Consider the following 144179-nt stretch of genomic DNA (forward strand, 5'->3'; position numbering starts at 1 on the left):
GTAATTGAGAAGATGGGAGGTGGCAGACCACAAAAATGCATCTATTATTGTATGTGAGGAACCATGAAGATCCAAACAGAAGGAGCTGCTCTTGTTAAAGAGGAGAGTTTTTCTTTACATTGTGCTGGCCAAACCATAGGCTTCAGAGGTCATGAGAGCGTTCCTAATCATGTCAAATGCTTTAATCAGTTCCAACCTACTTCCCACGATACGAGCTACTATCAATATTAAGAAGTTACTGGAGTTTATTCTCTTAACTTTCCATTTCGCCAGCGTGGCTCTAACCAGGTGACACTCCTGCTGCGACTGTTTCTCATGCTATCACAATGGCATCCCGCAGCATGAAGGGACCGTGTCACAACTTCTTTTACCAAAGCAGCAAGGCCTTACAGGGCAAGCCCTATCTCTATGGTAATGCAGTGTTGTTGCGGGCAATTGCTGAAGTGACCCCATATTAGCATGGCACGATGCCATCTCTGACTGCAGGTTTTTGGTCCCCAGATGAATGGCGCAAGGATTCCTACACGGGAAGGGGAAAGGTGCTCTGAATATCCCCTACAAATGGGCAAGTAAATCAGACTCTCAGGGACCAGCAGGGACTTCTGCACTGACAAATACATTCTTAGCTCTGCAGCAAAACAACAGGCAGCCTGATGCTGGTTTTAGCAGACTTCACAATCTTTTTGTTGTTATACATCATACAGATGAACAACTTGTGGGAGAAGACTTTGTTCTCTTGACTCGACTGGCTCCTACAGTTCCCACATCCTTACAGTGTTGGATTCCCAAGACATGGTAGATACTTGCTAAGCATGTCTTCTGACCTGCATTTGCAATTCATTTCTGCCCAAACTGCCACAGGTGCAGAAACTACCTTTGTATTTCCTTAATACAACCCTTATCTAAGCCTACATAAAGCAGCTCTGCAGTACACCAATAATGAGGTGTAATCTGTGCTCCCTCATAAATCCAATGCCTGCATGTTGCAAATTGCTTTGCACTTAGAACTGATGGGGTTCAGCTGCTCCCAGGAAGCATTTGTTATCTGGCTGTGGCACTGTGTGAACATCTGTGGACATAAGACATGCTGATATGCTCATACCTATGTGCACAGGGATGTCAAGGACATCAGTTTGCAAATAAAGGATGACTTCGTGGCAGAAATCATTGCACTGCTGTATCCATTAAATGCAAAGTGTCCCTCTAACTCTAACAGCCTTCAAAAGCAAAGGGAGGGACAGAACAGAGACTCCAACCCCTGTACAAGACAACTGTACAATTTACATATATATTTATATACAGTATATAAAAATCTCTTTGAGTTCCAGTGAACTCAATTTTAAGTCGTCAGTAGCTGTTCCAATTTTAGAAAGTCTTGATCCTGTCATTTCCCGCCCCCCTTCCAAAGCATTAGATAATGGTATCGAGAAGAAATTAAAAACATACTCAAACCCAAACCAATTATTAAAAAGTGCAAACGTTCTGGGTGCCACTTCTGCTACGCTGGATGTTGCTGATGCTGCCTGCTTGCTCACAAGCAGCAAGGTGTCTGTCCATCGGTTGCTGGGTCGTTCTTTCCTTTGGGTCGGCTCTTGCCTTGCCTTCCCTGCTTCTGCTCCTACACCAGGCGGCCTACTGAGAAGGACAGGGTAGGCAAGGCACACACACAAGCAGGGAAAGGGGGAGAAAGGCAAATTAAAACCCAAATGGCAGCCAACTGAGGTAAAACACAGTAGGGCCTCTGTTGCGGCCACGAGCCCCAGAGGGCTGGGATCCCAGAGCAAGCTGTGAGGCTGAGAACGGCGAGGGGCTGATGAGCCCGCCTGGCTGAAAAAACAGTGCTGAATGAGTCACACAGAGCCCTAGGGACTGATGTATTTTTAACCATAAACCACCACTCTCCCTCCCCCTTCTTGGGAATGGGCATGCCGTCTGGACAAACAACTGGTCTGACATCTCCTCCATTGCTCTTCCTCCTGCGATGGTTGATGCAGAATCCCACTGATTTAAGGCAACTCTGCAACTACTGACCCTCTTGAGTAGCAGCCAGCTGGTCTCCTTCCCTGACAGGCAAGCAGGCCTTCCAGGAGGAAGGAATTCAAGGAGAGGCCAGGCTGCTTCTCCTCATCCCTGCAACAGCAAAAGGCAGCGGCCTCCCTGCTCAACCATCATGCACCATGCACTGATATCCACCATGCTACTGAATCTGCTGAGGGGATTCTTGGAGCAGGCAGTTCCAGGGATCTTCTAAGCTACTAGTGTCCCAGTAGAGGGTAAAAAGGCAATGCTTTGCAAGTCAGATGGATGTGTATCACCTCCCAGTTATATTGACCAGTGCAAAATTATTCGGGAAAATCACATCTGAAATTGACTGCAGAATTTTGCTCTCACAATGCTCTATGAGCACATCATAAAAATAGATTAACTTCAGTGTCTATACCTGCAATACAATGCATGAGTTGGGGAGGGAGGTGACCTGCATTACACAAGGGAATCTGAACGACGAGGAAGGTGCTTGGAGTCATGGCAGCACATGCAGCTCTGGGAATGCTTCTGCTCAAGTTACTACATTCCCACCTCTTATGAATACCTTTGTGTTCCAGCTATTTCTATATTACTATTTGTAAACACAGGAAAGCAGGGGAGCATGAATTTTGAGGGAGGAGAGGATTATGAATGTCTATCATACAAGAAAAAGGAAATAAACATTTTAACAAGATACTCACTGAAGGGGTTAAGGCCTTGTCTTTTTCCATTGGAGAAGCTGCTCAGGCTACCTGCAAAATCCAAAAGCCACGTTAAAGGCAATAAATGTCATTGCATGACAAAGAGCTCCTTTGAGTCCTCACATATTGAGTGCTGCCAGCACTCCTTAAGTTTCATATACAAGAGTCAGAGAAATATGCCTGAGATGTCAGCTGTTAGAATATCTTGCATTGTAGTATCTCAGCTTCCAGAAATGCAGAGGTTTGGTATGGATAAGAATCAGTAAGTACAAAATTAAACTGAGGAAGAAGAAAGAAGAAGAAAGGAAGGATGCAAGGAATGACATGAAGTTCCCAAAAACAGTTTTTGCTAATGGCAAAAGAAGAAAAAAATGCAGGCCCTTGCGTGTGTCCTATAGAGAGGGGCAAGCAGTAAAGTGAAGGTGTAGGGAATATAGATAGCCCATCATATTAAATCTCTACTGACCAAAAGTTTAGACCAAATGATCAAACAGGTGCCTAAAATCAACCCCTGAACTCACATCCAGAAGGAGAGGAACAGACTGCACAGCTGGGACTGCATCATGAGATGTAGGAACAGGCACCCTACACCAGATGGAGCTAATGCCAAGGGCTTCACCCCTTGACATTAAACCTGGTCCTAGGAGGTGCTAGATATATGTAACTCACAATTCAGGCGTTTGGCACTCTTGAAAGCTTATTGAACTTCCTATCATCTAATTGGTCTGGATTTCAGACAAGGGCCCATCGACTGGAAATGGGAACTTCTGCTTGCAGCCAGCACCAGTAGGCATGCTGTCACCCTTCACTCTAGCCAGGCAAAACACTGATTTCTGATTGTGTGTGTCCATCTGACATGATCATGCAGCTCACTTCACATATCTAAGTAGTTTAACTTGCACTAATACTCACAGGTGCTCACACTCAATGAAAAACAACAACAACAAAATTTGTTCTGTGCAAGAGATGAATAAAAAGAAGCTCAAAGAAATGGGGAGAATGGGAAAAACCCGTGGGAAGACAGGAGGGTGAACTGTAAGAAAGAAATGGAGCCACTGGAAAGGAAAAGAGGGAGCAGGAAATAGTGGTGACCAAGTTTAAAATAGATCACAAAGTTAAAATCCCTGTTGGCTTTAAGAATTGTTAGTAAGAGGAACCATATAAAGGTGGTAAGTTATTTCAACACCCCTGAAGCCCAGCCTCGTATCAGCCATCTGTCCTGGCAAGATCAGAGGAACGCCTGTTAACTCGTTTCTGCGCCTCTCAATAAAAAGCAGGGCTCTCTTGCCCAAAGGCAGATCCTTCCAGAGCTAATTGGGACTCACCCAGGGGTCTGGCCATAAAAGCCTCGGACCTTTATGAGCCTCCGTCCTTCGGCTTATTGGCCACTCGCAGAGCGGGGCTCTTCCTGCGGCTGCCAAGCCACGCGGAGGCCCCTAGAGGGAGCCGCTCCAACGCTCAGCCCTGGCCACGGCGCGTGGCTCCAGCGCTTTTCCAGGCGCCCGCGTCCTCGGGGCGCGCACAAGCAGACATCCGATTGCTAACCCCCGCCATGAAATACCACATGGATTGAAAACCACGGCACATGCTCTCTTTTCCAGGAATTGCGTCGCTCCTTGGCCCGTCGCAGCTCCCAAGGCTTGTGCCCTGGCTTCCAGAAGCAAACCCATCTCCCGCCGCTCGGCATACGCGCGGCAAAACGTTCACTCTCCCTTGCGAGGGTTTTCACTGGAATCTTTGCTCCCGCTGTGGGATGAGCTCTGGCTGTGGCCAGGTTTTGCTGGATTGTGCTTAATCCCCTTCTCCGCTCACGCAGCCCGCCCGAGCCAACAAGAACGTGGCAGGAAAAAGCGCTGGTGCCCCGGGCAGCCGGGACTATTGGGTGCTGCTTTGCCCAAGACTCACGTATCTTCAGAAAGGCATGGGAGACTTCACCTGAATTGATACTGAAGTTTTAAATGACACTTTTCAGTCCGAAGGGAAAGAATATCCCCTTTGGTCAGCTGCTTTCGGTATAAGCACGGGCCAATGTGCACATCTACAGAAAACAAACCCTACCAAAACACAATATTGCTTAATCAACCCACATTTTTTAATGAAGACATTTTGATCCCGTGCTCCTGATAGTAGGTCTATTGCCACAGAGAGCTGTTGGGTTCCACCCCAGAAGCCTTCCTGGCCTGTGAAACATACCCAACACCTCCAGTCTGACAAGCCTTTGGATGGCAAAGCAATCGTGGGATGTGAACTAGCAGAAGGAAACTTCTTCCCTGCTTAATCCCTTAGCTGCTCTTTGGGCATACACAACATGCTGACTTTGTCCTCTAAACTTGGAAAAATATAGAGGTAAAACTGAACTCCAATATTCTGCAGCCAGCAATTAGCACAAGTCTTGCTCAGATCTACAGTTCTGAGATCATTAGACTCCAATTAATGTTGGATTCAGTAACTTTCCAGCAAAGCTTTGCAACATGTGTCCATCTCCTCTCAAGGACCATGTCTTTGGACTGATGCATAGAGCTAAATTTGCTCTTTGATCACAGATGGCTTCCCCCTTGACTCAGGCTGTGCAGACTGCACTGATGAATGCTAACTTCTAACAGGTTGTAAATCAGTCTGTTTTGCTTCCACAGTCCTTCAAACAGATAATTGTCGATCAAGTGAAAGAAAGGAGTGTTTCTGGTACAGTAAAAGCTACAAACCTCCCATCTGTTCTGCCCCAGTTTAAGGAACTATTTGCAAGCTTTCGCAAGCCACTCGAATCTGACTTTCAGTGGCTTCTCCAGCCTGACTGCTGAGAAGGGCACCTCTCCATCAGACCTGCCCCTGATGGAAGTGAGTCTGATGTAAGCAGAGGGGAAAGAGCTGTGCTAAATGGCCACCAGACCTACTGGACTTCTCACTAGTTTCTTGGGTCATCACAAACAATAGGTTTTCTTTACTGAAGCACCACTGATTGACAGTGCAAACATATTAGGTGACGCTATGGATCAAGTACCTAGTGAGGAGAGAAAGAATGAACAGAACTATGAATCTCAGACAGATTTGATCCTAGGCTCAGATTCAGGTTTGTCCTTATAAATATCTGAATACTCCTGCTAAATCATCTCACATAAAACTTGTTTAATCTAGTGCCCAAGAGGCATATAACAGTGCTAATTTATGCTCTGTGTTTCCACCAAGCAACACTATTTCCATGTTTGGATGGAACTGTCCAGAAAAAAAATAAACAAAATTGAAAAGTAAAAATCTGACAAAAATATAGAAAACATTAACATTTGTTTTTCTCATCATCCATCCAGAGATTCTTTGAATAGAAAGCAAGGGAAACATGTCATCTACCACATCCTTTAAAAAGGCCCATCACAAGGTTGCTTACTGCATCCCTAGAGTCTGCTCCTTCAGTTATTTTCTACTGGTTAGCACCTGCTACCTGCATTGCTCTTAGCCCTCTATATTGCTTTCCCCAGTCATTTCTTCCAAGGGCTCCCCCTCCCATGTAATTCAGCCATGTATCTTTGATCCCTGAGGCTTCTTGGGTCCATAACAGGCAGGTGAAGCTGTGTGATACAAGGTTAGAGCCCCTTTTTGCACACATAATCCTGTTCTCATGCAGTGAAAGAAATCAAGAAAGTCCTCAACAAATAGTACAACAATCAGATATAATGACAGGTCTCACCTGCTTTCTTTTCCCTTCACTCCAGATCAAAGATGCTTATTTTCCTCCTCCTTTTTTTTTCTCCCTCCTCCCTTCCTAAATTCTGAAAACTCATTTGGCCAAGGCATCAGATTCCAGAGAGTCTTATCCCAGGCCAGATAGCAACAGAACTCATTTGGCATATTGATCTTACTGGGAAGGCAATAAAATTAAGGGACAGAGTTGCTATTTTGGCCTGTCATTCCTCATGATGACTAAGAAACAGCATCCACTGAGCCAGGGAAAATGAATGTTTCTCACAGCTGATGAGTAATGTGCCAGGTTTATTATTCTAACATGTTTGCAAAACACCTAAAAAAGGCAACTTCCCAATACCCAAATGCACTGACTCCCTTCCTATTTGTGCTAAACCTAAGTAAAGAAACTCAGGAAAGGTTAAACCTGAAGAAAGCTACCTACCCTTCCCCACCAACCTGATGGCTATAACAAGATCACTCTACACAGCCATACACCTGCACAGGAAATGAGCCTGTTTGCCTCCCTTGCTAAGCAAATCTGTCTACAGTCAAGAATGACTGATAATTATTGAATTTGGGTTGAACAGTTTCAATTCATAAAAATTCCCAACATACTGATTTGTCTAGATCCCAGCAGAAGATGAGGTAAAGATGAAAAAAAAGAGGAAAAGGAAGAAGGGTAGCTTGGTTGTTCAAGACACTAAGCAGAAGGAAAAACAAAAAAATATTGGCATGCCTTATTTCTCTCCCAATCTTAAGCTGCAATTCAACCTTGGAAAAAAAGACAACAGCACAGTCCCACAATTTGTTTCTGAGTTGCTCTTCTCTCTGTCATCCACTCTCCTGCATATTTGATTTAGCAATGAAAATAAATATTTTTTTTTAGTCAACAAGATCTCAGGACAAGGACTCTCTGCTGGGTCATACATCATCCGGCTTACATATTTCAGACAGCAGAATACGGTTAGCAGTATATTATTCAGGAAGTTGGCTTGATCCGAACTACAGTTTCCAAGGACTTGTACAGTATAAGTAGAGTTCTGGACAAGGTTCATTATTTTGACTTAAATCTCTACAGTGCTTAGCACAAGTGTCTTTAAGACAGAGCTGTAAAAAAAAAAAAAAAGAAAAAAAAGAAAAGAAAAGAAAGAAAACCAACCAGAAAGAACTACATTTGAATCACCTAGTAGGTAACTGCTTCCTGAGTTTGCTTTAACTCCATTTAAATTCTTCATTCTCATGTAACAGGAAAAGAAAAACACTTGCCTCCTTCCTTGCTTACTCCCAAGCAGCCCTTCAGCTCTTGCAGTGAGATAGACTTGTCCTTGTTGAGGTCACAGTAGTCAGTGAAACGTCGGGCACATTTCTTGGGCTTCGCTTTCTTCTTCACGTAACGCTTGAAGGGCTTCAGCTCCCGCTTGTTGATGTCACTGCTGCTGTTGTTGTCCAGCTGGCTGAAGTACCAATGCACCACTCGCTCCTCCAGCGTGTGGCTGGGGTCTGGCTCAGAGAACCTGGAAGGCAGGAAGCACAAGCCCAGAGGAATGGGGTGCTTTTATCAACAGGCAAGCACATGCCAAGGAGCCAGAGCTGCTTCCTGAGTCATAAACACCCTATGCCATATTTAAGGCAGGATAAGTATGCATACCTTATAATCTCCTCTCCTAGTTGAGCTATTTTGAGAGAGATTAACTTTTTCTAAACAGATTAACTTTTTTGTCACACTAACAAGAGATGCCAAGAGGGTTCTGGAGACCAGACCTGCAGCTCAGGTTCTCCTGACATTCATTGCTGAAACTTGGCCTGTTTCTGAAAGGATTCTCTTTAAAACATGAACAGCAGCTTTGAGGGTCCTTTGGACTCTTGGGCTACCCCTGAAAGTACCAACAGGAGAGTTATGAATGCCAACTATCATGGTAGCTTCTGTGATAACAACACCCAAACTTCAGAAAGAGAACAAATTCATTTAATGCAGGACATTTACAATCTGAAAATGTCCTTGGCATGAGGCAACATTCCTACTGTGTCTATTTATACGATCTGAACTCCTGTGCTGTGTTTGCAGCGTATTTAATGCTTTTCACATGGTTGATTTATATACAAGAATTCCACAGCAGACAAGCACCACAAATCCATTAACAAGCAACACTACAGAACCAGCAACTTCATTCTGTTACATTTCTTACTCATTCTGGTATTACAAGTTTGACATTATTTGGCTCCCAACTTCCTCCTGTGGAAAACAACAAAAAAGATCAGGAAGGAGAAAAAAAAAAAAAAAACAGTTGAGGATGCAGGAGTCGAGAATACTGCCATTCACTTCCAAGCCAGTACTGAGCAAGCATGGTTATGTCAAGCACCGTGTAAGCAGTATCCGAGTATGTGGTATTTGCTGCAGCAGCAGGGAGAAAGGAGCTCATCCTCTGGGATGTGAAGGGCCAGGGGAGAAACCTTTTCTAAAAGACAGATTTCTCCAAGAATTGCTCTCAGACAGTCCTCTCTCTTTGTACCAATAGACTAAGTGCCAATAGACTAAGCTGAAATATTAGAATCATAGAATAGGACTAAATATTTAGGACTAAATTAAACTGTTAAATAGGACTAAATATTTAACTGTTACACTGAAAATTGCTTTCAGGGGATTAGAAGAGAGACAAACCTTTTGACTTTCCAAGATGATCAATTTTGCCCCTAGAAAGCAGCTACAGAACCAAACCACCACCCTCCCTCACTTCCTTAGCAACGTACATAACCAGTGACAGGGAGCCAGCAAGAGGCAGAAAGCAGGCACTGGAGTTTACGTGAAGACTTATCCTTGATAATCTTCTCTAACAGTTTTGCAAATGAGAACACAATTTAGAAGGGTAGCCCCTTAATCCAGGGGCATCTGGAAGCCTGACAAGTATAAAAACACAGGAGAGAAGAAAATAAACTGCACAACCTTTTTCCTTAGGTTTTACTTCTGATATTTCCATCATTTAATTCTTAGTTGAAAAGCAGCTTGGCACTCAGTCACAGCATCTGGTCAGTGTACAGTGCAATAAACACTGGGGTGAGGAAGAAGAGGTTGGGAACTGAATTTGGCTTAGCTTTTGGAGCCAAAATAAAAGACAAGCCCCTCGTGCCACTTATGGACAAGCAGATTTGGAAAGACCTTCCCAGAAAGCTAAAGAAGTGCCCAGACTTTTCAGCACCCTGAAATTGCATGTGAAGAGCAGGATGACAGGCGAGAATAAAAACACATCCTGTCACTTGTTTTTATGACATTTAGGAACACAGTCATTGGCCTTTTTCCCTTTTGGAAGTAAGCTGGCTATCATTTGAAGACTAGCTTGTTTCCAACAGCTACAAGCAAGAACTAGAAGTTCTATTGCAAGGGCAGATCTTCTGCTTTGCTAAGATATAGGAACACAACCTGATCTGTGGTGTGTCTGCACTTTGGCTTGCCCTTGGCTCTGACCTCCATTTCCTGAAGGCCCAAAACTAGTGAGGCAGAAATAGAGAAAAAAGCAGAGCATCCCCAGAACCAAGAACAGAAAAACAGACAGGAACACAAGCTTCTCTCTACCTGCTGAAGAGTCACTTAAAAATGGAGGGAAAAGTACCTGCCTTTTAGAGACACATCAAGAGAGGGAATATAATTCCCCTTGGTACTTCCATAAAGAAAAACTAGGAAATGCACGGGTTAATACAAATGCCTCATTCATGAGGTGATGATGTATCTATCCTAGCCATTAAACACATACTGAGTGTTCATGCTGAAAGTTAGAGCATGCTAATGGAACGAAAGGGAATTCATTTAACTTCTGAGACTGTAGGAGGAAGGAAGCCATTGCCATTACTGACTTTTTATCACTTTCTGTTGGCTAGCTAAGCAGTATTGCAGTTCCCGTGTTGGTTGCCTATTCTTTCCAGTGCAGAATCATAGCCCTGAAAGTATTTTGAGGAGCCACAGCCATCTCAGTGCAGCCTGATCTACTTGGCTGATTGCAAAATCAGGTGATAGACTGAGATGACTGAGGTTACAACAGAATACCCAGTTCATGAAGCTGATGGCTGATACTACAAGACATCAGAGCTCTATCCATGAAATATGATTTTATGGGAATTCACAGCATTGCTAACCACCTAGCTTTGATCATGCACCATGACAACATACATACTGGGTCAACTGAAATGTCAGCTGAATCAGAAATTTCACTGAGCCTTCCAAGAGAATTTCTCTCTATTGTCTCTCCATCCTGTTGCAAGAGAAATAAAACAGCCCTCAGAGGCACACATCGTTTGTTGGGCTGCTTCTCCACTCATTCAGACCATAAAGGAATCAAAACAAACAAGTGAGAGCAAAACTGCTCTGTACACTCTCGACTCCCAGCAGGAAAACATCTCTTGCTCTAATGCTAGTCACATGAAAATTCACTGAATTCCAATCTCTTACTCCAGTGCAGTAAAGACTTTGTAAAAGTCTAGTAAAGAGACCATACCAAAAACAGACAAGTTTCTCAGCCTTGTCATGTTGACCACATTTCAACTGTACCTGCTTTTCCCTCTGAATGTACTCTTTTACACCATGGCAAAACAACCCACCTTAATGGATGATTAATAATTCAGAAAAAGAAACCAAAAAGGAAGGGGGAAAAAAAAGACAACAACAGAAACAAAGCAAAAACCACCATCAAAAACAAAACAAAACAAAAACCAGCCTCCATTACCTTCTTCGCCCTCATATGTGGTTATATCTGCCAATGGAAGTAAATCATGGATGGAGGTATGTTTATCATTCAAAATTAGGAGTAGGGGGGAATATTTAGAGCACAGAGAGCCTGCCTCTGATACGTACCCACGGTGCCGATGCAAAGGCCGCTACAGGGGAACCTGAACTAAGTCACTTACCAAATCTCAGTGCTGGAGGAGCAATGAGCTCTAAGGTCATTCTCCAAATCTCGGCACGCAAGCTAGTAGATGTAGCCACACTATGCAGCATAAACCCACCAGCAGGGATACCCACCAGCATAAAACCAGCTAGCAGGGAAAGGCAGCGTGGTCTGTCATTAATAGCATAAGACAGGTATCTACTCTGTTTTCCTCATTTTTGACCCTGTAAGTAGACTTTTCTTCCTCCTACTGTGCTATCACCTCCTTCATAGGAGAAAAATATTTCTCAGATGACTAGTGCTTGGAGATATCCAGGTTAACTTACAAGCTATTACTTTTAGCAATACTACTTTGCTAGCAGAAGTACGTTTCCGTTCATCTTGATCTTCATTATCATCTGGCAAAACCGGGATGCAGGCACAAAGCAAAGAGACTATGAAAAAACAGTATATTTTTGCAGCTGCACTGAATTCTGGAGCAGAAAAACACGGTAAAGTATATGCCAAAATGCCAAATGGACAGCTTTTCTGAGATGCACTCTGCATACATGCCATAATGCTTTCCAGCCTAGCAAGATAGGAGGGAGTTAAGTCAGTGGGAAGGACCAGGAAAGAAGGAGATGTGTAAAGCGTAAGGTACAAGAGAGTGGCAATGTCAGGTGCTCCCCACATACAGTGGGCAATCACATTATCCTCCATAGGTCTGCACTGTCAAAGCATAATGTGCCCCCAAAACACTTCTGAGTAAAATGAAGTCCATTCTTACCGAAGTTTCTGTGGAGGTTTCTGTGACCACAAAACATTTTGCAAGCATATACACCTTGTTTGGCTCTGCTGCCAGTCAAGAGATGGATGCGAACGAAGCTAAAGAATTGCAAGATAGGACCCATGGGAATTATGGACTAAGATCCCCAGTGTGAGAGGCCGAAAGTGGTAAGAGTTTAATAACTTATGGTATAAGTCATACTTGCTGCAGCTCTGCTTCCACTTCTTGCTCTCCTTTTGTTCTTCTCTGCAGCTGCCTGTCCCAAAGTTAAAAGCTGTAACTGTGGAACTCGGCTTGAGTGTAAGAGGATTACTCTAATGAAATTGCAAAAGGATTGCAAGCCTGTTTTCCCTCATTCTCTTTCCTGTAGCAAAAGAACCAAGCTAACACATGAATAAGCTAAACAAACTCATTATGGAGAATTGATAATTCCCTCCACAGTTAAAACTTAAGTTATCTTCCTACTACAGGCTCCATTTTAACCTCTCCTCTATCTAAGCATGCAATATTTTTCTGAACAAAACTTTGCTGAAGTTTGGGGGATAAATCATTTAGAAAGCTTAAAAAAATCGTTTGGAAGGTTTAAGAAACATCTCTCTTCCCCCATTGACTTTTCAGAGGGCCTCCTCTTACACTAACTCTCTCGATCTTTAATTAGGCTAGAATTTCCATAGGAGCATAAAGAGAATTTGGTATCCAACTTCAATTGAAATGCAATAGGAGTTGGGCATTAACTTTCCTATACTGTTTGAAAATGTCAATCTTTATTAAAACATGGCTCAGCTTCAGAACACCCTGGAGATGTGCCGAGCTTTGCTTGTCTGCTTCAGACTGCTCAGCTAGAGCATGAAAGGGAACCTTGGGGGCAATTTTCTGAAGGACTTTTTAGGGCTATTACGTGGGGAATAATTGGCAACTTAAAATGAAGGGGCACAGCTGGTGTGTTACATATAGGGACAACTGCTGTAAGCTGCCCCTTTAACCTAAAATTCCACAAGGCATTAATATTTTTGCTGCTCATATAACAAGCTATAGTACACACATTTTGGCAATTAAAATTCATTTCTGAATTCACAGGCACCGAAAATACTTTCTTAGATCAGGGATATCCGGGCTGGGATCCCCTTTACTCTGCTTTAGTTTAGGCCCTATGTGGTATGAGTATGTCTGACTTAGTAAATTAGTCATAGACTAAAATGTACAAATGCCAAGTCTGAATTAAAAAACAAAGCTGCTCATATTATGCAGGATTTATACATAAATAACTTTAGATATATGTGTTTTCTAAAGGATACCAAACACCAGTTAATAAACCAATTTCCTACAAGCGCTCCTTTAATTGCTTTGAAAACATACAGTAAAAAGATGTGCCTTGGAGTTATTACATACACTTAAGAATGAATTTTATCAGAGATTTTCTGTTTCAAAAGTCTAAATGAAGTCTACTTGGCTATTTTGATGTAATATAAACCAGGGCCATGAGGAAGGGAAGTTCTCATCTCATTTACATTATTGTAAAGCAAGAGTAACTCAATTAAAGTCAATAGCTTTGAACTTGCTTAAACGAGACAAAACCTATAAGGGATTACAAGGTTGTTTTAAGCATGCCCAATAAAAAAAAAAAAAAAAAAAAAAAAAAAAAAAAAAGAGGTCTTATCAGGTTTTATTTACATTGCCTGCAGCAACCTAAGTTGTACAACCTCACTGAGCTGCTACTAGATCGTTTTTGTATATGCCAAGGATAAAGTGTGCAGTTTAGCACAGCTTTATGCAGTATTTTAAATGCAGATCTCTCATTTATGCCAATGTCTTCCCCTCACCAAGTAAAAGCAACAAGGACATCAGCTGCAAAGTCACAGATAGCTTTGAAGCATAAACAGGTAGTGTCTTGAAGATGACACTTGGCAAAGCAAGAGTCTTTCACTCTGCATATTTGGGTTCAGATAGAATGATTTACTATATATCATACTCACAACACATGAACCAAATTACTCTTAAAAAAAATAACTTAGGTTTGACTCCAGCAAGTCACTTTGAAAGGCACTGGGCCTAAGATGAAAGTCCTGCAGAGAGGGAATGCACCCTCCATTTAAAGAAATTTTGGTCACAAGTTTTTTTCTATACAGCTAGTCACATTCTGCTCTACTAGACTAAATAATCTGTTGAGATTTTGGATCTCCTGAGATAGCTAGTTATAAGAAATCATCTTTCAACCTTTGTTTTAGGGAAGTTGAGCTCCAAGACTATTACTGTTGGGCTTTTTCAGATCTTGAATCTTCAGCAAGATTTTTTTCTGTTATTGGCCATGTTTTTTAACATTAATACCAAATATTGCATATTGTGTGCTAATCCAGTAGCTAATGCCATCATCGGCTGCCAAGGAGAGATGGCAACCACTCCTGCTCCTCCCTTACCAAATGCTCCTACTAGCTACTACTCTGCTTACAAACGTTCACATTTACCTGCAAGCCCACACTACAAGCTCTCATCCATTTCAAAAACTGTTCATTTTTGGCTACTGTCTCAATTCTGTCCCTGCCTTAGGTCAGGAAGCGAGGCCCTACATCCCTTCTACCCACCTGCTGCATCTTAAAACGCACGGATCAATGTATGGAGCCAACGGACAGGGGGAAAACAGCTTGCTGTTTGCCTTGCCTGCCCCCTTGCAACAGGCCCACGCTTTTTTGGTGACACATCAAAGTTTGCTTCAGATCATTGGCTGCATTTGTTCAAACATGGAAAAAGACCAGTCACAAAGGTCACAAGCCTGAGAATTTCAACTTGAAAGATGAAGTGCTGAGCACTGTAAAGAAGCAGAAAGAGGGAGGCTAGAGAGGAAATTAGTGTGTGTTTAAATGCAGCATCTGCCACTGTTATGATGAAGAGAAGAGCTTGCAGTAAGTGACGCTTGCTTTACAAATATGATTGCCTAAGCTGACATTAAGGAAAACCAGACATCCAGATCTCTAGCTCTTCTTTTCCACATAACATTCACGGCACACCTGGGTCAGGGAGGAACAGGATGAGCACCCTCATAAATCCAGTACTTTGTTAGTTGTTAAGGCTGGATGCGAGTTGATTAGTCCTATAGGGAAAACACCCCTTCCTTCCTCTCAGCATACACCGAGAGCTGAAGAGAAGTTGGACCACTGAAACAATCTTAAGACGTTCTTAAAGAGCAGACTCAAGACTTTTCTACCCCTGGGAAACTTGGAAAGCTGAATTCATTGTAAAAAGACACGTTCCCAACTCTGCAAACTCAGGGATATGAAATGAAAGTTGTACTGATTAAAATTTTATTTAAGTACCCAGGATTCCTTGAAATACTTTTGCTGCAAAATAAATGGCCCCATGATGGCACGCTGCAATGGAAATCTTGATGTACGCTTTTTTGGGTATGTGTCTAGCTTAACTGATACACATGGAAGTTTATACCAGGGTAGTTTCCTGAATTTAATCGTGACTGTGGGCAGGCAGAATATTTTGGTGGTAGTAGCCTTCTGCCTTACAAAGGATGGCCTGCTAAAAGGTTTCTTTTTTTCCTTGCACATTGGGCTGCTGACACTGGAACTGTAAATAAATCAAAATGATGACTGTGTGAAGAGCTGGGCAGTGAAAAAGTCTGCCAGAAAGGGCTCTATTGAAAGCTGAGAAATACACAAAGCTTGGGGAACATTAGGAAGCAAGCCTGCTGCATTTATAGAAGTGCAGCGGGGGCATACATCTTTAGTCTCTACAATATTGGTTTATACTAAGCTTTATTTTAAGAGTGATGATTACATTGGCTGAGTTTCAGTCTCTGTGCCAAGGGTGCCAAATAAATATCAAATACTCTCCAGGGCTTCCTGCCACCCCTACCCACTGCATTTGAACCATGCAAATTACACAGAATTGACATTGGAATGCATATGGCTGGGAGAGAACGACGTATTTCCCATCCTTGGGGCATTTTTCATCCTGTTTATGTGAATACAGACATGCTAGGCATATACTGCTAATTCGATGGGTTACAGAACATTCAGCTTGCAGACATTCAACCACTGGCCTGATTTGTAAGGTCCAACTGCAAATTTAAAAACACATGGGTGCACAAGCAAGCTATACCAAAAACCAAAGACGCAGCGGTGCCACCCAGCAAGTTTTTGTTCAGAGCCGTTAAAGATGCTGCTGCTTCCTTCTACATTTTGAAAGGGGAAAGCATTGGATCAACATTGTTCTCAATCAGCTGGAACAATAACCATAAAAATAACCCCTGCACAAAGACACCTCCTTCATTGCTGCACCTCTGCGAGTGTGAGTATGCTACATGCCAGCCCCTAAGCCAGCACTGTCCCTCTCCTCAGCCAGGGGAAACCAGGCCCATGGCAGCATTGCCTAGCTAGGCCAGTAGGGACTTCTCATGGCAGTCCATTCAGTGTCCTGCTCAGCCTGGCCTGCTGCAGCACTGCAGCTGCTGCACGAAGGGCATTTTCTGTTACCAGGCAGAAGGGGGAGCCAAGACTTCAGCTTTTCCCGGGTTACCCAGACAAACACATTCCCCTACACCTCTTGCGACAGACCTGACCTGCTGCTCCTTCCAAGCAGCATGAACAGGCAACTGGTCAGAGGGGAGGGTCGTGGAAAACAGCTACTCTTCTCATCCGCAGACTGGCTTCGGCCTTGCAGAGAAACCACAGTCTTGTGGCACTGCCAAGAACCCGGCTCACATTCTTCACTCCCTGTGGTAGCCACTAGGCCACACGGCCTCCTTCTATGCATTTGCATTTTATTATGCTTTTTCATGCACCAGAGGACAAAAGAACAAGCTACTTCCTCCCACTGAGCTCTCATTTCACACTTCAAATGGGCTATAGTAACCTTTATGGTGGAACAGCTGCCAGGAAGGAGGGGCGGAAGAGGCAGGCAGGGCTACAATGACAGAAGGGAGTTTGAAGAGGAGGCATTAGCTCCTCTCACAGTGACCTGGCTGGAGCAGAATCAGCTCAGAGCCATGGGCCTCCCGCCCTGCGCCCCTCAGAGCCACCCAGAGCTCAGCAGCCACCTCGCTCACGTCAAGCTCCAGCGCTTTCCACACTCACCTCCCACTGGCAGCAGGTGCTGCTGAGTTGATAGCCTGTACCATGTCCGTGGTGAGCGCATCAAGTAAGCTGGTAATAAACTCGACTTTCTTCCCTTCTGGGCAGCCTGCAGAAAAGAGAAAATAAAAAAAAGAAAAAAAAGGAAAAAAGGAAAAAAAAAAAAAAAAGAGGATGTTTAATGTGAGAATGTGCGGGATGGGTGTCCAGTCCGAATTCAGCAAGGAACAGCCAGAGCCGCCTTTGTTTGAAACGCGGCAGCCATCAGTGAAGTTCCCAAAGAAAGGCTGAAGAGTCCCACAGTGGGATTCTCTGCTTGGCAATTTGTCCTGCCGCTTTTATCCAGGCACACACAGGGTCATCAACAATATCTGGCAGGAGGATTGTGTGGTTAAGCTTTACAGCCTCTCCCAGTTCCCTACCAGCATAACCATGGGGAGGTGCTGGAAGGGCCTGGCAGACAGGAATTCCCATGGTGACACTTGCAGAGAAGTTTACAAAACAACTCGCTACCTCCTGAGTCATCCTCTTCTGGAAATGTGGTTGTTCTGAGCTCCTAACTGACAGCTTAAAGCTTCCCAAAGCATGGGCCAAAGCAAGCGCTGCCGCCTGTACTCTCCTTGGGCACAGAGCACGTTGCCTGCCGGGAGCTTCCACAATAATCCAGCGCTTTGCACAATCACACTGCATGGGAAAGTCGTCAGACGAAGCCATCGCATGGCAAGAGCCTCAAGTCACTGCTGGTTTAGGCAGGATGAAGTGTCTGAAGAGGAGCTTGGTAACCATTTCCATTACTTAGTCCCGAGACCATCCAGTTATCCACTATCATAACCACAGACCTACAGAGCTTCCTTGCCCTAATGGTGTTAACCTCATATGGGCTGAGAGGAAAATCTATATCTCCTCACCTCTGTGAGGCTATCTGTGAAGTTTCCTTGCTTTTTCCTACTATCCTTGAATGTATAGAGAAAAGAGTAATAGCTACGCTCCATTTACCATCATATTAATATTACACACAAAAATCACTTTTAGCCTACCAAGAAACTACTTATCCCCATCACCTCCAGACCTGGCCTCACTTTGCACAAAGCCTTTTTGGTCACAGCTTTTGATCACTTGGGGTTTCCCCAGTTCCCCCACTGTCTTCTCTGATGGGACATGGAAGGGATCACCTTATCCTTTACTTCCTCTCTTTCCCCAAATCGCCATTTACTGCCAATTAGTCACCTGATTAAGAAAATGGATATCAAGAGAACAGTGGCCCCCTAGTAACAAGTAGCAATGTCAACACTTTCCCAGGCAAGCAGAGAAGCACATGTACCCAACAAGAGAGCACCAGAAACTTACCTTAATCCCTTGACAGCTGAAAGCAGCTTGCAAATTGCTCTAACAAAACTCTCTCCTCTGCAGTATTACAGGCTCTGTTCCCTGCAATATCCACCCAACAGTCCCTAGTCTGTCTCCATATTATGTGCATTACACACACGCACACCCCTTAGCACTCGTTTGGCACATGGCCCATAAAACGTCAGCATTGTAATGGGTAAGCTGCTATGGCAGCCAGAGTAGACCAGTCACTTAAAGGAGCTTTTTGTTGCAGTAATGAGAAGGTTGAACACCATTTGCTAGAAGTCATCTCCCTGGGGTCTCAGCATCTCACCGTCTGCAGGAATTAGCAGCTTGCTATTTGCTATGTGCAAGCAACACTTTCCTTCCTTCTTTCTTCTGGCTCTAATGGGAACAGCCAGGATATAGTTTTTGAAGAGGGCATTTGTAGGTGTACAGGAATTTGTACTTAGGTCTCTCCTACCTTGGCCTCTGCAGGGTCTCTTCATGCAAGACAGGGACATCCTGCCTGCAGCACTTAGGGTCTCAGGAATGGGGAAATCTCCAAGGTAAGAAAAAGAACGAGGTATGAGGGGTAAGTCCCCCTCACACAGCTGAGGGCTAATGGAAGGATCTGGCTCAAGGTGATTGTTACCAGAATTGAATTTTACAAAAAGAGAAGCAGAAGGAGAAACAATAAAGAAAAGGAAAAAAAAAAAAAAAAGGAAACATCCTCTCACTCCTTCCGTGCAGTTCTGACTCATCAATGAGTCTTCACATCCAAGTGCAGCTAAGCAAGCACCTCAAATCTCCATCCAGAGACCAAGCAGTACAACATCTCTCCAGGTCACAAACCAGAACCAGTAACTCTTCTGCTCCATATTCTAGTTCCTCAATAGACCAGTATATGCTGTGGCAGGATCCTCTCTCAAGTCAATGCAGTCTAGCATAGAGCTGAAGTCTACTCAGATATGGAAAAAGTGCTTGAGCTGAGAGAAGTTCCCCTGAAGCCTTATGATGGGACCTGACCATTTAGAGTATCATGAGCCCCCTTCTACCTCACAAAGTTTCTGTTCCTTTGTCCAGTTGCAGCTGCAGTCCAGAGGTGAGAGAGAAGTAAGAAGAAACCAGTCTGTGTCCTTGAGAGATCAGAAAGAGGCTTTCAAAGAAAGAGCTCCAAAGCAAAGGATTTTTAAAAGAGGAGTTCCAGAGAGGCAGGGGGGAGTGCATGGAAAGGCTATAAAGCAAGGGGAGAAGAGGCTGGGGGGGGAAGGAAGGTTATTCTATTCAGCATGCTATTCAAAGGAAATGAGCCTTAATGTAATCATTTAGCTGATCTGCTCGTTTCCTCCCCTATCCTCTACAAAGTGATACTTGAACCAATTGGCCAATTTCACTCAAATGTGAAAGGAAGACAGATAGGAAAGTCCTACAGGTCTTATGAAAATGAGCAGCTGGACAGGAGAGAGCTCTGCTGAGGGCAGAGTTGCTAACCAGAGAGCTTAGGGGCTCAACGTCAGGAGCTGGCATGGCAGAATTAGGAGACACAGGACGCAAATCAAGAACAAACCTGATGTACTTTGCTAATGTCCTCAGGGACAGTTCACTTTATGCTAGTCCTGGAAATGGCTAGAAAGGATCCAGCGCTGCTGGCCATTTCTGCAGCGCTCTCACCCTGCTACCACTTCCTCAGAGCAGAAAGGGTCTCACTGAAGCCTCGCTTTCCAAGCAGTCAGGCTCTCACCCAGGAGAGCAATGGCTAATCCCTCCGTGAAGATCCCTCACTCTACTCCATAGAAAGGCAGAGGGAAGGAGAAATAAGAGCAAAAGCAGGTAGAATGTCATTCTTGAGAGTTGTGCAGACAGCTATGCCCAGTACCAGCTCCTAGCAGGAGCAAGGCACACAACCAGTAAATTATGGCTTGTTGCTTAGTTAAGAGGGCATGCAAGCAGCAAAGGGAGAGAGACTGGCTCCCAGGCAGGAAATGAGGGATCCAGCTGCCAACATTAGCTAAGGGACCTTAGAGCACTGGCAGTGCTGCCCTGCCTGGACTGCTGTGGCGGGGCACTGACAACAGGCAGCGGTGTCCATGCTCACTGCTCAGGAGGCATCGGGCTGCTGAAAGCTAAAGCACTGCTAAATGGAAAAGATCCTGTCTCAGGCAGGCTTTGAAGAGCTTTCAATGCTTTCAAGGCCATACTTTCCCCAGGGGATCTCCAGGCATACTGTTTCCTGAAAATTCTGATTTCAGACGCACTTTCAGAGAAGGGCACACAGGCAATAAACCAGTCTCCAGGGCACTTTTTTTTTAACATTACATTACTGAAACTGGAGAAGATCCACAATAACAAAGAATAAAATTCATGGTAAAATACAAACAATGGGTGGAAACCCCTCCCCATCTCCTGAACAATATTGTTGACCTCTTCAGAGGCTCAAGGCAAGAAAAAGGGAGAAGACAAAGACAGGCTCCCATTTCTCTCTGACCTGGAAGTTCTCTGTCCTTGAATGGATCATCAATCTCTGTGCTCTTCGATCTGGCATCGCTTTCACACACCGGGGTTTCATAGCTGAAAAAGGAAAATAACAGATCCTGAACCATGGGATATACTTTAGCTTCGTAAGATAGTTGCTAGGGGTCTGTCTCATTTGCTCACTATAGGGAACATGATCAACAGCCTGTAGAAACTCTTGTCAAGCATCAAGCTTCTTAAGGATAGTTAGTAACGCCAGGAGAAAGCAGAGAGCACAGCAACCTCTGAAGTCCAATACAAGCTACAGTCTAATAAACAGTACCAGGTCCTCATTCAGCTCTCAGTGGCATGGATAGTGCTTTTATTCAAAGCCGCCCATGTACTGCACATTCACCGTATCCAGCAAGTGTTCAAGGCCCAGCTTCTAGCAGCCTATCTTTATGAGGTGCCAGGCCCAAAACTTGGTTTCCAAATGAAAAGAGAACAGGTTTAAAATACTGAGGCACTTAAAGACAAATATATCTTTACCTTAAAAACTATCAACACACAACCAAGACCCCCCAACAAGTATTGATGAGGATCCAGGTAGCTGCAACATGGAAATACAAAGCAGAGCATAATGCAAAAAAGCTACCTCCTTTTTCCATCACTCATGCTCCTGGCTTGTACTCTAAATAAAGGCCAGATGCCTGCTACCACCAAGCCCTAGAAGATAGGGCTGCTCTGTCAGAAAACAGAGGAAAAAGCAAAAGCAGTATGCAGTATGATGCAATGCATTGCTAAGCTCTAGGGAAGGTAATATAGTGAAGGATGACTGCCGTGGAAATGGGAACTCATTAAGTGTAGCAATTTTAGTTTTTTCACATTGCATTTTCTCTTGGCAGGCACCTCTGCAGATTTCCAGTTGATTTCAAGGTCTACAACTCTTACCGCGTAGAAGTACCGGGCAGGGGGCGTCCTGTGTCCACCAGGACACACCAGCAGTACCCAGTTGACTGGTGGCATTGCACAGGTTTGTACAGCCCTCCCGGAGCACACTCGGGGATGACGATGCCCTCCCGAGGGTTCTGCCTTGCCTCTTCCAGAGCGCTCTGTCTTTCCTGGTCGCATGAATGAACTTTCTCTGGAAGATAAGGAGGGTAGAGTGGTATAGAAGGAAGAATAGTCAAATCAAGATCACCTGCAAAGCAGACTTGTCCCAGGAGTCCTCGGAGGCCTGTGCCCATTCACAGTAAACACCCTCGAAGTGAACACCAGGATGCCTGTAATCTCTTCCCTCCCTAGGGACTGAGAGGAAATTCTGGGTGGAGAGCGCTTCTTCCTACAGTCAGTTGTGACACTACAAAATTAAAGATTACAGACGTAGGCTGTCAAGTGTCTAGCAAGCCAGGATCAGCAAGAGAACAGCCAGGTGTTCCCATAAACCCAAATAACCCAGGTTTTAGAACAGAACATTGGCTAACATTACTTCATTGCTACTTCAGTCCTGAGTAAGCAGTTCCCAGGTGATGTTTTCATATACTCAAAGCTCCTCGTTTGTGACTTGTGTTTTCCAGTTAAATGAGGGAGGCAAACACTCTTCCCTGTTCCCACAATCTCTTCTCCAAAGTGCCTTGGCTGGTCCATTTTTTCCTTTCAGTAGTGTCCCTTCAGCATGAGCCTGAGAAAGCAACTGCCTTTAATATTGCCTTTTCCAGGGGAGAGAGCACGTGCACACATCTCTGCAGAATGAGATACTCTTCTCCCACAACTGTCAGCACCTCTCCAGCACACTCACCCCAGGCCCCCTTGGAAAACAGATGGACCCAAGTGTTGCCTCCTTAAGCAGCCACTCTGAGGGACCAAAGGTAGGATCCTATTCCTCAGTAGCTTATTATACAAAATAGGTTATTTCCCAAAGACAATGTGAACTGGAGAATAACAAGCATCAAAGAACAGAAATCCATAAAGCGCCTTCTAGAGCCTGCCTGGCACCTTCTGACCAAAAACCTCTTCTTCTGTCACTGGTCACAGAAGAATAATATATAGAGAAGTGCCAGGCTGCTGCCTCTTAAATGGACCAGCCCCTAGAGAGGAAGAGTTGCACGCAGTCTCCACAGGACATTAATATCCAACAGACAGAAGTTCTCAGGGAGAAGTCTATGGCTCTTTGAGGAGTGGGAAGATGATTGCATCTTCAAAAACCACCAAATATATTAGCCAGAAAAAAAGGTGCATGTAGGAAGAAAGCAACCAAAGATAAGGAACACAAGAGTAAGACAAGACTAAGTTTAGGGTAAAAAAACAAGACAAAGCAACTCCTACCTTTATCCTTAAGAGAATGATGAAAACCAGACAGTGGAATAGAAGAGCTCTCACTCCCCAGCTTTCTTATTCCCTGCAGTTTACTTTTTTCTCCTTTTCTTTTTTATAACCCACAGCACCTGAAATTCTTTTCCAGTGCCAAGAATCACCTCCAGCTTTCAGTATATAAAATGCTTCAACGCTGTGGCATGCAGCGACACAACAGGTTCACCGAACCTGCAGATGTTTCTGTGGCCAGCCAGCAGACATGGCATTACATAAGCATCCTGCCCAGAGGACAGGCACGGCACCAGTGTTCTCCCACTAAGCAGCTTCCATGTATTTTGCCTACTTGTCCGTATCAGTTATGCCTTGTTGATAAATTTTGGAGTAATTCTTGTTCTGCATCTGCAGAGCACAAGGAATCTTGTTTCATAACTAGAATTCTTCAGGATTTGCTGGCAGATCTAACACAAATAACTCCAGCTGTTCCGCACAGCACAACCTGAGTAGAAGTGCTTTAGGTGCTAGAGACACTACCATTGATTTCTAACTGAACTGTAGAAGCTAAAGAAAAGAGTTTCAAAGACCCACAGAGGTCTCCACTCCTCAGTAGTTCAGACTTTTCTTGAGGCTGGGAATATGAAAGGTACCTGAATTTTGCCACTCAGAAATACACACCTGAAATGCAGAATAAGAACTTGAAGTGTCGGCAAGTCTGACTCAAGCAGAGAGAAACTTGATCGGGAAGGAGTCGGAGGGAATAAAATCAACAAAAACTTGAAGGGAGCTCAAGCCTCAGCTGATATTTAAGCTGACTTCATTTTGCTGACAGATTTCATGTCTTTAAATAAAGGTCCTATGACTGGTCCCAAGCTGTATGTGGACAGAGAAGCCATTCAGCGTGTGGCCCACAAGCTTCTTAACCAGCCAGTTACATCACAGGTGCCAGCCTGCTCAGGGGCCGTTTACACCATGGCCATCAGGTGAGCAGCTTGAGAAAGCAAAAGGATGGCCAGAATCCCCTGCCTACCATCATTTTATGTAATAAGAAAAGGGAAGAATAACTTCTGATGAGAACTACATTCCATGCATTTTTCTGTCTAAATCCCAGAAGCTTCCCAAGTGCACAAATTCAAACCACAATTTCTCCAGTTCTTTGAGTCTTACAAAGCTAGCAATAAAAATGTATCTAGAAAAAAAGTGCCAAAGCTTTTTGAGGGGTTAGGACAAGAAAAAAATACTACTTTTTATTGAGAACAAAGTGATTTATAAAAAAGAACTTCTCTTCTAATGAGTATCTTATTTTACATATGCAGACAGTAAGGTATGCAAGTTACATAGAGGACAAATGTACAGCTTAAACAATGCTTGTACTATACCATAAAATTGGAAGAATTTCTCTGCACATATCAACAGATATGCGTGGGAATAGAATAGTCAAAGAATTTGCTCCAAAATAGAGCCAATTGATAGTCACTCATATTTGAAGGGTGTGTAAAGGTTGAATACCATGAATTTTGCAGTTCTTGTTCAGACAACAAATAGATGCAAAAAGCGCCATTGCTACCAATACTAAGTTGCCCTTCATTAGAAATCCTAGCAGTGCAGCCAAGAGCAGGGTGAGTAGATGCTTTTCCTCCTCTGTAACATGCTCCTAGAAAGCAGTCAGCCTCTATAAAAGTCTCATCTCTGCCATCACTCAGGCTCAGAATGGTTGAGGTTGGAAGGGACCTCTAGAGATCATGTAGTCCAAACCTCCTGCTCAAGCAGGGACACCACTGCCTGTGCCTGTAGGAATCACCAGATTCAACACCGAGGTTGTGCCCAACCAGCCCAAGCTGCATGAGCCACCCTCTGGGTCTCTGAGAAGCCTGGCAGCTCACACCAAGACCATTCAGACTGTACTTGGCTCATTTCTCCAGCGCACATGACCACACCGTGCAGCCCAGATTCTCCTGCACTCTACCATCTATCACATCCTGAAGAACATAAGAATCAGCCATACTAAAGCAACCAATGGCCCAGCTCCTCTCTGCCTCCTTTTTAATGTTGATCAAAAGCATGTGCTAAGAGAAGACCAAAAGCATGTGCTAAGAGGGACAGGACAACTATATACATGGTTCTCCCATGTATTCATCAAATCTCAACCATTTGTTAGTCAAACTTGCAGAAACAGCCACAGACTTCTTAATTCAGTAAATACCAATGGGTTCCTGTTCCATATATTTACCGTCTCCCCCCCTCATAAACTTTTATTGCCTGTGACATCCCACAACCCATTTTGCAGCTTGACTACACATCATGAGTGGAACACAGCATGTCCTTTGGTTTTACCTAAACCTGGCTCTAGCTAGTTTACTTGCTGAACCTAGTTCTTCTGAAGGAAGAGACGGTGTGCATTCATTTTGCAGTCATTCTTCTCTGCTTCTCACTGTTCTATACATTCCTATTCATATCTCTTTTATATGCTGAAGAGTCCCAGCTGACCCAGCTGTTCCTTCTGTGAACCTGTTCCAGACCTACTACATCTTCCTTGAATGAGACTCACAGCAACAAACATATTGGCATTAAATGGTGGCTCTGGGAAGAGCCTTGTGGAATGCTCCTTCAGGAACATCCATCTGCTAAGCAGACTAGCACAGCTCTCTGGAGAGGCTCTTTCCTCCAGGCTGTCACTCTAACAGCACTTAATTTCCTTGAGAATAAACAAGAATATTAACAGATAGGGTATGTTCTAACAGCTGGCAAGATCAGCTGGGAAGCCTGTACCATCAGCAAAAATATCCATTTTACCTTAACCATTCAGCTCTAAAATGCTAACTATCTGTTATTTTTCACCCTTGACTGTTTCTAACGCTCCTTAAAACATTTTTTTTTTAAAGTAATGTCTCTGAAGCCGTGAACTATTGCAGTAAAAGAGGACTAGGACATCTACAGATGCACTTTATGTATGAAACAATTTTCTCCTAGTAATGGCCTTCTGAGAAATACGTCGTCACATTCAAAGAAAGGTGTCTCATTCCTGGTCCTGCAAGCATTCACATTCAAACATATATCTAGTGCCTTCACACTAGAAATAAAAATGACAAATGAGGTTAGGGACTCATCTGACTGTCTAATAAACTAGATGGTTATTAAAGAGATGAGGTGTTTGTTTACCTTAGAAAGCTGAGAAGAAAGAGGTGTTTAACTGCTTCTAGCCAGAGGCTTCTGCTTAACAGCTCTCGTGCTCAGCTTGCAGGGCTGGACACAGCCAAACTCCGCTCTGGAGACTGGGCAGCCTCCCCCCTTCCCTCCTGTCACACAACAACTGGCTTTGCGTGTAGAGCCAAAGGATGAAACCCCGATGGCTGCGGCTGCAAGGATGCTGCGGATGAGTGGGTGGGACAGAAGAAGGATTTCCTGTCCAACACAGCAGATCATTTGTAAATATTCTTTTACACCCCTTTTTTTTTGGTTAAAAAAAGATGATAAAAAAGAGTGAGGGAGACTGACTATGATACCACCTAAAACGACCACCTTGGAGAGAACCCTACATCCTTGGAAGACGGGAGTAGCTTTTTCTTCCAAATCAGGCAAAATAGACAGTGTAGCTTCTTTCTATGCTTCTTCCCCAGTGAAGTGATGTGAATAGCCTGACCCCAGAGCAGGGCAGATTTGCTCCTCTTTCCCTCCCTCTCTTCTTTCGACCAGAAACTTTTCCCATAGAGTCCCCACAAAAAGCTTCAGTTTTAATGAACAAGCATTATTCAGAAGGGGAGGAAAAGGCCTTTTACTCCAAGATTCTTGACCAGTCGCCATTGTTAGTGCTGCAACAGGGACCTGACTTCAAAACACCATTAAGAAAAAAATCAAATACATGCTTCTCATTTATTTTTGTTCTACTCCCAGCAATCTCCTGCATGAGGAATGACTGCAGGACAGAACAGAGGCACTAGTAAGGGTAAATAATGCCAACTTCCTATCGACATCCTGTTCCAAGCTAGAAAAAAGGACCGAGTGTCTTTGTGCCTCAGTTTTCCTCTCACTCAGAGAAAGTGTTTGCCTGTCTCCCAGGGAAGCTTAATTCAATGAAGTTGATTTCTTGTTTGTATTTGGCCTCTCTTTATACTGCTCTGCCAGAGAACAGGAACCATGAACTTATTTCAGCGTACCACAAACTCCAGCTTAAAAGTCCTTTTTTATTGCATAAAGGAGCTGTGATGTGAATGGGACCAAGCCCCACCTTTGAAAGACAGATGCCTCTGTTCAGGGATGGAGTTTACAAAAGCTGCAGCCAGAAGGAGCGAGCCTCATTCCAAGGGGAAAGCTCGGAACAGTCTAAAGCACCGGCCGAAATCTGCATCCCTTCCACTTCAAAGGGGAAAGAGAATTTGAAAGGCCTGGGGTGTGTGCGTTCACCAGGGCTGGCTGGACAACCAAAGCGAGCCCAGTGCAGTGAGTATGCACAGAGCAGGGATGTGGGTGGAGGAAGGGAAACAACCCCTTCTTGTGTTTACTAGGAGCACAATAACAGCTGAGCAAATATGGCTCATGGGGATGGCATAAATCTCTCCACACCTCCGTTAGTCATCAGTGCTCCTCTGCACTCCGCCCTGCTCTGTCTGGGACTGTGGTCCTTGCAGGGTGCTCTGGCTAATGAAAGATAGAGAAAAAAAACAAACCTTACAGGTGCTGCCACACTGTGCCAGCTGAGCAGTCCTTGCTCTACCTTGGTATTCACTCCGTTTAACTTCTCAAGGAGAGGCTATAGAGGATACAGAGATTACTACATGTTCCAGTGCTGCACAAGTACAATGCAAAGCTTTAACAGGTGCCTTATAATTTTAAAACTGCTTTGTTCCAAGCGGCTCATTAAACTTAAACTACCCATGAACACATCACTCCCCTACCTTCTTCTTTCTGCTTTCAGTGATAAGGCTGCACTCTAATCCCTATAGCATAAAGTGATTAGGGAACCAGTTCCAGGCCTCTAGCTGGAACTAGGGAGGAATGGCTGAAGGAGAGATCACAGCAAGTTTCCTGCAGGTAGAAGGTCTCTTCTGACGCACAACCCATGGGTTCACTCTGCAGAACCTAAGGGCACTATGTGCTGAGGGAAGAGGTCTGCTCTGCATAGTTTCCAGACAGAGAGAAGTAAGTGTCTGCTCCTGTACATCTTGAAATCTGCTGGTTAGAAGCTATATGTCCCTGCAATTCTATACCATCTTCCAGAAAGGGCTAGGACTCTTTCTACTATCCCATCTCTTAAGAAGTCAGTCACAGAGTCCTTAGTCTTGCAGCCCTCCTACAGCTCTAGGAAGACTAGCTGAAAGGAGGAGGGAGAGAAAACAGAGGAGACTGACAGAAAGAAGGCACTATTTATAATGGTTTCAGTTCATCATCCTGGCAAAGATACTGCAAATATTTACTTGACTTTATACAATGCATCAGAGCTCTGATTAAATTCTAGCTCATTAGAGCACAATAACACATGTCATTCTCCTAAGAAACCTAGGGAAAGACGGACTACATACAGTTACTTTGAGGTAATTGTCTATGCCACAGATTAGGAAAAACATGTCTCAAAAGTTGCCTGTGAAATAGTTCTTCTCCATTGAAAAATGAGTTTTGTAGGAAATTCTATTCAATGACCACTTTTGCTAGGAGAGCACAGTGTGCAATTTACAGCCACTGAAATCCAGGAAAGATTTTAAAGTCATGTTGATAAACAGTTTAAAATCAGTATGATCACAATCCTAGAGTTTAAATACAAAGCATAACAACCAGCAAAGAAAAATCCAACGAATAGAGGAAATTACTGGCGAGACAGTGACACTTGGAAAAATATGGTCAGGAGCTTAGGTAGACCGCAAAAAAGTCTACAAAGTCATGCTGCTGCAAACAAATGAGCAAGACCCAAGACAGGTAAATCTACTTGTGGGATGTACTGGCAGGGGCATCACACATAAGGAACAGATGCTAGTTACTGATGAGCCTTTCAATCAACTGTGTCCAGCTCTGGGCACTGCACTTTGACAGAGAGGTGGACCATTTGGCAAGGGTGCAGAAAAGTGCAAAGGGAACATGCAAAGGTCTAGGAAATTTGATCTATGAGAAAAGGCTCAAAGAATTCCATTTGTTTAGTCTAGGGATGACATGCAGTCTTCTGAGACTGAAAAAGAGACGGTCATACATCATTCTTGCTCTTCCCCAAGGGTAGTTCAAGCAGCAGTCAGCTTACTTGGAGAAAGGAGATTTAGGTTTGATACAAAAAGCGCTGGTGATTAACTGTTCACTCAGAAGGAGTAGTGGAATCCCTGTCACAGCATTAGGAAAAGGTTACACACGTCAGAGCTGCTGCTAGCTGGACATGACTCTCACTCTAAGTGGGGAGGAAGAAACTATGAGACTTCTTCAGATCTTTTTGAGTCTCCTCACACAGACTGATCAGCTGCAGCAGATTTTAGATGACTGAGGCAACCTCTTTGCAAACATAGCTTAAAATGACAAAAGGATTTGATCTGTTTTAAGTTTTTGGATTGGAGGATCTGATCTCCCTGATGACTGGGAGATCATCTCCCTGATGATCTCCATGACATACTGTATGAGAGTTGTAGCTGAGCAGTACCTTCACAGTGACGACAGCTTACACATTCTAAACAGAGAAAGTCTTCCTCCAAAATGAAATCCCGTTCAACTCTTCATATCATGATGGTTCCACAGCAGTAGAAATAGATTCAACCTTAGACATTGCCCTTGTCATTTTGAGTGGAAGAATCTGTTATTTTTATTCTCCAATTCCTCTTTTCCATTCTGTGTCCTAAGCACTACTTGTGGCATACCTAGCTCTGAGATAAGCCATTTGTCTTCAAACTATTCACGCTTTTTCCCTATACTCCTTTCAAGGCACACTTTCCACACTAAGGAATGCAATCCAATAAAATGAGAAGCCATAGGTGTTTCCACTGAAGCTTTAATATTATTGAGAAACTATTTTTCACTCCCACACCTGTTTTTAATAGTACTTGGAACAACTGCTGTAGCAATTGTTGAAGAACCTGCCTGCCTCTGCTGGCTGGGATATAGGAGCATGCTATTTTTATAGCATGGTAAAGGTATAATTATAGGACACCAAAGAAAGCTTTTGAAAACTGACAGAGGCAGGTAAGAAAAATACTCCAGCCTCGTCTAGCCAACTACAGTAACATTCCTTTTTTATGCTACTGCTGGTGAGTAATGGCAGGGGTTAGAGACAAGCTGGTATGGTGATGAGTCTTCATGTAATGACTGATGAGCTTTTCCCTGCAGTATTTAGCAGTGCACAAAGAGGCAGAGGGAATCCTCTTTGAGGGGACCGCTAGCACTAACTCCTGGACACTTTGTTTGAGCCACGGTCTCTCTGGGCAAACTGCTCAGGCCATGGAAGTTCCATGACCTAATAAATGAGATTCAAACACAGACAACGTGATGGAAAATCCACTCCCTCTGCATCAGTGACATAAGACAGAGATAGCCCTCTTCCACAAGAGGTCACAAGGCAAGAGAAGGACTACACGGTGGCCTTGGAGCTGCAGTTAGAATCCTTCTCCGTAGGCTTTCTCTGAATTGCAGGCTTATATACGAAGCAGTCCTTCCACTTCTGGGACATGATGCATCAGCTGCCACGGGGCCACAGAGCTAGAGAGAAGCTGCAGCTTTGTGCTATCAGTGCCTAAGGTGAGGTGTGAGACATGATCCCAAAAGGACCGAAGACCTCCCTGCATTTTGAACTGGTGAAAGTGCAGAGATGCCAACCTGTTCACCTAGTGTGACTAGTAGCCCACTCAACACATCTCCCTTCCTCATATGCTCCAGGGGACGGGGGGCTGCCTTGCTTCTTTAGAACATGCTCTACTCTCTGCCTAGCTCTGAAGACTCTCTGACCGCCTGGATTTGTGATGTCCAGCAGCAACCCTTGGGACATTCTCCCAGAAGATTTTGCCAGCTACTTCCCTGACACTTCAGTAATTTGAAAAACAAGAAGTCACGCCATCTCTGCATGTATTTGCTCTGCATGTATTTGTGGTGCATCTCTGTACCACAAAACATCTGCATGTATTTGCTGTTGCTCACACACCACTTTCTCATCTTTGTGGTGTGATAGTAAAATACGAAAAAAAAAAAAAAAAAAAAAAAAAGACCACAAAGAAACATGAGGATGGCAGTTTTTACTCAGGGGCCTCTACACAGAAATATACATAGGAATCTTAGAACATAACTCTTAGGTCTGTTGATGTAAGACTCTTTGAAAACAAGGAGACCACAGCAGACATTTACCTCATGCCCCATGCTGCTCCTCCACAAGCCCTGTTAATATTCCTGTAACATCTTGCACATTTCTCTTTTGCTCTACTCACTCCATCTCCAAGGCCCACGAAAGCATAGACCCTCTTCAACCTAAGCCTAATGCAAGGAGGACACTGCCATGTGAAGGGGTAGGGTTTTCCAGGAATTCTGATTATAGCTCAGCTCCTTATAGCTTTGTGCTGTGTCAAAACACATTGATGGCCTGCTTGAACAATGCTGGGGGCAGCAGATGCTGTTGTAGGCACCTTGGTCCATGTACTACTCAATCCATCTTTTTTATTCACTTGTTTTCTCACCAATCATTTCCCTTCCCAGTTCTATAATCCCAAACCCCCTTGGGGGTTTTGGTTTCTGGACAGGCATCCAGTCCCATCATATTTCAGGGGGAATCTATGAGCACATGTCTGACCATTATATTTCTACAGCTAAAATCTTTCTCTTAAAGTTGACATTCCAAGGGAGGCAGAAAGGCTGGTCAACAGCTGGCATGTTTTCTATCTGCTGGCATCGGCGATTGCTCAAATGGATGTCTGAAGATCCACATAAACCCTGTGCTGAAAGCTGCTAGCATATCTAGTGAGAAGCACTTCACTACCAGGAATCACTTTAGCAAATCAATGTAACCTTTATATCAGCCCCTGCTAAAAGCAAAACAAGCTCCACAAACTTACCTCTCCACTTTCCCTTTGTCCCTCTAGGCTCACAAAGTATCTGATGCTAGAGTCTATTTCCTCTCCGAATCCTTAAGGGCTTCGGTTTTAACCTTATATTTAGGAGGGGGAGTGTCTTCTAGAAAGATCTATATGCCCTATTCTTATATCTTTGATGCCTACTGCTTGCCTCTCACTACCCCCCATCCACTCTCCTCAACTGGCAGCTGCAGAGTACCAGTTATGACTCCATGTCTAGAGTAATTTGTTTTCTTTCTTTGGGAGGTGAGGGGGGAGCGACTGAATTCTTTGGGAATGATTTATCACAGAGCACTCAGAGGGAGCTTCATTTATTTGCCTGGCTGCATATGGTTTAGCACCTAAAGTTGCATGCTGATTATTATATGATGTTATTTTTCCCACTTGTATACTTTGCACCTTTTCATAGAGCAGATTAACTGGTCCCCAATGGCATGGTATTTATGACTGTGCTTGCTAGCTGTCCTGGAAGGGTCCTGGTCTTAGACTCTTACATTATCCCTGCAAATTCCCTTCTTACCCACACCTGCCCCACTGAGACTGTGGGAGAATCACACTTGGGTGTGATATATCACATCAGCTCAAAACTTCGAAGAGGAAGGAAGAGACACGTCCTCCCAAGCAGCAGTCAAGAGACAGAGGAGTGACTGAATCACAAATGGAACAGGCAGGGAGAAAGATATAAAGGGTGAAGAATTTTCACCACACGTTTGGCTTCCAAGAAAGCAGGAATTCAGCAGGGAAGAGCATATAGATTTGCAATGAAAATAAAATGGCCTTATTGGGTTTTCTCCCTATTATGTTCTGTGGTAACTTCTCATTTTGCTTCATTTGCTACCAGCCCAAAATTAAAATTAATTAAAACCTCAACTTGCAGGACAAGGGCAAAGGAGGACACTGAACTAGAGAGTAGCAGAAAAGACAGAATCTTTCTGGTTCCCTTCCCCTTCTGCGAACTCTTGTATCATTGACATGTTTTTCCGCTACCACTATAGGGAGGTTCAAAAGCCACTGCTCCTAAGTACTTGGTCCAGAGAGAGAAGCACTGGAATGTTCACCAGGGGAGACTGCAATCTGCAGTAACATGTCATCCCCATACATCAAAATTCTTCATTTCCAATGTCACTATAATGCCATATTTAGATGTCAGATCACATTTACACCTAGCTACCTCTTCTCATCCTCCTTTTCTGCTAACGTGAAATTGCCTTTGCCTCCACCCATTTCATCCAACTGCTGGTGCAAGTTGTGCTAAGCAGCAGTTTTTAGGGAAGATTTTAGGGAAGAACCTATGATCCTGTTATAATTTTGATGATAAAATTAACAGTTGGCATAGGAGACAGCCATAAAATTTGGAACCAACACAATCACTGTAGTAACAACAGAAAGCAGAAACCCATGGTCTGATATGTCTTTAAATAGTGACATGAGCAGTTTTGTGTCCTATGAGGAGGATAGGACAGCTCAGGGATGAGGCAAAAACAAGAAGGAATAAAGACAGGTGAGAAATGGCCCTCCACTTGAGGGGAGAAAAAAAAAAGTGGGGGGGGAATCTCTATAAAGAAAAGATGAGAATAGATAAACCACTGAATCCGGGTCCTGGCAGTGTGCTGGGTATAATCACATCTTGCCTCAGTAGGGAGATCTTTGGAGAGAAACTGCAATGTCATGCTCTTAATGCACATAAACATACATGCAATTTTCAAGCTGTTGCTCTCTTTGAGAAGACTTAAGTGAATTAAGTTACAGAAATGTGAATGCCACCATTCCTGTTTTCAAAGCTCACTTCCAGCTCTGTGCAACAGGAGCTTCAGACAGCAAAAACTTTTGTCACTGGAAAGTTGTCACAGGAGATGCGTATGCGGTGTTTGGGTATCAGAGCCGACCAGATAGCCCACGTACAGCTGGTCCCCTTTCAATGGGCAGGATTTTGAAATAAACAGCTTCTTTAAAAAAAAAAAAAACAAAAAAAAAAAACAAAAAAAAAAACTAGGCGCACACAAACCTGTCTTCAGCTGCTAACCTTAATATATTACTCATTCTTCCTTTTCAATAACGTCATGTTCAAAACCCCAGTGACTGCAGAATATTTACGTGAGGCTGCTACTGCTGGTTTCTCTAGAGCTGTTTATTTTTCCATGCATGAGCTCATTACATCACTCTGTGGTTTTCTTACAGTTTGTCAGGGAAAGCTGGATACAGACTGGAACCTCTTGCTAAACAAAACCAAATCACTTAGTAGCACAAATGGATTTGGAGATAGCCCAAATCCGGAAATGAGGAACAACCATGGATTCCTCAGTGCAGATGGGCACTCCCAAACAGGCAGTCAGTGGATTTATTTTCTTGGAAGCAGAATGGATTATCAAGTGTTTCCCTGCAATAAGAACTGTACCATAATAATGACTTGAACTGTTCCAGGCAGGAATATGTTGTGGAGAAGGGGAAAGGTAGAAAAGAAACAGGTTGAAGTATTTTTACATACAGTATGAAAAGATTTCCTAACCATGCCAATTAGAGAATGGCCATTGCAAAGGTCACTTCTCTCTCTCTCTGCTTTGGTAGTGTTAGAAAGAATTAACACATTTCAGAGGGCAGCACTGAACAACAGGCTTAGTTTGAGGTGTTTGTGTGTGTTTAGGGAAGGTGGAAATCAATTCAAAACAAACCATCATCTAACATTTTTGTCACTGAGCCATAGCAAACAAAGTATTTGTTTTGATCTAGGTCTTTTACATGTCATGAAAAGAAATATTGACTTTTGGGTTCTTGTAAAATTCACAAAAAAAGCAAACAACTTAGTTTAAGTGTAGAAGAATACCAACTCTTCTGCTACTCAGGAGTCCAGATGTTGTAGCATCTTTACATGTTTGATTCCAGCCTCGGCCCGAGAGGATTTGAACCTGCATTTCACCCCACCAGTAACGTGATCTAATCATCATTCCACAAGATGGACTAGCACAACAGCACTAGCAATTCCTCCTAGCAATGTTATTTTACTCGGCATGTAAAGAATCACTGACAAAATGGCTGGAGGCATATGGATTCTCAGCCAAGAGCTCTAATCACCAGTCATTCTAATTTTCCTGATCTCTAGCTTAATTAGTATTTACATATGCCAAGCAAATGTAAATGCTCCACAAGAGAAGGCTGCTTCAGGATAACCTCCTTACTGCTGTCAACGCTAATTTGACAACAGGACACAGCTCTCAAATGCAACTGTTGTGAGATAGAGATTGCACAAGCAAGATGGGATATTTTAATCGGGATGATGCAGGGGTGCTAGAACTCAGCAGCTCTGCAATGCTTGGCTATTTGCAGGTTGGTTCACTCTGAAGGGATATAGGAAATAAGAAGTTGACTTTCAGCTCTGGTATCCCAGTTAGTGAATAGGGACCATGTCCATCAGACTACTACCTAAAAAGATGCAACTAATCCTTCAGATCTTTCCTCAACTTCCTTACTCCCTTCAGATAACAGCCAGCACTTGTTTGGCATGTAACAGATATAACACAGACACAGGACAAGGCTTGAAGCCTTGTTGTGTAGGGGCATGAACCACCTGGGAAACACAGTGACTTTGTTTGCCTTTCTTCGGGAGAGTTAGAGGTTTGAAGTGCTTCCCAGCTCCTTTCCCTTGCTCTCTTTTCTTCAGGGAGTACTCAATGACAAAACACAAGCTCTACCTAAAAGCAGCTAAAAACATCTCCTTGTAATGGATGGTTATGAGATAACTCACTCTAAGGTTAGAGGCATCCACTGAAGCACCACATCTCTCTCAGCCAAGAGCAGAGAGAGAGAGAGAGCCCAGAGTGAATATCAAAACAAAAATCCAGCTCCGTGCTAGTAAAACTTAGCTTAACCCTTTAAAAATAAACGAAAAAATCATAAACATGCTAGGCTTTAAGATTTCAAACTGCTAAGGGTCAAAGTAATTAAACCTACTAATTTGCATGCCCATCTAACAACAGGTGTTTTATCATCTTCAATTAAAATACGGGCAGTTCAGAACTTTCAAACATTTGAAAGATTTTGGTTGTTCAATCCCATCCATCTACATTGTCTTTACCATATGCAGGAAGAGTCAGGAATGGAAGATACTTGCAAGGGGACAAGGCTTAGCTGGTTAAAAGAAACCACATCTCACATGAGCTTCCCCATTTGGATGAGGCAGCATTTCTTGATATCAATAATTGATTTTAAGAAAGAGAGGGCTGCATATTTTTATGGCAGAATATGAAAATTCTGACCTAAAATTTGCAACTTAATCTTTTAATCAGGTACCACAGCAAAAGTGTCTACCAGGGCACTAAGCAAAATCAAGTCAGCTGAAGCAAACAGTTCATTTTAGCTTGCTGGAGAAACCATCTCTTACCGAACTTTTGAATTTTCCAAAACATCATGTACTCTGGGTTTGTCTTGTTTCATTACCAGAAAGGACATATAACTAATTGAAAATAAAGTGGGCAAAATTCAACTTCCTAAATGATGTCTTCCACAAACAGAAATCCTGCTTACATGAGGCAGGTTTCTGACAAAAGGCTTGACCAAGTCAGTCAAACATTTACAGCATGAAAGCCACCCTATCTTGGCTCTTTCCAAGCAAGGAAGGCTGGGAGAGGGGCTCTTAAATCAAAGACTCTCTGCACTGTCTAGTCTCTTTGTAGCCTTCTAGAAATAAGATCTGGGAAACTCTTATTTCCATTGCAACTACCTAGTTTACTACATAAGAAGGAAAGTTGGTCTCAGACAGGCAGGGCCAAAATGACAGGATTTTATTAAGAAATTCTAACCCTTAGTTTGCAAAGTGGTTGCCCCTTCAGCTCACAAGAAACAAGTTTCATTTACTCAGTGTGAAAAAGGCTCCTGATGATGAATGCAGATACTCCTACATCATCTGAAGTTTCTAGATGGCCCCCACTGGCAGTTCCTGCACAGACCACTCTGCTGCAAAAAGTGTCACTAGGCAAGTCGCTATAGGCAGTGGCTAGAAACAGGGGTCTGTGCAGTGATGATCTCCAACTGGGAGCTCTTAACCTTGCAACATGACAACAATCTCACCTAACCTATCACTAATTTTACTCCACAGTGAGAAAGGGGCATAGGGAAGTTAAGAGAATTATTGAGGGATCTCTGGTAATCCAAGAATAAGATCAGGTACTTTATGCTATCACAGTTTACCTGTTATGGAGGCTAGTTGGCACAGTCATTATTCCCGGCACATATTATTTCATAAAATGCATGGAGTGGCAACAGCTCCTATTCAAACCTTAAAGCAAACCCATAGCATTTTCAGACAATTTCCTCCTTTCTAACATCCCTTCTACTTTCTTGCTTTCTTCCACTATATTTAAAAGCAAATGAAAAACATACTTCAGAACCTCTTTGTCTTCACATTCTTCCTTTTTGTGAGTGTGTGTGTGATTTCAGTGTCCCCCTTCTCTCCAATCTCAAACTTTGCATCTTAATTTCTCATTTTGCTGCTCCCTTCTCCCCTTCCCCATTTACTCATATCTATGATCTTTCCATGTTGGGTCTTCCCTTGCCTGTTCTATTACCCACAAGAATTCAATTCTCAGTGTTCAACAAGGACCAGAAATAAGTACTTTCTCTTGTGAAATAATCCAGTCTTTTCTGCATCGAAAATATCCTCTGTACCAAAGAACCTTGAAGTTACTAGAAAAGAAGCCCCTCTACATTTGTTCTTCTGCCCATCTCTCAGAGCCATATGCAATGCACTACAGTTGGTCTCCGAAGGGCATCACTTTAAGTGTCCATGAAAGACAGCAGAACAGCAGAACTAGACAGGATAAAGATGAATTATAGAGTAATTTAGAGCTTCCCTAGTTCTGGTTTGGGGAGACAGAAATCCTGCTCCTTTACACATCTGCACATTTTGAGCACAGAGACAGACACTAGTCAAGATTGTTCCATGGCTGGCATCTCAAGCTCTGCATAACTGTAAAAGCAGCACGACAGCTGCAGCGAAGAATGAATGAAACAAGAACAGATAGTGAGTCGCCACAGCCTAATAAAAACAAAACTTTTCTTTCCCCCCTCTTCTGCATGGAGCATTACCTGAATTCCTTATACTGGAACTGTTCAGTTTGGAATCTTTGATGACCAAGTGCTTAATCCAAAGGGTGGGAGCTGTGATTTCTGAAAGACAAAAAACAAGTGCCTTAGACAAACTAAAGCATCCAGTGACTACCTGCGGCTGCTACTTGTGAGGACAAGGCACGTTTGACACATTGTGCATTAACTGATGCACTGTCTTTGGAGATACCAGACATACTCCCCCAGGTCACATCTTCCATCTCTTATGAGCCATTTTAACTTATCAAAGTTATCTCACCATCTTCCTCATCAACATTTTTATTCTCCTCTTCCCCTTCCATTTTCCAGCTAAATTTCCAAACCTTTCTCCTCAAGACTAAATAATATAATAAGTAAAAATAAAAATAATTCTGTGGTGTATTATAGTATATAATGAATTCCACCCAAAGACATGAAAATCAGATTTTAAAAGTCATTTTGGATCTTAAATATTGCCTTAGCAGACCAAGAAAAGCTGGCCACAGCTTTTTCAGTTCCCTAAAACAAACTACAACAAAACTCAAAATAAACAGGCAGAGAAATGAGGATATTGTTGGAAACACTTAAAAGGAAGCCTGTTAAAGAAATAAATTGTGGTCAAAAAAGCCTGTCTAATGCACTACAACCAACACATCCCAAAATAAATTTGTGAAAGCAGTGCTTAAAGCTCCTACTCTGAAGTGTTACAATCAAATTCAAAACACAGCAGAACCTGTCTTTAGCAAGTCCTTAAATACGTGACACAACATCAGCATTCGGATAGAAACTGGGCCAAGGGGTACTTGATACCATGGACTAGAACTCATAAGGGGACACTGTGAACATGGATATTTTTAAACCAAAACATTTTCAGTTCCCAGAAGCACATTTTAAATACTAGAACCTGGAGTTTGTCTTAAGACATTCTTGTAAGAAGTTTTTACAAGAGCTTTTCTGCTCCCTTGTTGGCATTTACAGGGATGTGCTCAGCAAGGCAGAAGCTGACTGAGTACAAGAGACATTGACTATACATTATATTTTAAGTGAACAAAGCAAGACTAAGCTTTTTGTTCTCTCCTAAATATTTTCAGCTACATGGATCTTGGGCATTACTGTAACCATATTCAGGACATAGTTTAATGTCTATGTAAATATCAGTTGAGCTTTGATATACCAGCATTTGTAAAAGGTTGCTTAAGGATAACTGTCTTATCTGTAGGTTTCACCACACTATTTTACCATGACTTGCTCCTACAAACACACACACATATACCCCCCTATATACTTTGTGCCTTTTGGAGGGAAAAAACTAACCCTTTGAGATTTGACATTAAAATGTATTTTCCAGGCAGTTAACCTGGACATTTGCTGGATACAGAGAAGCCATCTAGATTAATTACTCCTCCAAACAGCAAATCTTTGGAAATAATAGATGCTCAGTGCAAAAGGAGGTGAAGTTTACCAAAAAGAGCTCTTTAAAGCAGCTATGGCCTTAGGAAATGAGTATGACTTGCACATTGAAACAAAATAGAGCATGAATCCAAAGAAAACAGTTAAGAACTGCAGCAGGGAATAAAACTGATTTTTTTCCCCCCTCTAATTATTTAAAACCATAGAAAGGACCATTAATAAAATACTCTTCTTTAGGGAAGAATCATACCCTAATATAAGGATCACTATAAACACTGAGATTTGCACTGTAATGAAAGGATATAATTCTTGAATAAATGGCTGCTTTATGATTTAAGCCCTGGACAGGAGAGTTTAGGTTATCTGATCTACATTATTTCTGGCTCTGCTACTGCTCTGTTAGGCCCTCAGGGAGGAGGCTGAGTGGGAGAGGAATGCCTGTCAAAATTTGGATTTTGGTTATCCTCTAGTGTTGGTGAAAACATGAGAAAGACAAGACCTACTCTTAGGGTCACTGAGCTCCAAGAGGCACCACACACTTATTAAACAGCCCCTTGTACTTAAGTGAGGCAACCAAAAACAAAGCATCAAAATATATATATATATATATATATCCATTCTTCTAGCTATCAGCTCTATCCTGGTTGCTTGGCTTTGAATACATGGATTTTTAGGAGCCCAACAGATACCTCAGACCCACTGAAACTGAATGGGACTTGGATATTAACTCCTTCAAACATCTGAACAGTCCAGACCCGACAGGTGAATGGATAACTGTTTTGCCCTTTTCTGTTACCTGACATTTGTGCCAGACAGCGTTTACAAGCCATTTCTCATGAAGGCCTACCCAAAAAGCTGGAAGAGTACTCTAGAGAGGCATGACATGCTTGCTCAGCTAGCATCAAAGGACTATTGAGGATGACCCCCTGAGGTCATCTAGACCCACCTCCTGCTCAAGACAGGGTCAGCTATGAGATCAGATGGAGCTGCTTGTGGCTTTACCCAGTCTAGGCAAAGCAAAGCAGTAGCAGCAGCTCTCTGGACAGCCTGGTTGACTACATGACTGTCTCCATGGTGAAGGCCTTTTTCCTTATACCCACTCCAAGACTCTCATTTCAATGTATGCCTGTTATCTCTTGTCCTCCTATTATGCACTGCTGTGAAGAGCCTGGCTCCACCTTCTCCACAACATCCTTGCAGGTACTGGAAGGTTGCTAGTACACCCTCCTCCTCCCCTGCCTGACTTCTCATCTAAACCCTTTTCTCACTATTTCTGATGTACTTGTTTGAGCAACCACTAGAGACAGTATTCTCCAACTGTAGTGGGTTGCAAGCCTTTGGGCTGACTCCAAGAGGATTTTCTTGTGCTTACTTCTACAATACTTGCTGAAATCTAGTAAGCCCTATTTTACTAAACGGGATGACAAAACTACAGAGTGACTAACATATCAGAGGATACTCATTAGTGCTCTACTCCCCTGCCTGTCAGCATCATGTTCTCTTCGTCCAAGTCCCGTAAGGGATATTGCAAATATTAGAAGTCTTAGTCATTCTCACTAAAAGCCTAGGAGATAAAGTTTTGTATACTACACTGCAAGACTCTTGGTGAGAGGCAATTTTTTGTGGTACAGCCCAAGCCCCTTTGTCATATATGGTTTTAGCTACACTTAAATGCAAAATTGACACTGACAGTGTTTTTCGTAGGAGAAAACATGATATTTTTAGATTCTCCATGTCACCAGATGGGCCACAAAACACCTACTAACTATAGTTTTTCCTCAAGGACTGTGCCCAGTTATATTTGAAAGACCAAAATGTTGAATCTTTCCTAGGAGCTTCTGAATGGGCTGTATTAACCAGGTTAAGAAACTCTTGCATTTTACTCATATGTTCTTTCCTTTCAGTCTATGGGGAAAATGTAAAGGCCAAAAGCATGCTGTGATTACAAAGAGCCATTTAACACAACATCAGCATGCTGCCAGGAGGAACTTTCTTTTGATATAAAGAAGAGATAGTGAACTAGGCTTTAGTCTCCTCTGTTTAGTTATGTGGGAACGCTGCTGTTTGCTCTGAGAGTTTTGTTTTGTTTCTTAAAGCTTATGAGATGACTCTTACACACCTATAATCCCTAAATGGAAGTGATACAGCATCTTTACTATTAAATTAGCTTATTTTAACAACAAAAATCTACTCCATCACCTGTTTTTCCAAGAAGGCTGCAGGTACAAACAGCACCACTTACTCTTGCTTAGTAGTCTCCATTTCTGCCTTTGACCCAGTTTTAAAAGAAATGTTGAACACAGTGCTGCAGTACTAAAATGAATAGTTTTTCCTCCACTCCCATAAAGTCCATAATTCCAAGGAGGTCACATAGTATTTCAGTTTTAGTCTTTATCTTTATTATAATGGAATAATAATTATAATGGAAGTGGGTTTAAACTTGGAGAAAAGCTGCAGTTCTAAGCAGTATGCAAAATCTAACCAACAGCTAACAGGCCCATCTACTACCTTAAGACCAGTATTTCCACCAGTGCACGTTTTTAAGTCTGCACACTGAAAAAAAATGGAAACCCCATATGATTATAGCTATTTTATCCTTGTTTCAAAGCTTCCAATAGACTGAGTTCCAATATTCCTTCTCCAAAACAATACAATCACAAGATTAGCCATTTGAGAAGGAACTGCCTTGGTGGGCCATGAATTAAGTGGGCTTAGGACACTGACTTCATTTGCTTAAATAGCATGTGCGTCAATGAAAGTAATTGCTAAATAAAGAAACCTCACAGCAATTTTCTTCCAAGTCAACATTCACAAGCTGTGGTTTAGCACTTCCCCCCTTCGGTGAAGCTGTTGTGCATTGTAAAGGTTATGAAACTCTGAGCGTCATGATCATAAGGATGGAGAGAGTGAGGAGGTATGGACAGAGAAGAGGAAGCTGCCATTTCTGATTCAATGAGCATTTCTTACTCAAGACACCTTTTCCTCCAAAGTTATCTCAAGATTCTGCTCAATTGGTGGTAGATTCCAGAGAAAGGGGAAAATGCAAAAGGTTTTGGGAAAATGCCAGAGGTCCCAAGAGCACTGTTAAACGTGGGCAAATTACGAGATTCACAGGCTTTTCTGCTTTGCCAGATAAAGAAAGTGTTTGAGCCATAAATTCACAATAAAAAAAAAAGACAGGAAAGTAGCATAGGTTTTGTTTTTGTTGTTTAAAGGATGCTCTTACCTTCTCCATCAAAAATAGGCTGGGTTTCCATGGTAGGCGTTGGCTTCGAACCGTCATCTGAATTGAGAGTTAAAAAGAATCGAAAAGAAACTACCATTATTGAGGTAAATACTATCTACTCTCCAGTACTGTTGAATGATTGGGATTTGTACATGGCCCGGCCAAGTCCAGAAGAGAGAGAAGACAGACAGAACAAAAACAAATTATTCAGAGTTTTATAACAGCAATACAGCATTTTACATGCACTGAGCACTCTGCTTTCACTTAGAAATCTCCCTCCCCTCGCCCACTACTAAACATCGATATGAATCACCTGGTAGTTTCCTCTTCCCCTGGTTCACTGATTAAGCAATCGCCTTTCATTTTCAAGTCGATATGGCCCACACAGGTTTTCCTCTGTGACAGGAGGCATCTGGAAAATCCTGGCCCACAGTGTCTTTCTCAATTTTCTTTGTCAGAAAGAAAAATTCTTCTTCTGAAACTTACCCATATGGAACCTGGCACCAGCATTCACTGCAGAGCTGCTAGAAAGGGACGGTCAATAGGAAATCTTATTTCTTACAATGTCTGCATCAAGCTGTTAATTGCAATGATGTGGCAATGTCTTTTAATTACAAAATTATGGGGGGAAAAGAAAGAACTTCTCTTACATTAGGTCTCTGAAATGCAAGAGTGCTCCATGTCTTTGGACCACAAGTCTCAATTAAAAGCTTCGACTAAGAGAGAATCAGCAGGAAAAATAAGTCCCAATTTAGAGATGGGCCACAGGCAAAATGTTCGGATTACACTCCACTTGGACAGCTATCCATCACATCTGCAGGCTTAGTCTAGATTCAGGTTGGGTCAAATTTCCTCCAAGTTCAAAGAGAAATGACTTGAATCCCTGACTTGAACCCATCTTTACATAGCACGAGAACAGTGGTATAGCATTAAATAAGACAAGCCATTTTTAGTTTGGAAGAACTAAGGAGGAACAAACTGTAAAGTCTTTTGTTACACTGCAAGATGAAAATGGAGAACAGTTGGGATGTAAACTGAGAGGAGAACAGCAGAGGGTTTTTTTTCTCCTCCTATATTGAATACAGTAACTTTAAAAAGCTTATAATTTGTTACAACTATTTTGGCACACATGTAAAGATGACATTAAATATCAGCAATATCAGCAAAGCAGAAAGTAACATAAAACAGAAAATTGCCAGACACGGTGAAAAAACAGTTGGAGAGAGGCACCTAAGCCAGAGAAGACAGTGGCAAGCCTAGCTTTGGGACTGCATAAGATGTGCTGGGCATCAGCCGTTTGGAGGAAAGGCACATGGAACTGACTGGAAGACTGAGCAAGAGGGATTACTTAGGTATTTCCCCTTTTAATCAAGGTCATGCTCGACTATAAGAATAGAAAAAAAATTTGGAAAAAAAATAATTACTATTTCTCAGTCAATAATTGTTCTGTTTTCCTTTTATCAGCTGTTACCAATAGCATGCATAAGGTATATTTTTCATTAAGACTATTTCCTGGAGAAATTCCATGAATTTTGTTTAATTTACAGAAGGAAGATTTTACCCTTGATTTCTATGTTCCTTTCTTCCTTTACAAGAATAATTTGCATAAAAGGAAATAGGTCATCATATTTTTTCTCAGAATAGGTTGCTTTGCTTCTACAAGAACCCAGAAGCTACAGCTATTGCTTTTTATTTGTTTAGGATAACAACTCTGCTGTCTAATGAAATAGTGAACAGTCCATTATCATCAGCATGATTGGATTTATAGATTGAGAAATCAAACCAAAACTACAAAAAGTATGTGCAGAGCAAGTGGAAAAGTGAATAATTCATAAGTTTCATAAAATAGGAAAAGATCTAGCATAATAAAATTACCATTACGATAATAAGATTATTGCTTTTGTTCCCATGAACGCTTCCGCACCAAATAATTACAGAATTGCTTTTCAGATTTAAGCAGCAATCCATGAGCCAACAATGGGGAAAAATTAGAAGTGGATCTGAGCCACAAAACTCTGTGTGCAGACCCCTATATGAACTTTGGCAGAACTCGGATGTTTCAGGTTCAAGGAATTTCTTTTAGGCTCATCTCTTGGGAGAATGGTCATGGCAAACAGAAATAGTAGCAATTACTACAATTTTGGAAAGTTTTTTTTATTTTTTTTCCTTAAAGAATGAGAAGTTCACAGCTTTTTTTTTCTCTTTGTATCAAGTTAGCTATTAAGGAATAGAAGACTGACGGAAAAAAAAATGCAGCAAAAAGACAAATACACCAAACTGACCTTTGAACTGTCAGTTTCATTATCATCACTATTTTAATAATAATCCAATTAAAACAAATATGAAGCCCACATTTTCTTCACTTAGTTACTAAGGGCAAATTACCACTAAGTCCGATAGCAGCACCCAATAGTGTGTTAAAGTTTTCCAAACAGATAGAAGTGTAATTACTCCCCTGTTGTTCAAGTACCCTTCTTTCATCACATATGCAAGAAAAAAAAGACAACAGACTAAAGCCCTGTAAATAAGTCTGCTACATTTCAAAAAAAAAAAAAACCAAAAACCAGGGATACTTCAGGTTATTTTTGAAGGTCCTGAAATAGTCACATAAAAGACAAAAATCACACTATTGAAAACCTAACACTCACGTTCCAGCTGCCAGTTTCTATCTCAGAAATGACCCAAGTCTCTTTCTTAAACTAGAAAATTCTCAGTAGATCTCGGTTTCAGCTTATAGCAAGAAGTTTTACTGTCATTCCCTTGCGACAAGTATTAAAAGCTATTCTGTCTAATCTCATTTGATTTTTCCTGTCCCTCAATACACCATTCACCATATTGAATATTTGTTCCAAAGGCTGAATTTGCTCCTGGTAAACAAGGAGCAAATTCCACTTGCATAACTGCAAACGAACAAACATTCCTTTAAGCAATATTTTGCCTGGAAACAGAAAACCAAGCTGCTTCAAATACCCAAAATCTCTCATGATATAATACAACATGTGGAAATATTGTTACTTTTTGGCCAAAGGTCAGGAAATGTATTCATCAGCTGTGATCTATTCCTTTTTTCAAAAAGCTATCAAATCCTACAGTTTTTTAAAAAATGCACATAACTGCAACAGTTCCTCATGTAGATCACGTCACAGAGGTCAAGTTGGTACTTCCTAATCCCTCTGGCTGGCAATGCTTCCAAATGAGGAACTCGGTGCAGACCCGTCAAAGCCAATTTCCCTTGGTTGCAGAATATTCTCAGACCCTTGAGCATCGCATATTTTTCTTCCACCTGCTACAACCTAGCATGAACATGACTTGCTCCAAAACAACCACTAAATACAGACAGTATCATTCCACAGAATACCTGATACTGAACAGTTTTAAATTCACACTCGTTTCCAGTAAGCCTCTTTCCTGTCTGAAAAGTTCTTTGGCTCACCAGGTATCAAGTTAGAAATAGCATTTTTAGATTATGGTACTTTTATCATACCCCTGGTAAGGGTGAACCAGGCAGGTTCAAACATCTCTCCCTAATCCATTTTGTTATTAAGATACCATGGCTGTATGTCCACAGCCCGCTTACATGACGGCATTGCCAAACAGTCTTCCTTGTGTTAGACTGACAAAAACTCAAAATCTGCATGTGGTAGGCAGGAATTCTTTATGATATTCCTAGGAAGATGCTACTTCCTTCCCTTATCCTTACTTTTGTGGAGTATCTCTGGCATGCTTCCACATCTGGAAAAACTGCATTACACACTGGAGCTGGGGAGCAGAGAGATCCTATTTGTGTGAAGATCCCGTTGTGTCATCTTTATACTCCGAACTACAAGCACGAAGGCCAGAAGTGACTCAAGTAACATCAGGGGAAGAGTAAATTCCCTGATGTATAAAAGGCATAAACTACTATGAAAAAAATGAAGTAACTGCTTATGGCTGTGAATCACTGCCCTTGCCAGAAGAATCACCTAATGGAAGAAATGAGGGGAAAATATAATTGGTAAAATTAGTCTCATATATCATATCTACCTGAGGAAAAACACACCTGCAAAAGTCATCTCCATGTGCGCATCGCCACATTAAAGAACTAAGATCTATATTCTTCCTAAGCAACTTCAACCTTCTCTGTATCTCCTGTGAGTCCTCACTGGAATCCACAATGCATTCGGTGGACATTTCTATCACTTTAATGAGTAACAGTGTTTATGGGGTCAGGTGTACTCTGTAAGTAGATACCTTGAACATCGAGGTTTCACAGACTGAGTCGGACTGCTGGTAAAAAATAGAGGATGAAAGTTTTAAGTGCATAGCTGTGCCCTGGCAAGAGTTAGCTTTGTCGGAGTCAAATGGTTCCTACACCATCATCAACCTTATTGGGTGAGCCATTATAAAGCATAGCTAAGGCTAAATTAGCTAAATTAGAGCACAGATAGCCAGCAGTGAACTCCTACCATGCCCTGGCCCCACCAGCAAAGCCCATCTTTGGTGGGCTTGTCAGATTGACTGGGAGACGAACCTTCGGAAGCCTGAATGCTTCCCAGGAAATTAATCATAAATACATCTCGGGGTTGGGGGGGTGGGTTGTTAGTAACTCTGAACAGATCCAAAGAAGAATTGTCAAGGCAACTTAAGCTGTCTGTATCTGGACAATTCCTGTATCTTGAAAATTCACTTTTATAGCTTACATTTCTATGTATTACTGGGAATGGTGGTGTTTAGGGTGTTGGTTTAAGTATTAAAAAAATGTGTTAGACAACACCAGATAGGGATCTTATGCAAAATACCTGTCCCTTCCAGATTTACAGGGGTGAACTCCTGCTTTCTTCACGATCCTTCCCTATATCAAGTGGTTCCAGCAGATCATAATTAATCTAATAGTCATGCAGCTTTTACACACAGACATATATAGCCAATATAAATGCAAAACGTTAATGCTCATGCCAAAAATGTGAAATTCTTACAATCCAGCCAACTCAAGATAATATCTCTTCAAGTAGCTGAGATAGAAATGTATCAGGGCAGATAAACTTCCCTGCCAGGTTTTCACACCCCTTCCCACTGCCATGCATAAAGATCACACAGCTGTTAAGAAAAAAAAAAAAAAAAAACCATTTTAAATCAAATTAGAAAAAGTGTTTTCATTCTTTACCATCTTCATTTTAAGAAGCTGCAACAATGTTCTGCCTTCAAATGCGAGAACCAACATTCACTTGGGCACAAACCAAAGACTGGAAAATTTGATTATAAACGTGCTTAAGTGCTGAACACGAAAGGATCCTTTAGGGCTCACAAAAGGAGCTCTAATTATAAAGACTGCCACGCACTGCCACTGCAGCACTCTGTTCCTCCCCTACATCAGCTATTGGGTATGTTGCACGCATGTGTGTAGGGCTGAGCACAGCAGCACGGGCAGAAAGGCAGCCTTGCACGGGGCTTTCTGGAAGGCATTAGCTCCCTACCCCCTCCCCACATCTCCCTTGCAGGTGCATCAACATGAAAAAAAACACCCGGGCCCTGAGGACTTTGCAGTCCAGGGTAGTCAGTGCATTTGTATGAGCACAATCCGTCCTCCTGCGAGGAAGCCTGTCCCACGTGCAGACAGCTGGAAGCAACTCTGACCCCGATGCCACGATTCTAAGTCCCCTCTGTTTGGCTTTTTGATTCCTGATTGACACGTTCACTGCCGGGCGGAGATGAATGCGGCCGAGGAGACAATGTTGATCTGCCCCGACCATTCTTGCGAAGGACTTTTGCAGAATAATAAACAAAAACATCGGTAGTGTCTGAATAGAACTTGCCATAAACAGAAAAGAGCGGGGCTGCTTTAGAGAAGCTGCCGAGTCCATTGAAGAGTTAATTGTGCGGGTGTACAATGAGTTTATTCTGACTGCAAACAAAGAGCTCTCTCTTCCTGGGCCTGGTCCTTCAAAAGCAAATGTGTCAAAAGGGCCTGGAGCAGCACCCCATATTAATAACAACACTCGAGTCTCTGGGATTCGGTGGATTTAAAATTGTTGAATCCTGAGATTCGAACAGAATCTCTCTAAAATCCAAAGTCCTCATTTAGTGTGCAAGTTCTCAGGCTACTTCTGCAGTAATTAGCCAAAATAAATCTGGCCTCTAGCTTCTCATTCTTTGTAGCTTTCAGCAAACTCCTTTAGAAAAATAAAGGCACAGCAAGATACCACCCCTGAGACACAATGCTGCAGACACCTTCACCCAAATTGGATCCTGTTTTACATTATTTCAATTATGTATCATTTAAAAGGAGTCAATTTAAACAAAACAAGTGGCCCTCAGCATCTCATACTTGGGAAGATTCAGAATCTCAGTGCACATCTGGATTGGCATTTCAGAGCTTGCACTATAATAGGTCAAACCAACACAATGTCCAAACACACCCCCGCCTCTGGGAAAGTTCAGATCCAGATTCAGATTTGAACTCTGCAGGTTGAACCAAGCCCTATGGTAATTACCACTTAAATACCTGACTCACTTTTCTAAGTTATGCAAACCCTTTTGGGAAAAAGAAAAAAACCTTCTTAGTACAGCTGCATGGTAGACAATGGAGCTGAAAACTCAGCCATTATATTTTACTATCTTGATGACAAAACTCCGGTGGATTTTGGTGCCAATGCAGAGGCAGAGACAAGTGTTATTCCAGGACTGGGCAACACCCAAAAAGTTTCAGAGGATCAGTCTGTGCTGGTTGTGAACTTTCTGGTGAGTAACTTTGCTTCACCACTTGTGAAAAGTTGTTTTTTTAAACCACTCACAGAAATGTAGCATTTGAAATAATATTTATCCTCAAGTAAAAGGGGAGATTTTGGAGCAAAAGATAAAAGGCAACAACATTAAGACAATTCAGGTCAGTATTCCAGAGTATTCACCCAATTCAGAAACAGAGACCTGGGTTGCTCTCCTTTCCCAAGCAGAGACCTCAAATACAATGCTATTGAACAATTTGCGTGCCCAACAAGGATCCTCAGTTTTAAGGGATTTCCATTTTGTTCTAGTGAACAATAAGTGAAAATTTCAAAACCTTGAAACCTGTGAAGTAAGATTTCTATTTTTCCAAGCAGTTACCCTCTAAACTGTGAAATGTAAACCCCAGTCTCGTGCAATTTTGCAGTTTTAGATAAGCAGCAGCAGTATTTCTTTAGTAGCCCACATACACAAGCAATTCAAAACATGGAACGTGCACCACCCCTCCCTTCCCCACAACCTGCCATCTTGAACTTAACTAGGAGTTTCAGTTCACTTTGGGCCAAAATCCAACACTGAAATCTTCTTTTCTATCAAGCACATTTGCTCATATGGGATGGGTCCACAAGCCAACGATCAGATTTCTGCTTGGCTCGGAGAACCTTTCTAAAGTCAAATGCATGGAAGAATTTAACCTTACTAAGGACTCCTGAGTTGTCTCATCTCAGAATATTTGAGGCCTAGGTGAGGAAAACCTTTCACAAGGTCTTATCTCAAGCAGTTTTACCCTTTTCTGATTCTACAGCCAAATTCTTACCAGAAATGCAAAATAGACCTCTTGAGGTTTTGGAAGCAGCAGAAAAATAAATTCCCAAGGGCAGATTCGAATCTTATGTGCAAAAAAGGAAAAGCAAGTAATAAAGGTCAGGACAGTTTGGGACCATCTCCAGTTTACAGAGTTGCACAAAAAGCTTTGTTTTGATCAAGGCAGGATCATACTCAATGTTCATTAGCAGAGACTTATTATTCTCACCCCAAGACCCCCCCTCTGCAGCAAATTAACTTTTGACACCAGACAAAAATCACATGGCATCCAATGACTTAGAAATACACCCTGTTGTCATTAGCCCTGACCAAGCCTTAACTCCTTCAGTTATGTCCTTGCCACAAAGAACAATATCTAATTTATGTTTTAACTGCATTTATTGAAAGTGGACTGAAAGTTCTCGCTTAAATTGTCTCAGACCACCAGAAAAGCCTTAAAAGAATCTGCTCATCATTCATCCAAAGGCCCTTGAGGAGGGTGCTAATATGCAAGTCACATATGTATATGCTTATTCATTAATCTGCAATTTCCACTCTATTAGGCTTGGCCACTTCTCTCTCTGAAGAAAGCTCCTTGTTTTCCTCATAGGTGAAGTGCCCTAATTCTCTGGAAGAAGGTGTCCTTTCCCCTGGTATTGCTGCCACTTTTCTGCCCTTCTGCTGTTCTTGCCAGTCAGCTGAAATACCAAGCAAAAAAGTAATTTCTTAATGTCTATATAAACAATGCAGTACTCTTGCCTTGAAAAATGAGCATACTCCCAAACCTAAACATGGTGTCAAAATTCATCCTCCTTTGTATTTGTCATATACCTGATGAAATCAACTACATAGCAGAAAGGAAAACATTAACATCACACTTTAGCTTGGAATCTCTTGGACTTACTGCACAGCCTGACTAGAAATGTTGTACATAAATGCTGTACTGTTGGCCACAAACTCTACATCAAACTTCCATTTCATAGGAGATAACTGAAGAACATAAAATATTGCAGCATGCAAGCCCATCTTCACCAGTCACAGGAGCATTAACCACTTATCAGAAAATGAGAAGGGTAACAAAGCTCAGATTCCCTGCACCCTGCTTCTGTCATCTAAGCTTTCAGATACAATTTTGGCTTGTTGTAGCACAGTCCAGCTTCACAGCTTCTAGTAACATTCTGGACAACCAAAGCCAAGAAAACATACAATCACCATTGAGGGGGGGCATTTCCCTTATGTACTAGTACCAATGTAGTATAGTTTCAACTACAGCGACAGGCAGGAAGGATATCAAAGTATCTTCAAAACTACTGTATGTTTATAGAAGCAGGCTCCTCATGAAAGCAAAGATTTTTCTATTCAGCTGCATACTTACCTGTCCTTCTAACGTCTAAAGCTACCTCTGCCCTCTGACACCCATGCCTAAGGGGAACAGGAAGATAGCTAAAGGAAGCAAGGGAACTAGATGGCTTATGGAACCGGTCGTAACACACAGCACCAAAAGGTAACTGCTACTAAAAATCAAGACTACCTGATGCTTGTTGAGGAGTCACATCACCTCCTTACAGATAGCAGCTGGCAGGGGAGATAGCATCCAAGCTTTCAAAATTTTAAGTCTCCAAGCTTACTTAGATCAGCCGATAGCCTTCGTTGGTCAGATGGCATTGAGAAAACTTCATTGTGCTGAATGCAATAAAGGAATTATATGGCTGTAAATCCATGACTTGCCTTTCTCCCCCTACCCTCTCCAGAAGAACACTTTTTTTTCTGTGGAAAACAACATCACTGTAATGCAAAGGAGAGGAAGAATAGACATAACTTTAAGGGAAAGACATGACTGAAAGTAAATAAAGCAGTTACAATAGAAAAAAAAGAATAGCAATATTACAAAGGCTGGTTAAATCACTGCAAGGATTGAAGTAAACATTGCTGTTACAAAACACATTTTCCTTTTTTTCCCCCGCCCCCTCCCAGAGCACAAACACCTCTGATCTGCTAGCATTACTTATACTGTGGAATGAGTGATGAGATCTAGGACAAGCAGTAGCATTCTCTGAATACACAAACCAATGAGAAAGTTTTAAAATAGATTGAGGGTAGCGAGAAGGAAGACGCTTCCTACTTGGTGGGAAAATACATTTTTATTTCACCCTGCAAGCTCTGCCACTAAGTATGATAGATAAAACAGGATTCAGCTGCAGTATCTTAATTTTGAACCATCTTCCATTTGGCTAGACAAACATTTCTCTGTAGCTCTTCAGACACCCACCTGATCACTATTAGCCAAAAGCAACCACCTTATTGTTGGGTTTAGTCTTTCTGGTTAGATTCAACCTACAGTGCAGGAGATGCCATCTTCCAGGAGCCTCTGGTCTAATGTGATGTCTTCCATTCCTTTCAATACCCCCAACCTTTGGCTACCCTCTCCCAAAAGGCTTCTGAAAAGCCACAACCAACACCCTCGTGCCACCTCTGCTCCGTATAACAGGGCTGATATCTGCACCTCTGGAAAGGGAGGCACGTTGCTGAAAAGCAGGCTGTGCTGAAAAGAAATAACTAACAAACATTATGAGCTTCATATCAGATCTATAGCTTTGAGAATGACTTCATAGCTACCTGAAATAAATGGTAGCCTTGGGCCAGAGGGCATGACAGGCGTGATTAGACTCTCACACTGCCTCTCCTTCCCCAGCATCACACGATCCCTCTTTCTGTCCTCTCCACCCAGCTCTTGTCTCTTCAAGGTAAAGGCTCTATAAATTCCATCATATCTTCAAGGAATAGAGCCTGTAAGTGGGGGGTGGAGACAGCCATAAGTTCCCAGATCAATGGCCATTTGAAATTCAGACATATGGCTGAATGTGCATACAGCTGCATGTGTTAATTACCACACGTGTCCCCTGTAAAGCAGTCTGTTAAACACAAAGAAAACAGAAGAGAAAAAAGCCATTCCAGAGGATTAAGTAAATAGTCCGAATTTTTGACCCTGCTCCCCCAGACACATGCCTATGTATAAGAACACAAACTCCCTTCCTTTCCCCCCGACACCTGCACGCTGAGGAAGCAGAACACCCCTTGCATCTCTAGCCATGTGCACTGACCCTATCTCCAAGCGTACTTTCACCCTGGCAGCCCCCTCTCTCCCCCCAGCCTCTTCTCTCGCCAGCCCCTCTCCCTTTCTCCTTTAGAGGACTAATTCCTGGCTGACAACCAGGCTAGACTTGGGCTTACAATACGCCTTTTCATTTCCTCGCAGGCAAGAGAATGGATACCTCGTCGCTACGTCTGTATTGCATGTGTGCAAATGAGGGAAAAGGAAAAAAAATGACTTTTCACTACTTCTTTTGGCAGTTTTTTTTTCCTTCCAAGACTATAAAGACTAGAATTCAGAGCTTTAGGGAGTGAGCACAAAGCTGCTCTCTAACTGTATTGCCCCAGGTAGTTCACCCCCAGGTCCGAATTTAGTCCAAGGGTGTTTTCATATTTGATTATGAAAACGAAGGAATAGTTTTTCTATATGCAGGAAGGTGGGGGTGGGGGTGCAAATGGAAGGAGAAAGGCAGACTAACTGAAAAATGATGGCAGGATCTCCTTCAGAAGGAAATCTGTGTGTGGAATAAAATATGGCTCAAAAATAGAGCAGTTACAGTACAAGTGGCACTTCATTCCTGAACTTAAAATCTTTGCATTTTTTAAGAGGAAGGTCATTTCACTAAGTTACTGACTGACAGTCATGCATAGATTGACCTTTCAAAACTAGCTCCAGACAACAGAGCTCAAGAACTACCGTTATCCAAAGTCTTTGCTGTAATCACCTGAGCAAGGTGTATTGCACTTCAGTCCTTACACATACAAGTTGTCTTGCTACAACATGTAACAGGATCTGAGCACTGAGGCTGCACAGTAACATGTAATAAAATGTATGGACCAAGCCCATGGAAATTCAGTCTAGCAGGAAGACCACCTCTCCCATCCCTAACCTCTATCTAAGCATTTTGCAATACAACTCCCTTGCTGTCAATGTGAAACAGACTCAGATGAGCACATGGAGGGAAGCTATTATTCCAGCTCTATCTGTTCTAAAGAAGCTTTAGTTCCTATAGAGGCCATCGCTGGGACTTGAACAAGCATTCTGGTTCCCCCTCTAGCCTGCTTGTACCTTATTTACAGGCACATGCTCTGCACACACTGAAGCTCTCACAATTTGGTGATTTATCTCCCTTATAGAGAAACCATGATAGAAGTCACTGGGTAAAGGAACTGAAAGGAAAGTACTTTCAGTCATACGTAACTGAATCCCCAAATCCAAGACTTAAAAATCATTTCTCCATTCTGTTATTCTGATTTGGAATAACCCCCTCCCCCCCGCCATTTAGATGCCTAGATTCTTCTGCAGGACACAAATACTTAAGCAGTACAAGGTCAGATCCTCCAACTTATTCTGATTTATTTGTAAGAAAAAACAGCTACCAAAAAAAAAGGGAAAAAAATCCTCTAGTACCCTGGCACGCTTGCCCAAACTTTGAAAGAGCATGAGAGAAATTTAACAGCTAAAAAAAAAAAAAGGGAAAAAAAAGGTTTTAAGACTAGGTAGCTGTGAACCCACAATCCCTAGAACTATTCTCTTCCTCTACAATCTGAAACTGGGCAGACATCAGAAATCTCTGTATAGCACATAAATAGTTAACAACACCTTGCCTAATCAATTGTTAGTCTGCTTCTTAGATCTACTCAGTAGGCTGCTCAATACCATTACTTAATCATTTTAAAACCTTTACAGCTGTGCTTAAGACCTTACAGACATGAGTAGTCTGTAGATTACTATAACAACCCTTGTAAACTACAGTTTTATTAAGTCATATTGTATAGACTAACCTGGAGATTAGAACTCTTGCATTATAGATGAAAGCAGAATCCATGTTTTTTTATCAAACAAAATATACTTTAAAAAAAAATGAGTTCCGCTTAAACCTACCCGTGAAACTCTTCAGCCTCAAATTTGATACACATGTTCTGAAGCCCACAAAAAATGTCTTGATGAAAACTAAACTCAAACTAGTCACTGTTGTGGGGGCCCAAAAGGATTGTTTTTAATTTTATGATTCATGTAACTAATTTGAAGCTAAAATTTTCTTCTAAATTTTAACATCTCAAATCAAACATGTAAAATGTTGCTCTATTTTAGAAAAGCAATCCATGATAGGTTACATTGTAAGATTACATTCCTCTGTTCTCACTGTAATCAACTGAGAGTCTCAGTTAAGAGATGGTTTCTCTCTCTGCCAATATTAGAGATTTTGTAAGATAACTACAGTCTACTATACCTGTGAAATTTACTTGCTTTCCCCAACTATTTTTAACTAGAATTTAATCAACATTTTTGTAGGTAGATACAATACAGAGAGGCAACAAGATGAATAACTACCAACCAGCAAGACTGTTGATTAAAGTAATACCAAACTATTTTATTAATACTAATTGAACATTTTTTAATAATGGAAAAATCAGACTTCAATTGATTGAAAAGTCCTACTTTGATTATGAAATAATCAAAATCAAGACTCAGACTAGGACCTGGATGTTACCTATTTCAAAGTAAACAAAGAATAGAAGCAGATGAACTGCATGGGCAGCACTGAAAATTTAATATCTGATAATGTGCTGCACGAGCTTCTTTGTAAGATGATATCCAACGATTAGAACCACCACCTGACTTCATACTGGACCTGAAAACTTGTGTTTCTTTCACCTTGCTGTTGGGGTCATATTTGCCTATTTTTCTTGGAGCTACCAAAAGCCATTAAAGACATCACAAAGCACTTTACTATTACTTGCTGGGTTAGAGAAGCAGGAAAAATGAGCATTTACAGGTTGGCTTTTGTAACGGTGATCAAATCTAAAACAAGACTGGGCTATCTTGTTGAATCCAGGAAGAAGAGGAGAACGTAAGGACCGAAATCTCGGTTTCAGGCTTTGGCCACATTTCTACTTGATAGTCCTGTCTACAGACAGGGATGCTTTTGTTCTTGTCAAGATATTACCCATCAGTAGTTTTGACACACACTAACCACCATGGAGACAGAGCACCGTTGTCCCTCTGAGCAGAGGGCAGGTGAATAAGGGCCAGCTGCACCTGGCTTCTTACCACCAGCAGACCAAGTGTCCAGGTCTCCATGCACAAGCGGTTCCATTTATTCCCATTAGCAAAAACTGTCTTCCACTCCAGCTCGCCCGGAGTGCATCACCCTTTAACTGCTCCCTCTAATTACTGACTCAGACAAATGGCTCATTACTGATTCAAATTGCTCAGTCTACTGGCTGCGCAACTCATCTATTAACGTTTTCTAGGGGCAAAACTCTTGCAAGCAGCAGGAAAAGAGCCACGAAATGGGCCAACTTGCCCATGAGTGCAACTGAGACTTTTTGCCCACATCCAAGTCCTACTTTAAGCACATTTCTTAACATTAAACCCACAAGAAAGAACCCAATTTGAGATGTTTAATTAACAGGAATTTTAAGTTATTTAATTTAGGGTCCTCAAATTGCCTCAGTGTTTTCTTGGAGACTGCAAATTTACTGGCCAAAGCCTTTCGTAACTCTGTGCAAGAACCAAAGTCCTGAATTCAATGTCTGCATGTAAGATAGTAAGCACAAAATGATTTCATCCTCAGCTTTGCCTTTGCTGGGGCCACAGCATACATTCCACTAGCATCAGCATACCTGCCCCACACACAGGGAATTACAAGTACTACTGTCAGCTATTCCAGCAGGGAAACAGAGCTAGTTGGAGCAGGCCTGGAATTTATGAAAGAAAAAGGGAGCTTGTACTATTCAAAACTCTCTGCATTGACTGACAGTTCATATTGACCAACACTGACAATCTATCCAGCCTCTTTGTTGCATATTCTGTTAATCCCCGATTATAGAATCTGGCCTCCTTTCTTGCCTCCTTCACTCAATGGATTTAAAGTGGTCTAAACAACTCTCTCACAATGTCCAGAACAGTTAAAAACCACTAGCAAATCTCTCCCCCTGCTTAGATTATCATTGTCGCTTATCCTTCCTCTAATCCCTCTCCCCACTTGTATATCACTCAGTTTCCAGTTTTGAGCAAGATGTTGCTGATCTCCTTAAAACCACTGTCATGACTGCTTTTTACATCTTCTTCCTCACCACCCTATTTTTAAAGCCTGTTCAGTTGACTGTGAAAGAAGCTGCTCATGGCTGCAATACACCAAATCTGCAGCTTTGAGCTCCTAAAGCCCCAACATTCAGTGGAAAAAGAAAATAAAGTTTTATTTTGTTTCACGCTTGCTTGTTTTGTTTCAAACCTGTGGCACAATATCCCTCTGGCTGAGAAGCAGCATTCTGCATTCTTTAGGCAGGGAAGAAATCCAGTCACGTTGGCTCCAAGGATGTCTTTCAGTGCTTCTTAAAACATTAACAACTTCCCAGTGGGGGAGATGCAGCACTCTAGGGGACAGTGTGCATCTTCCAAGTCTCTCAGGCCTTTCAAACTCAGAAGCAGCTGGAGTAAATTAGCACAAGAAGCTCCTTATGAGACAGGACTGTACAAGGCAGATTCAGGAATAAGGAACAAATAGCAACTGAAATCTGCAGGTTATGGATATCCTAATCCCACACAACAACTGTATTCTCTGAAAAAGATCCTGGGGGCTTTTCTGCACCAGCCTCAAGGAGCAGTGTGGATAAACTCGGCTGGGCTACTTTATCTCCTAGATGACGAATGCTCTTCCTCATTTTCACATAAAGGATTGCTCAGTCCATCTTGAAGGGAAAAAAAACACAACTAATTTAACAGAAAACACGTAGGGTACTGGTGAAAGGCAGGATGCTGAGAAGTGTTGGTTCAAGCACAGCTAAGAACATTAGGATGGTTTGGAGCCTTATAGGGTTACCACAACAGCTTTCACCTCCCCTACCTTCCTCTCTAAGTCATTACACAGGGGCCAGCATCTGCTGCAAGCAAGTGCTTTTCCTGAAACTTCTAGAGCAGGAGAGAGGTTACATGGTGACACATTTTTCCGTGAGCCTGTGCATGCTTAGGACAGGTGCCTGCAAACTTCAAGGTCAGCCCAACAGGAATTAATAGTGGCATAGACAGCTTGGAAAGAGGGCAATATTTGCTCATCACTCTCCAGCTCACTAAGGTGTGGACTGAGAGCTCTGGAAAACCTAGCCCTTTCTGCAGGCACCATGCGGGAAAGGGGAGAAGTCGAGACTTACAGCCTGCTCCAAAGAGTCTGAGCAGAGGACAATGACATGGGAAGGACAAAGGCCTTTCCAGGCTTTAACTCATCTATCTGACAAACGGTATCTTGGACAAACATTTGGCATTGATGTGTGTTGCATTAGGGCACAAAATCTTGAAGACGAAAAGGGTGAGAGGCCATATACCATCAGGCTTGAGTTCTGATGTGCTGTTGTGGCAGCACGATTTCCTTTATTCCAATATGAAAAGCAAACAATGCCAATGCCAAAATAATTTGACTGAAGAGGTAGCGTCAGCCACTTTTCAGGAGACAAATGGGCTGGAAAAGACATTTGAATACTGAACAGGCAAAAGCAATACAACCATATATTCCTTAGCAAAGAATGCTGCACAACACCACCACCACCAGCAGCTTATCAGCTAGCTTTATTTGGCTCTGTCTGCACAAGGCAGAATTTCAAATACATCCTTCAGTACTAGCAGCATTCTTGGTGTAGGCACATTTTTCCACACTTGCCTGCCCCACTCCCCCAGGCCTCAGGAGGGGAGAAGGAACAAACTGCAAGCACTTAGTTTATATAAATTTCAGCCAGGCTGAATTCAGCATAAAAAGAACAGCAGTAAATATATGAACTACAAGTTTATGCACTAAGTATATAATTGACAACCTAGGCTTCCATTTTACTACACAAGAATGTACCTCCTCCTTTCCAGGCACAGGTCTGCTCTGCATTCCAGCAACAGAGCACTTGTCAGGCACAGAATAAATCAATACTTGCTATTTTGAAGTTTTAAGTTTGGTGCCAATTTGATTTGATTTAAATTTTCCTTACAGGGCAAACTGTATGAGTAGCTGGCACTACATCTTATGGTAATAGCAGCAGAGTTCTGGACAACCAGAGCATGAGATTTAAAAATAAAAAGGATTTCTCGCCAGCACTTAGCAGAAGGTTTTACAGAGCTATTTCTGGAACTACATGCCAAGCCATGTGACCAAAAAAGCCATTTTATTTTCCTTTCACAGGTTAGTAAGAAAGCCTATAAAAGGGAAGTACATGTTACTTCACACCAACTAGTGACCATAATCATTGATCTCCAGAAGCCTGACCTACACAGGATGGAAAACAGGCTGAACACTTGGAGAAAGACAGTTATTACCAGCCCTTTTCTCCTTCCAACATTGATTTGTCACTGCTGTAGGAGATAGTGGTACTTGCCCCAGAGATGCTCCTCCAGAGGTAGGAAGAAGAATCTGCTGTGCAGAGCAAGGCCCAAAGCTCTCAAGTCCTATGGCAGTTGTCCAAAGTGATATCAGAATTTTCCAAAATAGGCCTCTACAACAAAAGTCATCATTAGCCTAGTTTCTGGCAGATCCTCCTGTACTTTCCACCTCTTTTTGCCTTCCTGCAAAGGGCAATCTCCACAGAAAGAGCCTGTCTGTACACTCAGCTAGAATGGACATTTATATCCATGCTGTCTGGTCATATGCCTTCATAGAAGCCAGACCTCCAGAAAAACCCTTCAAAGGAGCCAGGCTGTCTGACAATACTGGAGTCCTGAACCAAGGGAATGTAAATCAAGAAAAAGCACTGATAAGGAAGTGTAATCCATTTTTAGATTAGATATTCATCAGCAGCTCAAAGTAACTTTAGCTTCCTCAAATTTTATATCAAATTTTATTGCAGCTTCTAAAAAACACTCCCTACTTTAAAAGGCTTTTAAAACGTATACAGGCTATTTAATAATCACTCACACAGATTTTCTTTTTCTTCCAACACAATAGAGAAAGGCTGAAGTGTTTTGTGTGGAGGCTTCCAACAGACAGGAACAGAGGCAAAACTGGAAAGGATGGAAAGTTTACATGATTTGCTTGAAGCATGCTGGCCCAAAGGGAAATATTTTTCTTTTCCTGACAGCTACTTGCATAGGATGTTTCTGTGGCTGTATGGCCAAGCACACGATTCTCAAAACAGGATGCCAGACGCAACACCAAGGAGAGTCAGTTTATATTACCAATTTTAGACTAATTTCATCCATTTACAGTTCTCTTTCTGTATATCCCACACTATTAGTTAATAAAAGGAGTGAAATGGAAAGACCATGCTCATAAATTCTACCCTTTGCTCCTGTTCCATCTGGAATCCTGTGTCAGCTGCTTTTCATTGTAGCAGAACAGTCCACGACAGCTCAGGTAGGAAGCCTGCAAACAAGCCCAACTAATACACAGCACACGAGCTACTTGATTTGCTTGTACTTCTGGCTAGACTAGCAAGAAATGTATTAATAGAATGATAACAACGCATTCAGGTGCCAATTATACTGGTTGTCAGATTTAACACATAATTACAGGTTTACAGAGACATGTCTTTAATTAAAATAAGAAACGGGTTTCAGTATTCAGTCTTAACTATTTTTTCTCGTATCTTTCTTCTCCCTACCTTCTCTTAAGCTACCACACATGAACAATTGATTGGACAGCAGACATGGAAATATACTCAAAATACAGCATTGTCATGAGCTCAAAAATCTACAATTCCTTTCAAGTGTTTTCAGAATTTGATTGACAGTCCAAACGTGGAATATGTTTTTCAAATGAAGATTAGGCATCAAAATGGGCATTTTCATGCATTTTGCAGTGTCAGGGTCATTTGAAGTGCCAGAAAGAGGTTTAGAGAGTTAACAGCAAAAAATCCTCCTTCAGACACCAAAACAGGAACTTCTCCCACAAAACAGCCTTCACATTCACCTTCAGAGTGAGGATGCACTCAGTTTTCCTGCCCGAAGGAGATAAACTGAAAAGTTGACACTGGATAGGGGAAAGGGAGAGGACATGGTAGAAGTTAAGGCACAGAGAAGGCCTAAAGAAACTTGACACCTCATCAGTGTATACTCCAGCAGTCATCTCCCAAGGCTTCAGTGAATGCAAGTAACAGGGAAGGGCTACACATACATATGGGGAAAGCAGGAGCAACACATCTAGTGCCTCGCTCAAGAAAGGCAAGGATTGAAGAGAAAGATGGAAGACTAATGCGCAGTGCACAAGGGTGAGATTTTTGGAAGCATTCATTCTGTTCCTGCTGGCCAAAGAGTTTTACTTAACACAAAGTCCTTCAGTGCATTTAAGGCCACAATCATGACATTGGCACTGACTCCCAGTAATGCACTAATCATGCTGCTGGCCTCCCTGTTCTTCATGGGTTTTGCTGAGCAATGCTCCATAGTTACCATCAAGGTGAGCAAGCGGAAGACAGACACCTTTGCTTTGTATCAGCTGTTCCTTTGGGAAGCTCTGCTTTTATACACTTCATGTTAGTCACTGAGCACAGAGCACAGCTCAGTTTTCTACTGCACAGGGTGGTGCATAAACAGACTACCACCTTCTTTCTTCTGCTGATGGGGTGGTCTAGAGGCACGTAAGCCACCCACACATTGAGCTGTTTAGAAACTCAAGTTCTAAGTTATCTCAAGGGACTTGGCAGGGCAATTGTTATTACAAAACAACTTGTTGGAGCACAGGGCTTCACTCACCTTTCCTTCCCGAGTTACCCTGGCTTGATGGTTTATCAGTTACAGAACCTAAAGAGAAGAAAAAGAGAACTCTTAAGGTGCTGCATGATCATACAAGACATGCAATCACATGAACACAATCAAAGTTTCAAACACACAAAGTGTAGGTTTTACTTGCCAACAAGTCATTTTAGGATTCAGTGATCCTGGAAGCTTCAACCAGCTATGATAGCATAAGGACAATTTAGGCATTAAAGATAGGGTCAGAGCAAACAAGAAATCTTTAGTAGCTGGATCCAGTGTTTGTTAAAGCTCAGCACAATGTGTTAATAGGAAACTAGTAGGAAACGCACAACAAATTCAAGAGCAAGAAGGAAAGAGTCACTTCCATTTGTAAATGTCAGGAAGAACAAATCTAAACCAGGTGGGGAGAGTTTGTACAGACCATGCAAGGAGCAAGATTCTAAAGGAAAGGGATTAAGTAGAAGAATTTCTAGAAAATGAAATTCAACCAACTCCTGAACATCTCCAACTGTTTTAAAGGAAAGCGGGATAAGATCCAGCAGGTACTTGAATAGGATAACTCCTGTTTCTTCACATACACTTGAATCTTCATACAACCTATAACAGCCTGCATTTGTTTCTGCAGTTTGTTTCAAGGCTTCATCAAACAGATTTCCATTATAGGCAGAATAAATAAAAGGCAAAGCAAATTCATAAACTTTCATAATGAAACAAATCCATTAAGAAAGTGAGAAAATTTATGGCAAGCTTTTAAAAATAGTTTTATTCCCCAGAAACATTCTTCTTGCACCCTTACTAAACTGTGAATTACAAAGACTGATCCTTCAGGATATGTGAATCAAGTCAGCTCCAAAGGGGACAGCTTTGACAGGAGCTTTGACAGGCCTAATAATCTGGTCCAGCAAAACCATATTCTAAAACTATTTGCTAGGCTCTTTCACTTGCATATTAGTTGATCACAGATCTAGAACTGAATTAAAAGTAGGAAGCGTGTAAGCACATACATGATTTCAATAAATCATAGGTCTAACAGCTGTGTGTCCTACAAATAAACAAACCAAATAACCATTCTAGTTTCCTAAAAACACAGTTAACAAAAGGCTCAAAGATTAAATGAGCAGATCAGGAAAATATACCCTAAAACATGCCCTACCAAACTGTACTAGAAATCAGGGTCATTCAGAAAATCTAGAGTTTGCACCACCACCCCAGTCTTGTCCCACTTGGGCCCTGGGCTGCCACAGTGAACTGTGTGAAGGGGAGAAAGAAAGAGGACATCCATCGTCAGGCTGCTTCAGGTACAGCAAATGGTGGATTTGGGATACCCAGGCGCAGCGCTGACAGGCCAGCAAACCAAGAGGCTGCAGAAAGCAGCGTCAGGCCGTGAGCATGGAGGCCCCCGCATTACAAACCCAGCGACCTCACAGACTTGCAGCCTTCGTGCCCTGCTGCTGCACTGCCCTCACACGAGCTGTCGTGTCGTCCAGTCCCATAACAAACAGGGAAATCCTGGAACTGAGCAGTGTAATTAGAAGAATCAAATCCATTATAACAGCAGGACCCCAAATTTGGAGGCTAACAGTTTAATAGCTTCCAGCTTCTCACAGAAGAGCCTTACCAAAGCTTCAGCTGAAGGCACTCAGCAAGACAACAGGATTTCATGGTCCACTTGATACAGCTCATGGAAAAGAATTAAAGCTACCCCATTTTTTTAGTGGGAATCTCTTGATGGCAATACAGCTATTCTATCTTAGCCACCATAAATTGTGGTTTCACTTTGTTTTCTTGGTGACTTCTTTCCCAGTGAGCCTGCAGGAGTGTCTATACCCTAAGTGCAGGATGCAGTGCCAGAGAAGACACAGACATTGAGGACCCTGCCCTGCAGGGTTCAAATGCAGGCAAGCAAACAGGGAAATACAAGTACAACTGCGCTTTTTAAACTGGGCAAACTGCTCAGTCACCTGAAAAGATTAAGCCCTCAGAACAGGACACATCCCCCCTGCACCCCCCTCCCATTACCATGTACATGTTTGTTGAAGAGACTCCCACAGTACCTGAACACACAGGAGTTTTGTTCTGCACAGAAGAGCCGCTAATAGGCTTCCCGTCAGGGGTCACACACCAGCAGTATCCAGTGTAGGTATGGCACTGCACCTGGGTGATAAAACAAAGAGCCAGGCATTTCATTTCTCACTGTCACCCACCATTTCTATTGTAACCCAGCATCTTGCTGGCAAACCCAACTCAGAAGCAACTGCAAGCCCATTCCCCATTAGCTGTTTTCCTACTTAGGACCCAGATAATCAGCTGAGAACACTTCAGATTTAGTAGGCAGCCGTTGTGTTTCATCTTTTCCCACCATTTTCTAGATCCTATTTACTATTCACCATTAAATAATTTCTCATTGCATTCCCATCCCAGCTGGGCTGAGGAAACGCCGCCCCAGCCCAATTCCACAGCCACTGTTTGAGAACAGTGTCCTGTGGCATTTTGAGAACATCTTGTCCAGTGAACACAGGAAAAAAAAAAAAAAAGTGGAACACTGCCTTCCATATGGTAAGGTATCTTCTCCAGATAGATTTGGGTTTTCCCAGCCCACATCAACTCAGGTCCCAGGAGCAAGGCCTGGCATCCTTGCTCTTCACATACTGACAAGGACTTAGGAACATCTGACGAAGGCCATAAGCAGCCAAAAATCCTCAGCATAAGATTCATCCTGATTAACCTTAAAGCTCTGCATCTGAACAAAATACCTAGAATTGCCCAGCACCACAAAGGGAAGACAGAACAAGGAGTTCAGCTGTGGACCTCTAAAAGAAAAGAGGAAATCTGATCCAGCAGACTCTTCTTGGTCATGTCCAGGCAGATTCTATTTCAGGGACACTAAAGTTCCAACCAGATTAATAAATCCTCTAACTATAGCCCTTGTCTCAGCTTTCAGAAAGTGATCAACATTTCAGGATGCCTTTTGACTTCCCTTAAGATAGGAATAAACAATCATCATAAAGGTACCTGTATAAATACTAACAGTTTCAGAAACTTTCTAGTAAACACAGCCTCAGCAGTGACCAAGTTTGCACAGGAGGGCTTCCAGGATCTTGAAATAGTATAGAAATGCCTACGTTACCAAAAACTGAAGCTAGCTCCATTGACCCAGTTCGCAAAAGAGCCATGAAGTAAGATCATTTCAGAAACTACCTTTTTTATTTTACTTTCAAACTTGATTCTTGACTCTTTTTTCCCTGAGCAAGCTCACTGAAGCTGACCCCATGTAAGTCTTTTCCACACAGAAGAGTGATGGAGTGTTTGTCCCAGGCCCTCCATTAGGCATCCTTCAGAGCTAGACCAATTATTCCCCCTTGCTGACAGCTGGCTCCAATTCCCAAAGGCAGCAGAGTTTGTTCAGAGACTTTACGACAGTCTTTTTAAAGGCTTTGAGTATCACATAAGACATGATCTAAGAGCGATTATAACACAGCACCACGTGTTTATCTTGGGCTTTACTAACCTGCAAAGCAATCATTTTGCCTTGAGCCAAGTTCACATATAGTGGCCAAAACCAACAATAATCTCATGCACTCATGTTTCTAGAGCCACTGTCACTCCTCTCCGAACACTTTCACTTTTATTCTCTTAGTACGCCACCAAATTGATTGCAAATTACTCAAAGGCACCATGAATGTAATTAGTGATTAATCACATTGCAGAATATTTCTTATTACTCAGTCTAATCAATGGCACATTCAAAACAAGTGCAATGAAACTGTTTGGGTTTCTGTCTGTTGTGTTTATTTTTGGTGATCACATGCACGTTTTTTCATACTCAAAAGCACAAGAAGTTGTGTTCAAGTCCAAAGCAGGTCCAAGCCACTATACACCACAGCATCTGGTCACAAATGTTTAAAAAAAAATACTAAGTACACTTGTTTTAAACATATTTCTACTCTTCCTATGCAGTAATATATAAAAATGTTCATGCATCACCCAACTTTTGAAACACCTGATGTACTCAAGCCATAATAGCCCTTTAGCCAAATCTTGAGAAAACCAAAGTACAAAGTTAATGTCAGAAGGCTCCAAGAAATATATTAACATAAATTTAGGATAGCAATCCCAAGAGTAATCCCAGCAGCTCTCAAAGGAGAGCTGCAAATTATATACCGTTCAATTATATAACCCCAGAACATTACTCTCATAAAAGGTAAGTAACTTTGTGAGCAATGAAACTAATGAAGTCTGGTCTTCCAGAGACAGGTACCCCACGGCCCCTTCTTCCCTCCTCACACCAGCATAAAAAAACAAGCAATAAATCTCAGATTGACAGCTCTTTCACATCAAACAAATGTTCTGCTGAAGCACAAATGGACTTTCCTACTGTAGATAAGAGCAGGTGATGGGGACTCAGCCCTGACTCTCATTCCTAAAAATGGGACAACTACGCACAAAGAACAGACACTTGAGAAATCACTGCAGTCAACTTCTCTGAATGTCTTTGTGTTGGGAGATGCTTACAGTCTGAGTTCACAGCTTTAAGGCTGGAGAAAAAAAAAAAAAAAACACTAGTGTAGTTCTAAATCAACTCCATAGTCCTGCTATAGCCTGGAAAATAAAGTTGAAGATACCAGCTGATCCAGTATCATCTCAGACTACACACATAGCTTACAATGTCAGCTATTCCTCAGAGACTAACATCTTCCACAGCTCCTGTAGCAGGGAATCTTGAAAATTCACAACTTTACTATTTTCCAGGGACCTTAGGCTTAGCTTTTATTATTCTAAATCTCCATTTAAATCTTCTGCCCAACATTAAATCTTTCTTATCCTACTCCAAGAGTAGCCAAATTATTAAATTTGCTATCACAGAAGATCATGTAGAAGTTGCAACAACTTACTGCACAAATGTAATTTTCAGCTATTCAGGTTCTTACCTAGGACTTTCAAAAGACTTTATGTAAGTTTGGCTCCTTTTTTTTTTTTTTTTTTTTTTTTCTCTCTCCCCTTTCTTTTTCACTCTCATCAGCCTCAAAGCTAAGCATTGTGTCAGGAAAAGGCATTATCAATTCTCCAGACTTGATTGCTAAGGGAGTTTCAGCTATAGAACCCTTGTTACTGGTACAAATGCACCCCGCAGATATAGCTCAACATCAAATTAATATATGGCCATCATACAGTTGAACATTTTAAGTTATAACATGGAATCAAAGAAATGAAACCTGTAAAGCATTGCAGTCTTTCAACTGATTCTTCACCAACAGGTACACTTGAAAAAAAAAGTACACTTTAAAATCCTGTAGCACCTGAATCTGATTATTCAGGAAGACAATTTCTACTTTTTAGGAAAAAGGGAAATGTCCTCTCAATTCTGCCTCTGCTGAAGGATGAAAAGGATGAGGGAAACATCCAACAGAAATGACTGTCACCATTGCCCAAATTAAGAGCACGAGAGCTGCTCCTCTGTTCCCCACATGACAGTATGTGAAATCAAGCAGCAGCTAACATGCTAGCAACTGAATGAGCCTTTTTCCTCATCACATTCATTAAAATATGAAAACATGAAAACTATGGTCACTGGCAGTCTCCTTTGCCTCTTAATTCCTGAGAGAAGAGGCCGATTGTTGGGATTGCTTCAGTACCTCCCTGTCAAGGCCAGACCAGGTTTCCACAGCAGTCCAAAACTTCTCAGCAAGCTAGTTGGATCATCCCTTTGCAGCCTTTTGACAAAGAAGAATCAAAGGCTTGCTTTCAAAAAAGAAACTAGAAATGGGGAAGAGATATATGAACAGGTAAAGGGAGATAGAAGAGGCAAGACAGGAATTCTGGGATGGCTGAAACCAGTCTCTGTGGTTATAGAAAGCTGGAGTTTGCTCTAAGAGGGTCTCAGATGAGTACTGAACACAGTAAGAGTATTCAGACTCTCCTGTAAATGCTGTTCAGACAGTTTGATAAAGGATTCCTATCCAATGGCAGCTCTGACAAACACAAATGTTTTCTGGCTTCTTTAGTAATGGAGGGTGGAAAGGAGAAGGGAAACAAAACATTCTTTCTGAATTCAAAACAATATTTCAGAGGAGGGGAAAAAACATTTTCAGGTTTGGAAGCCACTGCTGTGTAGGCCGTGCCCTCCCTCTCACCAGGCGTGTGGCAGACACCAAAGCCTGGCTGCGTTCAGCTCCTACTTGTAAATACTGTAAAAACAGCTAAAGAAGCCATCAAAAAACAGTAGGTCCTCTGGCCTGACCCAGACAGCAGGAAAAGGATTCACATGAGAACTCTTTAACCATGTCTTTTATTTTTCAAGCTATTGAGGCTCATCTAGAATGTCCTCTAGACCCCAGAGGAGTGGCAGGGAATCTGCACACTGGCCTCAGTGCTATTTATACTTGCTCTAAGCGATGGCACCTCTGTTCTCGTTTAAATGTCTTATTGTACGACACAGACCCTCATTCTTGTGTTCTTTCTGCTATATTAAAAGTTCGCTGACTATCAGAAACCTGCCTTTCCTCTGTAGATAATTTTAGGGAGCTATCAATCAGTCTGCATCTTAAGTTTGAGTTTCTTCAGGATTGCTTTTAAAACCTTAAATCCTTCTTTTTCTTTTTTTTTTTTTTTTGGGGGGGGTGGGGCGGGGGGGAGATATTCTCTGCTAACATTTAATTCTTTCCAAAAATTTTACAAACATTCCTATGGGGGCTTTATACAGCAGCCCCCTTCCTCACATCTATGCACCATTCAAATGTTTGCTCCACAGAATTTTTTTTTTACTATTAATATAACCAGAAACAGAAGTGATTTGTGGTGAAAATCCTAGTTGTATTCTAGCATATTTCCAACACAACCTTTCTGGCACAGATACCATTTTCAACTCAGAAAAGAGATTCCCAACCTAAAAACACATAGGACCCCTTCTTCAGGTGCAGAAAATGACTGTGACAACTAAGAATGGCCTTACCCGTGTCCCATCCCATAAAGAAATATTTTAAGAGTCTCTTCCTTTGATCTCTTGACTGGTACATCTTTGAAGAAAGACCATATGCAATTTGAGCTGCCATCTCCTTGCCATGGGTTATCTTTAGCTTAATGTACAGATAGAAGGCAAAATGAAACATGGAAGAAGAAAGTGAGTTCATAGCTAGCAAGAAAATCCTGGTATTCAAAGTTCCAGCTTTTGTCTTTTGCAGAAGGGGTATCTTCCCTTAATCAAAAAAAGCCAGAAATATCTTCTAACTGAAGTTCAGATTCCTTACAAAGAAAGTCTCTTTAATCAAGTAAGTGTGTGCTTTTCCCTTCCAAAAGGGAGGTAAGTCCTATTGCCAGAGCATGAGCCCTGCATAATGGAATATACAGGGAACGCGGGACATGTCTACACGATGCCACACAGCACTCTGCTGCATGGAGAGATGAGCTTGTAAGTCTGCCCAGCTTCGTGCTATGCTAACCCATGCAGAGACAGACTGAGGCTGTGAAAGAGCACTGTGTGCTAAGGGAGCATCTCCTGAGTCTGCTTGTGTGGCTTCAGAGAAGTTAGGACTGCACTAATCCTTGTACAAGAATCAGCATAACACAGAATGAAACTATTGCTGTGGGCCATGATACACGTTACTATCAGACTTATATTGTCAAATGTGAGAGTGTTCTGGACACTGATTCCCATCTAATGAAAACCAGCTACTGACTCCATCATCAGAAGACAAGGGTGACTGACACGCTCGCTCGAAGAGAACCCTGCGCTGTGTGACAACTGCAATAGCAGCTGCAGCCCTCAGAGCCCTAAATGCAAAGAAACTCTCCAAGCACAATATCGCTCTCAGCCACTTGCATGGGAACTTGCAAGGGAAAGAAACTAAACCTAGAAAAATGCAACAAGGTGTCAAAAAGCAAGACACCCCACAAAGCCACACAAGACTATATTGCCAAAGCAGGGTCGAAATTATTCACGTTCATTATCATCTGTCTGAAACTGATTCTGTTTAAAACTTCAGCAGCCTTGTCTAAAAAACTCCTTGGGGGAAAACTGTGAAGAATGCAAGTTTCTCTCAGCCCATGGCAACACGCCCAATGGCACTAAGCAGCAAAAGGAAGTGTGCAGATTACCCAATAGAGCCTGTTGTTTATGAAGAACAGATCACAGCAGGTTAAGTGCAGCATGGAAAGGGAATGGCATTTATGCAAAATAGAGCATAACAACAAAAGGAGAGAGCGAGTCTTGGAAACAGAAACTGGTTTTAGTGATGGAGAGCTCTGCACAGCAGTATGCAATCTCAATCGGATATAATTAATCAAGTCTTAATTAATCAAATAACTTATTCACAACATAAGAATCTTTGATATAACTCATGTTTTATCTGTATGCTTTTATTGCTATGGGCTAAATGCAGACAGACTTTTTATAGGAAGTTGTATTCCCCACACAGGATTGAAGGGCACAGGAAAAGCCCTGCTCCATTTCCAGAGCAGTTCACCAGCTCTGCTCTCACTGTCCTCCCATCATGCTGGCCATGCCACCACCTCTTCCATGCTGCAAATCCATGCTACATTTTCAGATGTACAAGCAGTACCAAAACATTTGAGGAGATCTTTACAATACATGAACTCCTAGAATAAAGCAAGCAGCTGATGCATTGCATAAAGACCCTAATGGAAATCACTGATTTGACAGTTGCCTGTTCCCCTTGACAAAGTACACAGAACACATTATGACTAGCCCTGCCTAGGAAGATTAACAAGCAAAGCAATAGAGTCAGCGACAACACTTTGGCATTGTTCTAGATTTGCAGACAAGGAAAAGAGATTATATGGGTGCAGCATTGTTCATGGTTTTCCCTTCTACAAAATTCCAGAATTTCCAATAATTCTGCAACAAAATCCCAGATCTTTTGAAAGATGACAAGGAAGATTTGGGCACTATAGGCTACTGTGTATGTACCTACAACAGAAGCTTGGTTTTGGACTCAGCTCAAGATAGGATACCCACATACTAGATTAGTGCTATTACCAGACATTTTATACTCTTATGCAAGATGTGCATACATCTCACTTTCCCCTCTGAGCAGAATTTATTTTATCAAAATAAATATTAAAATTAAATTTTGCTCGGAATATCTCTATAAATCTGCGAAAGGGATGAGTTGTTGAAAAGAGTCCCCAGTCAACTCTAAATACAGGGTACAGTTGAAAATGTGGGAGTCTACTTAGTTCTTTGATGAGATGGGGTTTCAAGATTGAGGAACATGGTAGGTATTCCTCCTAGAAACTTTGTCCAGACATGTTGCTCTGTTCTGGACCTCCCAGTTGAGATTAAGTCTGCATAGAGCTACTGTCCAGATATCAAACAAGAATAAGCTGGTATGAGCTGACTTCAGGAAGGCCTCAGACATTTCACAAACTGGCCTAGGTAGTTTCTGTGCAGAAACAAACCTGGAGGTGCCAATTCACACGATGACAGAATGGCTGAGCTTGAAAGGGACTTCTAGACATCATCTATCCGAACAGTCCCCATTCAAGCAGGGACACTTGGAGCATGTTGCATAGGATTGTGTCCAGGCAGCTTCTGAACATCTGCAAAGAAGGAGACTCCACAACCTCTCTGGGTAACCTGTTGCAGTCACTCTTAGGGTAAGGAAGTTTTCCCTCAGGCTCAGACAAATTCTCTGGACAGGAAATGCAGCACCCAAATGACCCCCGCCAGACAAGATATGAGCTGCTAGAAGCAAAACTAGTTTAGACTGCTCAACATTCTGCATTTTAATCACCCTTTTAAATTAAACTAATTTGGAACAGAAGTTAAAAGAAACACTTGTCTCAAAAGCAGGATGAAACCTGTTATCTTCCTCAGCAACTGTTTTTCATTGACATCTCATGTGGGGACAACGACCTTAAATGCCGCAGTACAAATGATGAAACTGGTTCCTAAGGTATGTGGAACACAGCACACTAACTGAAATTCCTATCATTCCTTTCATAATAATGACACTTAAAAAGGAATCAGAAGCTTCCTTCCTTATGCCAGGTAAAACAAAAGCACTTTAGTGTTCATGATCTGTTTTTAAAAGGAGTGAATGAAGGAAAACTGTTGCTTGGCTTCCAGCTCAGAGCATTTGAGTTGTCAGCAATTTCATGCTGCTCCTTCACTGAAAATCCTGGCAACCCATATTGGTCTGGGAATGCAGGAAAGTAGCCCATCAACTGCTTAACCATCCAGACACTAGTACCAAGCTACCAAACAAAGCTTTGTTTCAAACAGTTTTTATCAGCTGCACTCTCATTCCAGCTTAGGGTAAAAATTTCACTTGCACCCTCTACCTTCCAGACAGTGCGGGGCTGCTGAGAGGAGACTTTGAGGACTCAACCTTGTTCTCCTTTCTTTCTTGAACTATAAAGCTCAACACAGAACACTTACCTCCTCTCACTCCCTACCTTTCCAAAATGGTCCACATTATACACAAATAGGATGCTACTCTAAAGTAGTATGCAAAGAAGTTGGCATAACAGATATTTTTTTCCCATCTCACTATAAAAAACAAAATGAAAATACTCCTACACACCAGATAATAATGGAAGGGTAAAGCTGGAGGGAATAAAGATTTAGTGGGTTATCAGAAAAAAAAAAATCTTTCCTCTTCCTGCAGGCATCACGAAGTATTTGAACAAGCCCCAGAGCTTCTAGTCTTTCTCATCTTTTTGAAACAATATTGATTATATTTTGGATTATGTTTTGCCACAACTACTTAATTTCTGTGAAAGTCTGTAGGTCTGCTCCAAACAAAATCATCTGTGAATGCTGCTCAGTGGCCATGACTGTTCATTTTGCATAAATCTTAAAGGTCAAACCACAAGAAGCCTGTATGGCTCCTCTGCTCTCCCTGCCTGAAGTAGTTATTTCTTACGAGAAGCAGTCTACTTAGCCCCAGCAAGTGAATACTACACAATCAAAAATCCAAACAAAGAGGTGTCATGGCCAGTCTCATCACCTTCATTTCAGGCACCCAGAGCACAATGGAGAACAGCACAGGAAGCAAGAGTCTATTGCTAAATGCTGTGCAGAGGTGAGACTCAAGAGAGCTCTAGGGAGCTCCTCTCTTTTGCTGGGATTTATGAAGCACTGGCAACAGCAGTGGAAGTCAGCCTGTTCTGTGAACCACATTTCTCTTTGCAGATCATCTCCAGAGAACACGTGGCCTCCCCTGCAACTTTTAGCAAAGATGACAATTTCTAAGCAATGCTGGAGGTGGATGTCAATACACATGCATGTCTTAAGGTACATTCTGTGCCTGAATCAGACTTCCCACTTGATTAAACAGGCCTCAGCTTGCAGCCCCCTTCACTCCAGGTGAGGAAACCAGTATAACTGCACTGCTCTCCTCATAACAACAAATCTCTTGCAGCCTCCAAGAACCTGGCTGCTAGAGACCAATGGACATTTTACCTGTGTGAATGATCCATCCTCATTGCACTCTGGGATGAAGACTGCTTCCTGGGGCTTCTTTGCTTGTTCCAGTGCTTGAGCTCTCTCTAATCGACACTTGCTTTGGCCAGCATCTACAAACACAGAGGCAAAACAGGCTCAGATTGCAAATACCATTTGGCCTCTTCAAAAGCTACAGCTATACAGTGCAGCTGGGAAAAAACAAACACACACAAGGCATCAAGAACCATTACCTGCACACTTGAAAGGCAGACATGAGTTAGCACTGACAATGCCCCAAACAAGTGTGAACCCACGCAATCAAGCTATGAGTTAGCTGACTAATTTCCCTGAGGAAGTCTCCCAGCAAGACGCTAAAATAACTAACCTTCCCTTCCCTACCCCACACCTCGAAATTCCACCTTTCCATGTTCAAGCAAGGCTCCAACTGATAGGACCAAACATACATTACACTTCCTTATATCAGTTACTCACTTTGCTGCTAAGGAAAGACATTTGCTCTGTGAGCATTCCGAGAGGGTTAAGATCTCAGCTCTGCTTCCATTTTACACAATGCCAGCACCTCACATGACCTTAAACCCCTTCCAGGTCCAGCTCACTGGCACAGGGCATAGATCCAGCTAAGCCTTACATTGATTACCTATGGGTCAAAAGGAGAATTCTGTTCTGCAGGGATACAGCACACACGTGGTGTCTGCATTTGTAAATCAAATAGCTAAGGGTACTACTGTTCAAGCCTGGAAAGCACAGAAAAATAGCAAGCATGTGTTTCTATGGGGTGCTGTACATCCCTCTTCCACTCACTGGAAGGTTTTCAGTGCAGAAACTGCAAAAACTGGTCAGCAGATCCTTCAGCAGCACCATAAAGAGTCATCGAAGTTGAAACCCCCTTCTGTCAGTGCTGTCACACTGTTTACCAAAGCTTCTCTACTGAATCCCTGAAGATCCTACATTCTGCTTCAACCTAGCGCTTGAACTTTCACAGCCGAATCAATACTACCACTGAATTAGAAAGCTGACCTGGGCTCCCAGATCAATTGAATTTGCACTTTCCATCTAAGCATAACTAGCTGCTGAACCAAACAACAGTGCTATAAATAATCAGTTTTGATTAAGATACACAATAAAACTTTCCAGCCAAGTACCTTATTTATGCAACTTGCGATTTTAAAAGACCAAGTTTCAGATTTGCTAACAATGACTAGCCAGGTTCATTTTAAATGCATCACATTAATGTACTCTAAGCAGTATTTCATAGGCCTTCTGGAATTATGTCAATCAACCCTTTTCTCATTTGGAAAAAGCAATTATTAACAGCAGGTGACTAGGTACTCAGTAGGTTACAAAACCAGACTACCTAACCTATAGCAATTCAGCCATTGACTCATTCGCTGAGTGATCCCTCCCCATGGCCTTATGCCCCTTCTAATCGTGGCTTTCATGAATTAAACTTGCACTGAATTCAGAGAAGCCTTGACATAACCTGACAGAACTTTTTTTCCACTTGCATAAGTGACCATATTATCAGAACTTGTTTACATGCAGTCACAGTCCTGACAGTTCTGCCAGCAGCACTGTCTATTTAAACACATTCTACTTGGGATGAAAAGTAATATTGCTAACCAGATCACCTAGCTATCACACGCAGATCTCCTGTTCAAGCTTAGGAGCCTAGCCTTAAGGAGATAGTACATTACTACAGAATCAGATGGCATGGCTGCACCTTCCGTTTTATAGCTGTTGAATTAAAATGCAGGCTTTCATGTTCTGCTTCACAGGACACAACTAAGAAGCAAAACCCTTCATAGATCATACAGTGCCACAAGCTTAAGAAGGAGAATGGCTAGTCTCTCATGTGACAACCAAAGCACAAATTCACATGTGGTTTCTAGTCTGCAGGACACAGGGCTGCAGACAAGTATATCTAGTTAACATTGTTATGCAGATGCAATATTTTCTCCTCTCTTCTGACGATGAAGCAGACGCATAAGGCATTTCCACAGCACGTCTACTTCAGTGCTGGCGCACCCACCACGTTCATACACAGCAGTAGCTACGTGACAGGCTGGAGGCTTTACCACACATCTGGTAGGAACGAGCATTTTGTAGTATCACCTGCAGCACAGAGATATTTGGAGTCCAGCCAGAAGGGAGTCTAACTCAGATCTTTGTCCAATTTGTCTAATGAGCATACAAATATCCACACAAGTGAAGGTCTTACTAGACAGAGATGACAATACAAGCATATTATTGCTATGGTGATAACGTCTCTCCTGGCAATTTTAACCGGCCTTCATAGATCAAGCTAACTGCTAGCACTCAGTAGACCTCACTCTAGCATACCATCCCTACACCACCAAGTTTAAGAGCTCATTTTTCTTGCAACGTCCTCTCTCTCATTTCAACCCTTGGCTCAAGCAGTGTCATTTCAGAAATTGCTGCTGATGTGTAGAGAAGAAACATTTCTGCCCCCTGTTCCTGAGCACTCAGCACTACTTATTCCTCCCATCCTTCCTCATTGATCTACAAAGGTCATTTCAGTCCTTTTACAGCCTTGACTTGGAAAAGTTGTCTACACCACACTGGCTGGAGGTGTATGTGTACGGTTATCTTCTTCTGTCTGTAGTTTCATAATTGAGTTCCAGTAAAAACAGTGCCTTTAATATCAACATTTACCAATTTGTTTTTAAAAGGACTGTCAAATTCCTTCTCCTCCTCATAGATTGGTATTTTTATAATGTTTGCATCAACATGTGATTTCAGTGGGATGACTTCATCTTACTATTTTTGCTTTGTTAATTAGAAAATGTAAAATATGACATAAGTGCCAAGGATTAAAGAGTAGCTGCCAAATAGCTTACCCAAATTTAAGATGTATTGCAAATTTTACTAAAGCCTGATGCTAAGAGGTAGGCTCATACACCTATGCATTAATGCATTCCATTTTCATTGTCCAGACTGAATCTAAATAAGGTTCTCTCCCCTGTATTAAGTGGAGAGAAAAAAAAAAAAAAAACACAAGATTACTTTTCTAAATGTATTGTTTAATTATTTGACCTTAAATACCTTGAAAATTAGGACAAAGTTACTGATGCTCAGACTGCATTTTGAAGAAAATTTGTTACTGTAAAGTTGGTATCTGGCAACTAGGATACTGACTGATTGTTTTCAACATACAGGGCCTAATTTGCAAAATTCAGGATTTTGCAAATTTTGGATTTTGCAGTGAAGTCAACATGATTATCTTTTCTGTGAGCAGTCACCAAGCTTATCCAAATGAGACTACTCCATAACACACATAGCACATCTATGAATGGGCCCCAGGAATTCCAGCACACTCTTCACCAGAAAGTGTCTGTTCGATACCACAGAACGGGGTGTGAAGATCCAAACTATCCTAATAGGAAGTACTAGATCTTCAGGCACCTACATAAGGCCAGCGGCAAGTTTGTATTACGTAACCACAAAAAAACTAGCTATTTAGCTTTAATTTTACTTTGTTTTTACCAAAAGCTCAAAGAAAAAAGGTTTGATCCAAACAGCTTTTGACCTATTTATAGTTACATTAGGTAACTGTCTCACATACAGGCCAGGTCACTCAGGCACAAAACAGTCCAGCGACACTGAAGTTTGCAAATTCATATCCACGTATTCAAGCCAGCAAACTATGGCCTTTGCATAAAATAGGCAAAAATGGAAGCTGAGGAAACTACAAAAATGTGCCTGTGTCCCACAGGGTGTCAATCATTCTCCATTCTCCCGTTTGTTTCCCCTTCACTTGTGAGAAGTCCCACACCAGCCATCTCCAACATTTTTCTATTCATGCTGGCATACTTTGCTCCCTCTTTGATACCCAGACACCTGTGTTATTACAGAGTTCCTGACGTGAAGCATCTCTAAAAACATGGCTAAATTTGTAAAGTAATCGAGGACTTCATTTAGATTTTATTGCCCAGTATGCTGCCCATGAGGGACCCATTTTCCTCTCCCTTGACCAGGAATAAAAAATTTCAAAGACACATGGACCTAACAGACTAAGAAAGCAGACAGAGGAGAAATATTACCTTCAAGTAAATGCATCAGTCAGAATGAGACTTTCCTTCCCAATACCATCAGCCAATTCTTGTGTGCAGTCAGGTGTCTCAGCAGCATGGGCTGAAGACTCCTGTTACAGTTCCTAGCAGTAACTTACAGATAGGTTTATTCTTCATGTGTGACTTGTGATCTCAGAACAAGCTCTGTAGCCGACTGAGTTTCAAACCCATCTACTAAAAATCTCTCGGGAAAGCTTTCAGAGCACACCACCTCCTTTTTTCTCACAACCGCTACATAATCGTGATGTTTGCCAAATTCCATTTAACAAGTTCTTGTCCTTCAAAACTGCAAAATTCTGATGCAAAAATCTGTTATTTAACATATGATCATAAGATATCTGCTGACAAGAGATCCAGGTACAAGTGCCTGGGCGTGTATTTTATGCACAGCTACACCATCTGGAACTATTCTCCGCGTTCCCATCAGTGGCTCCATTTGTCATGGATGCCCTCGGCCTCGTTGTTTTAAGCTACTCCTGACTTTTAACCCTTCATCAGGTGGGGGGAGGTTTGGGAGGGAGATGGATGGCTTAGTGCTGGAACAATTTCACTGAGAAGTACCTACAGAAACTGGCAAGGAGCAAGAGCTGAATAAGAGTTATAGTTCCCAAGGGGGAAGCAAGATTTCATTTTTAAAGGTCCTTAAGTTCTTGAGATAGAGCAGAGAGCTAAACTGAATCAAAAGGTTCTGTTCTCACTATGGAAACCCTTCTGCTTGTCTTGATACAAGTATAGTTTTAGTTATGAGAACATGAAAGTAAAAAACTATGGTAGACTGAGGTACAATATTGTGGCCTTGCTGTCTACAATATGCTTCCTCTTCTCCTTATTTTAATTACCCACTTTTTTTTTTTCTGCTCCTCAGAGAAGCACAAGCTAAAATTGCTCATTTTGTAAGAGCCATTCGGTAGGGTGTTTGTCACAATTATTGCTGCCAGGGCTCGATGACCACAGGATCCCTTCCAGTTCTATGGGAGATCCCTTCAGAGTGTCTCTGTCATTTTGTCATGCAGAGAGAATGAAGGCTGTTCAGCGTAAACCAGGTGCCCTACTGCTGTGGTAGATGATGCTTGAAAACTGCTGGTGATACCTTTCTTTCTGAGAGTATAAGATACAGACAAACCTAGCCAAGAACCTGTAGTCACACACATACCTGTCTTGCAACTGACTGTATTTGCCAAGAGCAGTGACCTTTATGCATAACCGGAGGCCATATTTCTAACATGACTAGAAAAGCAAAGTATTTTTCCATAGCAGCACACATGGAAGTTACCAGTAAAGTTAAATTTGAACATAGTCGTTAAAAGTATATTCCCACTTCCCAGCAATTAGTTGGAGCATTAGATAGCGGGTTAAGAGTAGGACTTGCAGTTGTCAAATGCCCCTAGATGTAGGGCTGTAGAGTAACACAGAGTAAAGGAAAAGGGCAGAGGAGAACATGAGAGGTTTCAGCTAAACATTTCAGTTGTAGTTGAGAAAGGTAAAAGGAAAAGTTACCTGTGCTTAATAAAAAAATCTTTTACTTCTTTGGGACTCCACATGCATGCTTTACAGCAGGCTGTGCAGCTTGACAATCAGCATCTCTGCTTCCAGAGCAGACTTCTGTGTAAGGCTCATGTTTTAAGTGACTGGAGAGTGTCAGTTCATGTGTCACCATCAGTCATGGAGTTTCCTAGCTAAGCCACTGTGCTCAAGAAATGATAGCAAAGACAGAACTTCCATCCGACCACTTCTTACTGTGTTACTTGCAAGTGTGCTAGTTACAAAGATTCCTGGGGCTCCTGGGAGCCAAATTCTGGGCTTGCAGTAATGAGAAAGCAGCATGATTCAAAGGCCCTTTCCTATGTGATATGGGAAAAGCTGCCATAGATGCATTCAGCAGGGGTACATACATACAAGCAAGCTGCCTTCTAATGAGTAACCATTTAGAAGAAACCTATATTTCTTGTCATGCTTATATTTCACCTAAAAAAGCTCATTTCTACATTCAAATGGAATGTCTATTTTAGACCAAGCAATTCTGACAAAATGCACTTTTATAATAGTAAGAGTCCTTAAAAAGTCAAGTTTAAACACATGTCCATTTATCCTTCCACAGGGATTTTTACAAGTTTCTCCTGTCACTTTAACCAATTGCTAAAAACATCTGCACCATCTGCCCTCTGAGCCAACTGTGCTCTCAGGAAATGCACTCAACTTGATTTTTCACTTCACTGCAGAAGCAAATCATTTGTATGACAAGAAACCAACATTCCTAAGAAAAGTTGCAACTTCATCTTCAGACTATGCTGAAGAAAAGCCGAGATGGCAAGGAAACAGTGTGCTTATTTCCAATTGCAGCTATAACAGCAAACAGGCAAAAAGAAAAAAGAGGCCATGTAAAGACTTGCAAGCATTTTGTCGTCTTAATTAGCTCAGCACAAAAAGGCTGTCTAGCCCTTTCCCAGGCATATGCATCTCGTGCACATACTTTCTTCCTTACTCCACATTCCTACTGTTCCCAGTAACTCAGTTAAACACCAGAGAAGGGAGCAAGGGAGACTTCTTTAAGGATGTGATTCTGCATTTCCATGCAGCCAACTCCTTTTGATCCATAGACAAGTTTGGGCCTTTTTTTTTTTCCCCTTCCAGTGATGTCTTTGGCACTTTTGCCTTTTTTTCATTGTAATTCAGTAAGTTCTTACTCCTGCCATCCACCCCCAGGCCTAGATGGCCATCCTGACAAAAACAATTTGAATCAGATTACTCTGCAGGTGGGCCTGTGAGTTCAGTCTGCTTAGGCAGGACTCCCATTCCTCCCCACAGAGGCGTTAGAAATGCACCTACCTTTGCAGCGTCCGCGATGTGTCACGCTCAGGCTTGCTTCTCGGCATTTAGCTCTCTGGTAGTCACACATGGACTCGTACGTTCTGCCATCGGAAGCACAGAGGGGCTTGGATTGGGATCTGGAGCAGTGCAGGTTACACTGAGGGTCTCTATCACGGTCACTTATTAAAAACTGAAGCGAGTGAGAAAAGGAGGGAGGGAGACAAAAATTACCATTTTCATTTGGTTTCTCAAAGCAATGCACTGTGTATTTTGTTTTTATGACAATAACAATATGGTCTATAATGCTGTTTAAGCTGACTATCAAAGTTGACTTTGCCTGAAGGGAACTTAAAATGAAACACGTATGTCTTGAATATTTTAAAAAATTAAGGGTCTTTGCCATTCCATTTTCTTTAATGGAACGGAAACATTACTCACTCTGCCTCACCTCTGCAAACATAAGATGTGCAAAGCCAAACAACTCACTCGGGAAGGGCAATACTGAGTCACATCAGCCTGGCTTGCCCAGGGCCCTGCCGCAAACAATATCCAGTACCAGGCACTTGAGTCAGTGCTGAAAAACTTATCGCTGAGGCTGGAGGAACCCAAATAACCTTTCAAGGGGCCCTGGTAGTTGAAGTGCAGCTTTATATTTCCAGTTGCTTTTTTTAAGCTTATAAACTTCTCCTTATATCATCTGAGGATACCAGCTGCCATAGTGTACCTGCACCCTCCCAAAGCCATGCTTTATTTCTCCCAATGACATCCTGCTGAGCTGAGAATTGCATTCCATACAGTCTACAATGCAGCACAATATTTTCACTATTTTCTTCTGTAAGTTTTGAATTTGCCATCTTTCTGAATGTGTCCTCTTCCCCCACATTCAGTCCAGGAGGGGCTCATTATTTTTGTACACACATACCTGCCCTTTTTTTTTTTCAGTCTCTCAGGGTAAACCACCCCATCCTTTCTTTCTTCCCTCAAAATATTCTCCATACCACTACCAATGTGGTTTCCATTCCCTGAGGTTAGCTGGGCTTTTGCCTTATCTTTTGGAGATGGAGCAACCAACACAGCACAAATGAGTCACTGAGTTTTGATAGTCTCCATTTTCTGTCAGCTTGTTCCCTGACAACGCCAATACCACACAGTGGCTTCTCTTTAAGCCATCAGCTGTACTCTAAGGTGCCCACAGCAATTCCCAGACACAGACTTTTCCAAGTTCACCTTCTCTTCCAGGGAATCCTGACTCCCAATCCCCCTGCCGTACTCCTGGATTACGGTTTCCACAGGACGTTATAGTAGCAGCCCCTTTCACTTTTCCACTCACTTCCCATTCTCGGCTTAGCAGTAAGACAGTTAGGCCTTTAATTACCCCCCAGATCCAGCCACCTGTTCAAAGGAAGATTTCTCCCATAGGGATTAGCAAGGAAAAGGAGGGAAATTAAACCCATCTTGCACTTCCCAAGCCTTTGAGCCGGAGGGAATCCGGGTTCCTCTCTAACTCCGCAGCATCCCAGCGCGCTGCCAGCGGGCCCTGCCTGACACCCTGCTCGCATGCACAGCGCCCGGCGCTCCAAGTGTGTTGATAGCTGGATGCCTTGCAGGGAAGTGTGAGTCACGGCCATAATCACCTTGGTGTTACAGTTGCCTACAAAGCTGTCTGTTCTGCGCTTTGAGGTTAAAGCAGTTGAAAAAACATTGCCTGAAGCCTGGTTTGGGTTGGTTTTTAACCACTCCAAAAACATGCAGCCCTGAAATTTGTTTTTTTTCCCCCAACAAAAGTCCTCATCCCTTTTTTTCCTCCCAATTAAATTAGATGAAAAATAGAAAAGCTCAATACTTTCATATAGAATCATATTGGCTCTGTATTGCTGGACCTTTTGAGGACTCATGCATTACTAAAAACCATGACAGCTGGGAAAAGCAAGGTCTGCACTTGTTTTAGTTTGGGTGGGGCAACTGCTTTTTTTTCTTTTTTTTTTTTTCCCTCTAAATCTCATCTGTCAAAGACTTGCCAAAATTTGCAAGAGCACAGAGGGGTTTTTTAATGTTTTTGTTCCTTTTCTGCTGCACTCTCTATATAATCTGGCAACACCTGTTGAATGGGAAATTGGAAAATTTAAACCTAAAGGTAATTTAAAATATTTTATAGAGACCTGGAACAGACTGTAAAAACACTGTAAAGCTGGACCCCCTTTCTGCCCAGTTCTTGTCAAGGGCCAGGCTATCACAGTTTGCTTAGAATTGCTCTAGGTACAGTAATGTCTTTTTAGTACTCAGGGTGCAAACCTCACCAGGGACTGTAAACATATACCAAGAAGGAACAGGCTAAAGTCTCTCCCGGCGTGTGGTGTCAGAGAGCCTGAAAGACTGGTAAGACACTTCAACTGTCTATGTAAACACCTTTAAAAGCAGAACTGCCTGACAGTGCAGTGTACCTGTAATGATAAAACATTCAGGTAAACATTCCCCTTTAGAAGAAACAGTTGCATTCACCATTTATCACAACTTTGAGGGCTTGAGCTACTAGCATGAAATTCTGTTTTTGCTAATTCCTTGTGTCAGATATTCAGTTCTATATACCAGAGAGATCCAGAGGACCACCTAAAAAAATAGAATACTCATTTCCAGCATCAAACCATATTATGGATATAGTGAAAACTCAGCTTATATCATGCAAACTCATCCAAGCCTTCTCTGGTCTGCACCCAAAATACCGAGTATCACTGGAACCGTTAAAGCTCAGGAAGATCTCTTCCCTCAGAAAGAGAACACATGAAGATCAAAAATCTCTCTCAGGCAGTTGATACGAAAGAGCTAAAACTAAAGTTATGGGACAGTTTTCTTTAGGTGCCTCCTTACAGAGGGTTAGGGAAGAACAGCTCGACATTGATTAATTATGAGGGCCTGAGGAAACATGCAGAGTGCCCCAATGCAGTCTGTGAAGTTCTTGCCTACCCAGATTAAGCCAAGAACCACTTTGTAAAAAATAATAAGAAAAAAATCAAAGCCTTTTTAGCATTTGCAATTTGGATTACCGAAGTAAGCCCACACAGCATGTTAGGTGCTTTCCAGGCACTGAAGATGCCACATCTGCCTTGCCAAAAAAGTTTATGGTTTACGTAGTTGCACAAGATGGTGCTTGTTTTGTTCAACAATATTATAATTGTAAAAGTGTGCATTAATTTCCAGAAGGATCTAGGATCATGCCTGTCTAATCAAGGTTCTTTTCATGTGACCAGACAGCACTGCCAGAAAGACTGGATCTCCTGGAGATATTACTGGAGGGCCTCAACTCTCCCTTACAGGATAAGCACTCGCTCCACTGTGGTCCAGAGCCTCCATCTTTCTTTTGCAGCCCTGACAGCTTTCCAGTAATAACATGGTCATTCTTTACCCATTTTCTGACTGATAAACATTTGCACTATAGAAGCGATCATCAACACAGCTAATATGTCAAATATTAGAGGACAGTCTATGTTGAGCACCTCCCTGCTCCTGCCCAGCACAGGAAGCGCTCCTGCCAGCGTTCTGCCTCTCCAAGGGTGCGACAACCGTCCTCCTTTGCTTGTGTCCTCCGCAAGGCAAAAATACACTAGATGAATGCTGAACTATACTTCTCCTCAGGGAGGATAAAAACAACTCAGAAGCAGATCATAGCAACTGGATCCATCATTGTAGCAGCTAGAACTACAATTTGAGTTACTTTTTCGCTGTATTCTATTCTAATCTCTAGCTAGCACGTACCCCTTTCCAAGGGAAATCACCTCAGTGTTTACAGGAGTCACTGCTGGCCCAGGCAGGTGGCCGAAAGTGATGTGCACTGGGTGCCCCCAAGTCCAACTATTGACCTTCATCAAACAACCAAGGCAGTAGTATGAATCACTTGTCCCTTCAGTGCTAGGTGGAAGAAGGATGAGAAAGTATTTTGCCTTTAACACACAACGTCCCATCACAATGGCCCTTGAAACTAGGCTCAAAGATTGATGTCCTAAGAGCCTCAGGACTTGCAAACAGACTGTGCTAACAATAGAAATCAACTTTTGTGAAGCACTTGGTGCTGTACAAACAAATACACATGATAGTCCTGGACTCAGGAAAAGTAATCCTGCAAGCATGCAGGTAGCAGCACTGGGTTTCCCAGTTTCATCTAGAAAGAAGAGATCATCTTCCTAGTTCCAAGATATCTTTTAGTCTCTTCTTGATAGCTGTATTCTCATTTCCTTCAGAGCAGACTGCATCTAAAACAATGGGACTAGAAATGGCAACATTTGGTTGTCAGTCCTTTTCTTTACTCTCCAACGCAGAAAAACTGTTAAAAGTAGAACTATTAAAATAAATGCAAAAACTGTCACAAAGATACTGGAACCAGTTTTTCAGGGAAATGTTACAAATTCTACTATAATGCAAATATGTATTATAGCAGAAGGTATATTAAGGTATTTTACACAGCTGCTAAACCAATCAGTTCAAGTGTCCCAGCCTTAAAGAGCATGGGGTCTAATGAGCATCCCTTCCCCTCAAACTCTGTATCTGCATAAGAACATAAGCCCCCTCCTTTAGTAAATACATTTACACAGGTGTTTGCAGCACTCGCTTCCCAAACTACTTTTTGCTTCTTCAGACTTGAAAAGAAAAAGGAAAGATAAGAGGTCAGAATGAAGTTAACTTTGCCAACAAAGCATATCTGTTCTTTTTCTCCACACCTCAACACCACTGCTGACAAACAACAAACACTGATTAAAGCGGTTTTAATGCCTGTGAAGGAAAGCAGACTCCCTGCAGCTGCACAGCAGCTGGGAACACTTGTGTTATTTAGCAGAGAAAGGTCTGACCTCACAAGTGAAAATGAGCTTGGTGGTCATTCATTCTATTCACCATCTGGGTACATTATAGGCACAAACAGAACAGCACAGCTCTTTGTGAGGGGGGCAACACAAAGTGGCCAAGGCACTGCACTTCCAAAATGCTCTGGCCAAACTTAGGGAGAAGAGGCAGCAAGGCCCACAAGTGATACGAATTCAAGAAATGGGAAGAAGTCTATTAAGAAACAAAACTGAAAGACAGGGGTCCACTGCAGATCACAGCAGAGGTGCCTCGGCTATTTTACAGCTTCACTTCGGGTTAGTAGGGCAAGCTGCTGCCTAACAAAACCGGGGGAAGAGCATGCACAATGCCTCATTCCTCATACACAGCCTTTGAATTTTAAAGGCTTTTAGAATATATCTTTTAAAAAGTGATCAACTGAGGTACGTTTACATTATACAGCTTACTAACTCACTTGCCTAAGCACTCAGACCAGCCTAGCTTGAATACAAATATTCTCCTTAAGAAAGCTGTACCGTTTTTTTGTGCCAGAAGAGACTATAAACTTCTGAATGTATCTTAATCATGGCCAGATTCAGAGTCCCATCACAGAAAGCCCAAGATCTTCAGCCACGGGTCCACACTGTTTGCTGCCATGCAATCCAAAGCAAAGCATCCCTCCAAAGTGTCACCAGTACTTAGGTAGAGACCTGAAATGCTAGGCTTCTGTAAATGCAGAAGGGACTCTGAAAAACTTAGATTCAGCTAGTTCCAGTCCTTGCCTGGGTGTTTTCTAGCATCCTACCATTTTATAGCTAGACTTAAGATTTTCTGAACAAGTTTTAGAAGGGCTCATCTCTGTCCCAAGACTGGAGGGCCTGGTAGAAAGGATATTGAAATGCTTTTATTCCTTGAGCCATTGCACCTGCAAAGTGAAGACTCTTGCTTAAGTTAAAGCACCACTTATGTTTCTACTCCAGCCCCCCAGCTGTGCAAACAGGAATGGGTTCAAAGCACACAGCCTCTGCTGGAGGATGCAGGAGGCTGGGCAAACATACGGGATCAGACCCCAAAGTAGGGGAATCATATTTAGGTATTTTTATGAGTTCCCCTTACAGGCTTATTTTTATATGGTGATTCTCCTTCCCCTCCTGTTCCCCCTCTTTTTTTTTTTTTTTTTCTTAATCTAAAGCATTCCAAGGGAGGAGAGTGCTCTATTCCAGCGCTTCATCTGCTAGCTACAAAGTAATTTGTGTTTTTCCTCACAAGTCCTCAAATATGATGGAAAAGCTGTAACACTAAGTACTAGGCCTAACAAAGTTGCTCAAAGACCTATTTGAGAAGCCTGCCTGAATTACAAGTGGTTCAGGAAAAAGTTCTTAAACTAGTCTCAGAAGCTCTACTAGTTTCCCACAGAGAAAGGAAAAACCATTATATTGGGTGAATGAGCCTGTGAAATGGCATCTGCTGCTTTTAGGAGGTAGGTTTATGCAACAGGTACAACTGTTTAAGTACAGTTGACTTGCAAGAAGAAATGTGCCAAACTCAGATATCGAGCACAAAAACTATTTTAAACAATCAATTCCATCCTTTCAGAGGATTTTTTATTCTGCTTACTAATATCACCTTTATAAAAGCTACTTCAAGTTTATAACATATAGCTTGTCTAAGCATTGTGTAAATTGTACTGCAGATAACATGCTCATCAACTGAACTGTGGAGAAAACCAAAGCTTATACGCAGAATGGACTTCTCAGCTAAAGTCATTTCTAACAAATCTTTTAATCATTCTAGCAAGTTTGGCAATACTGAGGTGGAGACTGATTTAATTCCTTTGAAACAACATTACTTCAGCTTCTGTCAAAGCTAATTTTCCTAGTCAAAAGACTATTTTCGCAGCCAAGATGACATGCAAGCCTAGAACAAATTTGAGATTCAATTTAGTTTGTCAAACACATTGACAAGAGAAGGCATGTTTAACTTGGACTATATCTTCTCATTAGCTTTGCTACTATACATGTTGAACCAGATAGAAAACACAGATGTTTGCATAGTCAGGCAGTGAATTCCTTGTCCCAAAGGAAACCACAGCAAAACTTCCATTGCCATAAAGGTAGAATCTTGTCTCTAAGAAGCTGTATTGTTTAATAACCTGATCCTGTCTTTCTGGTTTAGGGAGTCCTCTGCTTATTCAGCATAACTCAAAACAGAAGAGTTCAAAATATCATCCTAACTCATGCCAAATTACTCTCCTCTGGGTAATCATATTCCTTACTTTAGTTTTTCGTAACGATAGCTGAGACTGTTCTTTTCTAGCAAGTGTAGAGGGATTACACTTCATGCTGTCACTAGAGGGTGAAAAGTCAGCTATCCCACTAAAATGGGATATGTTCTCTTAAAAAAAAATAGCTCAAGAAAACAGCAGGCTTGCAGTATTGTCAGGTATATATTTTAACAAAAGCAAATATCTCCAGCAAAATTGTTTATATTGCATATATTCTTCACAATCTGGGGCAAATCTGCTTGCCTCTGACTCTTGAAACATCATTGAGATTTCAAAACCTGCTTCCTTACCTTCCACTGTATAAATTACTAAATGCCAACTGCAGGCTCTGCAGAAATACATGTGTTCGCATGCAAAGTTCAGCCACTTAAAGAAACTGTCTAATAAAGAACATTTTCCTTGGCCTCCCCCCACCTCCCCAGTGCTGACTAGGACTGGCTCAGAGGTCAGCCTCTGCAAGCCTCTTCCATGTTCATGAGGGTTTGGAGTACTGCAGACAGAGCAGGCAAGCTCCAGGCTCTAGGCAGAAGAGCCTTTATTCTAAATTAAGCTCTTGCATGAGTCTTTGTTATGCAATGTGAAGCTACATGTTGACTACAAGCATGACCAATTACAAACAAGTTTGCTTAAAGCATTCTTCAAAGGACAGCTGGTTGGACGAAGTACAAGTTTTCAGCTGAATTTCCATCTTCTGTCCTACCTGAGGAAAGTCAGTAGTCTGATTGCTATAAGAGGCTCCCCTTTAAAGGCAAAAGCACTAAAAAAGTCAGCTTAATCACCTGATATTAACTCTGCAAGATCCCCTTCTCTTCAGCACATTCTTGGGCTGTCTTTTTTCAAAGCCCTTGAAGTACTTTGTAGTTCTCATCCATGATTTTCCCCTCTAGCCTCTCCCAATGATCCAGGACATCCTTCAGTTACTGGCTATGTGCTACTGCTGTGACCAGGGCAGATCTATGAAGATGACTACCATCTCTGGCAGGCCTTTGCTGCCTTCTCTGCTAGGTGATCATCACAAGTAGAGGTTAAGATTAAACAGGTAACTTGCAACCATGGTTAAGGGGCCAAACTGTTTTCAGAGTAGAGCTCCAATAGGAATATAGCTAAGGGGCACACTTGCTTATACAAAGCTCAAATATGTTGAGATTGTAGATCTTCCACATTGCAAAATGCCACCCATTAAAACTGCACAGCCCTACAAGTTTGGTACTTCTTAAATCAATTCTTCTGAAAAGCTGAAAGGGGCATTCAAATTGAAGTTGGCAACTAGCCTTCATTATGGTTCTTGCTGATGCTGCCAACAGCAGAACCAAGAAGTAGATATTAGAAATAACTGAGCTCATTACTTCAAAACTAAACAAGGGCTGGCTGCCCATCAGCAGAACAACACGAACAGAATGCCAAGACTAAAATTCCATTGCACAGAGGGGATATTGAAAAAGAAGGGTACTGTGAGCATTAAAGCATTCACCTTTAACTGCATGCATACCCTCAACATGATCCTCAACCAGAGATAACGCTGGGTGAAGAACAGCTGCTCAGGGCAGCAGGGTGTTCTCCACAGTCTATTTTACTGCATACATACCATCACTAGCACTTCAGTCTCTTAAATCTTCTCAAGATCTATTACTTCTTAAATTTAAGGGACATTAGCCATCTTGTCACATCTCCTTTTCCAAAGGGGTGAGTCTGCCTTGGCATCTCTAGAGAGCCAGGCAGAGTTGGGTCCTGGCCGCATCAGCTAGATGGAACAAAGGATGTTGCTCTCATCTACATAGTTACTTCTCTGAAATGTCAAAACCAATGAAACTGAACAAAGACAGAAAATTCATCTTGCTCATACAGATTATCATGCTCCCATGTTAAATAGGGAATAGCTGATCTGGCCAGTATTGTGATAACAGCAGGTTTCTCACATTTAAAGCCAGCCTTATTCCAGATCTCTTAGAAAAGAATCTAAGAAGCAACTTTCTTTTCAGACCTTAAAGGCTGTCTTACCAGGACTTTTAGCCTGTGGCTTAAGAATTAGCAATAAAAATAAACACGCTTTCATTAACAAAAGTATTAGATTCTACATTAACGGTTCCAAGGCCCCCTATGAAACATCTCAGCAGCAAAGTCCACAGTCCAATCACATGTAGGTATTGGACACTAAAGTTACCAATGTTCAAACTGCAGATAAGCAGTTTCAGAGACTGCGCTTTGTTACAAGTCAAATGACACTCAGACACATCTTGGAGAAGTCTTAACTCTTGCTTCTGCAAGCAAGGCAGAGACTCATGCTCCAGTAGATTTGAGTTTTGGCAAAAATCCCAGGCTTGGCTTAACACTCACTGCTTCACGTTCCAAATGCACCTCAGTGAATTCTGTGATGGCCTAAGAGATGCCTTTTTGTCTAAGGAAAGGTGTAGATATAGAATAAAAAATAGCTTTGTTACAAAAGTTAAAAAAATAGGCCAGTGAGCAATTCAGAGCAAGAGGGAAAGAACTGGGAAAGCATATGCAAAACAGAACTGAAACTCCTGTCAGAAGTCAGTAAAAAGCAAACTTTCCCCCCTAAATCCTCAAGGGAGAGAGTCTGTTTTACTGCTTTGTTCTGCCGTTGTTTGCATTGTATTTTACAATGTTTACAGTATTTCTTTTCTTTCCGCTTAAATTTAAGCCAAACGCTTGCCTCAGTTCTGTGGGGGCAGCTCCCCACAGAGCTCAGTGCTCTGTATGAATTAAGTGCTGGACCATGCTTCTTTGGACCACTGGGCAATCCAAGCTTCCTTCTGGGACAGCACAGGCAGTAGCAGAGGAGATTTCCCCACAACCAAAGTCTGTCTGGACCCCAGCTGGAGGAACCTGCTGAGCGTAGAAGCCTCAGGATATGATGTTAAGTACTGCCAGAATGAAGCCTTACTACCTGCTCCCCACTCCCACCTCCAAAAAGGAATCACATGTTAATATGATCTAAGCAAACAAGCTTTCCATGTCAGACAAAATGTACGTGCTAGCTGCTTCAAGGAGCAGCAAGTGCTACACAGATAGCTCTAAGAGCAAGGATGGATCCTTGTTAGCTGCTCCAAGGTTATCTTAACTCTGTCATCTGTTCTCAGCAACCTACAACATTCAGAAAAGTGTTACTGTGTACATTAAAGAGTAAACACATTTTTTTTCCATCTCGGAAAACAAGATTCCTTTACAGTTACTTGCATCCCTCTTCAAACTTGCAGCAGTAACGTAGCTGCTGATCACCAAACTTGTAGGGACAGGCGAGGGGAAATCAGTGTTGCTACAGCTACAGCAGTGCCATTTACTGCACATTCAAACTCGACAACACTGCTTCAAACTAGCAAATTGTTAACGTGCAAGGTTTTCTAGCTTCTTTAAGTACAGTTCCCATGTGTTTTGATGGTTTGAGCATAAGATATTGTATCTTATCACTATTTACTGTTACTATTACATTAACATGGCATTATTTATTTTATTTTTTATTTTTTTTTTTACAATAGTCAGTAATATTTTCAGTACTGAAGTGAGGCATGTTTGCATGCTGTCCCTAGCCCCTTACCAGGCCAGGTTCTGCCAAGAGGTACATCACTGAGCTTTCAGGGTCACTGCTGTAACATTCCAGAAGTCTTCAGTTTTTAATAGATGGAGGGAATAAGAAGAGAGGTGCCTTCAAAGGCAGAAGGCCTTAAAGACATCTTGATGCTGCCCCAGGTCTTCGGCATGAGCTCTCCCAGTACGATACAGAATTCAGATTGCTTCCCATCCCCCGAACACACCCTACTAGACATGCACTTAATCCCTACATTCCAGCAGCAAGGCAGTAGAGTGACTGATCTCTATGCAGGCTGTTCACTCTCAGGTTGAGAGTTTTTCTCCCCCCACAGCATTTTGTTACTACAGAACCGTTTATTTTGGTGTCTGTTTGCATTCAGCTTCCCGGGGAGGCTGACCCCAGGTACAGTGAGCTATTTTTCACGCTTCCGGTGAGCAGTGCTGAAGACTAATGCTGATTTCTTGTTGCCAGAGACAGACCGTACAGTTTCCTTATTCTCTATGGAATTTCTAGCTCTACAATACTTCACCTTAAACACATAAGTTTATCTTCATTGTCACCAAGAGCCTGGTAGCTGCCTTGTCTCCAAGCCTCTGTGGTTTCTCCATGCATGAGCTATTGTGTCCAGGGCCATTAATTCTTGCCATTAACTCCTCTCATGTTATTAGCTACCTCTAGCCCAAATGCACACAGAAATCTCAGGCTAGCTTTCCTCCTTTTGCATTTATTGGGGGTTCTGGAAGCGCTCAGCTAACCTACTGCTACTGCCTGTGTTCATGTCTCTGGCAGCAGCTAAAAGTAACAATGACAACAAAAAAAAGAAAAAACTAACCCGCAAGTTGCTCTGTTTTTGCAGTCTGCCTCCCAGAAGGGGGCAGAGCATGAGTTCGTTAATATAAGCAAATACAAGACCTTTGCACAATAAGTCTTTCACACAGATAATTGGCAAAATTATTGCACTCTCTCATCTTCCTTTTCAGGGCATGTTATTGAGAAAGCTGTGGCAGAATAACTGTGGCTTTATCTGGATTCCTCAGATTTTCTGGATCTCTTTCAGTCTGGTCTAAAACCTAGCCTCAGTACAAACACATCCTCAAGTCTCACTGGTCAGATTTCTCAGTCGAGAGACCAAAACAGACATTTTTAGCTAACAGACTTGAAACAGTCTGATAGCAGCTCCTGTGTACAGTTTTGTCATCATCTTCAGGCTGTGAAATAAAAGCAGTGCACATATCGTCATCCCTGGAAGGGTACAGGGCTCATCACCTGCACAGGGTTAAGCAGTTCCCATTCGTAGCACTTTCTGAAATGGAAGAGACTGCTGGGTCTCATTTCATCTGACTAAAATAATCAAGGTGGTTCTTCTCAAAAAGTATTGCCTACTTTTCCAGCAGCCTGACCTAAGGCCTATAGGAAGGTGAGCCCAGAGGAATAAAACGGCACTCACAGGAAGGTTAAACAAACACGGGTTGCGTTTTACTGAGCAGCACAGCATAAGCATGAAACATTAGTAACCGCTTCTCTCCCCATGTGCCACAGCCATCCGTGCAGGAATTAGGAGCAGGCCCTTCTCCCCACTGACATAAGCCCACGCTCCCTGGCCCAGCTCAAGCGAGTCGCAGGGGAGCTCTCTGAACATGCAGCAGAGCTACCCAGCGCTGCAGACCCCAGCACTGCTCAAAATCTACAGATAGCAACAGCGAGGGCCTGGGCTGCGGTCATCATCTTCCCTCTCCCCCCAAATAGAAGTTGCTCAGTACTCCTGGAACAAGGCAAACATGAAAACTGGAAGTAGCAAGGCCCATGGCCTCTCAGTCAGCTACAGTGAGGAAGAGCATATTCTACTGCGAAAGACCATACCCCTCACCCCGCAATATCAGCGACCTCTTCAAGCTGTAGAAGAGGCAGCACAGACACTAGGTCTCCCAGACACTGGGAAGTCCCAGTTTCACCAAAAACAAACAAAACCAAACCACCCATGCCCGCACCTTGAAGTGCTGAGTCACAGATCAGCCTGCTTCTGATGAGCTTTTTGGTCTATATCTGGAAGCAAGAGATAACTGGACCAAGTTTAAGAGCAAACCAGCCATGCCAACAGGAATAGAGGAGTTGTAAAAAATAATTTAATGTTGTGTGATAGGATTCTCACAGATACCCAATTGGTTTAGGTCACCTCAGACCTAATATAAAATCTGTTATGGTTTAAGAAATTGGGCTGCATTAAAAGCTAAACTGTACATTCACCAGAAATGGCTCCATAACTGGTCTATCTGTAAGCATTTTACTGACTCTGGAAAATCAAAAATTTGATTATTTTTAAAGCTTGCAGTTTCTTTCTGAATCAGCTTATGCTTGTCCATCATGATTTTGTCCAGCTCCTGCCATGACTAGCTACTACATGTTTCTCCACTCCAATCTTCTTGTATCTAGGCATTCCCAGCTCCTCATCCCTACTCTCTCTTTGAGATAGAGAGGTGGTTAAATGTATTGGACCTTCCTATACCCAATTGGAAAATAAAAAAAAAAAAAGAGAGAAAAATATTAAAAGCAGAAGAATCATCTCTGTTCCTCCCAGCTGAACAGTTTTGCCAGCTCTTGTGCACAGGAAGAGCCACGCTCTAATCCATTTTGGAAGATTCTAGTATGTCTTTAGGAGGTATATTAGCATCTGACAGACACATGTCACCAGCTCATGCATCAATCTTCCATATTCACATGCCAACCTGCCAGTTCATTCCCAGCCCTCACTGTTCCTTCTTCTCACACTATTCTCAGCTTGCCTGGCTGCTCCCTATACTTTTTTTCCTCTCATCCCAATGCCAGTTACAAACCTATAAAGGCTGATTAGTCAGTTGCTCATTCAGAAGTCAAGTAGGAAGTTACTAGGCTCTCAAAAACTCTAATGGCATTCAATAAACCAGCTCCCTTGCTGTACAATTAACTTCAACCCCCAATCTTTTTACAGATTAGTCAGTCATGCTGCAAGTACCAGCATATTCCTTTGTTTTTACTTATGAATACAGACCACAGAGAAGTCAGTTTAATGTTGCTCGGTTTTGATGCATCAAGCCAGATGACAAATTGTAAGCCTCAAAACCAGACATTATTTCCATGACTTTTCGGTGACGTGTCAAGATAAGTGAGGCTTTGTTTCCTATTGCTAACATGGCCCTGGATATCACCCAATTGTAAACCACTTCCCAGGGAAGCAGCAGCTCAGTTTCTTGCAAAGATCTTTGGGAAGCACCACACAATACAGTTACATCTAGGTATTAGGAGAACATTAGCATTACCCAATAAAAAAGAGTGAGGGGGAGGGAAAAAAGGAAGAAAAAAAGAGTGTCAAGTTATCCTGAAGAATATATAAAATATCAGAAATTAAGTTACCCTGCAAAGAATTCATCTCTGGATTCGGCCACCTTTCCCCCAGAGCCTGCTAAGATCACAACTATGTCAGGACTCACACAGGACTAGGACTCACTGCAGTTCCCAGGTCTGGCTGTGAAGTCTCTGCCAAGGAGCTTCCTTCCTCCTCCTCCCTCCCACCACTGGAATTTCCTCATTTGTACGTGGAGCCCAACACAACCTTCTTAGAGGAGTTTGGAGGGTAATTTACTCATCATTAATCTCAATGTAAAAGGGAGGGAAAGTTTCAATAGGTAAAGCCAGAGCCAGATTCTGAACACCTGTGAGCAGAGTTTAAGGGAGGGAAGGTCTAGAGTTTGCACGCAAAGAGGCTGACAGCAATATTTGGCTCCAAGATGCAGATTTATATCCCTTATTTCATCATTCTCCATATTCATAACCAGACTTGGAGAGCTCCGAAAGACAGGCAGACCTCATACTCTGTAACAGAGTCCAACTGAGCACTGATCTTGAAGTAGAGTCACTTAAAATTCTTTAAATTGGAAGACTCTCCAGGTTGCAGTCAGCAAATGGACTTGAGCGTACATGAGAGTGTCTTGGACCAGGAGCTGTATGTTCTTCTCTGCAAAAAGTGGCAAAGCGTTAGCATCTGTCCTTAAAAACCTATTACTGAATTAACAGCTAAAAAGCAGAAAACAAAGTTGCAGGAGAGTGTTTCCCTTGAATCACAGATCACTATGTAGTACTGACACTTGCCCCAAGCATTTTTACCTAAGTTACCTCCAGACCCTGCCAGTTCAGCACTTGTGTCAAACTGAAGACATAACAGGGTTGCTTCTCTAAAACTGCACCCTGCAAGGTAAAGGCCTTCAGCTTAAGAATTAGAAAGTTGCTCTTATAAGAGGAGATAAGAATCAATACCCAATCTTTGCAACATATTACATGCTAACCCATATTGCTCAATAGCTGGCAACTCACCCAAATTTACTGCTCAAAATCATTAGGCACACAGGTTAAAAGAAGAATTCTAAATGGTTAATCCTATTTTTCGCTCATTAAAAACAAAAAAAAATCTGTTACTACAGGAAAAGAACCTAAGAAACCAAAGCCAAACATTCTTTGCAGGCAAGAACACAAGAGTCCATCTCCCATTCTCCCCTCAGTACCAAGCTACCCCACATGGTTTGGGGTAGCCCTGCTTCTGTAGGTATCATGTGATAGATCCAGGTTCAGGGATGATACTGGAATTCCTTATCTTCATCTTAGTGGCTGTTAGCCAGGACCCCAATAAAATGGAGATAATACCCATAGCAACTGCTACCCCTAAAGCAGTTGTATGGTGATGGATCAATACAAGGAATGAATAATGAGGCATCTGTCTGACAGGTCCCCTTTAGCTAGGCTGGGACTTCTAGAAGCTGTCTGTGCATCTCTACCCCTAGTCCTTCCTCCAGTTATGTTTGTTCTCTGATAGAGTTTGCCATTTGGGCTAACACTGGATTTCTCCCTCCCTATAGGCATTTGAAATAAGGGGTACCCCCCATGCCTTCCATCAGGACTTGCCTACTGAAAGCAGTGACAGTGACACACACACTGCTTTGCCCATTTTAAGTTTCCCTAACTGGAACACAAGTCACAAGCCACCTGACCCAACAGGTCCCAATAGAGAAGAACTACATTGCAGAAGTATGAGGGCTATGTGAAAGACTTGAGTTGATTTTAAGTTCCTGCAAGATATATTTTCCACAGCTATACTGCTCAGAGCCATTTATTCATATTACACTTTAACAGTGTCTGTGTAGAAAGCAATCCCCACAAAGATCTGCAACAGGAAAAGTCATCCAAGTATCAAAGTTTAAGGTTTTTCCAACAGCATGACTGGAAGAATAAGTCCTCCCACAAGCATCATTAGCAGATCCACTCATCAAGCTCTAGATTTGTCCCCCTCCCCGGATACCTTGCAAATTAAAACTGTCTACATCATGCTCAGGTAGTGAGAAAGCATCTGTTTCTCGGTGAGAAAGATTTGAGATTCTAAAGTCCACAGACCTCTTCATCTTACCAAGCATTACACCTGCACATAAAAACTTGCATTAAAGAAAAGATACTGGCAGCTGACAGCAGAGAGAACAGTAAAGGAAAGAGTATAGAGTCAAGTGTAAGTCCAGCACAAGAGTTACGGGGAATATTTAACTTGTAGAAGTTGTTCCTAAAACTGTAGAAAAAGCTCTTAAACTAATGCTCATCACAAAGGCTGTTTTAAATCAATCCAAATATGGTTTATCAGGCATCATCTCTATCAGTTTGAATCTTTCAGTCTGCTCGAGTCTTTAAAATTGAAAGTCTTGTCCATGAGCCTCTAAGATTTAGCTCCTTGCACTTGACAATAGGGAAGAAAGTGCCAAGAATAAGCTTTTTCTCTTCCAAGATGTTTTAGAAGCAGTGTGGACTGCACAGCTAGTGCCAAGGCAGCTCTCAGATAGTATCACTGCTCTATCTCTTACCCTCCTCCACCTCCACAAGGAATTCCTGAGTGTCAAGCATAAGCATCTGCTACAAATCAATACAGCAATTATCATGAATTCTGTTTCAGACATTTAATGCCTGTAAATAATCAGCTCAGAATGAACTGAAAACTAGAGAGAACAGCAAGAGACTACTGCCATCTCATGCACTCTTAGATAACTCCTGTCTTCAGCTGCACACTACATCCAGCCTCCAAGGCTGAGGGATCTCACTACTCTGCAAACCTACCTTCTTTACTGGAGCTGTCGTGTGCAGAAGCAGTGCTGAGGGAAAGGGCAAGTTCTAGTATGATATTAGCCTGTCCTTTGAGTAGTCAGCACCTCTTTTCATTATGTTGGTATACGGCAAAGCTTTAACTCAGCACTTCCAGTAAAAGCTGAAGCATCCAGAAGCAAAGAAAGCCACATCTACATTCCCATCCCAGGGCACTGCTATTTCAGAGGCTGCAAATCACCCTGTAGGGAAGCTCTTCTCCCATCTGAAACGGAGGGCAGGTTTACTAGCATTCCCCTACTTCAGTCCCCACTAGTCTTCACCCTCCTGCCATGTGTTTCCAACTTGTCAAGTCCAAAATCCTAGTTCACGCCTTTATTCACAAGCAAAGAACCATGCTTATATCAACATCTTGATCAAGTTCCTTGAACTCAAAGCTCACCTTTAATCCTGTATGACACAGACCTGACAACAGAGGGGATTTATTACAAAGAATCAAGTAAACATTTAAAGCAGCAAGCAATACTTGGAAGAAAATTTGTTTCCCCTATTGAACATATTACTGCTCTTAAGCTTAGAGAGTCTGGTATATCCTCACTTAATGAAGCTTAGTCAAGGTTTTACCATACTGCAGGAATGATGTTAAAAGTTTCTTCTCTGCTGTTCTCAAGTTGAAATATAGAAACAGGAACATCCCTGACATTCTCTACCCTTGTTTGAACTTAATACAGGCATTCTCTTAGGAGCAGTGCAACATTTAAACAGGACACCAAATTACTCTTGTTCAAGAACAATGGCCAAGCACCCATCAGATGCAACAGAATACATATTTGGTTGTCTCCTATGAAATAAAGAGGACTTATTAAAAATATCAATTTAAAGCATCATCTGTTCTCTTGGCAGGGCCTTAAAACATCCCTTATTAACTGGAATTGCATTAGACACTGCCAAACAGCTGTTTAATGGGGATATATATTATAATAGGGTGCTGTGCAGCTTCAGAGGTTTTGGACTTCTGAGACTTCTTTTATCTATAGACTACAGCATATTTATTAGAAAAAAAAGGCTCCACCACATACCTGTAAGGCATTATCCCACTGTAGGTGAAAAGCTTTAGAGACAGCAACTCACCCAGGTTCACAAAACAAGCCAATAGATGAGATGAAAAGAAAGCAAACTACCACCTTTTCCAGGCATTTTTAACATCTGAAAATCCATTTTGCCCCCAAACTTCCAGTCAGGTTCACAGCACATCCAAAAAAGGGTACAGTACTCGGTTAACTCCTTATGCCTCGGCTTTCTTCTTGCTTCTGAAGAATTGCAGCTGTGAAGGAAGCAAGTTTCACACACATGCAATGGTTTAACTACAGGGAAGTGCTTGCTGGCACAGCACAGCTGCCAATCACAGGGGATATATAGGAGTGAATAAAGTGGTGCTATCATTTGGAACCTAAACAGTGCAATGAATGTCATTCAATAGGAAAGCAGAGTTAGGTGAGAAAACACCACTGATCTACTGCTGTAAGTGAGCACTGCATTGGCAACAGGACACACTGTAGTGTTGTGAGGTCTTCCACCTGTCAAGGAAAAAAACAGGTAAAAACATACAACAGGTTATACAAGAGTAAAAGTCAACCCACTTGAATGAATACATAAGTTCATTGTTAATTTGCTGTCTTATTTGGTCTTTAGAGAAACTACATATACTAAAGCAAGGCCAAGAGTCAAGTGGAAGTTGAGAATCAGACCCACATAGTTGTAAGAGCAACATCCCACGTTCCTCTTTTTTGTAAGTAAAAGAGATTATAACCTCATGGGTAGCTTGCCCAAAGCCATAAGACATTAGCCCTCAGTAGCAGAGGCAAGTTATTCCATTATTAGCCTGCCAGGGCCCACTCCCTCTCCCACAACAGCTGGTACATTCCCCTCAAAGGAGTGGGGACAAGATGGAGTAGAAATTCTACACTAACCTGATATTCCAAGTTTGACAGTCTTAGATTCTCCATACAAGAACCCTGCAGCTTTCCATCACATTTGACATGTTTACTAGTTGTTTGAAAGACTTGAAAATCCTCTTAAGTTACCTAATCACATCCTGTAGCAAGTTAAAGATGCTTGACATTCCTCCCCTCCCTTTCCCACCTTTGGGGCAAGCTAAAAGGGTAAACGTGGCACAAACCCAAGTACAGCAGAGGCAAGTACCACTGGAGCCTGAGAAGAGCCCCATGTGCCCTGAGAGGACAGCCCAGCAGAGGACAAGCATTCCAGGCACCGACCCTTCCTTCCACTGACCTAACTGGCCTGCAAGATGGAAAGCATTAGGAGCAGCAGCATGAAGGATGAGCTGGTTCTCTATTCTTGTGCTGGCACTTCCTCTGAGCTGCAGATAGAGGCTGCAGAGATTAGTAGCATAGGGCATCACATGTGAAAAGGTAAACAGTCCCCTGCAGATTCTTAGTTTAAAGCCTCAGACAAGAAAGGAGCTAGACACGGAAACCACTCAACCTTAGTTGGCATTTAATTTTCAGAAAGACTCACAGCTTTGTGGACTCTTCCTAAAAACTTTCATTGTAATTTTTTGAACTGTTCTTGCCAAGCTGCTGAAACCAAGATTACTGTACTTGTGTTATTCTAGGAAAAATTGAGTGGACTGTTTCCCTTCCTCAGAGAGCTTCATTCAGCATCCAACAAGCCAAGAGTTAAAAGTATAAGATCAAACCTGCCATAGGCTTTGGCAGAGGCATCAAGTTGTTGAAAGAAGTTACAGAAGTTACACACCAGCTCCAGCTGCAATGTTTTTCCATTGCAGTTTTGCTTCTCCCTGCCCAGCTCTAGAACTTACTCTGTGTTCAGCATCAAACAGGATAAACTCAGCAACATAACTGCAGTCAAGCACAGCATCCATGACAAAATGAGAAGGTGAACAGCCCCATTTGATGCTTAATCATCAGGTCAGAAGAGCCCTGCTGAAGCAGTGGTCAATAACCTTCAGGCTTTTACCTGCCAAGTGATTCAGTTTCTAGACAAGTCTCCATCTTTACCTCTTTCGTATTTAGACGACTCAGCATTGTACAGGATGAAGCCACGGCCAATATCTGCTTAATCCCTCGCAGATCTAGCGGCTCATTCTCAGAAGCGTTACCTGCGACATTGCTGGAAATGCTTTGGAACTATGAAGTGACAACAAGCACGAGGGCATGGGAGAGATGCGGCACTGAATTTGTTCAGCTTTGTGCTGTTCCCACTGAAGTATATAAAACACTGGACTGAGAAAAGCAGGATTATGCAAGTGTTTTAGCAGCTGTACATTTGTTAATTAGTATAGAACAAGGTATCCTTACAAAAAGCTGGCCTTCCTACCAAGCCTGCAGTTTACTTCATTGAAGAGCTGCTCAAGATCCTAAGCTCAGTACAATGAAATCCTTCCAAATTCTTGGGACAAATCCTTACAATACATTGTTTTCTTTGCAGTGAATTTTCCTCAGTCTAAAGGGAAAGGACAATCCTTACTGCAATTTAAGGTTGTTTTTAATGAATGTTGAAGCCATTTAGACCTTGTCTAACTTAACGCATAACCTGAGAAACTTGAACAAGAGGTCCAGCAGAACTAGACACCCTCCAAGCCACAAACAACATTAGAGGAGAGTGAAGTTGCTTCCAACAGTAATTGCTCAACTTCCAAATCAAAGCTTAATTAGAAATATGTTTTGATATTATACTAAGTATGTTAAAAAGCTATCTGAGACACCTCGCCAGCTTGCAGCTCTGCATACCAGTGCATTCATCTCCAGCTAGCACAAGTTGCTAATTGATTGTATCATTGGTCAAAGTCTATTCAAGGAAAATTAAAGCATCTAATCAACTTCTATAACAACATCTGAATAAAATCTAAGTGACTACAGCATTATTAGAAACAACTGTAAATTTAGAAGTCCTATTTAAAGGTAAGAATCTTACAAGCAGTTCTCATCTTGGATGCTCCTGAAGGCCACTTTTTCTTTTTGGTAGTAAAACACAGACTGCCCATAAAGTCACCTAACAGCTTTTTTACCTTCCACAGCCACACACTGCACATCCCAGGTTTTACTCTGAAGGCCATGGGAGTGTCAGAAAACACGGGCATTTGCACTCAAAAATCAGCAGTTAAAGCAAACTACACTCAGAGTAGGAGCTCACACCTGTAGCTTATTTGCCAATGTAGATCAACTACTATGAGCCACCTGTGCAAGCCAGTACAGTCTTCCATGCCCTTGCACTGTGAGGAAGAAACATCAAACCATCAGATTCCACTTTATGGAGGTGATGCACAGTTCAGCACTGGGCAATTCTGAAAGCCCACCTGGCTAACTTCACATATTATTCTCAATGTCTGATGTATTTCTTAAAGCCCAGGCTCACAGATTGAAATAGTTCAGAAATGAGCTCCTCAGAACAGCCTAAAAAGACAGAAGTACCCCCAAATCTTGCTCCTGGAATCCTTAGAATCCTCCATAATACTTACAAAATTCAAGCTTGGAAGTACTTTCTCAATATTTTTTATTGTTCATCCTGCAACAACATAGCTATTTGTCACCAGAATGCACACCTCCAATTAACTTTCTCCTGAGCAAAACAACCTTAGTGTTGTAGATAAGCCAGTTGTTTCTTGTACAATTAAAGCCACTAGAGGGCATTGAAATTTACTCTGAAAATAGGATTCACACAAGGGATTGACTTCCCTAGAAACACAGGGCAAGGCCTACAGCTTTGATTCTACTATAAATACTTGCTCCGCAGGGATAACATCACCCCTCAACCACCCAAGCATAGAAACACACGAGACCTCCCCCAGCTACGACAGCAGCCCCTGCCACCCTGCTTGCCCCAGAGAAGGTTTCCTGCTGCACAACTGCCATAACACAGGATTTGAGCCGTTAGTGTAAGCCAGTAATTTCCCTTCTGCAAGCCACAAACCATGTCAACCCATGTCTTCCCACCTTGGCATACCGCTGTGTACATTGGTCAGGTTTTTGCTGCCTCATTTCAATTTGTTGATAATTTGGAAGGGAGGAAGGATCTCTGGGCATTCTCTGCTCCACAGCAAATAGCAGCACTGCTCGCTTCCCTTCTAGAAGAAGATCTCTACATGTTCCAGACCTACTCTTCTCATTCCCAACAAGCGCCTTGATCACAGTTGTAGAGGGAATGTTTTGACATACCGTGTTTACATACACCCATGACAGATTTGCACTTTTATGTACCGCAAACCTAAACACAGAGAAGTGAAGCCTGACTGACAACCCTGTGCTCACATATAACAAACAGCAGATGAGCAGGGAAGCCCTGTGCGCCACTGAGTTATCTCACTGTTCCACTTCAAGCAAGTACGTGCATGTTTGACAACAGAGAATCAAAAGCTGCTGTCAAGAGCCCTGCACAGGTTGGTTATGGGATTTAACAAAAAAAAAAAAAAAAAAAAAAAGAGAAATGTGATGTTAAAAAGAAAATACTGTTCCCTAGTTAAGTTAAATCGAGCCTGAGAGCTCAGGCATCCTTCTCCTCTTTCCTGTTGAAACAGGGCAGGGGCTTTTTCAGGGTACACAGGCCAAGGCCACCCTCTCACAAACCTTTTGAAAATTCAGTTTCTAGTGCACTGCTGGTAACTTTGCTGGGGTCTGAGGAGCCTCATAGCCCCCCAAGTGCTGTTCCACATCCAGGTTGAAACCAGCTGGCCCCAGACATTAGACAGCAGTGTCATAATTAGCCTGCTGAGCCTCGTTCATATAACCTCATTGTTTCAGGCGTTGTGACTACTCCTCTGCAGTGCAGTAAGTGTACAACATCACAAACCACAGGATACCAGGGTGCTTCCTGGTAGCCCACCCAGTTCTCTGATACATTAAGTGCTCTTAACGCTGCCAACATGGCAACTGCTGCTTGCACAGAGGTTAGCAGCCTTGCAGAATTAAAAAAATACACATAAGCTATATTGACCCTCAACCCTGGCATAGAAGAAAAACTACCAAGCAAGAGAGCAAAACTATTAATTATTCTGTTAAATTATTCTTGACAAGGTTGAGATATACGGGTTATCCCAGATCTCTGGGGAGATGTATAGTTTCATCTTTGAACAAATAAGTTCTTGTACATAGCTGACATGAGTGTTCAAAGCCAGACCAGCCAGCTTCCTATACGAGGAAAGCTCTAGCAGTACAGGGTACCAGCAAAGTGCACCTGTGCTAAAAGCAGAGGGATTTGCCTTTGGCTAGAGCCAGTCCAGACTCTTAGCTATTCTCATTGAACTCGTCTGTCTTGCTTCACACTAGGACAGAAATAATTTGCTACTGCTTTGAGGCATATAGCCTAACCAAGTGAATCCTGCCTATTTAGAAAGCTTCCATGAAGAACCTTAGCCTACCCTATTCCATAAAAAGTAGAAGATGTAGAGTTACCCCTTCCTTGGAAATAAAAGGGTTTCTGGGGGCACATAAAGACACGTTCCTCTAGCCAAGTAAAAGAGTAGTATCTTATAGAACAACTATAAGCAGATTAATCTATTAGTAATTGTGGCCTTCTTGTGAAGGCCCCATATCAACACAATATGAAAGCCTTCTATTCTCCCAGGTCTGCTCTATATGTGCTGCCAATATCACTCACTATAGTGTCCGTCTCTCATACAACAGAGACTAGGCTTGGTTTTATCACCTATATTAATCTTCATCCTTTGCAGCCTGATTACAGCAGAACCACTCCCAACAGTGCTCAAGCATTTTTGAGCCTTTAGTCCTAAGCTCCTGAATCAAATTCTGCAGTAAATCCTTATCACAGAACTGACCCTGGGAACTCCTAGATCTGTTTAATTGCACAGAAATCACTGGATGCTTCCAAGTTAGTCAACATTATGAGAGAACTAGAAACAAGCTTGAGATTTTCCAGGCCCACTCTCAAACCAGACTAGAGGCAGCCACTACCAAGAAACTGCGGAAGCCCAGAACCCTGCTCTTTCCCCAGGAGGATGATGAAAAGGGACTTGGCTCTTATTCAAGTCTAGAAAAGAAGTCAGCATTCCTTTCTAAAGTCAGACTATGATGACAACATAATCCACGGCTGCTAGCTAGAGTATTAGCTGATGACCAAGAGCAATAGGTGTCCCCCTCCACAGAAGGGCAACCAGACCCAGCTTTCATCATCTTTCAGAAGTAAAGCCTGTGTGGAGCACAAGTCTATTGTACTTTCTAGTAGCAGTTAACATTTACTCCTTTTCAGTGCCATTGAAAAGCTCTGGCTTTAAGAATTCATGCAGCTCCTTTGCTGCCAAGGGAGGTGACATGAAAACCTTTCCACCATGAGCAGGTGGATGAGGGGAAGAAGTTTCCCATTTTTCTCTACAGGGAAGCATAGCTACTCAGAAAGCTTACTAACACCCAACCTGTGTGCACCTGTGTCTTCCTCCAGGCCCATGTGTACAACCCATTTCAAAATAGGAAACAGACTCAGTGTTTTAGGTCATCTGCATTCCATCTCATAACTCATGCGCATGTCAAGATGTAGAATCATCATGTAGCTTTCCTTCCAAAGGCAAATTCTGCCACACGGGCCACACAAGCACAGTCACCCAAGACATAGATGGAACAAACATTTCCAGAAGTGGAGTTCTAAAGGGCAGTCTGCTGCAAGAAGTTTATACTTTACCTCAAATCGAGCAAGAGATTTGGCTTCTTCCTCGCACTGCATTGGTCTACTTGAGGCAAGAGCAACCTTAGGTTTGTAGTACATGATTCTGGGGTAGTTTTCTTTCCAGTTGCTTGATCTCAAAATACATTAGCTCAGTCCAAGACAGACCCTAAAGGGACTACATTAATGGGCATCATGTAATCCAGACCACTACGCATTCTGGATGAAAAGGAAATAACTCAAGGTAGAGAATAGCAGCACTTTCCCAGTTGGGCCAGTTTTAAGGAAAGTAGAATAATACAATAGCCAGTTGTGCAAGCTTGACTAATTCAATATCCCATCATTTTAAGAATGCTACTATTCTTATGACAAAAAGACTGAATCAGGGTGAAAGTGTTTATAGAAACAATTTTACTTCTTTGCATCTTTAAGTCACAGGTATGACCCAGGTATGTAGAATTCACTTAAATATTGTATTAATTCTTTATCTGAAAAGGCTTCTGCAATATTGACAGTATATAGTGTGGTTCAGTTGTTTTGAAGCTGATTCAGTTCAAGCATATAAAGCCCAGAGTGGTATATCCATGATAATAACTGGTAGTCACCATCTCCTTGTAAGGAAAGCACTTTAACCAGAAGTGCTATTGCTAGGATTATTAGGGTAATGGGACACTATTACAGTTCAAAAGCAGCTGTTTCAGATTGTGCCCTAGATCCCCCAATACAACTGTATTGAGCTCCAGATTCATTGTGACCCATTCATGCATCACTATTGTGTTTTACCCTAGACCAAATACTACTGTGGCACAGCACCCAACCAGCAGTCCAGGTTTGGTGCTGGTAAGAGTTAGCAAGCCCACAAGCCTTGAGAGACAGCAGGTAATTAGCTGGGCTTCCAGAACACGAGATGCACCTACCATCAGTAGGTGCTCAAGTAGGAAGCCTCTGCCAAGAGAACAGCTGCAAGCAGCAAGGGATACATGTGGGCTGGGTGTTTAGAAGCTGTTTCCAATGTTAACCTTACTAAGTTTTAGTATGAGGCATTAATGAAACAGCTGAATGTTTCCAAGTGCTTGGATTGTCTGATAACCAGGCAGTGTGAGCCAGCAGGAACAGAAATGGCACATTTTCAGCATGGCCCACCCCTGTATCCAGGGATGGCACTGAAGTATTGAGAGCAATGAGAGCTCTTGGGTCTTGAAGTTGCTCAACTTTGAGGATGTACAAGTGCTTCAGACAAGGGGCTAAGGCTGTCTAGACTGCCTGTGGTAGCTGCACTTCATCCAGACCCTACTACCAAGACAAGTGGGTAAATCCTTCTCCCTCTAGACTGCTGGCAAGCAGAGTTGAGGTGTCAGTACCACCACAGAGGTGAGTTTTCTGCCTGGAGCTTTGGTCTGCCCTGAACTAGAGCCAGGAAACAAACTTGACATAGCAGGGAATCAGAAAACATGCTCAGACAGGTGCTTGCAGACCAAAACCAACAATACAGATGCAGCAGAAGTGATTGCTTTTCTTTTCACTCTGTTTAACCTGTAAAAGACTGTTACAGCCCAGGAATGCTCAGCTAAACAAATTATCAGGAGCCACTAAGGCTAAAAAGTTTAGCTCATGTACTGGCATTTCTACAGGCTAGAACAGACTATTTTTCACAAACAGCTTTGTTTTTCTTACAAGTCTCACAATCCTGCCAAAGGCAACCAGCAATGGAAGAAGATAAGTATGATTTTATTGCTGCTTTAAAGTGCAAGGTCAGTAAGTACTTTTGAATTAGTGCAGGGACATAGCCTTCATAAAGCATTGGGAGAGGGCTAGAAAAGTTAGTTGATTCTGGAAACTACTTATATGGTTTAGTTTGTCCTTTTCAGGAACTGCTTGTGACTAAAGTCATTGACTTTTCATTATCACAGACAGATTTTAAAAAAAACAAGTATTGGAAAAAACTTTAGTCTCAAGTTAGTTATTTTCTCATTATCAACTTTATACAGTTTTTTTTTTTTTTTTTTTTTAAAGACACTTAAGCAGTCAGCCTAAGGATATGAACAATAGCTTTTCTATCAAGTAAAGTTACACTGGCTCTGAAGCCTGAACTCCACTGAGATATTTTGGATTCCCTTGCACTGCCTCCTAACAAGCATAGAGCACTGACAATACTACATGCTTCAAGCACCTGCAACTTTGTGCTCTGGACAGAGAAAAATTGCTCATGAATTAGAGCTGATCTAAAAGTTTAGAAGAACATGATGCCTTACTGGGCACGGCAGCACACAACAGCAGCTTTACTAAGTAGGCTTTCTCCTGACAAGACCCAAACATATTTCCATTAGGAAAGCAGAGCATGGAGGCTTGTCCACACCTAAGGATGCAGAACCCCAGGACCAGAGGCTGTACAGATGCTCCTCAAAGTTAGCCCAGGTTGAAACTTGTGACAAGTTGCACATCTGCCATTCCCCTTTTCCAAATATTCAGCAACAGGACAAGAAAAGGCACTTCCCCTTCCAAAAGGGGATGTTGAAAAGCCAGTGCCTGTGCTTAAGTTTGGCTGTGTGAGAGCCTGTAAGTTCCAAGCCAAGGTTGTTAGAGGCCCCTCAAGGAGGTGAGTGGTTGCAGTTCCAGAAACTGAGCACAGAGGTGCTTGAATTCCTGTGAGGTTCAGCACTTAGCACCCATCCACCAGCCAACTCTTCTGCCAGAAATCTTACATCACAGCATGGTAGCCCCACTTATCCACACTGCAGACTAAAGCAGAGTGTTCTGAGAAAACAGACACTTCCCCTTTGCTGGCTCTAAGCTCCACCTTGCACTTCAGTAAAGGACAGCAACACCATTTCTTCCTGTGGTTAACTCATTGCCACCTTGCTTTTGGTAGCAACTGCCATGTGAGACTCAAACAGTTATAGTTTGAAAGCTAGAAAGGAAGTTTTTTCTGGCATAAGGGCACAACCTAGCAAATAAATAAATTCAACAAGGGAAGGGGCAACTAAATGAATGCAAGTGATTAATTACATTAGAGCTCAATCTTGTCAAGTTGACTGACGCCAAGTCAGAGGTTCCAAGTCCTCCCCTTCTTTCCAGAGGAACTATTGACCTTTCAGACTGATAAAGAAAACATCTGCCTTTTGTTTTTTCTTTTCTAGTCTTAGTGCTTGGCAATTACCAGAGTGGATTCCAGCTTCAGCTAAGACAGACACTTGCCAGTTATTTATTCAGCCTTCTGTAATTGCCTCTTTAGTAGCTCAGTGTTGAATCACAGCCACTTAAGCCTGGAGAGGGAGGGCAATATTTTATAATCTTTTCATTCTTATAAAGTCTCCCAAGGGGGGAGAAATTATATATATATATATATATCACACTTAACAGAAAAGCTTCCTACAAAGTCAAGGCACTGAGCTTGCTGTCCACAAGCAGTGGATTCAACAGAAGCGATTCAAGCTGAGCACAGAACACTAGATTTAAAACAGATATTGCCCTACAGTATATTTTCACAGTCTGTCAAGAATCAGCTATACATTTGACCATCAGCTCCCTTATCCTCTGAGAGGATGTCAATATTGGATGCCATCAGTTTCCTCCCAAGAAATACTAAGGCATGGGCACATCCCTGCTCCTAGAAGGTATCAGGGACTTCCCTTCCCTACAGTTCAGGGATGCAGAGCTCCAAGCCAAGTCCTCAAGAAAAATGAGGCCAAGAAGCAGCTAGATGTGTTTCACTTAAAGAGCTGGTACTGCAACCCAGTGCCTGCTCTGTCAGCAGAGAAAGGGCAGGCATGGAAGGAGAAGTAGAGTCCCCCTATTCTTTGGGAAAGAAGCTCCTCCCTAGGCCCTAGCTCCTACCCATTTTCAGAAGTCTTTACACATTCCCAACTATCAAATCCCAGATAGTTTGACACTGGGCACTAATGAAACAAGCTTCAATATCCACATTTAAAGCTGTCTTCTGTTAGTATTTCATTGATTATTCATTCCAATGTTTTTGGATTATTCATTCCAACAATCTCCTCACTTGAGTCCAATTGTTTACCTTAGGAAAGGCACAATATGAACATTAATCTGTTCTTGGGTTAGGATTTTGGTCACCTAAATTTGCTTTCTAATAAGTACTAGCTGAAGAGGCAAGCTGAAGATGTCTTCCCCTAACACACAATAGGATGTTAAGAGAAGACTCCTGTGAAAGTGATCTTCGGGTTTTGCTCTGAAATATGCTGCACTGAACAGCTAGTTACATTTCTTTGCCTTTGAAAAACATTTGTCAAAGCTAAACAAGTATCATGCAGAGTAATCTATGCAGGCATTTTACTTTATTTACTTGCCTCAGTGATATCCAGAGGAGAGTGCTAATTCTTGAAGCTGAACTTGCCCTCACCAGAAGGGAGACTCCAGGCAGGGTTGAACAAGAACTACCAAGTTCAGAACCTGGCTCCCACTCTCCTTGCCACATCTGAGCGGGATTTCCTCTGGCAGAAGGGAGTTGCATGTACAGAACAAACATCTTGGAAGGCATGGAGCAAAGCTTGGCAAGAAGCTGGACTACAGCAAGCAGCTGGCCAGAAGCTTTTCATATATAGCTCCTCTTAAAATGGGACACTGGAGTGAACAGATAATTTGGAAGTGGTTATAGTACAGCACCTGTGGAGGCTCCTCATATATTTTCTGGAGATAGCAGCAGTAATAGGCTAAGGAGTTGCATGGGACCTCTGAGAAGATAGTGTTTTGCAGGAGAAAGTTATTACAATAAAGTTCACCTAACTTTTACTTTAACATAAGGGGGGAAAAAAGTCTGCCTTTTGGAATGTAATATTCTCAGCTACAAGAGAAAAAAAGTGCTGACAGCTTAAGTTAAACTTTCCATTTAAGACTGTCATTCACTCCACAGCAAAAGTTTGTTGTTTTTAGTTTCAAGCAAAATCAAACCCTTCTCTGCAAGTTGCATGAGATTTTCCTACTCAGCTCTTCCCATCTATTCTGGGGCTCCTGCAGGAAGTCCCTGAGGTATGTGAAACTATTGTGGGAGCTTTGTTTTCTTTAGTTTGTTTTGATGCCAGCAGCACTGGAAGCAAATCTGGGAGTCATTTGGGTAGATTCTCAGGAGTTCCACCAGCAAACTTCAAGGAAAACTTAGTTTATTCCAGACACTCACCAGCTATTTCTAGCTAGATCACCATCTCATGTCTTTGGGCTCAAAGTGTACTTCTGATGTAACTGGATCATTTCCAGAGATCCTGATGTGCAGGTTTCAAGAACATTCATGCAAGTTTGCAAATGTCAAGCTTTTTCTGCCACCCTCCCCCTCCCTGCCACTTCAACTCCAATTCTAGAAAGCATCTTTTGGTGCTGAAAAATATATCACTTTTCCTGAAATTAACTTAGAAACCAATTTAGGGGTTATGACTTCTTTAAATTTCTCATCAAGAACACAGGACTGTTCCATCCTCCTAGGGTTAGGGATAACATAACTACATACATAGGTACAGCTGCTATAATGCTGACAGATGTTACATGATGGAGCAGATCATGTTTGCTTTTACATCCACACCATCTGCCATACACTGCAGTGTGCTCATGAGCAACAGCAAGCTTCAGGTTCAATGCTGCAGTCAAAAATGCTTCAGGTAATAAATATCTTAGTGAAGAAAAGCTTGACTTCTTTCAGTTCTTGGTCCAGCTACACTGGAACTCCTTCATATATCGATAGCACACATTAAAAAAATCCTGGAATTGAGAATGTCTTGGTTCTTACAGTTGTCAAGGAGACAGGAACAGCAGTAGCAGCCAGTGTGTTGTACCCATTTCTTCGTGCTCCACATGCTATTCCCTTTCTTCCTGAAGGATCTGTACTAGTGACAGCATAGCAAAAGTTTAACTTAATAGTTATTTGGAGCTCCATCAGCCACCTTAAGATAAGCCTGACTGAGTGCATAACATAGTGGAACTGTAACACTCAAGAACACTCTGGCAGTTAGGACTTCAGTAACTACAAGTGTTAGAGTAGCACCTTAGGTGAGGCTCAAGTCCAGCAGAATTTAACTTTTTCCCTGCCAACTCACCTTTGACTTCAGGAGCAACTGAGACAAGGACAAAACCCAGCAGTCTTGGAGGTCTTTAACAACCACAGCCAGTAGCATCCAAACTGCTTTGCAGCCAGATGATCTGCCCCAACAGAGGAGCTCACTGTATTGCACATAAAATATAAAAATATAAAGACCAGGAAAGAAAAATATTCACCAAGTTGGACAATAAAGTAGTTTCAGAGCTCTGAAGAGAATGCTCAGCCCTCCTCAGCAGATGAGCATCCAGAAATAAAATTCAACACATGGCTTGACATGGTTTTCTATATCTGACCAACAGCTTACCCAGGCAGGGCAGGTTTATTTCTACTTTGCTAATGCTTGATGAAGTGGCAGGGATACTCCCTCTTCCACATTTTCATGTTTACACTCATTCTACTCTTCCTTGTAGGAGACCAGTTGCTTCCACTGAGAGAACATCCTACCTCAGTGCATGAACACAAGAGCATCTCTTGCTTTGCAGGGCACCTAAAAAGTTGAGGCTTTCCAAGGACAGCCTTAATTTTCATACCTGCACTTGGCAATGTAACTTTTGCTCTTAAAAGTACTGGCCACACCTGTGTAATAATAAAGATGGAAAGATCCCTTACAAACATTAAGAAAGGCAAAAGCAAGAGCAGAAGCAAAACTAATACAAACTTAGAGCAAATTTCTTTGACATTTACCCTTTGTCATGGAAATGAGTCACTGGTCAGCATAGCCACCACTGAAATACAGCTAATATGAAAAGGTAAAATCTGATAGTGGAAGAAGGTATCTACCTAGTCACTTTAGATTTGATCAATAGAGCTGCGAGAGCATTTCTAGAATAACCTAAGGCTTCCCATGTACAGCAGTCACATTTATAGATCCACAGCTAGCATCATTTTCAGGCTTATTTCTGAAGTTTATCTAACTGAGATCAAGCAATTCCAATATCAAAGAAACCAATTGACTACCATATACTAATTCACCAGGAAGAGAGGGCAACATTGTGCCATCTGGATGCCTCACTTGACAGAACCAAGGTCAGAACACAGATATTGGGATTGCTACCAAACAAGAAGATGGAGCAATGTCTTCAACTTGTCCAGATTGAGGCTAGAATGCAGAAGGGTAAAAGGGGAAGCATCTCTAGGGTTGTGTGACAAAAATCATGTGCACGGTATACATTGCAGGAACAGTTCTGTATCTTTTACATATCATTTTTCCATTAGAACTATTTTTGCTTCCATTAAATCTAGATAATGCATACATTAAATCCTGCACTTCTCCAGAAGCAGCTAATCTAGTGCTACAGATACATACACATTTTAAAAAGCTACTTTTGTAGGCAGCTCATCTATTTCCACAGCTCTTGCTTGCTTACTCCGAGAACAGAGAAGCCAAATGCAAAACTCCAGGCAAAAGCCAAATAGGGCTACCACCATTTGTCTGTATGGCAACTAGATTCAAATCAGAAGACTTGGCTCAGACAGAAACACCTTTACTAGGCCAGTATCCACAAAATCCAGCTCATTTGGTTCAATTTCCAAGTGGAGGATACTAAACAGCTTCCAGCTTTTTAGTTCTCAACTTCCATCTCATTCCAATGAGCGTTTGTTTAAGCCTAAGTGCAGACTATATGTAAATCAGCTTCAAAAGAAATGGGAAAGGAAATAGTTTGATGTACAAACCCAGAATAGACTCTTTAATCTTCATGATACTTTAAGGAAATCTGTGATGCAACAGAAGGATATCATTCCATCTCCTTTGACTAGTATGCATTTGGTACACACAGAAACAAGACCTGGGGATAGCATACAACTGCCTGTATTAAGGTGTTTCTCTCTATGGTAGCTTTGAGATACTACCATCTTCACTAGATGTTTTCAGCTGAAGATATGCTTTCACCCATCTGATTCCTGCCTCCTCCCACTTCAGTCCCAGGTGAAGTCACATTTTTGCTTCTGCCACTCCTCCCAGACTCAAGAAACAGACTTGAATCCACTCAGTCTCATGCTTGCTGCCTACAACACACATGAAACTATCACAGAAGACAAGATGCTGTAGAATATAAGTTGACTTTACATTAAAGCTCTTTTGGAGGAGGCTTAATTCACTGGTGTGTCAAACACTGAAGTATTAGAACTACAGCTGAAGAGTCAAATGTTCTCACACTGGAAGTTTTCTACATAGTCAAACTTCTCAACCCAGTATTATGAAACTCCAAAGTATAGACCAAGAACTATGCCATGCGCATAACACGCATAGTACAAAATTTCAGCTTGTCTGCTATACTTAAGACAGCCTTCTCTTGAGAGGGCAGAGTATGACTTGCCCAAGCAATTTGAGTGATGAATCTCAGTCATGGAAATGGAGAACAGGCATGGATAACATTTGTCACATTCCTTCCAGTTAGTGGCCCAGCTAATGGTAGCTGGAGATAGGTAGCCAAAAGAAACTCTGAAACAGATCTGCCCACTAAACGTTTGGAACCTCTCCTCCATATTTGGATATCAGCACTTCCTTTGGATACAGTTCCAACTATCATTAACTGGATCAGTGGCCAAGAAAAACTTCAGGAGAGCAAGTTATTTCATGGGCCCTATTTCACATCTTCCTTCTCATTCCTGTTCACCTTCCACTTCCAAGGATGCTTTCAATAAAAAGCTCACCCAGGAAATAGCCCTCATTTTTATGCTCTCCTTCCTCCCCAACTGTTAATGGGGCAGGAAGCTTCTTCCTCTTTGGAGCCAGTAACCTGCATCCTTTCACCTTGCCATAGGGCTCTCCAGGAAAAGCCTCTGCTTGGCCAGTGTTCTTTCAGGAGCGGAAGAGGCTTGGCCTTTAGACTGTAAGTGCTGCCATGGAGTCCACTGCAATAACTCAGCCAGGCCCTGGCACATCTTAAGGCTACCTCAGAATCACCATGCAGGCCTGAACACAGCTCTTCATAAGCCAGACTTTCCAGCCTCACTCCCCAGGCAGGGGAGACCGGGCTTCTAGCATGCAAGACTTCAGCTGAGCTAGAACAGGCTTCCCTAAGAGCAGTGGTGGCAGAAGAGCATAACACAGCCATCACTTCCCTTCCCAGCCTTGTGGACAGGCTCTCCCTCACCAAACAAATACAGGATTCCCTGATGCTCATGAAGGGAGCCAACACCCTCACCAAACAAATACAGGATTCCCTGATGCTCATGAAGGGAGCCATTACCATCTACAGCTTCACTGCAGCATCCCAGAGGAATCCAAGCCCTACCAGGTCTGCAGAAAAGCTTAAGACAGGTGCCATGAGCCTAATTTCAAGGTAAGGCCTAGCCCTGAGGGAACCAACTTGAATTTGCTGCTCTCAGACTGAAGAGCTGCCATTAGCCCACATAACATCCTGCACAAAGGACTCCTTCATACAGTGGGTGAATATTTTCACTGCTTTAAGTGCAAAATTACATTCTAGTACTAGCTGCAATTTCCTACAGTTATTCTCCTATAGCTACCAGGGCTCCCAAAAAGAGCAGGCTCAAGTTCTCCCAGGGTGAGTTTGTGTCAGAGTACTCCCTGATACTAAACTATCACCACAGCACATCAAACTCATCTCCAGTTGCACTGTGCTGCAGAAGTCCCTAAAAGTTGCTTCAGCACCAGAACACCTTTTAGCTTCCACTGACAGCTACCATGGTGTCTCACAGGAGCCTAAGGGCTACGGTCACTGCAGCAGTCCCCACACTTCAAGAATTACCTCTGCTTCACCTGTACTGCCTCAGCATTAAGCTTTTAATGTCAGCATGAAGTTTGTTGTGCAACACTTAACTGCGCTGTCAGAGACATCAGCCTCAGAAACTGGAGATTCAGCAAGTAGGAGACAAATGGTTTGCTGTTTGTTTTCTTTTTTGACAAAGTGATGTCGCAATTAGTTTGAGATGGCAGGATAAGAACATCTAAGATATTTAAACAGCAGGATTAATATTTCAGAGCTACTTTACCACTGAAATGAGGTTTACAGTCATCTTACCCATTGCTTCAGGCCATCTAGAAGGAAAAGAAGCCAAGAGAGCATCTGCTGTGCACTGATGGCAGTGAAGATTACCTTAGCACATGACTAGCACTAGAAACTTGAAAACTAGCCCAAGAGGTTATCATGGTAGGTGTTCCACAGCTACAAAGCTTGCTGCCATCACCAGCAGCTACATAAATATTTTTTTCCAGACAACAAAAGATTTGATACTGAAATCTTTGGAGCAGAAGTCTTTAGTGCAGTGTTCTTGAAGACAATTAAGAAAGCCAAACAATTAAAACACCAGCTCATTCTATGCATCTCTCACTAATTTCCTGATTCAAATAGCATCCAAAAAACAAGTTTCCATGCAAGAATTAACCCTATTCCTCAACACAGTTGCATAATTGAGGTCAGATCAGCTACTTACTGTTTTAGGAATGAGATTCAAAATAGAAATAAGCAGGTAGAGAATTAGCGTAGCTCCATATAGTCTTATAACCTTTGCTTAGGCAAGGACCACTCTTAGCTAATCAAAAAAAAAAAAAGACTATTTCAGAGCAAAAGCTGTGTCATACAGCAGCAAATCTGTCTTGTTAGGAGATACTTTTCTAGAGAACTTTCCTTGTGTCCCTCCTACAGTAAAGAAAGCTGAAACTTCAAAATGCTTCAGTCATTACTTACCTTATGCCCTCACAAGGCAAGCTGATCTAAGCTCAGACCAAACCCTGAAAATCAGTTACTGTAACCTATTTACCTTTTACTCCATTTATAGATGTGCTCCATGTGCAGCCCTTTTATACTTTCTACTGACATCTAGAGACATTTGCTCTGTGGAGTCCTACAAGGGGCACTGCAGAATACACCAAGCAGCACAAGCTCCTTGACAGGTCTCAGTGCTACTACCTCCTCCAGATTGTGTCTGCCCTTTCTGGAGGGAAGAGCAAACCTGCAGGATCCTCTTCCACATTTTTCACCCACTAAGGCTCTTACTGGATGTTCTAACATGTAACAGACTCCAGAGGAGAATTCACTTTGCAACACTTCAGGTTATGCTTTGGAAACCATGGTCATCTTCATACTTTTATCAGTAGCTCTTTCCAGATGCTTTTCCACAACCCTCCCTTTTACAGTAGCACTGACCTGGAAAGTCAACATCCCTATCCCTAACCACCGGCCCTTTCAAGAGGGGATATTTCAGCTTGTTTTCATACATAATGCTAGGGAGAAAGTTGAAATGTTGCCTTGCCATCCCCTCCCTTCTTAGTTCTCTAGGGTCAATAGGGAGATTTAAGACACCAAATGATGCAGAAACCCAAGGTTTTTGCTTGGGTGGACTGCTCACACACACCACTTTCCCTCTTCTAGTATTTCCCATTACACCACCAACAGCTCTGCAGCATAAATGAATCAAGTTCATAGTGGTTAGGAGTTGACATTAAAACATACAGGAGAGCACTCTATCTTTTCCTGAACTAGAAGGACAAAGGTCCCAGTTTATTTTCCAGATAGGGAAAATAGAGCTGAGCGGTGCAATCAATTTAATTTTCTATGAAGGAGTACCACTCAAATGAGGAAGAGATGGGGAGTCTGACCAGGCTGGCTTTCATGTATCATATGGGGAGCAAGAAGGGGGAAAGCAGCAAGAACTGGCTTGTCACACAATTCCCAATCGTCTTACACCAGCAGAGAGAAAGAGGCATGCAGGAAGAGAAAAGTAGAGCCTAATTAGCTTTTTCCAGAAGGCAATGTTCTTCAGACAGACATTTTCCAAGAACTTTCCATGCAGTCAGTCAATCACTTACACTGTGCTCCCGAGAGTTACCAGAGAGGTGATCGTGCAACTACATGATAAAGCAAAAACATTCTAGACTAAGCAAAGAAATGAGCCACAACAGCCTTGGGCTTCCAAGTTATTTCTAGGGCACCCAAGACATTAGGCTGCCTACAGGGACTCACCAGGACAGTTAATAATTATTTGTCAGTTGGCCACAGCAGATATACAAGAGCCAGATGTTTTCTACAAGTCATTGACACTTCCTAAGTCTGAGATCTGTGCCAATGGTCATAGTTTTATTATAACACAAAACAGCAAGCCCAGCAAAGCTTGCTGTGAGAGCCAGAAGTGCGTCAGCAGTCCAGCAGAGATTAGCTGCACTTGTTTCCCCTGATATTCAAGTGATCATCTGTGAACTGAATCACTTCATCTGAAAGTTTAGTACTGTATTGGCTCAGGAGATGCAGATCTACTCACTTCTCTACACTGCCTTTCATCAACTTTTTGTCATTTTCTGCAAACAGTAGTAATTTGTACTCTTCTGTCTGCATGTGCAATGACAACACTCACTGCCTAACTTTGCAGCAACATTGTTAAGTACTAACAGGGAAAAGCAAGAAAAACATATGGAAAACTTGTTTCAAGTGTTATTGCTACTCATTTAAATTCCCTAAGAAAAAAGGATTAATAATTGCTTTCCTTTTAAAGCATTTGAGCCTGCAAAAACTGTAGCTTTAGTGCTTAGCATATAGAATAGAAACAGCTTGTGAGGCTAAGTATTACACCTAGCAACTGGATGGCTACAGAATCAGACTCTAGAACTGCAACCCTAATCCCACAAATGAGAGAGCTCCTGAAGGGAACAAACTCTTGATTAAAAGTCAGCATGAAAAGCTGAGTGGTATGATGTGGTAATCATCATTAAAAACACAATTAATAAAGATTTTCCTAGTGTAGATGGGAATCTAAAGCATTTTACCTTTATACTAAGGACCACTTTGCTAGCAGTGTCTAATCACTAGAAGAGATTATAAATGTAAACTCCTGAGCTTTGCAGTGGTGGTTGAAAGTAAACCAAATTCCCAACCTTCACACCCTTCAGCAAGCTACTTAGAAGGATGAAAAAGAGGCTCTGCTAGTTAAGCATCCCTGAAATCAACTGTTTAACAGTTTTCCATTAAAGAGTCCTTTAATTAAAGTTTTAAGGCAGCTGCTTCTACATAGAAGTAGACATTGGTGCCCACATAAGCTCAGTTTCTCCACCCAGCTATGAAGGGAGAAATACCAGAGTCTGATCACTTATTTCAGGTAATCAGCAGGTTAGCCCTCTTTTTTTTCCCCATTCTCCTGAAGAAGCTCCCACCAAAAGACACAGCACAGTGAGCAATGAGACTGTCTTGCAAAGTACATATACAGATTACATACTGAACACTTAGAACCTGTGGGATGGTCAGGCTTCTTGTGCAGTTCTGCCATCAGAACTCCTCATTTTGTTCTTTGTTTCAGTTGCCTCCTATTAAAACATTTAGATACCAATGCTGACAAAGGGCTCTAGTCATCCAGACAGTCACCTACCACCTCAAAGCTCCCCTCAATACAGCACCACTCCAACTTTGAGGTTTGTGCTTGGTATCAGGTAAAGAGAGATATATGCATAGGCACCTCTGCGTCTTCCCCAGCCCTTGAAAGAGGTCTCCAGGGAGTTGAGACCCTCTAACCTGTCAGTTTGCAGCAGTTACTGCTGCACATGGGGCTATGAGAGGCTACAGAGCACAGCTGAGTGCAAGGACACCAGCATGGCCAGGACACTTTTCCCCACAGTTTTGACGTGTGCAATAGCCAGAGCAGTCAGACACAAACCTTGAGCGCAGCAGCACTCTAGTTTTTCCTAACAGCAAAGGCCCTTATTGTTATATTTTAGCCGAGCAGGGTTTCAAAAAGCTCATGATCTTGCCTAACGGCAAGTTAAGTTAATTAAGCGGCACATTTCATAACATCTCAGCCTGCCGGGTCCGGAGCGCGCACAGCCCACGACGCGCGGGCCCAGCAGCGGGCTTCGCTGCCCACCCAGACCTGCGCTTTCATCGCAGCAGTGGCCGCAGCCCGGGCTCTGCCGCGGCCAGGCGCGCACCCAGCACCATATTTAGAAGAGACGCTGACTTCACCCCACACCGAGAGCAACGGGGTGGCTTGGCAAGGGGAATTAAAAGTCCCAGCCATTAAATTAGAAATAAGTAAGTTAGTTAAAGAAGGCTGAAGAAAGGGGAGCGAGCTGGATTGCTACAGGGGGATTCCCAAGTGCCTCGAGGCGACGTCCTGCGCTCAAGAGGTGCGATACAAAGATGCAGCCGGCGACCCGCCGCCGGCCCCGCGACAACCTGCGGCGGCGGCGGCAGCGCGGGGGGCTGCGCACTTACCCGTGGCCCCGTGGCTCTGTGGCCGCCCCCGCGGGGCAGAGGCGCCAGCAGCAGCGGCAGGAGCAGCGCCAGGAGCGGCCGGGCGCCCGCGCGGCGGGGCGGCATCGTCCCGCGGCGGCGTGGCAGGGGCGGCGGGCGCTGCGGCAGCGGCGGGCGGTGGCGACGCCGCCCGGCGTGTCCGTTGGCGGGCGGCGCGCGGTGCCCCGGGCCGGCGCTGCGCCTCCCGCCGCGGCACGTCAGGCGGCCCGGCCATGAGATGCCCGTTATAAAGCCCGCGGGGGGCGGGGCCGCCACAGAGTGACCGCGGCGCGCGCCTATGGCAGCGCGGCCGCCGCCGCGGCGCAGCCAATGGGAGCGCGGCGCGGCGCCCCGCCAGCCCCCCGCCCCCCGCCACCGCCCGGGGCGCTGAGGCGGGCGGCGCAGGTTGCCCGCGGGGGGGAGCGGAGCGGAGCGGAGCGGGGCTCGTCCCGCCGCGGGGCTCGTCCCGCCGCGGCAGCGCCCGGGCCGCCCCGTCCCGTCCCGCCTCGCCCGGGAGGGGGTCCCGGCGCGGGGAGAGACCCCCCGAGCGCTGCCCGCCGGGGCTCGCGGCCCCCTGCCCTGTGCGGGGCTCCCGCTGCCCCCCGCAAGGGGCCGGCGCTCCAGGTCTCCCCTCGGCGCCGGGACGTGGAAGCGGCTCCCGATGCCGCCGGCTTCACTGGCTCCTGCGGGCGAGGGAGCGCTCAGCTCCCTGAGCTACGCGTGGCCCGCGGGTCGCTTCCCCTTCTGGGGTCGGCGCTCGGGATCCGAATGCAGCAGAATATCTGGCGGAGCTGATGGCCCGGCCAGTGCGGATCTCCCGTCACCCCTATGGCCGCAGCGGCCCCTTCAGCAATGTCCCCGCGGCGCCTGGAAGGCCACCACGAGATCGCGCTTGATAGCGCTGCGGACAGCAAGCCCCGCTCGGATGCGCGTAGCTCCCCAGGATCGCGGTGACAGGACGCTCGGGTAGAAAGCAAGCGTCTGTCAGCAGGGTTCGGTCTCTGCAGGCGTGTCCGTCCGATTAGGGGCAGAAGAGAGACGGTTCTGTGGCAGTATAATGAGAATAAGCAGTACTACATACCCCTGGCCGTGGTGGTGAGCAGTGTCAAGCCTCTGTCCACCTGCTGATTGAGTGACAGGTATGTCCTGTGCACTGGCCTCACCTGCATTGCCTTCCAACCCTTCATTTTAAATGACCAGCATGAGTTTTAAGGGCAAGCATGGCAGGGCAGAGACCCAACGTTTTACAAAGTAATCTGCACGCGAGGTCCCCTGGTCATTGCTACGCACATAATAGCGATGATCACCTTTTTGTGGAATAGTGTTCTGGTGGTCTTTTGGAAGCACACAAGGCACGTGCGGTTTCTTCATGCAAAATGATTAGCTATCTTTACTGAATGACCTTATAAGAGCCAATATTCGCACTTGCAAAAATTCCCTCGAGTGTATCCGCTGGGTATGGGGAGGGGCTGCTACACCCACACGAGAGAACCGTGTTACGCAGCAGAAGTCATATAGTTCTGGCATCTTATCAGAGCAAAGCAGAGTGTTTAGCTATAGCGGTTGCTTTAATCTTTCTTTTCTTTTAAAAAGCAATACTTAAAAAAAAATGCCAGTACCTAACATTTTGTCATTAGCCTAGGCAGGATAAGCAGTTTGTTACTCACGTGGAGCTCTGCCAGTATTCATTGTTCTTGGCTTGCACACCTCTCTGGAGCTCCAAACTCAGCACCCGACTGATGTACCTTAGTCCTAAGCCTCACCACTCTCTGCTATCCTGATCCTAAACTTTGCCAGCTCTCCTTCAGTCTGACCTGCGGTATCCTCTGATTTTCCATTTCAAAGTCTCTCTGATCCACGCCTGAACTTCTGCCATTCCACATGACATGAGCAAGAGACCTTGAGGGGAAGACGTAGTGGGAGAACTGGAAACCTGGATATGAGTGTTCTTGTGTACATGGGCATCAGCTCTGCTGAGGTTGGACAACTTATACCAATGCACACCTGGCATCTGAGAAAGGAGAGGCAGGAGCTAGCACAGTTTTGTGGAGGCAGTGATCTGACCACTAAAGTACCACATCACCCTGGAGCAAAAAAAGCACTGATTAAATTCCAGGCCATGTAACAATGTCCCATTTTCCTACAATCTCCTCTCCAGTTGCATATGGTGTAACTCCTTTATGGTCAGAGCTGCTTATGACCTTACAGCACGCACCACTGCACCCTCGACCAGTACCCTCATGGCCAGTTGATCCTCCACAAGGATGTATATCTTCTCTAAGAAGGTAATTCCTTAGTACAACAGCTAAACCAGGGAAAACTCTATAGGCTGATCTGTATTTCACTGCCATTACATTTCACTTGGCTGTACTGAGCCCTCAAACCTTATCAAAGCACCATCCAGGAGGACACCAGGCTCCATGCTTGTGTTTGTTCCAGCTGAACCTCTGCCACCATCAGAAGTGGATGTCTAACTCTTCAGCTTGCTTGCCTTGGTGCTCCAAGTGATACAGAGGCACCAGTGTGTCATCTTTAAAGAAAAAAACAAGTAAATTATAGGAACTGCCACCAAATTGTCCTTCAATTCTCTCCAGAACCCTGGCAAGTAGTCAGTGGGACATCAGGGGCATTGCAGAGATGCTAGTGAGCCAAGAGGAGGTTGGTGTCCAAATGCAAGAGGAACAGGGTGCCTACCCTTCTCCTCTGAGCTCTTTTGGGAACCCCAGCCATCACGCCGAGGATCCAGTGCCAAGTGCTGCTCTGGCACGATGCCACTTCAGTCAGCAGTGTCTCACCCACAAAGAACTTGCCCAGGGTGTTCAGCTGAAAACTACAAAGAAAGAGGGGCACAGAACTAGAACAGAAGTTGTTCTTCATGTCCAGGCATCCGTACAGCAGGCGCAGTGCTCTGGAGTGTCTGAGGAAGATGCAAGCCCGTTAACATTGTGTGTTAAACTATGCAGTGCTGCTGGAGGTAGCACCGAAGCAGGTACCGTTTGGGCTTGTTGTGTACCCCAGATGCAGCCTGCAGCTTGCACCTGAGCAGCCGCACGCCAGCATGTGCCCGTGTGTGTTGATGATTAATATCTTGTTGCCATGGCGCACGCATATCACGCGCAGCACCACAAACCTGTGGCACAAGGCGTACGTATTGGTGGTCTTGACAACTGTTTGAGGAGAACTGTTTGATTGCTCTGATTATTTGCCTCTGCTTCTACTTGCCTCATCCTAGGAGGAGTTTCAGAAGATTTCTATCCTGTTTGGAACAGTACTGGCATCCCCTGCAGAACCGTCATGGGGTTTCTCTGCCACAGCTTTTGTCAGGGAGCAGAGGCCCCCCCAGCTCATGTTTAGCAGAAGTGATTACTCACACTTTCAGTGTGAATAATTTGCTGCCTCCCAATGTGAGCTTTTGAGGACCAAAGTAATGTTAGTGGTTCCTTTTTACATCACTTACAATCGCTCTTCCAACAGGGCAAGATTTAGTTGATTTTTTTTTTGTAGGAAAGGGAGCAGGAGAGAAAATGCTGCATTTACTGTGAGACTGATTTGCTGTAACTTGATGCAGGGTTAAAAGTTATCTTTTTGCACACGATGAGTTTTGAATAGTCTGAATAATTGTAACCAGAGAATGATCCAGTGCTGCCAGGCCTTGATTGCTGAGAGGCTGCAGCAGTGAAAGAGCCTTTTCTATTATGCTGGCACCCCCAGATCTCTGTCCAAAGGTGAACTCAGGGCAATTTGGGGACAACGCTGGATAAAGATTGAAAAGCCACAATTGGGCACACTCTCCACCCTACACAGGTCAGAATAGCAGTTACAGGATGAGAAAATTAATGCAGTTACCTTAAACTGAAGTAAGTGGGAATGAGGGAGCTCGACACGCAGTGATTATGAGGCTGGAAGGTAAAAGACTCTGGATCTGAAAGGACGGAAATCACTACATGGACCAGTGTTACAGGGCCATCCCCCTGTCAGCATCGTTGCTGCTTTGAGTCCTCCTGCTTGTCGCAGCTGTGCAGGTATGGTGCTATCAGCAAGTCCTGCGTGTGCTGGGTGATGCCAACAAAGAGCATCTTCAGGACCCTATGAAAGTTAATTATCTGTGGAGCTGAATGAAGCAGAAACCTGATTAGTAACAGCAAATGTTGAAGGTCTTTGCACAGTGGTGACTTATACTTGAAAAAAGAAGTTTGGTTAGAAATGTGATGAGATTGCAAGTCTTCTTCTACCAAATCTCTCTAGAACCCACCGGTTAATTTGTTATACTTGGTACAGAGACTCTGTGTGGAGCCTTTCTCTCGGAAGCGCAGTAACTGTGTGGGTCCTAGCTACGCTCCCGTTGTTTGCCCACGGTTCTGGTGAGCTCCCCAACGCTGCCTAACTAACCCTCACGGCTCATCATGCCTGCCCAACTGCTCCTACTGCCCAGACATACTTTCATGTCCTTGTATTACTCCATCGCAGAAACAGGCTTTTGGTCATATACCGTTCTATTTATTTATTTATTTTCATTAGGGAATGCAGGGAAATGTAGGTTGAAGTAAAGAGGCAGTAAATCCCATCTGAGTTTCAGTATGATTTTCCACAGCTATTTTAAGAGTAGGACCCCTACAGTGACCTGGCTGGTGTTCATTTGAAATCTGCCAACCTTTGGAAAACAAGGATTTTCTCCTTTTGACTTTTCACTCTTGCTTATATTTAGTGAATCCTAGTTATCACTGAAGAAGCAGTACGAGACCTGGCACAGTGAGGTGAACGATGGAAGTGTTTGTGGCACTGAAGATTAAATGGGTCTTCCAATTATCTACCTCCAGATTTCCAATGTACAGTGCACACTCTTTTTGAATTTTGTGAAGTACATAAAATATCACTGCAGACTAAAGAGAATACCAGTCACCCATATCTTTAACCTTTAAAATGTTTAAAAGTGCTTAGGACCCTGCCAATTTTTTTTTTTTTTGAGTCAGCCGCAAGCTTGAAGTTGGGTTGGACTCCATATGGACTCCAGAAGAGAGGAGCTCTGTTCCAATCTCAGTTATCAATCTTATCAAGGCAAGGATTCTTTCTGCTCATCCTTTCTACCTGGGTGGGATACATGGAAAATGGGTGGGGAAAGAAATGCCTCCACGAAGAAGATTTGAGGACAGGGTACTCTGGGCTACAAATGCCATGGAGAGCAGGCGATGAAGCTCCGGTGCAGGAGAGCGCTCGGCCAGCACGGAGCCCCTGCGGAAGTGGGAAGTGTGTGTGTGGCAGGGGAACGTGTCCGGGCACACTGAAGACAGGGTCTCCTGCACGACCTCCCAAAAACAACAGCCGAAGGAAGGAGGAAGCAGCCGAGGATCTGGCTCTGTGAGCTCAAAATGTATCAGTCATTGGGATTAATTTTTGCCAATTGAGTGCGTTTACCTCAGCCCGTTACGCAGATATTTAGATGAATGCATTGAAGTGTTTTGTGCCACATGCTGGCACCCCATTCCCTGTCCTCATCTATCAACAGACCTGATCCTTACTAAACTCAGAATCAATATCGTTCCTTAAATGGCATGGAAGCAGCCCAGAAACATATTCCAGCAGAGAAAGCTTGGCATCATCCTAGGCACCTTTTGTCCTTTGGTTTGGGGAGGGGAAATAGTGACAAAACAGCCAGCTGCAAATTCTAGGATGCCTTGGTCCTATGTTTTTTCAGCAAGGCCAAGATTAACACTCGTTATCAGACAAGCAAAGTTTGTTTTTTCTGCCCTACAAGCTTCTTAGCACTGATTTAGGCTTCACACGGACACCAACAAAACTGCACTTAAATCACAGCCCTGAGAACCAGCTACACACATCCAAAGCTGAGCAGAGTTCAAACCTCAGCCCTGCGCTGATACAGAGTCTTTTCTGTTTTAAATTGCCCACCCACTCACTATTCCCAGCTGCCGAGCCACATAACATTCAAAGACCACACACAAGGTGCAAGAGCAATAAGGGCCTGTTGAAAATTAAGAGTGCAGCAGCTCAGTCAAGGGGATAGACTCCAGCATTGCTGCCTAAAAATGGGAGCAAGAAATGAGGACAGAATGGCAGACGGAGACCGTGAGAGATCCTTATAGAAAGCAACGGGAATCTGTAACAGAGCAGATTTTATGGAAACCCCCCAACCCTCAGCTCACAGGTCAACAGAGACACAGAGCTTCCTCATATGAACACAGGCAAGAAGTAGCTCAGAAAAGGGGATGGTGCTTCCCAAAGGCCACAGGTGGTCCCAGAGTCACAGGATTTGTTTCCCCTTGCCTGGTGGCTTGCTGAGGGATCTGGGGCCAGTCACATAAGCCCTGTTGGCTTATTCCCCCTCCTGAGCATGTGCCACGAACTTTAAAATCCACACATGAGTACTGAGTAATGCAAGTGCCCGGTCTTAGCAGGAAGGTCACCTGCCATGGTCCCTGCAGAAAACAAACCTGTTAAGAGTGAAAGAAACTCCTGTTTCCTGCCCTTCTCTCCAGGCTCCTGCTGAGGGACACCATGCTCGAACAGGCAGGCCCTGGAGGCCATGCAGCAGTGTCACCTATTCCTCTTCACCCCATAAGAACACATTATTCTTAGAAGTTGGAAGGTGCTGCAGTCCCACCCCACGACAAAACGGAGGCAGGAACAGACAACACTGTCACTCACCATGGTGCAACAGCCCAACTTTTAGAAAAAAAGCAAGGCCCCTTTGCTGAATCTCAGGCTAGAATTCGCAGGGGCTGAGATGAGTGACAAATCAGCTTAACCTGAGCATATCAGCTCAGATCGCCAATTTTAATATGATTTTGCACTGAACCAGACTGTTCACCTCCAAGCATTTCAAAACCATAAAGTTTTGTTCCATTGCTTCTATACATAAAGAATGTGTGTTTATATGTTTATACATCAAGATTTTGTGCTTAGTTGCTAACCAAGGCTAAATACTTAAAGGTTGAGTCAAGCTCTACTATAAATATGGGCTATTTTACCCATCACTAAATGCAACTGCTTCACTGCTGAGACAAGGCAATGTTGTAATGGCACACAGCACAACCCAGCAATTCGGAACAAGAAACAACGAAGGTGGTTTCTAACAGAAAGTGCTCAGGGTGTTTAAACAGGCAGATTGCCAGGGCTTTACGGGTATCATCCTACTCCCCGGTCCTCAGCTGGGACATCAGTTCAGGAGGGCTGAAAAGAGAACATATGAAACATAGCAGCAACTTTCATAGCATGAACTTTCTAAATGCAGCCCTGACTGCTGCAAACAAAAGTACAAAGCCCAGTGAGAGCCTGGAAGGAAAGACTTGCTGGAGAACTCGGAGATGGTGGTTTGAACACAGAGCCACAGTATAGTGGGCATCTCTGCTTGTCAGGTTCTAAACCAGAACCACAGGCACAAAAGAGCTCACAGCATTTTCCGGATTTTATGCCCGAGTCCAGATGTGGTCTTCTGAACACTTTCAACCATAAACAGAGGAAAAGATACCCGGCCTAAGGTATCAGTCATCAATGCTGATTCCTTTTTAAATATGCTACATTAAAACAATAAAATAAATGTGCAAAAAATATAGCTGTACATGCATCCTGTTTCCTTCTGACCTGTCAGAATCTCTACGCAGAGAGAAAGCATCCAGCCTGCAATTGCCTGCAAGCAGCCTTTGGAATATCCTGCTGTGATACATATCAACCTTTTGGGTTTGAATGATAGACTTTGCTGGGGAAACGCGGCCAAACAGATGTGTGTGCATGAGTGCCATCAAATGAGTTTTAACCCTCTTTCCCCCCCTCCCAGCCACCCGCTTATAAAGTTATTCTGGAAGACACACGAATCCGAAATAAAGGGGGAGGGGAGACTGGGGATTAAGGGACATCTGAAGAAAGCAGTATAAAATTGCACCGAAAGCAAAAATCCTCCCACCATAACCTACCTCTGTCCACCCCTGTGTCAACAAATATGCAACCAATTAATGTAATTGCAGAGTTATTTATGGCGCACAGGAAAGTGTAGTCAGGGACCCTGAGAAACGAGGTTGTAGGGATAGGAACGCCTGGTGGGTTTTTTTTTTTTTTTTTTTTCCCTCCTCCTTTGCAGATGTTTAAGTTGACTTGTGGTGTCCATGTGTCTCATAACCAGGAGCCTGTCTCCTTTGCAGGTGTTGCTTGCTGCGTGGGGGCGGGTGAAGGGGATGAAAGGAGGCCTGGAAAGAGTTGGGGTCTCCTGATTTCAAACTGTGACCAAAAGATATTGGCTGTTTATAGATATTCCGCCCTTTGCAGCCTACAAAAGCCCTGTGCTTAATCCCTTCAGATGACCCTTCTGACAGCAGCAACAACATTTGAACACAACAGGGAAAAAAAAATTCTTAACTCCATGATTTGATTGTTCGGGGTGACAGTTTTGTTACTGTTCAGTGCCCTGCACAAGAGAGGTTTTAATTAGAGCTATTGAGTGGTTTGAATTGGCACAATTAGGGTCAGCATTAATGATTGCTGCATGTGTTCTTTTGAACAGTAAGGGCTTTTTCTTGCCCGCAGACAGGAGGGGGTAGCAGCTAATGAACTAGGAGAGTGCAAATTATCTCTGCAAAGCCGGGGCAAGTGTAACACACACTGCGGCGAGAGCGGCGCAGGAGAGAGCCCGCTGCCTGTGGGGCTGGCCCGGGAGACTTCCCGTCGAGGGCCGAGCACCGCCAGCCTTGCGGGCCTGCCGCATGCTCCCCGGGCCTGCCCCGGGCCTGCCGCGCGCTCCCCGGGCCTGCCCCGCGCTCCCTGGGCCTGCCCCGGGCCTGCCGCGCGCTCCCCGGGCCTGCCGCGCGCTCCCTGGGCCTGCCCCGGGCCTGCCGTGCGCTCCCCGGGCCTGCCGCATGCTCCCTGGGCCTGCCCCGGGCCTGCCGCGTGCTCCCCGGGCCTGCCGTGCGCTCCCTGGGCCTGCCCCGGGCCTGCCGCGCACTCCCTCGGCTGCGCAGGCCCCGCGGAGCGCTCACGCCTCCCGGCGCGAGGGAAGGCTCCTGCGCGGCGAAGCACACGCGGGGTGTTCTATTTAAGTAGAAGGGGATGGCGAAAAGCCTCCAGTCTGCTGAGGACAGCAGTCTGCTTTGAAAGCAGGGGCCTGCAAGCTGCTGTTGCTGTGAGGAGGCTCGTAGCCACGTCCCCTTCACTGCAGTAGGATTACTGGATCACTTCAAAGCAACACAACCGCATGAGATACATGTTTGTGTATAAGAACGCCTCCCGCGGATGTGTGGAAACGCCTCCCAAATACGCAGATGTGCCTTAACTGCACCAAAGGTGGATGCATGAGCTCTGCATATGGCAGCTATGCCAAAGGTTGCCCCCACGCCTGCTGGGAAGACAAGAATCCTCCGAGCACCTGCAGCTCCACTTAAAAAGAAGTCCTCCTGGGGGCATATCTTGGGCTCCTCAGGGCTTGCAAGTCTCATGAAACACGTCTGCTTCGCAGCCTCTTCCCAGCCCACATGATCCATGAATACGGGGTAGGTGTACAGAAATGCTGCAGGATCCATACATTCCCATGCTGCTCCAGCAGCAGAGAAGCCTCCCTTCCACCTAGCTGCTTTCTGGAAAAAGATCGAGAAAGTGATAAGGAGACCAGCCATGTGGATTCAAGGACAGATTGCCCTCACAGAACCTGCCCCACTACCATGAAGTGCCTCCATGGCCCCTGCACCAGGCAGGTCCTCCCGAAGGCATGAGAGGCTTCAGCCAGCCTGCTTGCTCCGGGCCTGGAGCAAAGCTTTCGGCATTCTGTCCATGGGCTACAAAAAGCTTTCGGTTAGACACTGTGTTTGAGTCACAGACCTCTCTATACCCCTGAGCTACAGAAAGAGCTTCTTAGGCCAGTTCCCCAGTTTTCACTTCCCCTCAGCTTGAGTGGCAAGAGATAGCCATTCCCACTTACACGTACAACATATTCTCCTTTTACTAACTGGGAGGTGACCGTCTGGTGGCTGAATCAGCCCAGGAGTCACTTTTATCTGGCCTCCCAAATACAGGTAGGGCATCAGTGTCAGGGAGGGCCTGTGGGCCTATCTCAGCTCTGACAGCGTCAGTTGAGTCAGGTGCTGGCATTGGTTGATCCCTGAGTATTGGTCTAGTCCCTGAATAAGCGAGCTAGCTCTGTAAAGTGTCATCTCTGTGTCTGCAGCAGTAGCATCAGTAAATACATTCCTGAACATAACACAAACATGCAGATCCATGTGTCACACATCATGGATGAATCCGTGAAACCATTTACTTCAACCACCCTGGTATCAGCTGGAAAGACAAAACAGCTACGCACAAACAGTCCTGGAAGTTCCTGCAGAGCACTGATGATAACTTCTTGACACAGGTTGTGGAGGAGTCAACAAGGAGAGGTGGGCTACTGGACCTGGTAGAGAGGAACTTGTTGGAGATGTGAAGGTGGGGGGTAGCCTCGGCGGCAGTGACCATGAGTTGGTGGAATTCAGGATCCAACAAGGAAGAAGCAGGGCTGTAAGTAGCCTTGCAACCATGGACTTCAGGAGGGCCAACTTTGGCCTCTTCAGAAGCCTCCTCGAAGAACCCCATGGGCTAGGGCTCCAGAAGGAAGGGGGGCCCAAGAGAGCTGCTTAGTATCCAAGCAGCACTTTCTCCAAGCTCAAGATCGGTGCATCCTGATGAGTAAGAAGTCAGGCAGGGAGGCGGGAAGTCTGCATGGATGACCATGGAGGTCCTGGCAAAACTCAAACAGAATGTGGAAAAAAAGACAGGTCCCTTGGGAGGAATATAGGAATGTTGTTAGGGAATGCAGGGATGTGTCAAGGAAGGCTAAGGCGCATTTGGAATTAAATCTGGCAAGGGATATTGAAGATAACAAGAAGAGCTTCTTCAAATATATCAGCGGCAAAAGCAAGACTGGGGAAAACATGGGTCTGCTGGTGAACAGGGTGGGTGCCCTGGTTACGAAAGACACGGAAAAAGCAGAGCTACTGAATGCCTTCTTTGCTTTGGTGTTTACCAAGGGCAGCCCTCTGGAATCCCAGACCCTAGAAACCAGAGAAGATGCCTGGGCAGAGGAAGACTTGCCCTGGTAGAGGAAGATTGGGTCAGAGAGCACTTAGGGAAACTTTACATCCACAAATCCATGGGCCCTGATGGGATGCACCCAAGAGTTCTGTGTGAGCTGGCAGATGTTATTGCTAAGCCTCTCTCCATCATCTTTGAAAGGTCCTGGAGAACAGGGAAGGTGCCTGCAGACTAGAAGAAAGCCAGTGTCACACCACTCTTCAAAAATGGCAAGAAGGAGGACCCAGGCAACTACAGACCAATTTGCCTCACCTCCATCCCTGAAAAAGTGATGGAACGGCTCATACTGGCTGTTGTCTTTAAGCATGAGGAGGACAAGAAGGTGCTTAGGAGGAGTCAGCATGGATTCACCAAGGAGAAATCATGCTTGGCTAACCTGATAGTCTTCTATGATGGAATGACTGGCTGGGTGGACAAGAGGAGAGCAGTAGATGTCATCTACCTTGACTTCAGCAAGGCTTTTGACACCATCCCTCACAGCATCCTCCTGGGCAAGCTCCAGAAGTGTGGGATAGATGAGTAGAGACGGGGAGGTGGATTGAGAACTGGAACAGCTGGGTGGCAGAGCCCAGAGGGTGGTGATCAGTGGTGCAGAGTCTAGTTGGAGGCCTGTAGCGGGGTCTCCCAGGGGTCAGTCCTCAGTCCAGTCCTGTTCAATTTATTCATCAATGACCTGGATGAAGGCACAGAGAGCTCCCTCAGCAAGTTTGCTGATGATACCAAACTGGGAGGAGTAGCTGATACCCCAGAGGGCTGCACTGCCATCCAGAGGGACCTGAACAGACTGGACAACTGGGCGGTGGAAAACCTCATGCAATTCAACAAGGCCAAGTGCAAGGTCCTGCACCCAGGGAGGAATAACCCCAGACACCAGGACAGGCTGGGGACCAACCTTCTGGAGAGCGGCTCTGCAGAGAGGGACCTGGGTGTCATGGTGGACAACAAGTTGACCATGAGGCAGCAGTGTGCCCTCGTGGCCAAGAAGGCCAATGGGATCCTGGGGTGCGTTAAGAAGAGCGTCTCCAGCAGGTTGAGGGAGGTGATCCTGCCCCTCTACTCAGCCCTGATGAGGCCGCATCTGGAGTATTGTGTCCAGTTCTGGGCTCCACAGTACAAGAGGGATGTGGAGCTGCTGGAGAGAGTCCAGCACAGGGCTACAAGGATGATCAGGGGCCTGGAACATCTGCCCTATGAGGAGAGACTGAGGGAGCTGGGCCTGTTCAGCCTGGAGAAGGGAAGGCTGAAAGGGGATCTGATCAGTGCCTATAAATACCTCAAGGGGAGAAATGAGGAGGATGAGGCTGGCCTCTTTTCACTGGTGGCCAGCAACAGGACTAGAGGAAACAGCCACAAACTGAAGCACCAAAAGTTCCACAGGAACTTCAGGAAAAATGTCTTAACAGTGAGGGTGACAGAGCACTGGAACAGGCTGCCCAGAGAGGTTGTGGAGTCTCCTTCTCTGGAGATCTTCAAAACCCGCTTGGATGCAGTCCTGTGCCACGTGCTCTAGGTGACCCTGTGTGTGCAGGGGGGTTGGACTAGATGATCTCTAGAGGTCCCTTCCAACCTTAAGGATTCTATGATTGTATGAAAGAAAAGGTTGGTTTTCAGAGAGGCAAGATAGTTGATAGAGCAAACAGGAATAGTGTGCGTGCCCATACATATACATGGCCAGGGGATTGATCCCCACATCTTTTTCACAAAACATTTTCAGTCAAATTTTCTACAGCCATTTCAGAGTGTGGCCACCCACAAGTAACCACCCACATATTTGAAGAGAAGCATCAACCCCAGCCAAAGCTCCACACCCCATCAGCACCTTTGCTTGCAAAGCAGGTAAGGCCATATGCACAACCAAGTGCAGAGGTTTGGCACGATTCTGGCTATGCAGTCTCAGTTGGGAATTAGCCAAATACTTCACCTCACGTATATGTGAAAGGAGACAAAGGTGCCCCAAAGATGGGGAGAATAGGGCTCTTTGGTGTTTTTAAACAGAGGTTACTGTGCATTTCTATTAGTAGGTGTTTTCAGGCATTTGAGTGTGTGTCTCTCTCTCTAAAAATGGTATCAGTCCCTTTTAAAAAAATATTGTGTTTAGGGATTTTTTATATATGTGAGACACAAATTATGTTATTCCTATTTAATATACAGAGTATCTTGATACATAGGAGAAATAATAATAAGCCAAGATCTTGTTCAAATAGAGGATGAACAGGCAGCTTGTGCCCAAAGAACTCACACTCTGTAGGCTATAGTAGTTGAAGTTCTATCTTCAACAAAGTTTAACTAATGATGCTGTTGCAATCCAGTAGGAACCAACAGCAGAATAAAACCCCAAATGTCACTCATGACTAGCACTCTCACTTAGCTCTCATGGTAGAAAAATCCCTTCTAGGCCCCTTCACACCAGAAGTCATTGAATCCAGGACATTTTTTTTTTTTTTGCAGTGCTAATGCCCACCCTCCATGACAGCCAGTCTCTTGCTGTAAGGGATGTGTTTTCCCAACTGGTAGGGCCATGATGTGCCGCCCTCCAGGACCCAAATAGAAAGTCCTTGGCAACGCCAGGCAAAGGGCTGCTCTTGCCAGCAGGAGCTGGAAGCCAGCAGGTGGATTGCAGGAAGGGAGGAAGAGGAGCTGCTGCTGGACCACGGCGGTGGCTTGAGGCACTGACATGCCCCTGAGGATGCTCCGTCCCCAGGAACCAGTTCCACCAGGACTCAGCAGAGAAGCAAAACGTGAGAAGGGCAGGGACACAGTGAGCATCTCATGGGTGCTTTGCCCTTTGGCCGTTGCTGTTTTCACCTCTTCTACCCAGATCTCCCTCATAAGGCCTTCAACTGTTCCCACGTCCAGCCTTTTGGTTTGGGCAGACATCCAGCATTGCTTAGCAGATCCAAAATGACACCTCACACATTCTTGAAAGTGTAAAAGAAACAGGCAAGCTGAATATTTTCACCACCCTCAGGGTACTAGAGGTGATACCGTAGACCTGCCACAGAACTTACAAGGACGTCCACAAACATTTCACGACCACCTTCTTTGAGTCTGCTTTGTTATTAAACAGCTATAGGTTTTGGCGTTAGCTTGAAAGCTGAACATGAACTGCTCAGGGATGACCTCTGCCTTAACTTTCCTGCCATATATCCTCAGAAAGGCAGGCCCTCAAGTACCTTTCAGTGAGTACTTGGTTCTACACTTTCAAATAAGTAGTCTTCCTATAGATCGTTTACAAGCAAAGAGAAATGTGGGACAGTGTTAGGGGACTGCATGCAAATCGTTAGGCTGTTGGTGAGGCCCTGGTATGAAATTAGGTTACCTGAAGAAATACAGGACATGAGAAACTGCTGGACCTGACAGAGAACAACATAGGAAGCTGACAAAAGTTACTGATAGCACCATGGTGTCGGGCTGGGTTTCACTGGAGGGCTAGAGGGACGTATTGAGAAACAGCCAAAGTGCATAGGAAATTGGAGGGGAGCACTGGGGACCTTCTGGGGAGCAGGGCTTATCAGGCCTGGGTTGCCATGTAAGTAATGGTACATAAGACTGAGAGCACCTCACTAACAGTATTAGCACTACCAAATTTGGGTACAGATTTAGCCAATCTGGGACTATTGTGGAAAAAGTAGCTATGGCAAGCAAGCACCTGGACAGAAGGATGGAGGACACTGGCATGACCAAGGTGGTGCCTGTTCCAGGCCTGACAGCACTGGAAATTGCCCACTGCTTCATAGCAATTTGGAGTGAGAAATTAGTACGACCTCTCCTCTGCTTTAATGCAGGTACCTGAAGGGCAAATACCATGGCTGGAATCATTCTGAGCAGAGAGCATGCAAATTAAGCCCATCACAACAAAATTTGATGAACTTGAGTCTCTCTTTTTTTTTTTTTTTGGCTGCCCAATAACTCATGTATGAACGGTTGCTGGAAGTGCAGTAGCTTCACTTTGCTGCACTTTAGTTGGTGTGGAAGCCACTCTGTTGCTTGAGACATCCTTGCTTTCCTTCTTTCTTTATGCTCTCTTTCTTTCCTTCTCTCTATATAAATAACATGAAAATGCTAATAAAATCAGACCAGTTCATAGATTGTCACAGGGACTCTTTCACTTTTTCTGTTCTTATAGTCCAAGTTGTGAGACCACCTTACTGCTGCAGGTTTGAATCACACTGCTGTGGCGGACACCTCCTGCGCTTCAGCCTCACCTGAATGCTGCAAGACAGACCTCAGAAGAGAAGGGTCAAAGACATTCAAGGTAAGACTTACTAGCAGTGGATTAATATGTAAAGAGCCTGCCTCCAAAATGATACGTAGCAGTTCTGCAAGCACCACCAGCAGAAGGTATAAATGCAGACTTCAAAAATGTTTCAGTAAAAGGAAGTCACTCAAAATGAACTTAATTTAAGCTTTGGTTGAAGTTTCAGTACTTCAGAAATCTTATTTTAATGAAACGAATCAGTGCATCTCCAGCTTAAAAGAAATACATTTTCACTTTGAGCTTTGCTGCATTTCAGTCCCTCAGATCATCTATAAACCAGCAGAAGCTCTGTATTTCATAATTCCTCTGCATTGGTTTCTGCCATACCACTGCATTTCTGTGCTGTAGCCAGATCACCACAGCTTGCTAGCACATCAGCTAAGCTAAGGTGATGAATGACCCCCTGGAGACTAGGCTGTGAGACATCTCTCCCTTGCCTGAATACTGAGCAGTGAGTTTTCCCTCACAGCCTTTCTCCATACTCCTAGGGCTCCTTCCACTGGCAGGTCCAGAATTCATCTTAGCTTAGGTCTTCAATAGGGAAGCCCAGGCACACTCAGGATTCAGTTTCAGCTCTGCTTTCCCAGGACAGACTACTCCTTGTCACTCCAGAGCTCCTGTTGCTCAGACTTCTGCTGTAATCTCTTCTGAAAGCAGCCTTTCCTCCTGTCTTACCACAAGGAAAATAAGTTACTCAAATACTCTATCTCAGAGTATGTGGAAAAAGACAGTGTTGCAGAGACACTGCGCAGGGGGCTGAAAGAGCGAAATATTGTGTTGAATGCTTTTCTTGAAGAACAGAAATTCTACAAAACTGGACTCCATTTCATCAGGGTCATCAGATATAATACCCTACACCCACTGCAGAAGTGCTTATGAGAGAGCAGAGAAAGCCAGGGAGCTTTAACACAACTGCCCAAAAGTATCACCATGAAGAATTCTCCACAACTAGAACCACTTATCCAGTTCTCCTTCTTATCTAGTTGTCCAGCAACATCCCTTTTGGTCATTTGTATTCTTTTCTCCCTTTAAGGAGATTGTTCAATACTGCTGCCTTGGTTTGGGGGAAGGGTAGTTTTGTTTCTCCTCATGCCGTGTCAAGCTTCCTTCTCACAGTTCTGCACAACACAAAGCAGGGGTGACAGATGGAGAGAGAAGTTCATTTTTAATCTACACATTGAGCTTCCAGACCAGAGACCTTCTCCTACTTAACCAGTGGCACCGATCTGAAGCCTTGGCTCGGGTGGCATGTGGGCCTAGGCTGGATCAACAAACTTCCAGCCCTGGAAAAGGGAAGTTGATTACCCCCTGCCCCAGAAAAAAAGAGCAGTGAGAAGAGCAACAAGAACTGCACAGTTATTCAGGAATGCTGCTATATTTTCTTTCTGATGTAAACTGCTTAGATTTCTGTAGGTAAGTCTGTCACTCAATTCACAGCTAAAACAACGAGCTCATATGCAAGAACTTCTGTGGCAGGGGAGGCCGGAGAATCTTCCCACCTGAATCACAACCTGATGAGAGGCATTGCAGAGCTCTTGGCTCCCAACAGCCCAGCCCTTTTGCTACCACCCTGGCCAAGCTACGCTCTGATCCTACACTAGGTGCCACGTAAAAGAGCAGATCTGGCCCGGAGTCCCTCCTTACATTGATTTCTCAGCAAGCCTGAGAACTTCTGTGCTCATTGGAGGCTCTGCAAGAAAGAGATTTGTCCCCAAAGGAATGCATTTCCATATGCAAAGTCAGTTTAGAGAAGTCTTTTAAATCTGTTTGAAATAAGGATTCTGTAAAAATTCAAGTTACAGATATGTTCTTATGTTTAACACAACGGATTGAGGAGCAATATTCTTGCCTTTGCCAGCTGTCCCATTTGTTTGCATTGCACTGCCAGCAAGACACTTACCATCCTAGTCCTGATCTCCTCCACTTTAAAGCAAGTCAACTTTTCCTTAATGCTATGGCTAGCAGACAGCTGCACAGCAGACCTCGCACAAAAAATGAAGCAAGTTATGATAAATTGCCATTTTAGTTCAGTCCTCAGCTGGCAAACATCAGCATTGCGGTTGCTGGTGGAGTGGCACCATGTCTTTCAGCCCAGACCTTGGTCTAGGAGCTGCAAGCCAGGGCAGTCCTGCTGTTCCAGGACAGCTCTGAACTGGATTGCCTGAGGATTTCAGCACCTTTACAATCAAATTGCCTCAAGGAAATGCAACGAACACCCTTTCGTTGAAATGGCAGTAAGGCAGTATCCAGTTTTTGTCAGCAGAAACGAGGCTAATTCATTTTTGTGAAAAATATCATAGCCTCCTTGGTAAGCACAGCCATTATACAATTACCATGTATCTATGTTTAAAAAAAAAAGGGGGGGGGGGAGAAAAAGAAAAAGGAAATCACATTTAGAGTTCCTATGAAGCAAGACCTTTCAGCTTGCAGGAGCCAGTCGGGTGAGGACGGTCCCCCTGCAAGGTCTGCAGCGTTGCACTCGCAGCTCTACGCCGGTAAAGAGCCTGTCATTACTTCTTGCTCACAGATATGGCTGGGCTGGGCTTAATGGCAAATGGGCAAACAAATAAGTTTCACTCTTGTACCCTCCACTCAGCTGAGCTATCTAAGCAGTTACATGTATAGAAAGGTTATGCCGGGTCACGTCAGTAGTCGTGCAATACCCTTCATGCAGGGCCATCGCTGTGATTTACCAGAGAAATCATCTACGCGTACCACCATCAGAAAGAAAGACAAAACTTCCACTGCCTGAGCACGGCAATTCCCCCTGGGAATCCAGCCTCACAACACCCCTGCTGTGTAGAGACATCCACCACCCCCGTTTTTACAAACTCGACTCCCACATCTACGCCAGCTGCTAAGCAAAATAAGCAGTTTAACTTGCAGTAGCGATTAACAAAATTCAGCTTTGAATAAGAGAGAAGATTTCTTCTGAGTATATTGGTCCTTGTGATTTTTTGCTGCCATTTCACGTCCTCTTCTCCCCACCTGCTCAACCTCACAAAGCCAGAAGAGCCACAAGCCACTGGATCCTGCTCTGCTTCCTGCATCACTCTCAGGACTGCGGTGGCAACATCCTTATTCTTCCCTAGGATAAACAAGCCAGCAGGAATTCAGCTTGACCGCCAGGTCCATGGGTGTGCTTGTGGCTGGAATAACTTCGGTAAGTTGTTACTTGGGGCCTGAGCTTGTCAGCTGCTTTAGGAAGCACAAAGCTGCCGTGAGGATCCCGGCGCAGAGCACCCTGGCCACGCTGCCCAAGACACGGGACAGCAATGGAAAGAGTTTCCAGCAAGAGAAAAACAGCGTAGCAGAATTCACTAGAGACACTGGTGGTTCTTGGTAGCCCTCGTCACGTTCTGTCTTTCCCTTTGCATCATTCCCCAGAGCAAGAAAAAAAAAAAAAAGAAAAAGAAGAAAGAAAAATAACAGTAACCTCGTCTGCTTTCTCCCTTGAATCCTCCATTTGGATGCAGAGGGCCAGGCTGGCACCAGGACACATAATTTAAGAGCCCCTTGCCTTATGCTTGGTAAATTGGGCCCATTATACAACTCTCTGTCTGTACGTATCATCTTACATATAGAGAACATATTGATGAAGGGGGATTTTTGCACACTGAATAACATCCATATGTTACCCAGGAGATATTTCCTGTTACAGGGCTGCTGTGTCATTAATTTTCCTGCTTGTTTTGACTGTTTATCTCTCGAGCTGAAGTGTCTAGAACTATGAAAGCCACAGCCAAGAAAAAGTCAGTAATATAAACATCATCAATATTTATGATGGACACGCAGAGAAAATATTCCACGATGCAATGCCTTGTTTTCCACAAAGCTCGGCTATGGCTAGGATGCCTCAGAGAGCTATTCTGCTTCGTCTCGCTTCCATTTTCCTCCCAGCAGCAAGGGCACCTTGGAGCAACAGGGATTTTCTGGCCCTTTAATGATCCCCTTGTCCGCCAGACTTCCTCCTTTCATAGCCCCCATGCGCTCCCTCCCCTCTCCCCCAGGGCTAGTTAATATGTGCCAAATCCTGACACCCTGAATGGTTTCCCAACGCCGACACTAATCACGTTTTCGGGAGCAGGTCAGCAGTGAAGGAGCTGAAACTCGTGTGAAAAAGTCCCCGGGATGGCCCCGGTGCCTCACACCTGCGTGCCCTATTCATCTGCACTGTTTATACATTGTCATCCACAATTAATTCTTTCCAGGGACGCTCCACTGCCTGCCCTCCCGTTGCACAGGGACCCCATTCTGAGCTGTTGTGTCTGTTAAATTGAGCATGGGGTGCTGTGATTAAATTAAGTTTTGTGGCTCTCACTCCCTCCCCTTCTCTTTTCTCTCCATTAATAACGATGCCTGACGGAAGATTGCTGGCACTGGAGTAAAGAGGTAATTATAGGCACTAAAAGTAGAGGGGGAAAAAAAGGGGGTTATATTTGGAAGTGTGAATGGGGACATCTTTTCTGGCTAGCCAGTTGTGTCATCATTGCGAGGTGGGAACCACAGCACCACGCAAAGCCCAGGGTATGAGGAGGAGAAAGGGGCACAGGGCTGTGCAGGACAGTTTCCAATGGGACTGAGCAAAACAGCAGGTTTCAGATATGAGAGAGCCCCTACCTTCTGGTCCAGACATGAATTTTCTTCAGCAAGTGGCATTTGCACCTTCTGCCATGGTACAGGAGGAACATGTTGCCTACACAGCTATATTGGTACATACACATAGTTCACAGCAACAAAACAGCAAGATATTACACCCTAGACCTCTTGCGAAGGAGAAGCTGGGCAGGGGAAATGCAGCTTCGCCCAGCGTACTGCATCACTACCAGCAGCTTTTATCAGCAGAGCTATTTTGGCTGCAAGGCTCACTACATGCACAGCAAACACAGCAAGGCCAGCTAGTGCTCCGCTCCTAGCAGTCCACAGGATACAATAGCACGAAGGCACCAGGGCCCCAAAATACGCATTTTAGGTGGTGGCCAAACACATCAGGAGACGTCCCTGAGCTAAAGGGCTACAAGATCACGTCCCCAACCTGGCACACTACTGCATTTTGGAGTAAAGCATGGAGTAAGAAATGCTCATTGGAGATGACGAGGGCAAAAACAAGAGAAGGGGGCAGGAATTTGATTGGGTTCTGCAGCCTTCAAGTTTGAAAAACACCCTTGAACAGCAGCACTTTTTGCTAAGTGTTTTGCTTTTGCATGAAGTTGACAACTGTTTTTTATTACCGGGATGCTTGTGAAATCAAAAGAGCCATTTTTGCTCGGAAGAGAAACGTGCAGCTCTCTGGCCAGGCAGCGTCGGGTGGATTTGGCTTTTTGCCCCGAGTCCAGCCACTCACGGACTCACTACCGCAGCTCGGCTGCACCCTGCGCACAGCACACTCCCCATGTCACTGCAGCAAGAGGAACAGGGCCGGGACCCTTCTAGACGGCGACTAAAGCTAAGCTAAGCACAAAAAAAAGGCCTGAGAGTTGCCTTAAATCCTGAGCTCCCAATATTTAAGATACATTAAAAATAAAGTTCACTGGCTACAAGCACAGTCTAAGAGTTGGAAAATAGTCACCTCTCAGGTTTATCGTATGCAAAAAAAAAAAAAAAAAAAAAAACCTGCAACATAAAAATCTTCATGTCAGCAATTAAAAATACAGTCTCCTCATAAATACAGCTGTAAAATATTGTTGCATACACATATGAAATGTGCTGGAAAGCACATGCTACAACCCCCTCTAGTGCTGAACCACTACGGAATAACAACCTAATACAGCTAGTGATTTTTTTTCAGCGGGAGCATGGATGTTTCTGCACCAACCCATGATTAAACTCCATAAAGGAGCCCAAGAAGGTGGCTGCCATGCCTGGAAACATCTCTGCTGGACCTACAATTGATGGATTCAGAGGCATAGTCAGAAGCTTGTAATTGATAAGTTTTCAACGCTTCCTCACCAATGTGAATCCAGGACAAATCAGATTTGTCTTGCAAGTCTTTATTGATTCCTGTACTTCCACTGGAAACTAAGGAGCTGTGCACATGGAACACCTGATCTATGCACATCCTCTTGCACCATAGGCCTTTTAGGCTTTGTACAGAGCAGTACCCTAGGAGAGCTGTCCCTCCATGAGCACCAGTTATAGTCACTACCCTCCTGACCATCTTCCATCACAGCGGTCACAGTCTTGCAGACCTTACACAGACGAGCAGCCCATCAGCTTCCCTTGAAGTGGCCTGAGTCAGCCCAACTGGACCAGCTTTCAGGGTATCCTGTTAAATGAGCTCTTCTCAGACTCTCAGAATGGTTGAGGTTGGAAGGGACCTCTAGAGATCACGTAGTCCAAACCTCCTGCTCAAGCAGGGACACCACTGCCTGTGCCTGTAGGAATCACCAGATTCAACACCGAGGTTGTGCCCAACCAGCCCAAGCTGCATGAGCCACCCTCTGGGTCTCTGAGAAGCCTGCTAGCTCACACCAAGACCATTCAGACTGTACTTGGCTCATTTCTCCAGCGCACATGACCACACTGTGCATCCCAGATTCTCCTGCACTCTACCTTCTATCTCTCTGCGAGATCCATCTGCACTTATTTTCCATCTAGTTTATGAGGCAACCTTAACAACAGGTGTGGGGAATAACCCTTAAATTCTTGTCCTGAAGTAGAACTACTACTATTGACTAATAAAATAATTACAACAAATCCTGCAAGCTGCGTAGTACCCTCTTCTCCCACTGAGACTGATGGCAGCGGAGGATGCTTGGCCAATTATACCACTTGCCCGGTTAATAAACAATTTACAGAAGGACGCATTTTTTCAAAGTGCTCTATAAATGCATATTGATCAATCATTAAATAATTAAGCTAATTCTCTGCTCTTTTTCCCCCGGCATTCCCAAGTTGCTGGACGTCCCTATAGCAATGGAGCGGTGCGAGCGGCGGCAGCGGGAACGCACGGCCGGGCAAGGCGATGCCGGCAAGGGACCTTTGCTCTCCCGCCCTCCAAAAGTCACGCAGGGCAAGCGGAAGGGGCTGCGCGAGGTGACATGCAGGAAGGAGGCTTTCAATTTTAATGGAGATCCTTACGATGACAGTCTATGCAAATAGGTACATGAAAGAGGAGAGGAAACGGGGCTGGGGGAAGGGGGAAGAGAAATGAACCATGGTTCGGATTTCAAAGCAAGGCGGGAATCATTTTTCCCGCTACTATGAATAGTTGGGATTCACCTTGTTCTCCTCGGGTGCAGCCTTGCGCAGTCCTTACGTTCAGAGCCTGAAATTACAGCCACAGGGGGAGGGAGGCTGGCAGTCACCATGCAGGAAATGCTGCTATCCAGACCCCAGCTCCCATCACCTTTTTGTCCCTTTGTGTCACCAGAAGGGAGTACTGAACAAAGGACCGGGCCCTCCACTTTCACAGCACCCTGGCAGTTGTTTTGCAAATGAGATTGCTTGATTGGTGAGCAAAATCAGAGATCTTTTGAAGCTGTTCCCCAGAAAAGGGGGAAGGAGGACTTCAATTATCTGCTGTAGTAAATAGCAGGACCTGTCCAATCCCAGCTGTCTAGGATGAGCCAAATCAACTTTTCAATCTACTTTCAGGTAAAAATCCTTCAAGAATTCCTGGGAAGATCCTTTAGATGCTTCCAGAAAAGAACAGGGTCTGCTGAAGTCCTAAGTGAAACGCCTTTCCTTCTTTGTTCTTAGTCCTAAGGTTTTCCTCCCTCATGCTCACCCTGGGACAGCAGAGCCAGGGGCTGCCTTCGCTTTATCCAGCCACTTGAGCAGGCAAACGGGGGTCCTGTTTATGCTGTATGTCACATAAATAGGTGCTTTGGGGGAATCTGCTTGACTAACATTTGAGAACAACATTAACGCCAAGCCCATCGGACCAGCTGGAGTCCTTGGGAAGCTTGCAGATGTAGATCGTGTCAACATCTATGGAGGAGCTTGCTGGGAGATTTCTTTTTTTCCTTTTTTTTGGTCAAGAAAACAGCTTCTGCAAAACCAAAAATGCCTGTGGGAAAATGGTGATACTGCTAAGAAGAAATTATGTTTTGTTGGAGGCAAATGGAAACAAAGCGCTTTGATTAAACTGCCCTCAAATTTTTCATTTTAGTCGAGTTCATCAAAATGAACTTTCCCGAAAAGGCCTCTGTTCTTTCCTGTGTATGGGGCCTTGTGGCTGAGCCACATTTGCTAAGAACAACGTGGACTTTGCCCAAGCCTTATGGGAGCTGGGCAAAGCTCCCAGGGAGCACAGCCCAGAGGAGAGAACGAGACCCAAATCCAAGGAAATGTGCTGCCTACTTTAACGTTAAGCAGACTTGAAACAAAAATGTTTCATGTCAGTTCAGCAAATTGAAACAAAACATTCCTACCTCAGAAACATGAAAATGCTTCACTTTGATCCAAAAAATGTCAAAACAAAACATGTAGATATTTCTGAATACAACTGCCTTAATTCCAGGAAACATTTTTTCTCCTATTTTTTTTCCAATTTCTTCTGTTCTGGAAAACAGAAGCAGAAATTCAAAATTTCACATAGCTCCACCTAGAACCATTTATCACAGGGACAAGTATTCCGTACATATGTACGAGTGTGCATGAGAGCTCTTTCTCTCCCTCTTTCTCTCTGGACTGGATTCACCATCCATACAGATGCCAGACCTCCCAGCCCATGTCTAGAGGACAGTCTTCCTCAGTCCACAGGTCACTGCTGTCACCACAGGTGTCACCCACAAACCACTTTCATTTAGAGGCCTCGCTTTCAGCCAGGACAGGTACAGGTTTGGGTCTGAAGATGGATGCACAGCTCTGTGTTTTGCTTCAGTGTGTGCAATCCTACCACTTCACCTAGTGACACTGTGACTGCCCTGCAGGGCCCTGATTTACAGGGCTCTTGCCCTCCAGCTGAAGGCTGCAGACACAACGACTCGTGTCAGAGACGCCTTGAAGCAAGTGTTCCTCCTCTGCAAAAGAGTCTTCCACTTGTGCTCTCCCATTAGTTTTTAGCTTGTCTGTGTTTTCTATATACTTAGCACAGCCCTCTGCTTTCTGTAAGCCGAAAGACATCCTAAATCACCTTTGTGCATTTATTTTGCACAGTCTTTCAGGACTGATTTCCTCTCTATTACAAATACCCCACGTAGAACCCTGTATCACAAGACCTTATTTTGTGTGCACAGGCTGAGGTGCCAGCACTGCTGCTTGCTGGTGCTTCTGGGACAGTTCACGTGCTCAGATTTTAGCCACCTCAACCTTGGTCCTCTGGATGAGACTGTCCAGGACCTACCTCTGGGGCTTTGTGCTCTTCTGCCAGACTTTTGCCATTTATCACTTAGGTTCTTAACTGCAACTCAGTGCTCCCTCAATGCCTTCACTAAGGGGGAAGCTCTCCACATCCTGGTCTCTTCCTAACTAGGGGAAAAAGCTTCCCAACAGGCACTACTGCAAAAGCAGCAACCTTCCTCAGTCCTGAGACACACAGTTACACCAGGAGGTCTAGTTCTCTCCTTTTGTGTAAATAATCCCTAATAATTCGTTCTATAATCCTCTGATTCTGCCTAACTTTTCCAAACTCATACACCCTCTAAGCATGTAAAAATAAACTGCAGGAACAATTCGTATTGCATCTATGGCTAAACAAACATTCTTGGGTTCCACTGTTACCCAAAGAGTGCCCTCCAAGGCTCGTTCCCTGTGGGCTGG

At 43.4% G+C, this 144179-nt stretch overlaps 1 protein-coding gene across 3 annotated transcripts; it reads right to left on the reverse strand.

Annotated features, from left to right (window-relative positions):
- Positions 1–1029: 1029 nt before the first annotated feature.
- Positions 1030–119272, reverse strand: SMOC1 (SPARC related modular calcium binding 1). 3 transcript variants are annotated; one of them, XM_088536558.1, is made up of 13 exons: positions 119135–119272; positions 80541–80712; positions 73621–73733; positions 64253–64352; positions 62196–62243; positions 42932–42988; positions 38299–38379; positions 21848–22040; positions 20931–21013; positions 17120–17225; positions 7664–7915; positions 2727–2773; positions 1030–1635 (listed from the first exon to the last, which is right to left on the reverse strand). In XM_088536558.1, exons 1-13 carry the CDS (start codon positions 119237–119239, stop codon positions 1619–1621), a joined length of 1374 nt encoding a protein of 457 aa, XP_088392684.1. In that variant the 5' UTR covers positions 119240–119272; the 3' UTR covers positions 1030–1618. The 3 variants fall into 3 exon arrangements, with proteins under 3 accessions (XP_088392684.1, XP_088392683.1, XP_088392682.1); XM_088536557.1 differs by having other exon boundaries at positions 1030–1632; positions 42932–43021; XM_088536556.1 differs by having other exon boundaries at positions 42932–43021.
- Between the last annotated feature and the right edge of the window lie 24907 nt (positions 119273–144179).

Source organism: Tinamus guttatus, unplaced genomic scaffold (assembly GCF_059628265.1).
Source record: "Tinamus guttatus ecotype Peru unplaced genomic scaffold, ASM5962826v1 Tinamus_guttatus_pri_ptg000676l, whole genome shotgun sequence".
NCBI classification, from domain to species: domain Eukaryota; kingdom Metazoa; phylum Chordata; class Aves; order Tinamiformes; family Tinamidae; genus Tinamus; species Tinamus guttatus.

Bases quoted from the DNA above. Each gene is read 5' to 3' on its own strand.
- SMOC1 (XM_088536556.1), bottom strand. From the start codon at position 119,239: ATGCCGCCCCGCCGCGCGGGCGCCCGGCCGCTCCTGGCGCTGCTCCTG. The intron at 38,380-42,931 runs GTAAGAGCATCC...TTTGTCTTTCAG, and splicing joins GCCTATTTTTGATGGAGAAG to AAATCACAGCTCCCACCCTT. The intron at 7,916-17,119 runs GTGAGTGTGGAA...CCTGCCTTCCAG, and splicing joins GCACCTGCTGCCAGTGGGAG to GTTCTCTGAGCCAGACCCCA.